The 144179-nt window shown below is 42.3% G+C and overlaps 1 protein-coding gene across 1 annotated transcript in view; it reads left to right on the top strand.

Moving 5' to 3' along the window:
* Positions 1 to 136686: 136686 nt before the first annotated feature.
* RYR3 (ryanodine receptor 3) overlaps positions 136687 to 144179 on the top strand; it is a 467844-nt gene continuing 460351 nt past the window's right edge. Inside the window, exon 1 of the mRNA XM_075193561.1 lies at positions 136687 to 136871. Within this exon, the coding sequence (XP_075049662.1) occupies positions 136824 to 136871 (48 nt within the window). The 5' untranslated portion in view covers positions 136687 to 136823. The remainder of the gene's footprint in view (positions 136872 to 144179) is intronic.

The following is a 144179-nucleotide window of genomic DNA, read 5'->3' as shown; positions in this document are numbered from 1 at the left end:
AATATGATATATCTCATTTAATTTAACTACTAATTATATAGAGATAATTGTAGGTGTTGAACAATTTCTCCTAACGTTGAATACATTTGTGCGTGTTGGCAAAGATGCTGGAACTGATTCACACACACAGAAAAAAGAGGCAGGTGCTGTTGTCTCTTGTACCTAATAAAGGGAGGCACAGAAAAATTCCCAAAGCATTAAGTCATTGTTATGTAGATGTACAGAGAGGATCATTTAAATATAGCATTTATAGGGGCAGATTCAATTAGGTTTGATGTTTCTTAGAACATTGCGGCTTCGCACTTTTTCTGTTACCACCGTAGAACTCTGCTCATTTTTCCTTGCACCTCTATGGGATGTGAGGAAAAACGGGTGTAGATTTCTGTCAAAATCTCTGCCGCAAAGTGTCTCTGGAATGTTCACAGGATACATTGCGGCTAATTAAATTCCACCCATATTGTTCAATGAACACACTGAGACATAATATGTGTGTGTACTTTATAGAAGGCTATAAATAGATATCATTTGTTTTCATAATATATAATAACAACATTTTAAAAGCAGAATTTCCATCATAGGGACATATGTGACTGGTTTGCAATACAGAGAAAATGCTAGTGACTTTTATAAAATAGTGCATCTTAGTGACATCCTACAATACAGAGAGCATTCTAGTGACTGGCATATTCAATTCATACTGCATCTTAATGTCTCATATACAATACAGAGAGTACCTTAATGAACAATATACTAAACACATTGCATACTAATAATTAGTGATTCAATGAAGACAATATACTGGGTATCACTATATAATGCAGGGGTGGGCTGGGCAGGGGGGCATATGCCTCCCCGGGCCGGTCCCATAGTGGGCTGGCTACCTTGGGCTGGGTCACTGGGCATTTTTCTTCTTTTAAAATATGCTGCTGACTTGAGTCTTGCCCCCAGGCTAAAGTTTGCCAGCCTTCCCCTGGCTCCATGTGTAAGGTGACTATAAGATGCATTCCCCAGATCCAGGGTGGCATTACAATGCAGACCCAAGATCTCTAGTGACTGTACATTGCAGACTTTAGAGTTTTGGTGGCTTTACTATACACAACTCAAATCTGTGGTTGCTCCATGTGTCTATTTGGTTGTTACGCTTCCTTCTGCTCCCTGCTTTTCCAGGCTGTTGGGTTTCAGCAGCTGCATTAGCTTAGTATCATAGTAGAAGCCTTTGTACAATTACACTTGGGGATGAGAGAAGCTAAAATGAATCAGTAAAAGAAGTAGCACAAGTAAAGGGTGAAGGCACACTTAAAAAAAATAAAAATATACAAATTGTGCCCCAACCCACAGTTAACATGTAAATGTCAAATTTCATCTGGTACATGTTTGGCAGTATTTAGTAAAAGACTTGCTTAAAAGTATTTGTTATTGATTATATTATTGCATAATATGTTATCCTTATTAAAGCATAATGCTTTGCCATGTTAGTTAAAGACGTGTAATCTGCGCTAAATGAATTATCCATTGAGGTGAAGAATTACAGTACATCCAAATTATGAATGCATGACCTGTTTACATCACTCTGAATATTCTTCCATTCTGTGTAGTCTGCTTTTGCAGACTACTACAACAAAGGTATTACATATTGAGTAGGTTTATGTATAGTATCGTATTCACTAATATCCCGTGTTTGTAGACATAATTCTGTAAATTAGTGTTACACTTCCACTATCTTAAAAACTGCTATGCACATAATGAATAATAAAAATGGCCAAATAATGTAGAAGTCCTTTGTGAGATTTTCCATCAGTTTATATAGGACCATATTTTCTATATAGGAAGTGTGTCTAGAGTGACAATTTAGGGTATGGGGGAGCGTGTTACTTTTTATTATTTTTTTTAATCCATCCTGCCGAAACAATCTAACTTTGCACACCAATGGAGCAGGGCGGTAACAGACGGCATGTCACTTATGGTTCTTCAAACCAGTTGTGATAGATGCACGATTTATTCAGAAAAAACTGAGGAAGCAGCTAGTTAACACTCTGTTGTGCATTACAGTGACTAGTTTTGGTGGATGCAGGATCATCCAATCAGAACATGTATGCTGCACAGCACAGGTAGCGCAAAGTCTCCAGAGAGTTGTTTGTTTTTCCTCTTAGACCAGAAACATTTATTTTGTTACTGTAAATCATGATAAATATTATTCACATTTTATATTCTCATTATATTTCATTTTATATTTAGTGCATTTCGGTGGAATTAATATTAGTGTAAGTCTTTGTGGACTTTTAGTTGCACTAACCTGTCTCGGAGTCCCAGGATGGGGGAGGAGAAGCCACTGTCAGAGGTAGGCCATCCAGTGCTGCCTTGGGTGTTGGAAACTACACCTCTCAGCATGTCCAAGGAGAGAGGACGTTAGAGACAGGCAAATGCAGAGGACAGAAGAAACGCTGGTGTGCGTCCATAGCAGTGGGAGATGTTTAATAATACCCAGGGCTGCCAAGAGGAATTCAGGGCCCGGGTACAACAAATTCATGGGGCCCCCCCTCATAGTCGAGTAAGCGATAAAAAAATTTGCGCCGCCGGTAGGCAAAAAATTTCAGAGGTGTGGTCATACATTTGGGGGCGTGCCAATGCGCTGTTGGGGCGGGGCTAGCACATTTAAAATCACTAGGTCCTGAATTCACCAGAGTGTGACATATCTCCCAGCACTCCTGACTTTTAAGACATCTAGCACCACAGTGTAGTATAGAAAGAATGCAGTGTGTACAGAAAGAGTTCAGTCTTGGCCTGCACCTTACATTGGGCACAACACTCACCAAAAATTGACATTGTCCCTACTAGAATCACAACATTTCATACACTCTGCTGCTCTCTCATACCTGTTCTTCTCACTTTAACCACCTGTGACTGCTGTTTTCTATAGTTGCGGCTTGTCCAGATCCTGGAATGTTGGAGGACCTATTTGGGGAAAAAATGGCTACATTTAGAAAATTACAGCCAGCCCCGGCGTTAAATCAATAGCACCCACGATTAATAATTAAGCCTTCCTCCAGCCCCAACATTAAAATAATAGTATTCACATTTAATAAATAAACCTATTCCCTTCCTGCAAACAGCAATACCTATTTCCCGCAATCATCACTGCCATTAAATAACTCAGTCACATTTAATAAATAGACCTCATTCTCCCTAAACTCACCCCCATATTCAATAGCCCCCAAACCACCCCATCTTAAATTAATAGTCCCCACTATTAAATTGCCCCACCATCACCCTACAAACAAAATAGCGCCCATTCATTTTTTTTAATTAGTGTTTCTCTCCCCTTTTTATTTTAATTAGTGTTTCTCTCCCTTTTTTTTAATTAGTGTTTCTCTCCCCTTTTTTTTTTTTTTTTTTTTTACTCTCTGCCTCTCTTCCCTGTTTTTTTTACTTGCTCTTCTATATAGCACTGTCCCTTTCTGTTTCCCTCCCCTTGCCTCTCCGCTTCTTTACTTACCTTCTTTCTTTTCTTCTCTTCTCTTCTTCCTTCTGTCTTCTCTGCTTTCTTCTGGTCTTGTCTGGTGCTCCTCACTGACTGCCGGGCGTGACTTGATGATGTCACGCCCGGCAGTCAGTGTGAATGAAGGAGAGAGGAAGGAGGGACGCAGCGCCGATCACGTGAGTATGAATAATTTTTTTTTTCTCTCCAGCTCCCCCCACCAACAAATAAAAAAAAATAATAAAAAAAAATTCACAAATTAGGACGCGAGGGCCCGGCCCGGGCCCCCTGGCAAGCCCGGGACCTGGTAAAATGTACCCACTCCACTCCCCCCCCTCTCGGCGGCCCTGAACGTGACAGGTGATCTCCACTTCATGCACACCTTCAGTCCTGGTAGCAGTCAAGGAGCTGGTGTTGAATCCCTCCTTTCCCCATTCTGCACATTATAAAGTTCTCTGTCCTGTTACAACAGTCACATTCCCATATTTTAAAGTAAAAAAATTCAGATTTTCAACCAACCCCGGCTGCATCCAGGACGACTTCAGTGCTGTTGCTATACAGATCCATTCTGCCGTTCCTTCTATCTACATTGTGTAGCCCCTCTTTTTTATGGGGTAGCATATTATAGTGCAGTGTGCAGGAAATAGAAGTGGCAGACAGAAGAGTCTGCCTCTGAAATCTACAGACCCAGATGGAAGAAGGTAAGTGTGGTTGGCTCTTATGGCAATAGGGGTGGAGGCTGGGTATTTAATGGTGAGGGGAAATATTAATATATTGGTAGGGGACAATTAATTTCATGGTGGGGTTATAGTAATGACTAAAGTTGTGTGATGGCATTGTTTAGTTAATGCTCAGGCGGTTTCGAGATTATTAATTTAATATGGGTATGAGCTTGGGCAGAGGGAGGGCTATTTTTTAAATTTGAATACCAATTATTTAATATTGAAGCAATTTTGGGGGAAAAGTGAGTACCATTAATTCAATGTCAGGGCATGGTGTTGGGAAATAGGTATATCTATTATTTCTTAATGCTATTAATTGTTAGGCTACTTGTGGGGAAATAAGTCTATTTATTAAATGTGAATACTATTAATTTAATGTCTGGGCTGGTAGGGAGGAAATAGTTCTACAATGTGAAGCAGGACATACATCTCAAGTATTCTTGCAGCGGGAACGTCCGGCGGTATGGCTGAAGCTTTGCCTAGGGTGCCCAGAAACCTAGCACCGGCCCTGCTAATAAAGCATTAAGTTCTCTGTGCCCTGTCTTGGGATTGCTTTTACTGGGGGCAGTTTTTGTGATGTGTAAAGTTTCATCCTTAGTTGAAAAATGTAAAGTACACTTTAAAAACTGGGTGCTAGGAGCCAAATAATAATGTTCATATTACCTCCTCTGTATCTGCTGGCTGCCACTGATAGATGGTGGTGGCACTCTCAGAACAGTTCTGACACTATTTTTTGCCTTACGTTTCAAAATGGTATTTATGATTTTAGAGTCCATTAGACCGCTATTTTTAAACCATTAATTGTGCAGTATTGTTGCCAATTGAAATATTGATCATCTATTTTACAGCAAACACTGTACAGATCTCTAATTGAAAATAAATAAGCATGTTTATATCTGTATGTGTGTGTGTTATTAAAGTTATTTAATCGTTTACCAATAATCATTGTCTGCTGCGATTTGTGTGGTTCCAACTCACAAAGCAATTTATTAGCAAAAGAAAAACAATGAAATAAATAAGTACAGCCGATACATGTGTCACGCCCTGCTGGATCCAGCTTACAGTCATTCAATCCTGAAGTCTGTGGTCAAAGAGCCTGAATGCTGGTTCCAGACACCAAATATATATATATACATTTGGTGTTACAGTAAATACAATACAGATGACTGGGCATGTTTCCATTGGTTCAGGCTCCAGGACAGTCCAGTATAGTGTAGTTCATAGATCAGTTCAAACGGCGCCCTCCAAGGGTGGGGGGGGTCAGCTCTCCAACAGCTGCATACTAATCTTCTGTCCAAAAGCTAGTTCAAACTGGTCTGTTTACATTACACACACAATACCATTCTGATCATTAATTCCCTATATTCCGTAACTAAAGTCTCAATAAGTATTTGCAAATCATTCGTGGTCATCATTATCCTCTACTTACACCAATCTGACCACTAGCAATTAAAACCGCTATTTCAGCCGTAGCTGCAACTATAGTCATGGCCAAAAATTTTAAGAATGACACAAATATTATTTTTCACAAGGTCTGCTACCTCAGTTTTTATGATGGCAATTTGCATATACTCCAGAATGTCATGAAGAGTGATCAGATGAAATGCAATTAATTTTGCAAGGCTGGAGATCACTGTCATGCTGATTGAGTTAGAATAACAGACTAGAAGCTTTAAAAGGAGGATAGTGCTTGAAATAATTGTTCTTCCTCTGTTAACCATGGTTATCTGCAAGGAAACACGTGCAATCATCATTACTTTGCACAAAAATGGCTTCACAGCCAAGGATATTGCTGCTAGTAAGATTGTACCAAAATCAACCATTTATCCGATCATCAAGAACTTCAAGGCGAGAGGTTCAGTAGTTGTGAAGAAAGCTTCAGGGTGCCCAAGAACGTCCAGCAAGCACCAGAACCGTCTCCTAAAGTTGATTCAGCTGAGGGATTGGGGCACCAACAGTGCAGAGTTTGCTCAAGAATGGCAGCAGGCAGGCATAAGCGCATCTGCACGCACAGTGAGGCGAAGACTTTTGGAGGATGGCCTGGTGTCAATAAGGCCAGCAAAGAAGCCACTTCTCTCCAGGAAAAACATCAGAGACAGACTGATATTCTGCAAAAGGTACAGGGATTGGACTGCTGAGGACTGGAGTAAAGTAATTTTCTCTAATAAATCCAGATTTAGATTGTATGGGGCATCTGGAAAAACAGTTGTCCTGAGAAGGAAAGGTGAACGGTACTGTGACAGGATGGACAACCTATGCCACCCTGTCTGTTGTTGCTGGGAACCTGCTGGGCTTACTTTGCCACCCTTCTCTTTTGTTATCCCAAATGCGCCCTCTAACCACAGTAGGAGGGGCTTACAAATGCTGTCACCACTGGACTCCTTACAGGCATCCAGTACCAGGTTCCTTCTGGGTAACTGTCTCTGCTAGGTTACCCCCTCGCTGGTACACCTGACCGCTTACTATGGGTCAGGATTCCTGTGGATGGATCCCCCCTGGCCTATCACACTAGCCAGAGCTGCTGGGTAGCAGGCAGAGCGGTGGTGCTGGTAAGCTGGGTCCAAACCTCAGACAGCCGGAAACAGATTCGATTTTGAGTCTAATCTGTAGGTCACAAGATTTTCAGCATGGAAGACGTTTTCAAGCAGGTCTTTTGAAGCAAGTGATGTTTATTTGCAGTCACACTGATTGAAGGTACCAGTGATCAGGTCAGATGGAACAAGAATGATGATACATTTCAGTGTACAAGGTTTCTCTTTTTATACAGTTTGGATACAGTTTCACAGGGTAAGCCAGCCCCCTGAGGTCTGTGTTATTTTTAGTATCAGGATACGATATATGTTTCCCAAACATGGATTTAAATGCAATGCAAAGCTAACAATATTTACACTACTCTTTTATGTGCTAAAACTTGATGCTTGCATTATCTGAAATGCAGCCAGGCAGTGGCCCCCTGCAGGTTATACAGGCTAAACAGGTGTTTGTCACTTCACATAAAAACTAACTGAACGTTTCCTGCTATCAGCAAACAGACTTCCTCTAGCAAAGTTACAAACCTAAACAATGACACTTCCATACAAAACACATCCCAGTGTAACACAATAAGTGCATTTCAAATTAAAAATGGTACCAAAACATCCTCGAAGAGCAACTTCTCCCAACCGTCCGAGAACAGTTTTGTGATGAACAATGCCTTTTCCAGCATGATGGAGCACCTTGCCATAAGGCAAATGTGATAACTAAGTGGCTCAGGGATCAAAACATCAAATTTTGGATCCAAGGCCAGGAAACTCCTCAGACCTTAATCCCATTGAGAACTTGTAGTCAATCCTCAAGAGGCAGGTGGACGAGCAAAAACTTACAAATTCTGACAAACTCCAAACATTAGTCAAGAATGGGCGGCCATCAGTCAGTATGTGGCCCAGAAGTTGATTTACAGCATGCCCGGGAGAATTACAGAGGTCTTCAAAAAGAAGGGTCAACACTGCAAATATTGACTCTTTGCATAAACTTATGTAATTGTCAATAAAAGCTTTTGACACTTATGAAATGCTTGTAATTTTACTTCAGTATACCATAGCAACATCTGACAAAAAGGTCTAAAAACACTGAAGCAGCAAACTTTGTGAAAAGACTTGTCATTCTCAAAACTTTTGGCCATGACTGTATGTTCCAGTCCATCACAGGAGGACTGGGAACTTAAAGTCACCCTGTAAATAATTACTGAATTGGCCTCATGTGGGCGGTACCAAAACAACTGTAGATGGGATCAACACCAAAGTAGGCTGGATTTAGAACTACTGAAATTTGATTTTAGTAACACTAACAGTTGGCAAACCCTAGATGTTATGACATAGTGATTGGGGTAGTTTTAATTAATAAACGTGCCGGAGGGTTGGCAGATAATGGCATAAGTGAAGGGGAGACCTATTCCAAGGGTTTGCTGGTGATATAGTAAGTGCAAAGGAAGCAGGATTTATGATATTGTCAGTGCAATTGGGGGGTGGCTATATGTTCAACAAAATGATCTGAGAGTGGGACCAGTGCAGGCAGTTGAATCAATGCAAGAACCACTAAAGTATCACCAGAGCTGGAATAAAGTTTTGGGGTCCCGGGGAATTTGAAACGGAGGTTATCATTTTAGACACATTTTAAACAAATACACAGGCAATACTGTAGACACTACTGTTAGGTGCACGCAGCTCTGCCTTCACAAGCAGTACAGTATGAAGTGGGACATCACAACTGTCCTTGTGGTCGGACCAACTTCTGACTAAGCGAGACAGCCACCCAAATTCGGGACTGCCCCACCAGATTTAGGTCAGTTAATAGACTGTCCTGCTCTCTCCTACCTGTTCTTGCAACTTTCACCACCTGTGGCTGCTGGTGTCTTCTCTTCAGTTGCTGCTTGTCTGGATCCTTGAGTGCTGGAGGCCCTATTTGGAAAAAATAATGGGTACATGAAATTTAGAAAATGCCAACTAGCCCCGGCATTAAATTAATAACATCCACATTTAATAATTAGGCCCCCCCCTTCAGCCCAAACAATTAAAATAATAGTACTCACATTTGATAAATCTATTTCCCTCCAACCTGCTCTGACATTAAATTAATAGTATACACATTTAATAAATAGACATATTTTCCTTCAACCAACCCCAGCAAAAAATTAATAGCATTTACATTTACCATTTCCTACAACCATCCCTGGAGTTAAATAATTAATATTCAATTTAGGGAACATGGCCGGTCCCTGAGGAGGGGACAGCCACCCACTGCCACATTGACCCCCCCGCCGGCACGCAGACCGTGGTGGAGTTTCAGCACCCAACACCAACTCTCGCCCCTTAATCGAGCTAGACAAAAATAATTATTCTTCTTTTTTTAAAAAACAAAAAACATGTGGGGGCCTCCTGTGGCCAAATTCCTGGTAGATTCTATGGCCAATCTGCCCCTGGAGTCCATACACAATCGCTCAAACAAGTTTTTACTGTATATTCCATATTGTTACACCCGGATGTGGACAGAATTCGACAGTGGAAATGTCAACAATCACAATGCCAACATTAAAAGACCTATGCCGGGAGGTCCAGCGGCATTGTGATTGTTAACATTGTGAATGTTGACACTCGCACTGTTGACATTTTCAAGATGCCCTCTTAGTGAAACTGTCAGTATTTAGTCTGCTGACATGTTCACGTCAACAGGTTAATTGCCGACATTTCCACTGTTGGGAATTTAGTATCCTACCCATAACAACACCACTTTCCTCCCCCAGTCATGCCTCTTCAGGCCTAGGGAGTCGTAAGTGCCAAAATGTTGCAGGTCTGAATAGTTGCAATTGCTCACATTAACTTTCTGAGCATGCACAGTGCAAAAAGAACGCAGCTAACATAAAGTACATTTCACTCTGGATCAGGCCCAGAGTATCCAACAGAATTCCAAAAACATAACTTTCTTTTTTTTCTAAACTTTTCATTTTCAAACAGCGTTACAATTTAAAAGCAAATTACATAAATAGAAAAACAAATGAACAGTCCTGCAGCAAAATGCATTTGGTTCAGTATGACAGACAGGCAACATAAAAAGACACTTTAAAACATGCGTTTCTTAATATGCCGGTACTCTGCCCAGGTTTGATTATCACAATAAAGTGTGTATTTATTTTGCAGTCAGAACACGATCACTTTGCATGTACTTATTACAGATTAAAATACATTTTGGATCAGGCAACACCTTCCTTAATCTTCCCAGCTTACAGGTTACAGAAGTGAAATCCCTTCCTTACATGATTTAGTCACTGGTCAGTCCATTGAAACTCGTTACCCTTATAGTTTGAAAAAGGAAGCTCTTTTTTCTTAACTTTACTTGCTGGATGAAGCTGAGAGCGTACTCTGACTTGGTAAGTGATAATTGCTTGTATATGAAAAAAATGTTCCACTGCTATTAAGCTATACATTAGAAATACATTTAGGAAAGTCAAAACTAACTAAAGAATAGACTGAAATATGAGGTAAAACATTTTTTTATTATTACTATAATGTGGTACTAAATACACAAACTGCTACTTGTCTCTGGTATTAGAATTTATTGAAATAATTACTGTAAATAAAGAAATAATATTATCTATATTAACTAGAAATGTGTGTTATTATTCTGTTTCTTAAGGTCTAATTTCTGCTTCAGGCTTTCCACACCTTTGTATTTATATTCCTGTGAATTGTTTGTCTTTGTACATGGTCTGTTTCATCAAGGAAAAGCCCCAATTAGAAAAGATATTTAATGTTTACAGCTGAAAAAAGCCCAAAGTGTAAAAGGATCTTAAAAAGTAGCAACCAAACGTTGCTGTGATAACATGCTGTTTATAGACATGTAGTGTCAGATAAGTACATGGCTTACTATTTATCTTTTACAGAAGTTTAAGATGAATGAGCCCACAGAATATTGTGAATTGTGTCCCTGATTCCACCTTGCCGGTGTGAAGCCGTTATTTTTTTGGGGTTCAATGACACAATGGGGAATGAAGAGTGTCCTTGTAAAAATGAATTTACTATACAAGGTACTAATTCTGTGAGTATTTTACTTCTTTTGTACCATTGTATATATCAGCTAATTTTGAATTATTTATACATGTATTGTGTTACACCATTTTTGATTTTAAAAGATTTTTAAAGAACAACATTGTGTACAATGAAGGAAAAGATATTGTCTAATAAAGGTTACAAATAACCATTAAATACACCACATGGCCAAAGGTATGTGGACACCCGAACATCACATCCATATGTGCTTGTTGAACATCTTATTCTAAAACCATGGGCATTAATATGGTGTTGGTTTCCCCTTTGCTGCTGTAAGAGCCTCCATTCTTCATTCTATTGGGAACTGAGCAGTAGTGAGGTCGGCCATTGATGTTTGGGTGCAGCTGTACGGTCATGGAAACTGTCAGGTGCCACCCCTGCTCACTCCCTGACTGCCAGGGATAGTCGCCTTCCCTCTCGAGCTGCACGTCCCACTGTCCACCAATCAGAGACACTTTCTATCTATTTAAGGGAGGCCTAATGGTGCCAGAGTATCTTGGCCTCTCTATGTTCCAGCATTCCTGCCTGTTTCCCTGCTCTCTGCCTGACCTCCTGTGTACCGACCCGGCTTTCTCTGGTTCTGCTCCATGATCTTTGTTTGGCCTGACTGCACTTACTGGAACTGATCTTTGGCTTTCTGACTCTGATTTGTTTACTTCTTTGGTACCTCGCTTGTCCGCACTGTTTGACCTGCCTGTACGACCACATCAGTTCACCCACTACTTCGCTGGTAGCTAACTTGGAATGCCGCGACCTGCATGTCTCTTGCAGCAAACTCAAAACTCGGGGGTCCCTGGCGAAGACCTGAGGCGTGTTAGACTCTGTACCTCCTAGTTTAGCAGTGCTAATACCAGTAAGTGGCCTTCAGTCCAAATTATTTTGTGACAGAAACCCAATCTATAACGCTCCTCACGAACAGTTCTTATGCTGATGTTGCTTCCATAAGTTTGGAACATGGTAGTGAGTATTGCAACTAAGGACATATTATTTTTATGTGCTATGTGCTTTAGAATCCGGTTATTCTATTTGTTGTTTCTCCTAGACATTTCCACTAGACAGGACCAGGGCAGCTGTAGCTAGGCAGACATTTGGCCAACTGACTTGTTGGAAAGGTGAGCTGCTATGACAGTGTCACAATGAAAGTCACTGAGCATTTCAATACTACCTATTCTACTGATAATGTTTAACTATGGAGATTGCAGGGCTGTATTTTTTTTATTTCTGATGTTATGCATCTGTTAGCAATGGCTAATTCTAACACTAGTTAGGATGGGTGTCCACATAATTTTGGCCATGTAATGTAATATACAGCGATTAGCCACAGCATTAAAACCACTGACAAGTGAAGTGAATAGCATTGATTTTATTATTACAATGGCATCTGTTAAGGGATGGGATATATTAGGCAGCAAGTGAACTGTCAGTTCTTGAAGTTGATGTGTTTGAAGCAGGAAAATGGGCAAGCGGAAGGATCTGTGTGAATTTGACAAGGGCCAAATTGTGATGGCTAAGTATCCGGGTCAGAACATCTCCAAAACAGCAGGTCTTGTGGGTTATGCAGTTGTTATGCAGTTGTTATTCCTTGGACCAAAATTGGTCCAAGGAATAACAACCGGTGACTGGGTCTTGGACGCCCAAGGCCCATTGATGTGCGTGGGGAGTGACGGCTAGCGCATCTGGTCCAATTCCACAGAAGAGCTACTGTAGCCCATATTGCTGACAAAGTTAATGCTTGCTATGATGAAAAGATATCAGAACACACAGAGCATCGCAGCTTGCTGCGTATGGGGCTGCGTAGCCACAGACCGGTCCGAGTGCCCACGCAGACCCCTGTCCATTACTGAAAGCACCTACAATGGGCTTATGAGTGCCAGAACTGAACAATGGAGCAATGGAAGAAGGTGGCCTGGTCTGATAAATCACATTTTTGCTAGGTGTGTGTGCGTCGTTTACCTGGGGAAGAGATGGCGCCAGGATGCAGTGGCCTCTTTCAGCAGGATATTGCGCCCTGCCACACTGCAAAAATCATTCGGGAATGTTTTAAGGAAGACGACAAAGAGTTCAATGTGTTGACTTGGTCTCCAAATTGCCCAGATCTCAATGCAATCAAGCATTTGTGGGCTGTGCTGGAAAAACTTGTCAGAGCCATATAGACCCCACATCAAAACTTACAGGACTTAAAGGATCTACTGCTAATGTCTTGGTTCCAGATACCACAGGACACAGAGGTCTTGTGAAGTCCATGCCTTAATGGTTCAGAGCTGTTTTGGCTGAATGAGGGGGACCTACACCGTATTAGGCAGGTGCTTTTAATGTTGTGGCTCACCGGTGTGCTTGACAGATACGGATAATGTGAATATATATAACAGTGGTGTTCAAGAGTGATCTTAGATATTTCTGATGTACGTATTTGCCTGTGAGCAGTTTGAGTTAATGGTGTAAGTGTGGGGCATGGAAGAGGGAGGAGGTGCGAGGAGGAAAGGACTCTCGGACTGGTGCCAAGTACCCCAGCGGTCCGAGGACGGGTGCACATTAGCGTTAAATAGTAGATATCAGAAATTGATAGGGCCATCAGTGGAGGAGTTTTGGGTAGTTGCTTTCTTATAATACTATATGCTTCAGATCTGAGTGAATTTATGGCATTTAATATTCAGGTTAACAGAATTTCTTCATAGTTACGAGGTGTCAAATTATGCTGTTACCTGCTGTAGAGGAGTTATACAAATTTTTTTTAATCAAAATTTGTCACTACATTATGTACATTATATACATTTTGCTAGTAAGGTAAATGTGCATGCATGTTAAGAGCAAAAACCACATTCCCACATACTTAATAAGCAAACAAAAATAGGGTAGGAGAAGTATGATACATTAAATTGAAAGTAAATGGAAACATTTTGAATGCAATTTAGGATGTCTAGTTTTGTCAGTGAAGCTAAATGTACATAGATGGCTTGGCTCTCAGTTACTACTTTGAGGTATGTTCAGACAGGCGTTAATTTGTTGCATTTAACACTTGCTTGCATAGCACATGGAATTAATAAATAGAATCGTATAATGTTTATGATATCTTATACCCAAAGGGTTTTCCTTATTGCATTTTGCAATACTTTTCTGTGAATGCAGCATGACTATACTTCCCTACTCTCCCGGAATGTCCAGACGTCTCCCGTATTTCAGGTAGTTCACCTGGACAACCTGGAAAAGCAGGCACCCTCCCAGATCCAGTGTGAAGGCAGGGATTGTGCTACTGCAATGCAGTGGTATGGCTAAACATAATTGCTATACCTCCCCCTGTTCCTGAGAAAAGTTGGCAAATATGACATGCACTATTTTCTGAAGTTTAACATTTTTTGCTATTTTTTTATGTTATTATTTTGAACACATCCAAAATTCATGTAAAGAAAATCCACACACACAGATTGATTTTGAGGACTGTGTGTATGTAGCCTAAATACAGAAGAAGAGAAGGATAGATCATAAATCACAACTGTAACTGTTGCATCAAGGTTCTGCAATCTGCAGTTAAGTTGTATCAATTTCCTGTATTTTGTTAACATTTTTATTTGTAATATCAGAGATAAAACAATAAATATAAAATGTCATATAAGAGGTGTATACAAGGTATAATGACAAAAGTATACAAGGGTAATATAGAGCTATTCTGGATCCCAGGGCCAGCCAACTGATACTATAACGGTGACAATTGTTAGCAGAAGGAGACCTTTAGTTGTGTGACCTGTCAATATAGAATAGTTTTTGGAAAACTGCTGGATTTTTTTATTATATTGTAAATTAAGGTGGGAGCATTTTTTTTCTATAGCCTGGAGTGGGAGAACCAAGCAAGAGAGCACACAGCTGGAGATGAGTGGGAGGAGGATTGGTAGTCATGATGTATCTTTAACTATTAAGAAAACTGCAATGCTAAGTTGTGGCAACTGAATTAAGTGAAGTTTAGGTGAAAATATTGTCAAGAAGGTTATTATGGTTCTTGGAGGTTGCTCTTGTTATGGAGATACCAGCCATCCCAGACTTTATGGAAGTTTGGATGTGTTGCATACAGGGCCGGATTTACCGCTAGGCAACCTAGGCACCTGCCTAGGGCCTAGCGGCTCTCGGGGTGGACATGAGCAAATTGAAAAAAAAAACAACATTTCGGCTCCTCCCCCGACTCGCGTCAAAGTCTCCCGAGACGGGAGGGGGGGGGGGGGGGGGTTGGGTGCCGTGAGTCCGGGGAGGGGCCACACAGGGCTAGTGTGGTGCCTGGTCTCCTGCTGTGTGTCACATGGGACGTGCACCACATGACAGGTGCCGTCCCATGTGTGAAGGGGATGAAGACACAGAAGACTCCACAGCTCCTAGATGGAAAAAGGTAAGTTGGGGGAGGGGTAGGGTAGTATATTAATAGTGTGTGTATTGTGTGTGTGAGGGGCCACTGTCTGTATGTATTGTGTGTGTGTGTGAGGGGCCACTGTCTATGTATTGTGTGTGTGAGGGGCCACTGTCTGTGTGTATTATGTGTGTATGAGGGGCCACTGTCTGTGTGTATTGTGTGTGTGTGTTAGGGGCCACTGCGTGCGTGTATTATGTCTGTGTGAGGGGCCACTGCATGCATGTATTTGTGTGTGTGTGTGTGAGGGGCCACTGCGTGCGTGTATTATGTGTGTGTGAGGGGCCACTGTGTGCGTGTATTATGTGTGTGTGAGGGGCCACTGTGTGTGTGTATTATGTGTGTGTGAGGGGCCACTGTGTGTGTGAAAGGGGGGGGGGGCAAACCGATATCTTGCCTAGGGCCCCATGAGGTGTAAATCCGGCTCTGGTTGCATATATAGAAAACCAGTTTATTAGAATATTTATCAACTGATCTATTTGGTTGGCATAGTAATATGATCAAAGAGTCCTTGGATAATTCTATATTAGTAATCTGTGTTATCAAGTCTAATATGTCATTGCAAAATCAATATATTGTTAGGCAGTCCTACCAGGTGTATAGTGAGGTTACTCTTTGCAAGCCAGGAGCACCAGCACAGACTGGACGTATGGGGATAGAGGGTTTGTAGTCTAATGGGAAGCATGTACCATCTAGTGTATATTTTGTATGTGGCTTCTCTTACAGCTGTGTTGTTTGAGGATTTTGCAACACACTGATGAGTGAGCGACCATTCTTTCTGGTCAAGGGAGATTCCACGCTTGTTCAATTGGCTCCACAGATTGGAATGGAGGTTACAGAATAGTACTGTACAAAATAAATGGTACGGTTGCTACATCTGTGTGGGTTTAGCTTTAGTTTATTGTTACGTTTTTTTAATAATATAAAAAATTTCAATAAAAATAATTTTAGTGAAAAAAACAAAATAAATGGTACCACGCCATCCAGGATTATGAATATATTTACTCTCAAATTATGTTGGTGATCTAAATTTGGAGGATTATAAATCTGTATGAAAGTTTTCATTTGGATGTAGTACAAACGGAGTGTGTGAAGAAAGTTATACCTGTTCAAGCATATCCGCAAAGGAATTTGGGGCGTATTCCTCCATAATATATCTAAGCCCACTGAGCACCAAAAGGAAAGAGTGGGTGTTTCTAAATTGGTGTGAGTGGGGATGGGTATGGTACTAACTTTTAGTTTCCTGTTTTAATTCTGGATGTAAAAAACAATGCATATATGAAATATATAAAGCAAAATTGTAAAGATGCAGTATCTAGATAAATGAAATAGTTCCTTATTTTAACATATACAATTTTAAATGAGTTTTCTAATTCCTTGTTTTTTATATTCTTTAAAAGATTCTTGTTTAATAATGTTGAAGAGGTATATAGTGATGTACAATATTTGTGCAAGAGTGGGCAATTGATGAGAATTCTGCCACAGCTATGCACATAATGGTTGATTTGCAATGTAGGGCAAATAGTGAGTACAAAACCTAATCTCAAGAACTCTGTGCTTCATCTGCTCTCAGCTGCATAATCAGCTTTTCAGTCATCAACCAGGATAAATTCCATGCAGTTGCTTGCTGTAAACTCCATGCTGAAACAAACACTGTACAGACATGATTAACCATTTGTTCATACAACAGTGTGTTTATCCTGAACAGTTTTATCCGGCACGGATTTCTCTTAAGTCAGCATTTGTGCGCCTTTAAAAAGGAAAATGGCTGTGGTTTTAGGAACCAAGTTTTTTGGGGTGTGGGGCAGCAAACTGTACATTTTCTTGGAGCAAAAAATGTAAATTGTATTTTTAATCATGCTGTATTATAGTTTTAGTAATGATGACAGTTACACTGCTTGTATTCTATAGTGCACACAAACATACCTCCCAACATTTAGAATCCCGAAAGCAGGGCAAAATAAGCCCAGCCCCATATTACACCAAAACCCCACCCAGGAATGAGTAAATTACAGTAACACTCCACCCACTTTCCTGTTAAGCCCATCCCCTTTTGCATTCTGCAAATTGGGATGCCCCACTAAAATCGGGACAGATTGGATGTATGTACAAATACAAATGTTTATGTTGATTTGTGCAAGAGGTTCCATTCACTTGCTGCTTCAGGCAGGAGAATGGCATGACATGTTTCTGACAGTCGGGGGATAAAAAATAAATCAGTTTATCAGGGAAATAGTAATATAGTGTATATCATGCAAAAGAATGGCACACTTTAGGCATATTTACGAACTTTTTATACCTCCCCTGAGGGTGAAAGGGGGCAGGGCCTGGCAAACCACATAATTTTGGCCTGGAACCTGCAACATGATGATGTAAAAGCATCATATTGATGCGGAGGTAAAATTATGCTATTCACTGCAAATCACGTCATGGAGGCTACCATCCTGCCCACCTTCACTAGGATTTTGGCAGGATGCGGGAGAATGTCCTGCTCTTCCAGGAGTCTGAGAGACTCACCCAGAATTCAGGAGTCTCGTGGACATTCCGGGAGAGTGGGCAAGTATGTCTTTTTTTTTTTTTTTAACTATTTATTTTGAAAAATAGCAGTCATGTACAGATAAGAATCAACAATTAGTACATTTGCAGGGCAAGAGACAAAAACAGAGAACAGTACATGTGACGGGCATACGTCAAAGAAGCTGAAAATGTTTTGAGTAGCAAATCTATAAAATAGCCAGAGGTTGTCAATAAACAGGCAGGTAAGTATACAATTGTTATCTAGAATACTCAAGACACTTTAACATTTTATAACAATATAATGGGGGGGAGGGGGGGGGGGCACTGGTCGCCACCGAGATTGAAGGAAAAAGAAAACATACTTCCCAATTATCCACACAGTTCCTTATCCCTTTCTTTCCTTTTTAAGAAGAGAAACAAATAAATAAAAGAGGGGCAATAAAAATTTCAGAGGAGATTACTACTTACATGCTCCGGGGAGGGAAACGGCATCGAGAGTCCAGAGTCAGGCCACCTATGAACCTGGGGAGTCTTGTTAGGGGGAAGGAGTTGGTACAGGAGGTAAGGGGTTATAAGTAAAGCCAAGGAGCCCAAACCTGGTGAAATTTATCACCCTTATCATGTAGGTGGTATGTAATCTGTTCCATCCGAGCAATAAACCAGATATAGGATCGCAGGGCCGCCATAGTGGGGGGTTAGCTTGTTTCCAAGACTTAGCTACTAGGCCAAGTATGTCTTTTTAAGTATTATGTTAATCTACAAAAGTTGACTCCAGGTAAGTTATAATCTGGGATCATGTTTACTTTTGATATTGTATCCAAACTGACTTTTCTGTTTTCTGTGAAATTAGTCTTCAATAATGAACAAAAAAATGTACTTAATATTTTAGTTCTGAAAAACCGAGTGATCCATTTTCCATCCACTGTCCTAAAACATGATGGTAGGTTAATTGGCTTCTGACAAAATTAGCCCTAGTGTGTTCATTTGTCTACCTGTTGTAGGGAATAAGATTGTAAGCTCCTCTGCGCCAAAGAATTATGTGAATAAATAACCATTCTCTGATTTCATAGTGCTATGTAATATGTTGCCACTATATAAATAATAATGATGATGATACATCTTTGAGAAGCAATGCCTACAGCAATTGACAGTTGCCGTGATCAATAATGTTTGCAGTAGGAAGGCACTGGGCCAGAGGTTTCGGTAATTACATAATCAGGCTTTATTGCAATTAGAAGAGAAAAAAAGAGAATGCAAAGGAGGTCCATTATGTTTCTCTAGGTTTTGTACTTGCAATAATTGACCACTTTTCTCTAATGGAGAACATCCCTAGAGGAGGATTTACTGAATGAGTTCTATTCATCGTAAAATAAATAATGATTGTCATGCTTAGACTGTGTTTGGACTGTTAAATTGAGCGTGTGAGATTCATGAAGTCACAGGACTTATCTCTGGAGAGAGATCCATCTTTTTCAAAAAACCCAATCACTCGATTCATACATTGCAGACCAAAAACGTTTTAATTATCATTGTGTGAATCTCCTAAAAACTTGTGACCAGCATAAACCAATTATTAACTAAAACTGTTACCATGTTACACTAATAACACAACAGTTTCTCTAAATGATGTTTGGCCCGCTCAGAACTTATTGTCCAAACTAAAATGTTAGAACATTTCTCTTTTTTGTTTATGTAAACAGAACATTTGATAGTGGGCCCACTGAAAAGCCTCTACCATACCACTTATTTTGAGCTGGAAGTGTGTACACACTTGCGATCATCTGTCCAACACTTCTGCAGATTGTTCCTTCAACATATTGCACCAGCTTATGCAGATACCTGTAGAGTGTGTACGGGGTCATGATTTATTCAGCAGATGGTTATGAGAGATGAAGATCACCAATCTGAAGGTAGATGGTGGAGGTGTGTATGCATGAATCTGCATGATCATCAGCACTTTCAATCATTGGTGAAATTGCTACAGAAATTACTTCTGAAGTATAATTCCATAGGTCTGTACCTAGCTTTACATAATATATACACAAATATGTAGAAACAGGACATTTGAGCCTCAGTCAATAAATACATGAACACTCACATACGATAGGATTAATATTTTACTTGAATTAAAAACATTTAATGGTGTCCGGTAAGGAAAAAAAGGAGTGGGGAGGTATTCTGCAGTGTAGGTCAGACGACACCACCTTGTTTGTTAGTAAGAGTGATGTTGGTGTTTTATGGTTGCATTCAGACCAGACGTAGACCACCATTATTTTGGTGAAAAAAATGTGTGATCTGAGAAGCATAGTTAAAAATATTGTAATAAATTGTAAGCTATGAAGGTTTTTGGTCAGAGTCAAATTGAAATAATATATTTACTTATAATGTTCTTAGATATGGTTGGTCTGATATAGAGTTGAACACTACTTGAGCATAATTTATGGACAAAATGTGAATGCATAAATAGTGTTGTTCAGCCCATATGCTGAGTCGCACACATCTCAATATGTGTCCAGCTCTGTAGCATATGTGCCAGGTTTACAGCAGGCGTATTTAAACCCATGTATGCATACGCATAGCCTGGTTGTAAGCAAATAAAACTTTTTAAATATTTGTTTTCATAGCACAACACACCTTCGCTTTTTGGCTTCATATAGCAGTTATAACCTTCCTTCTCGAGTACACATAAAAGTAGCAAAAAAAAAAGCACACAAAATGCTATAACGTGCACGAATAATAATGAAAGCACCCAGCAGCTTCAGAGATGGTTAGATAAAATATATTAAACAAAATAATAATCATGGGCAAATATAAATATATTAAAAAAGACAAATCTTTCAGTCTTTCAATCTATAATAATAATAATAATATATTTTGCTTATTTCTCCTAATTGTTTTAGCTACCGTAATTCCAACTGTGCTGAGCTAAGAGGAGCATTCATGATATGAGTTGATTGTCCCACCATCTGTACAGTCAGGGCCATTGTTGTGAACACCAGTAATGTTAGGAGGTATAGCTCATTAACCTTGGTGAGTAGATGCCAATGCAAGGGTCTTTTTAATGTAGAGAGTTTAGGGAGGCCTAGAGTTTCAGAAGTGCTAGGCATGCTTCAGCGGGATATGGCACACCCACACATGGCTTATTCATGCCATGTGTGGGTGTGCCACAAAGCCTTGCACAACATCTATACGATTATGATAACAAGTGGCTACAATATGTATCACTTGCCCGATCCGGAGCCTAAATTAATACAAACACAGCATTTGAAGAAGGATGGTAGAAAGTTATACAAAAGTTTTGGGGACTCGATCATAGTTTGGGAATAGGGTAAGAAGAGGTGGGGAAGGGTTTCACCTGAGGGAGGTAGGTGAGGTGAGTAGATGGTGCACAAGTTTGAGTATAGGGAGTAGGTTGCGGGAGGTGGACGGGAGTATGGGAATATCAAGATCTTTCCTGTTTGGTGAATGAGGAAGGTCTGAGGTGGACTAGTGAGTCTGATATGGGGGTGCACCTATGTTTATGGTGTCTGTTTGTGATTGGTGGTTGAGTGTGTTTTGGGTGACCAACAGCATGTTTACACGACCAAAGCTGTGTATACAACATGGAATGTTTTTAATCACTTTACGCATTATTCTGTACTATGCCCAACCTCCTCTATTCCGCATGCAGCACATAGGTGGCCCTTTTTATTTTATGGCAGGTTGACTAAAACAAAGGTACTCCTATATCTAGTAGAGTCTTATTACAAAAATACTGCGTGATAAAGCAAAGTACGTATTATGTCATGTTTGCTTTTGGCCAGTGGGGGCACTGTTCTATTATAGAGTTAATGGTTGATATTTCATTACAATTCAGTCATGTTGAGCATTTCAAGTAGAGATGAGTGGGGTACCAATTTGAACAGACTCATGACTCTGTTTCTTGTGCCAAATTCTGATCTGAAAACAAGGCTAAATGTCATTTCTCATAAAATGTCAGATTTCGCAAGTTTTGGATCGATAGCTTCTATATGTAGTCTTCCCAGTTTTCATCTGCCATTTTAGAAGTGATAGAATGTGGATAGAAATTCTGTGCAGTCAACAGAAAATCGCTTGTAGAGGGTTGGACAGGGTAAAAGAGGCAATTTGTATGGCAATAGCTGTGATTTTACTGCAGTTTATTTACAGATCAGACTGCTAGAATTGTGTGCTGATCAATTGGGTGTCAGAGAGTGAAGTGTAGACAAGCAGTGGCTACTTGTTGTAATAGTATAGTATTTATAGTGTAGACCTCTAAAGTATTTAGTGGAGAAAAGCAGGGTGCTCTATGACTCTGAGCAGCACATCCCAAAAAACAAATGGATTTCTTGCTTTTAAAATCCAAAGCGTTTCAATCTGCAAGCAATTGTGTGAGGGGCAGTATTGGTGACATTTTTAGTAAGCAGCCAAAAAACAGGTTTCTTTTTTTTTTTTTTAAAGAACTAATTGTCTAAATTTGAATTAGATTGCAGAGCAGTGTCAGAAGAATTGTAAGGTAATATTCCCTGCTTTCCCTATTTCATCTGGTATTCACCTGGTGTGGTGGCAGATACAAGTAGCTCTAACTTCATGTAGCATTACTCTTATTTTCAAAAATGAATCAGCCTACACATCATTAGTATCCCGGTACCAGTACTGGCACTAGTAGTACTTTTTCTACCCCAACTAGTAAAAAGGTCATGCTGGAACAAAGTATAAGAAAGCATGCTCAAAATCCAAACTCTGTTTGTCAAATAAAACATCGCCTCTTGATTTAAGGATTAAGATAGGAGTTTCTGATGAATGTGGTGATTTGTCCAAAAAAAAAAAAAGAATAATGGCTAACATTTCATATACCACTGACAGTGGCAAGAAAATGCTACTACTGGTACACATGCTAGAATGCCCATTGAAAAAGAAAGTGCAAAAGATGGTTATGCATCTTCCTTAACCTCCCATGCATCACCTTCAAAACAGCCACATCAGTGCATGAAAAGAACACTGAGACTGAAGAACAACTTGGGCACTCATAGAATCCTAAAAAGTGTCTAAGGGTATTGTAATGATTTTCTCAGGAAGAGAGCCCTGGGGTGATGGATATACGTGTTAGCCTGGTTTAGCACTGGCCAAACAGAGGCGTGGAGTCTAACGGTACTCCCGGTCTTCACCAAGAACCCACCACAAGGCAGGATGGTCTTTTACGGACGGGAACATGCAGGTCATGGCCCTCTGATCAGCCACTAGGTGTAACACATCGGAAAGAAAGGGAAATCCGAAAGCAGGTCAGCTAGCCGAGGACTGGTACAATGGCAGTAGTGAGGTACAAAATCAGTATGCAGAAAAGAAGTCCAATAACGGTCCGGGATCTGTTACACAGGCAATAGTACAGAGCAAAATCAGGATCCAAGAGAGAGTGGTCAAAACAAGCAAAGACTGGTGCACAAGGGGTTAACAGACAGAAACACTATCCAAGAGAGAATCACAAGGAAAGCCAAGTTCAACAGCAATACAGCATAACAGAGTCTGTCTAGGTATAAATACCTGGTGCTCTGACACAGCTGCAATGTCACAGTGAGCTTAATATACTTTGCAGATTTGAATATGCCACCTCCCAGCACGATCATGTGACAGCCCAAACTAGGAAGTGCTGACCTCTACACAGAAGCAGAGGAAATCGGCAGCACAGGAGCGTGGAACAGGTAAGTTTTGTGGCATGTATCCCAAGCGCTATATATGAGTCTCACCTTTCAAATTCTGAGACTGTAATTTTAGAGCAGCCTCCTTCCCAAATTTCTCAACCATTTGGAAATGTGAGGATGAGTAGTAATATTGATGACTTAGACCTACTTTGAAACTTTCAAATGTGCAAGAGAATGAGGGGGATAATTGTAGATCTGAAAATGAATGTGTTGTACTAGATGAGATAATGAGGAGGATTATTGTGTTGAAGTAAGGCAGCCACCAGTGGTACCACCTTATGCCTGATAAGCGCACTGTCATGCCAGGGCATAAGACCCCCCCCCCCCTCCCCCCCTCACCTCTTGTGTTTGCAAATATTTTTATCTCAAACCAGACAACATTTGTCATGGCATCTGACGCCACAGTAATTAGAGGTAAGGGTGTTAATCATCTAGACACCACCTCCATGTTGCGTCAAATGCAGCAAGTTCATTCAAGTAGTTTTTCAAAAGGTGGAAAATTGTGCATAGTTGCAAGCAGACCAGCATCAGCTAGCAACTTAATGGATAGACACCTAATGCACTCTTAATCATCAAGACCATCATGATCAATCTCCTCATTAGCAGTATGTAGTCAGGGGAGGGCTGGCTGATTTCAGCCCGGGGGGCAAGCACACAGCAGCGGCCCATCCTTAAAGGGTGGTTTTTGGTGCAATGTATATTTATCTATATAAAAAGAGGCTATTGTAGTGTTGTCTAATCCATATATATATTTTATGCCCAGGCCCAGAGCTGGATTAAGGCTCTGGGGGGCCTGGGCACTTTAGACTGGGTAACCCCCTATTATGTAACATGGTTATCATTTTAGACAAATACACAGGCAATACTGTGTGCACTACTGTTAGCTGCACACAGTTCTGCCTTCACGAGCAGTACACAGTGAAGCGGGACATAGCTCCCAACTGTCCTAAGGGAAACAGTGACCCAAGTTCGGAACTGTCTCACCAGATTCAGGACAGTTGGCAGACTGTCCTGCTCTCTCCTACCTGTTCTTGTCACTGTCACCCCTTGCGGCTGCTGGTTACTTTAACTCATTTGCTGGATCCTGTAATATTGGAGGCCCTATTTGGAAAAAAAAATGGGTACATAAAATTTAGAAACTCCAACAAGTCCCAGTGTTAAATCAATAGCACCCACGTTTTATAATTAGGCCTCCCTCCAGCCACAACAATTTAAAATAATAATATTCATATTTGCTAAATAGATCTCTTTCCCTCCAACCAACCCTGACATTAGATAGCAAACACATTTAATATATAAACCTATTTCCCTCCCCTCAAACAGCCCCAGCATTATTTTAAATAGCATTTACGTCTAACAAATATAACCATTTCCCACAATAATCCCAGGAATTAAATAATTCATAATCACATTTAATAAATAGACATCATTCTCCCCAAACAGCCCCACAATCAATTAATAGCTCACCACCCCAGCATTAACTTAAAGGTGCAATTACTCCATCTTAAATTCATAGGACCCACTATTAAATTAAATTGTCCCACCATCACCCCACAAATAAAATAGCACCCAATACTTAGCCCCCACCTGCACTCCTCGATTAAATTGATAGCCTACCTCCCACATTATATTAAGACCCCCTCCCTCACACACAATACATTCACATACTGCCCCCCCTACACACACAAATACATTCATATACTGGCCCCCACACTCACACAAATACATTCATATACTGGCCCCCACACTCACACAATACATTCATATACTGGCCCCCACAAACACACAATACATTCATATACTGGCCCCCACAAACACACACAATACATACATATACTGCCCCCACAAACACACACAATGCATTCATATACTGGCCCCCACAAACACACAATACATACATAAACTGGCCCCCACAAACACACAATACATACAAATACTGGCCCCCACAAACACACAATACATACATATACTGGCCCCCACAAACACACAATACATACATATACTGGCCCCCACAAACACACAATACATACATATACTGGCCCCCACAAACACACAATACATACATATACTGGCCCCCACAAACACACAATACATACATATACTGGCCCCCACAAACACACAATACATACATATACTGGCCCCCACAAACACACAATACATACATATACTGGCCCCCACAAACACACAATACATACATATACTGGCCCCCACAAACACACAATACATACATATACTGGCCCCCACAAACACACAATACATACATATACTGCCGCCCCCCTCTCACACAGACATTAATTTAACATATGGACACTGACATACTCAATATTATGTTACACCCCTATCCCCCCCCCGGCACTTACCTGGCTCAATCCCAAGCGCTGTCAGTTTCTTCAGTCATGGGACGGCACCCACGCGAGCATAGAAAGTGGGAGGGAGGGGGGGATGGATCGTTAGGATCCGCGGCCAATTGAAGGTGGCTGGTCCCGGGGGAGGGGCCAGCCACCTGGTGGCCCGAAGTAATGTTTTTATGTCCGGCCCAGGGGACATGTGCCCCCCCTGTTCCCCGGGCCAGCCCGTCCCTGTATGTAGTCCAGCATCCAATCTTCCAAGTCAAACTGACTCTCCTAATGCAATCCATGATTCCCCAGAGACTTCCTTGCTTACTTCAGCTGCTGCGGCTGAGGGTGATGCATCCATACAGAAGGGACCAAGAAGAGTAAGCATAGTTTTACACAATTGTCTGTGAAGAAAGCATTTGAAAGTGGAACCAAGTATGACAAGTCAGCATCCTGCTGCACAGTGGACCACTAAAGCCATGACAGCTATGTTAGCATTAGATGTGCATCCAATTTCTGCCATCAATGCATCAGGTTTTAGCCAATTATTTGAGGTAATGTGTCCACGCTACCAAATTCCATCTCTATTGCATTTCTCATTAACAGCAATTACTCAGCTATTCCAGGAGGTTAAAGAAAAAGTAATTCAGTCCCTAGAAAATGCCATTGTACCGACTACATACTTAACTGCTCTCACTAGCCCACTTGACGCCTTGCAGAGCTAGCGACCTCTTGGCTTAGTGGCTATGAGATATAACATGGCTACATGATAGTGGAATGCAGGAGCACTGAAAAGTGTGAACTGCCATTGGATGGCCTCCCGCGTATTTTGGATAAAAAGACTTGTTCAAGCATCCTATGTGAAGTGTTGCAAGCTTACAATCTATGTGAGTTTGAAACACAGGGGCATGTGCTACATCATATTGCACATTGGACCAGCTAGAGTGCAAAGGTAAAAAGTATTCAGAGGGCTGTGTGATCGGTCACACAGCAATGTTGGTCAGAGGGTTGTTGTTTTGTGTTAGCTGTGTAGAGGGTGGTAATAAGGTAACCTAGGGAGATTGATGCTGGTTGAGGAATATTATAAGCTTGTCTGAAGAGGTGGGTTTTCAGAGAACGCTTGAAGGCTAGAGAAAAGTCTTACTGTGCGAGGGAGGGAATTCCACAAAGTGAGTGCAGCCCGAAAAAAGTCCTGTAACAGGAAATGGGAGGATGTGATGAGAGTGGAAGAGAGACGCAGATCTTGTGCAGAACGGAGGTGTCGAGTCGGGGGATATTTTGAGACAAGTGAGGAGATATATGTCAGTGCAATTTTGTTGACTGCTGAGTGTGTTATTAGAAGAATTTTATATTGGATTCGTTGAAATACAGGCAAACAATGTAGAGACTGACATTGTGGCTCAGCAGAGGAAGAGCAGTTTGCAAGGACAATCAATCTAGCCGCTGCGTGCAAAATAGATTGTAGGGGTTCGAGTCTGCTTTTGGGAAGACGAGTAAGGAGGGAACTGCAATAGTCAATGCGGGAGATGATGAGTGCATGAAGTAAGGTTTTTGCAGTGTCTTGTGTGAGATATGTGCGTATTCTGGAAATGTTAATTAGATGTATGTAACATGATTTAGAATCGATGTGGGGAATAAATGATAGTTGTGAGTCAAGGATTACACCTAGGCAGCGAGCTTGTGAGGTGGGATTTATGGTCATGTTATTAACAGAAATAGAAATGTCAGGCAGGAAGCTTCTGGTTTTGGGTGGGAATATTATTAATTCAGTTTTTGAAAGATTGAGTTTGATTTAGCGAGAAGATATCCATATGGCAGAAAGACAGTCAGTAACGCGAGACAACACAGATGGATAGGATAGATAGATAGATTTGTGTATCATCCGCATAGTGATGATACTGAAATCCAAAGGAGCTTATTAGTTTTCCAAGAGAAGTAGTGTAGATAGAGAATAGCAGAGGACCCAGGACTGAGCCTTGTAGTACTCCAACTGATAAAGGAAGCGGAGCAAAGGTGGATTCAGAGAAATTAACACTGAAAGAGCGATTAGATAATCAAGTACAGATTACATAGAGCAGCTGCCATGGTCGAAAAATTATTCTGTGAAGGGACACAGCTGATGTATGGCTGTCCCTTCAGTATGGACTGGCTACAGCCCACGATGAAACAGAAACTGCAGCCTAGAACACTTTCACATCCCAATTCATTCTTACCTTCAATGGGGAGCAGTAAGACCAAGCAAGTTTTCTCCAAGTGGCATTCAATGTCTTCAGCTCCCCTGTGACTGAATAAAACTGGGTAAGCCGGTTTAACAAGTGCTTTTGTGGGTTGCTAAGATTTTGTTATTGGGCTGGTAATTCCAAAGCATTGTGTTCCGTTCACTGAATTGCTTGGGGACATACTCATACCCACTGACCAATATGACCAAGCCAAGGGATGGTGGCCTTTTGCTAGCCCTAGCATGTTGCCCTACATAGGAAGTAATGTGACCCCTAAGCACAGCCTTTCCCATCTGCCAAAATTAAACTGGGTTGTCCCGATGATCTTTGTTATACAAGAAATCCTGTCAGTCCACAATAAGCATGTTCCAGAATTTTAAGGAATTGGATAGGTAGCTCTTTGTGAGAAACTCATTTGTGCAGACTGTTAATGTCCAGCCAAATCAAAGCATGGTCTGATGATACTAATAATTCGGGGCTATACTTGTGCCTCTGAGTTTATTGAGCAATGACGAAGATACCAACAGGTACTCCGTTCCTCAATAAGTTTTCATCTGCAACTGATATGCAGGTAAATGCATGAGGCGTTGGATTCCTAATTCTTCACAAGTCTAATAATTGTAGTTGTTCAGTAAAGTATTTGATGTCTACCTTTTGTGAGTGCCCTGTTGTCGTTGACAATGAGGAATCTTGAGGAGAGTCTAAAGCAGGGTGAGCCATTTTGCTATCACATGCCTGAGTTTTTCCACACGCAGATGCTCCCCCTGTCAATTTTGGTGGAGGCCGCTATATTGAAGTCCCCACCTACAAACATATTAGAAAAAGTTTTTTTGTAGAGGTTAGTTGTGCATGAAAATTGCATAAAGTAAGCCTAACCCCATGAAGAGAGACATCTAAGATCGATTCTTATCCGGAGTTGCTGCATTGTACAATAACCCTTTTGCTGCTGTCCTTGCTAACAGTTCCTCCTCAATTACTTTCCCTATTTAGAATTGCACCAAACAGGGCTGCCCTTTGTCTCCTCTCCTTTTTGCTCCCTTGATGGGGTCACTAACGTCTAGGATCTGCAATAGCCACAATATCACAGATATTCGAGCCGACCCTGGAGAATATAAGCTTTCCTTGTGTGGATGACATACTCTTTAACACTTACAAACCCGCTCACTTTATCACTAGCTGTTAATATGTTTTGAGCACTTGTTTTGTAATTTGTAAGCATTTTGTTTAAGTTTTATGTTTTTAAGGATATATTTGACACAGGTTTAATACAAAACAAAATCCATTCACTGGCTAAAAACTTCTTCTGGGTGTAGCCCACCTTCATCTATCTACTTGTCTAAAATGACCATCTATACAAAAGTTGATTGTTTATTATTATCCTTATCATCCTCCTCCCCATCCTTTCTGCATAGTAGTCCTAGTACACAATGCGAGGTTGTCACAAATCGGGATCTTAGCCGCACTTACCTCATCCGCCGCTGTCATATCACGGCTACCTGGGTCCCTTCTGGCCGTCTGCAGCATTCCCATCCTCCACACCTCCGTTTGTAAACAAACACATACTGTTTGTTCTGCTGCATGGGCGCGGCCATCTTGGATGCAGTCAGGTGATCATTCCAGACCAACCAGATTCTGCAGCTGTGATCACATGAACTGATCAGCCAATAGTTGTTTGGGACACCCTATTTAAACCTGCAGCTGTGATCTGTTCATTGCCAGAACAACACACTTCTCTCCAGAGGATAGTTCTTGGCTCCAGTGTTCCTGTCTGCATTCCTAAGTGCAGTGTTCCTGACTGCATTACAAGTGCAGTAATCCTGACTGCATTACAAGTGCAGTAATCCTGTCTGCACTCCTAAGTGCAGTGTTCCTGACTGCATTACAAGTGCAGTGTTCCTGACTGCATTACAAGTGCAGTAATCCTGACTGCATTACAAGTGCAGTGTTCCTGACTGCATTACAAGTGCAGTGTTCCTGTCTACATTTCCAGACTGCTAATTCCCCTGCTATATTCTACAATCAGCAAGAACATGAGCAAGAAGTTCATCCAGGCTGCTAAGTTCTGTTTCACTCCTGCTCCAACTAGTCCCAAGGGTCCCGAATCGGATCAAGAAATTCAGACGACCGTGACAGTTTGTTCTGGCCTAATGGATCCGCCAGGGGAACATACCCCGAGGGAGGACTCTGTCCAAATATTAGCTGGACGCATTGAGAGACAAGAAACTAACCAGGGGCAAATTTTGAGATTGCTGCAGGATGTTTCTACACGTATGGATACCTTGCAGTTATTCCGCAGTCAACCATCCCATACTCCGCCTGAGCCAGTAATACCTGCTTCACTACCCACTTCATCCGGACTCCATCTTCCCACGCCAGCTAAATACAATGGCGATCCGAAGAATTGCCGCGGGTTTCTCAACCAGTGTAGTATACACTTTGAATTACAACCCGGGAATTTCCCTACTGCACGTACCAAAACTGCTTATATTGTTTCGCTACTATCAGGGCAAGCTCTGGCATGGGCATCTCCGCTCTGGGAAAAATCTGACCCAATTTTATCTGATATTGATAGCTTCCTGTCTACCTTCCGCAGAATATTCGACGAGCCTGGAAGAACAGCGTCAGCCGCTTTAGATATTCTGCGGCTTCGGCAAGGACAACAGTCCGTGGGCCAATATGCCGTTCAATTTCAAACACTTTCCTCTGAGCTGTCTTGGAATAACGATGCTCTTGTTGCGGTCTTCTGGCAGGGCCTGTCTGACCACATTAAAGATGTATTAGCATCTCGGGATTTACCTACAACGCTAGACCAATTGATTACCATCTGCAATCGGGTTGATATTCGGTTCAGAGAGAGAGCTCTAGAAAAGAGGAGGCTGAAACACCCCAAGTTCCTCCCTATGCAACGGGTCTGCGCATTGTCTCCTTTCCCTGAAGGACCCATGCAACTAGGCAAAGCACGTCTTTCACCCACCGAGCGACAACGGCGAGTTAGAGAGAAACTTTGCTTATACTGTGCCAGTTCCGGACATCTGCTACATTATTGTCCTCGCAAACCAGGTAAACATACCCTCCTAGCTGACTATGAGGAGGTGAGCCTAGGAGTGGCCCTTCGCTCCCCACAAGGCAAGGACTGTATTATCCCAGTCACCCTGAAACACGCTCAAGACTCCCAATACATTTCAGCCCTGCTGGATTCAGGAGCAGCTGGGAATTTCATGTCTGCCAAATTAGCTGCTGAACTAGCCATTCCACTAGTGAAAATTCCAGTGACCATCTTTCTCTCTGCGGTTGATGGTAGCCGTATTCCAGGGGGTACCATTACGCATCAGACTTCTCCAGTGACTCTCCAAATAGGAGTTCTGCATTCTGAATCCCTTACCTTTTTGGTCATCCCAGAAGCCACTAGTCCTGTGGTTCTCGGGTTTCCATGGCTTCAATTGCATAACCCCCATATCGACTGGTCGACTCCACAAATCTTGGCGTGGGCTCCAACTTGTTTCGAGTCCTGTTTACAACGTCTTCTTCCACATTGCTCCACCTCTGATAAAGAAGTTTTGACAGTTCCTTCTGCCTACCAAGAGTTCACAGACGTTTTCAGTAAGCAGGCTGCTGAAACTCTACCACCTCATCGGGATTGGGACTGTCCCATTGATCTAGTTCCAGGTAAAACCGCACCACGTGGCAGAGTCTACCCTCTTTCTATCCCTGAGACAAACTCTATGTCTGAATATATAAAAGAGAACTTGAAAAGGGGTTACATTCGTCCATCCTCTTCACCAGCAGGAGCCGGGTTCTTTTTTGTAAAGAAAAAGGATGGTGGATTACGTCCCTGCATCGATTACAGAGGTCTCAATGACATTACCATCAAGAACCGGTATCCTCTGCCCCTAATCACAGAGTTATTTGACAGAGTCAAAGGTGCCCAAATATTCACAAAGTTGGATCTCCGCGGGGCCTACAATTTGATTCGCATTAGGCGTGGCGACGAATGGAAAACCGCCTTTAACACCAGGGATGGGCACTACGAATATCTAGTCATGCCATTCAGTCTGAGCAATGCCCCAGCAGTTTTTCAGAATTTCATAAATGAAATCTTTCGGGACTTACTGTACCATACTATTGTGGTATATTTGGACGATATCCTCGTTTTCTCCTCTGATATCCAGTCCCATCGCAGACATGTTAAAGAGGTCCTCAGCCGTCTCAGAAGGAATAAACTGTATTGCAAGCTTGAAAAATGCACCTTCGAAGTTGAATCCATCCCATTCTTGGGGTATATCATCTCAGGTACTGGTCTCCGTATGGACCCAGAGAAGGTGCAAGCTATTCTTAACTGGCCTCAACCATCTACACTAAAGGCAGTACAGCGATTTCTGGGATTCGCGAACTATTATCGAAAATTTATTCGTGGCTACTCTACTGTAGTAGCACCACTCACCGCTCTCACCAGAAAAGGAGCTAATCCTGCCAAGTGGTCTGAAGAAGCCCAAACAGCTTTTCAACTTCTGAAACAAGCATTTATTTCTGCTCCCATACTCAGGCAACCAGATTTAACCTGTCCATTCTACTTGGAAGTTGATGCCTCATCTGTCGGAGTAGGGGCAGTTCTTTCCCAAAAACCAGCTGATGAGCAATGGCATCCCTGCGGGTTCTTCTCCAGGAAATTTTTACCAGCTGAACGAAATTATGCCATAGGGGACAAAGAACTGCTTGCCATCAAATTGGCGCTTGAAGAGTGGAGGCATTTACTTGAGGGAGCTCGTTATCCTGTCACAATATACACGGATCACAAGAATCTGCTCTACCTTAAAACTGCACAGTGCATGAATCCATGACAGGCCCGATGGGCACTATTCTTTTCTCGATTTGATATCCATGTCACCTTCCGTCCCGGTTCCAAAAATCGCAAGGCCGATGCTCTGTCACGTTCTATGGTGAAAGAGGAAGATTCCATCACTGTGGATCCACGGCCTATTATCAGCCCACTCAGCATCGCAGTCAGTAGACCCGACAATACACCTCCCCAGGGAAAAACTTTTGTTTCTGAGAATCTGCGTAAAAAATTGCTCCAATGGGCACATTGTTCTAGATTTGCCGGTCATGCGGGCATCCGCAAAACTCAATCTTTCATATCGAGAAGCTACTGGTGGCCTACTCTTCATCAGGATGTTCAGCAATTTGTTTCCGCATGTGGCAGCTGTGCCCAACATAAAAGTTCAAGACAATCTTCAGCTGGTCAACTTTTGCCTCTGCCTATTCCCACCAAACCATGGACCCATATTTCTATGGACTTTGTTTCTGATTTGCCAAATTCTAATAATTTCAATACCATCTGGGTCATCGTTGACCGATTCTCTAAAATGGCGCATTTTGTTCCTCTCCGTGGCCTCCCATCAGCACCTATACTGGCTCAGCAATTTATAAAGGAGATCTTCCGTTTGCATGGGTGTCCTGAAGAAATCGTCTCAGATAGAGGAGTTCAGTTTGTGGCGAAATTCTGGAGATCCTTATGCCAAGCACTACAGATCAAACTAAACTTCTCTTCGGCCTATCATCCACAGTCCAACGGGCAAACGGAAAGAGTCAATCAGGACCTAGAAACATTTCTCCGTTTGTACATATCTTCTTCACAAGACGACTGGGTAGATCTGCTTCCTTGGGCAGAATTTGCTCATAATAATCATTATCACGAATCTTCTGCTTCCACTCCATTTCATACGGTCTATGGCCTACACCCCAGGGTACCCTTGTTTACTCCACTTCCTACAGCCTCAGTACCTGCCTCTGAAGTTTTCCTAAAGAATTTTGCAGGCCACTGGCGCCAAGTACGGGAATCTCTACTTAAAGCGTCCCAACACTACAAAATTCAGGCCGACAAAAAGCGACGAGCCATTCCAAGCTTGAAACCGGGAGACAGAGTATGGCTGTCAACTCGCAATCTACGCCTCAGAGTTCCATCTATGAAATTTGCTCCCCGCTTTATTGGACCGTTTAACATCTCCCGGGTCATCAATCCAGTGTCCTACAAATTACATTTACCATCTTACCTCAAGGTACCCAACTCCTTCCATATTTCTCTCTTAAAACCATTGGTGCTAAATCGGTTTTATACACCCAAACTGGTTTCTCCTGAAGTGCAGACTAATCATGGTGATGAATATGAAATTAAAGAGATCTTGGACTCTCGGTTTCGACATAAGACCTTACAATATCTAGTCGAGTGGAAGGGCTATGGTCCAGAAGAGAGAGCCTGGATCAAAGCTTCTGATGTCCATGCTCCATCTCTCATCAGAAAATTTCACCGCAAGTTTCCAACTAAACCCCAATCTAAGTGTCCAGTGGCCACTCGTAAGGGAGGGGGTACTGTCACAAATCGGGATCTTAGCCGCACTTACCTCATCCGCCGCTGTCATATCACGGCTACCTGGGTCCCTTCTGGCCGTCTGCAGCATTCCCATCCTCCACACCTCCGTTTGTAAACAAACACATACTGTTTGTTCTGCTGCATGGGCGCGGCCATCTTGGATGCAGTCAGGTGATCATTCCAGACCAACCAGATTCTGCAGCTGTGATCACATGAACTGATCAGCCAATAGTTGTTTGGGACACCCTATTTAAACCTGCAGCTGTGATCTGTTCATTGCCAGAACAACACACTTCTCTCCAGAGGATAGTTCTTGGCTCCAGTGTTCCTGTCTGCATTCCTAAGTGCAGTGTTCCTGACTGCATTACAAGTGCAGTAATCCTGACTGCATTACAAGTGCAGTAATCCTGACTGCATTACAAGTGCAGTAATCCTGACTGCATTACAAGTGCAGTAATCCTGACTGCATTACAAGTGCAGTAATCCTGACTGCATTACTAGTGCAGTAATCCTGACTGCATTACAAGTGCAGTGTTCCTGACTGCATTACAAGTGCAGTGTTCCTGTCTACATTTCCAGACTGCTAATTCCCCTGCTATATTCTACAATCAGCAAGAACATGAGCAAGAAGTTCATCCAGGCTGCTAAGTTCTGTTTCACTCCTGCTCCAACTAGTCCCAAGGGTCCCGAATCGGATCAAGAAATTCAGACGACCGTGACAGAGGTATTCACAGGCAAGCTACTCTTTGTAGTGCTTGTTTTACAAATAAACAAACATACCAGTGTCACACTATTGGAAAAATTCAGGCATGTCATAGCAAAAAGTCTCACCCTGCTTTAGACTATCCTCAAGATTCCTCATTGTCGACGACAATGGAGCGAACATTTTATGTGTATTACGACTGGGTGAATTTCAACCCATACCATGCTTTGCACAATAAACTTGGTGGTGCAGAATTTCTTTAAAAATGTGAGATCAGTGGAAGAGATGCTGTCTGTGGTCCATAAAATTTCTAGGCATTCAGTGACCACATGTAGATCATTGCAGCAGTTTTCAATAAAATGACCAGTCATGCCACCAACTAAAGCAAGAGATAGTAAAGAGGTGGAATTTTACACTTTATTCACCCTGTTGTGCCAATATATTTCATAGAGATTGTATATTTTGTTAAACTGCCATGTATTTGTGCCGCTGCTCTGTCACTAATTTTAGCCAGCCAGCTCACTGCAGTCATTAGAAGTTTGAAGTGTCAATACTCAGTCATCCACTCAGAAGTGGCTAGATAGTGCAGATGAAAGTCATCATCATCATGTTGTTTCACCAGTCCTCCAGCACCTGCAAGAGATACATCACCTGAAATGCATATCTACAAATGTGTCCTTATTTAATTATAGCACAATGCTCCTGCCCACTTATGTTTTCTCACCAAACGTAAGGGGACACAAGTCGAAGATAAGCAAAGTTCAACAAACTGAGTATACCTTTTTGGTGTGTGTATGTAGTACAGAGGTAAATATGTTAAAAAAGTTGGGTACACCCACTTCTACAGTTATGCAGTTACTTACAGAGCCTGATCAACCACTAGGCTGACCAGGCTGCAGCCTGCGGCACTGGGTCCCGGGGGGCAATCGCTGCGGGTATTTACTTATTTATTTTTCATTCGTTTTTCTTTTTCATTCATTTTTTTTCCATTCATCTTTATTTGGGGGGGGGGGGGGGGGTGGTTGAGGTGGCGACGACCAAAAGCATTGGTGGTCAGTGGTCAGCAACAGGCAGCCAATCGCTAGGCTGCCTGTTGCTGTGCAGCAGACAGGAAGCACTTCACTTCCTGTCTGTTGATCTGAGGAGCGACGCTGGCCAGCACAACTCAACTACAGGTAAGTGAAGGGAGGGGACTTCCATGTATATCTATAGGGAGGGAAAGGGGGGAACTGCCATGCATATCTATAGGGAGGGAAAGGGGGGGACTGCCATGCATATCTATAGGAAGGGGAAAGGGGGGGACTGCCATGCATATCTATAGGAAGAGGGGGTGGGGGGACTGCCATGCATATCTATAGGGAGGGAAAGGGGGGACTGCCATGCATATCTATAGAGAGGGAGAGGGGGTGGGACTGCCATGTATATGTATAGGGAGGGAGAGGGGGGGGGGACTGCCATGCATATCTTTAGGTTGAAAGAGGGGGGACTGTCATACAAATCTATAGGGTGGGAGGGGAGGGGGCTGTCATGAAAATCTATAGGGAGGGAGAGAGGTTTATAAGTGTGAAGGAGGGCAGAAGAGGGGGGCTGATATATGTGACTGGGGGAGTTTTGATGTGACGGGGGGATAGCTACAGAGTGGAGGTAAGGGAAACAGCTGCAGGGGGGATTGATGTAGGGTGGGAGGTAAGGAAAATAGCTGCAGGGGGGGTTAAAGAAAAAAGAAAATGCATGCAGCAGGGGTTAAGGAAAATGGCTGCGGGGGGGGGGGGGTGGTTAAGGAAAATGGCTACAGGGAGTATTTAAAAAATAGAGCAGCTTTGGGGGGCATAATCTCATGATTGTGTGGCGGTTACATGGGTGCTCTTTGTGGTCTCAGCAATCACTAGAATACTAAATATTAGTGAGATGGGGCTGGTAGAGTTTTGTATTTGATTGACCACAAATATTCAGATATTGCTTATATATGCCTGTACAATGGGGTACTTTTAGCTGGCCATAATGGAGTGTTTTGTTTTAACTAAAGGGCCTAATCATTCAGGGTTTGTTAATATTTTGCATTATAATACATTTTTGCATTTTCAAAACAGGACGCCAACTTTCCAGAAGCCAGTGAGAGGATAACAAAGGTGCGAGAGAGAAGAGCAAGAACGGGTAAGAGACAATGGCACAATCTGTCTAAATTTGAATGCTGGAGAATACACCTGAACATTCATATTCAGGAGTGTTCCTATACACTTATATATTCGGGAGGGGAGGGGGGGGGGGGGGGGGGGTGCTGCGGCCATATTAGCCTAGGGCGGCCAGAACCCTTAATCAGGCCCTGGTTACATAACTAAGTTTTCAAGCTCCTAATGAGTGGCTACGCTGGGCACTGCACTGAAAGTTATAGATGCACTGAGTGCTACTTTCATAATGCGGTGTGTATTTAATTTGACTGCTGTTTATTTTTGCAATACATTATGTATTTCCAATTATTACGAATTGCATTATTGTGTAACTGCAGTACATACTTATAGTCCAGCAGATGGCAGAGCAGGACTGGTTGTGAGCAAATTATTCAGATGTTTCTATCAGAATATATAAATGCACTCAAGTGATTATAGTACAAATAAAATGTAACTATATTTCAAGAGAACCTTATTTCTCTGCATATTTTACTATTTTTTGCTGTATTTCCTGCTCTGCTAATGCAAAATTAAACATCTTCCATGGTATTGTACCATTTGGTAAAAAAATATTAATTTTGTTATAAATTAATAATAAAAATTTGTGTGCTATTTTCTTTTACAAATTTAAGTGGGAAAAATACAAAAATAAATAGAGCGAGTAAGAGAGGTTAGGGAAAAAAATTGGAAGGGCTAAAGGACAAGACTGTTGGTGGACTGAGTCGTTCTCTCCAACCTGGTATTGCAGCTTTTACAACTTGCTGCTGGTTTCTTCTCTGGATCCTGGAATGTTTTAACCTGTTTGGAAAATGTATATAGGTACATAAAATATGGAAGTCTGTGCAATAAATGAACACAGTACATAACATACATTGCATAGTATATAATACATACGTCCAGCTTTCAAAATGACCACACATTATTAATATTAATTTTGAGAATGGGAAAACAGCTCGAAAACTACCTTGGCACACCCACATGCCCTAAAATACCTCTCTTCACACACCATTCAGAGTACCCCGCATGCTCCACAGAGCTCCCCACATGCCCTTTAGACCTCCCTACATGCCACCCAGGTCTCAACACATGTCCCTTATATGGCATAGTACTTCCCCACATGTCACCCAGACCTCCACATGTACTTTACATTCCATCAGACATTCCCACATGCCATCTGTCTTTTGATTGTTTTGTTAGCAACAAGGAACCCAAGTTCCCTACTACTAGTCCCACCAGTTATAAGAACCTGCCTTGCAGTTAAAGAATATCCCTTTGTTTGTTTCATTTAATTTTAAATATATTAGGCCCAAGTGGGCTATTCAGTTTTCTATAAAACTTCCTACTGGTCTCCTTGGTAATGAGGCGCGCCTATGCTACAGGCAATGACTTTGCTGTGTGCAAGGCTAAGCCATTTGTGTGGTGATAACAGTGGGTATTATCAACAGACAGATACATGCAAGGGTAAGGATAGATGTCAGTGTCTTTCGCAGAATACAGATGAGTGAAAAGGGGGTATTAGTATTGTCGACATACATAGGTGGCCAGATTGGACGAGCTCTGGCCATTTGATAGATGACCACGTATACAGACTGATAATCATTTTCCGACCAATTTTACAACATGCCCACTACTAACCAGATCAATTATGATCAGATTAATTTAGGCATTGTATTCATTTTGTTGCCATATATACAGCAGTATTCATCCAAATTCATGATATTGCCACTTGTGTGGTAAGCTTAACATTTCTGGGAGTGAAATCAGATCAGTGAGGATGGATGGTGAGCTAAAAGATGGTAAAGAGCACAGTGTGGAAGGTAATAAAAGGAAAAAAGTGATCAATAGCTTGCTATTGCCATGGGGCCCTAGCAAAATATATTGTCTTCGGGACCCACATAAAAACAGGCTACAGAAATTCGGCTCCCTCAGTGGTCACTATACAGTTGGCAGGAGCTTAGATTGCCTAATAGAAGATACAGCTCTGATAGTGATAACAAGGGAATGAGTAATGGACAGTGAGAAGATGGAGATTAGAGGGTGGAAAATGAGAAGGGGTGGTGAGTGACGATGAATGAAATGGGGCAATGAAAGTAAGGAGATGAGCGAAGGAGTGCTGTGAGCATTAAAAAATAGGTGAGGCAGGATAGTGAAGTAAAAGTATAACTTGAGGAAATAAAGATGCATGACTCCAAAGTGTGACAGTTTATTATAAACAAATATAGACACTATTGTTCTCATTGAGTCAAGAAAGTGAGACAAAATCCAGTGGCAAAGATTTTAAAGGGTCCAGAGTATAGTAGTCTGTTATAAGAAACTAGAGAAGCTATTGTTCTCATTGCGCCCAAAAGGTGAGACAGAATTTTAAAGAAAGATTAGCCTACTTTCTTTTTGAAATAGTAATCTATCAGAGTTGCCACCTCTGATCCCCATATGGATGCTATCAATACCATAGCATTTTTGTTATGATTCCTAGTAAACTCAGCAAGCAGCCACGGAAGTATAATACAAATGTCTTTATTCCAGCAAAATATATAAGCAAGGATTCAGTTCCAGGAACATGCAGGTTTTCATAAACAGGTATAATGAACAGGTATGGCAGGAAGGTACACAGAAATAACTGGTTCCACAGAATACTAATATAGTTTGAATGCAGAGATAATAAGGGTGAGTTACCCAATTCCAGGATGCAAAAGTTTAGTCCAGGAAGCAAACAGAGTCCAGGCAAAGTAAATGTCACATGCAAACTTGCATAGTCCGGTAAACAGGCCAAGGTCACAACGGGAGATCAAATATCAGCAGAATCAAACAGGAACAGGGGGAACACAAGCAGCAGCCAGGTATACAAGGATGAACTGCTCAGAGCACAGCTTGAGGCAGGTACTTAAAGCAGTGCAACAGGTGCAGTTCCAATCAGGCATAATGCAAGGTGATTAACTCCTTCAGGCATGTAGAAAATTTCAGGAACAGAACAGCAGCACCTCTAGTGGTATAAGGTACTGCTGCTAGATACAAATAACAGGCAGAGTTGTAACATAGCCCCCCCCTTTAAGGAGCGGATTCCAGACGCTCCATACAAGCTCCCTTCAGGTTTTCCTCCTTTTCTTTTTCTTTTTATGGGATCTTCCTGAAGACACAATTGGGCTCTTCTCCAAATGAGTACAGAGAAGACTCAATTCCTCAAAAGCAAAAGAAGAATTGGCAAGTTCGTCCACTAAGTCTCTAGCATCTTCAATGAACTCACTTTCAGAGTCTGAGTCCCAGCCAAGGGTCGGGATAGGACCTTTTATTCTATTAGAAGATGGTGATATGCCCAAAAAGCCAGTCACCAAGGTTGATGCTTGTGGAGACTGAGGTGGCATAGAGAGACCCCGATCAGGTGACTTGACTGGAGATGAAAGATATTTCTGACAGACTGCATTTACAAAGTCCATGGTGTTGTGAGTAATGGGATCATCAGATTTAAGAAGGGAAAAAGCCCAAGTCTGCGGCTCCCCTCTGAAATTCATGATGATCGTACCAACTTGGTTAAATTGGTCAGAGAAATATCCTGGAAATTCTTCAAATTGCTTCATACAAACTTGAAGGACTAAAGCAAATTGTTTCAGGTCTCCGTCAAAGAAGGCTGGAGGAGGGTCTGAAGATTCCGAAGAAGCTTTTGGATGTTCAGGCTCAATAGCAGACTCTGAAGAGTTCCCAGCTTGTGCAGCAGTCTCTGGAGAGTCCCCGGCTGGGACGGCAAGTTGGGCACACTTGACGGGAAGCCTGGACTGGGCACAGCACACCGACTGGATAGCATTGTGAGATGCCTCAGAGCAGACAGCACGGTGAGATGCCTCAGAGCAGACAGCACGGTGAGATGCCTCAGAGCAGACAGCACTGTGAGATGCCTCAGAGCAGACAGCACTGTGAGATGCCTCAGAGCAGACAGCACTGTGAGATGCCTCAGAGCAGACAGCACTGTGAGATGCCTCAGAGCAGACAGCACTGTGAGATGCCTCAGAGCAGACAGCACTGTGAGATGCCTCAGAGCAGACAGCGCCAAGTGGTAACTCGGGCTGAACCGCATAGAGTGGCAACTCGGGCTGACCCGCATGGACAGGCAACTCGGGCTGAACCGCATGGACAGGCAACTCGGGCTGAACCGCATGGACAGGCAACTCGGGCTGAACCGCATGGACAGGCAACTCGGGCTGAACCGCATGGACAGGCAACTCGGGCTGAACCGCATGGACGGGCAGCGCCTCCTCTTGACCAGACTGTAAGGTCAGCGCCCCCTCTGGAGCAGACTGTAAGGTCAGCGCCCCCTCTGGAGCAGACTGTAAGGGCAGCGCCCCCTCTGGAGCAGACTGTAAGGGCAGCGCCCCCTCTGGAGCAGACTGTAAGGGCAGCGCCCCCTCTGGAGCAGACTGTAAGGGCAGCGCCCCCTCTGGTGCTGAAGACTCGGGAGTAGAGGCAGCGGCTGAAGACTCGGGAGTAGAGGCAGCGGCTGAAGACTCGGGAGTAGAGGCAGCGGCTGAAGACTCGGGAGTAGAGGCAGCGGCTGAAGACTCGGGAGTAGAGGCAGCGGACTCAGGACCAGACACAGCGGACTCAGTACTGGCGGCAGCTGGAACTGACACCACAGGACAGGCGGCAGCTGGAACTGACACCGCAGGACAGGCGGCAGCTGGAACTGACACCACAGGACAGGCGGCAGCTGGAACTGACACCGCAGGACAGGCGGCAGCTGGAACTGGCACCGCAGGACAGGCGGCAGCTGGAACTGGCACCGCAGGACAGGCGGCAACTGGAACTGGCACCGCAGGACAGGCGGCAACTGGAACTGGCACCGCAGGACAGGTGGCAACTGGAACTGGCAGATTAGGCTGAAGTAAAGCAACAGGAGGTGGGCTGCTCCATAGGATGTTGTGGTCTGCGGAGCGGACAGCCTTGTAAGAAATGTTCGCCACTGGCGCAGTAGAGGCATAGTTTACCAATCCTTCTGCGCCATTGTTCCTCCTCAGTGAGATGGGGATGCAGGTAGCTTGGTCGTTTAGAATCCCTAATGGTAGGGGACCGCAGGCAGTACCATAGATGCAGCACCACTGTCAGAAAAAGTACTGGGAAGATTCTCTGCGGTCTGGATGCTTTCACCAGAGGAGTTGTTTGCTTTAAAATGAGAATTAGTGTTGAAACTACTTAACACAGCAGCAGGAAGGGTTTTAAGCAGTTCTTGGAGTAGAGTGGATACCTGTATGATTTCATAGCGGAGCTGAATAATGTCCATCTGCAGTATTGTAGTTGTGGATTAAGTGACATGGTCTCATTAGCCAAACACAGAGTTCAATACAAAAAATACTAGGAATCCCGGGACTAAGCAGAGGGCGTGCAGTCAGCAGGCCTAGATAGTATGGCAGTTCATCATGTTATGAAGTATAATACAAATGTCTTTATTCCAGCAAAATATATAAGCAAGGATTCCGTTCCAGGAACATGCAGGTTTTCATAAACAGGTATAATGAACAGGTATGGCAGGAAGGTACACAGAAATAACTGGTTCCACAGAATACTAATATAGTTTGAATGCAGGGATAATAAGGATGAGTTACCCAATTCCAGGATGCAAAATTTTAGTCCAGGAAGCAAACAGAGTCCAGGCAAAGTAAATGTCACAAGCAAACTAGCATAGTCCGGTAATCAGGCCAAGGTCTAAGGTAATGAGAGGTCCAGCAGTATCCAGTATCCAGGCAAGGTTCGGGGTCACGAGCAGACAAGCATAAACGGTAAACAGGCCAAGGTCACAACGGGAGATCAAATATCAGCAGAATCAAACAGGAACAGGGGGAACAGCAAGCAGCAGCCAGGTATACAAGGATGAACTGCTCAGAGCACAGCTTGAGGCAGGTACTTAAAGCAGTGCAACAGGTGCAGTTCCAATCAGGCATAATGCAAGGTGATTAACTTCAGGAACAGAAAAGCAGCACCTCTGGTGGTATAAGGTACTGCTGCTAGATACAAATAACAGGCAGAGTTGTAACAATTTTAGGAGGTTTGGATTGCTGTTATGTTTGGTCAAGAAATGGCGAGCTACTGATGTCCTTTGTTTCAAGATCAGTATCAGAAATTTTGGGACTCAAAGGGCAAGTCAGAAGCAGGGTCATTTAACATGCCAAGGTCAAATTCAATGATCAGAGCAGGAACTAGGAATCAAACACCAAAATTAAAAGCCAGGTCAGGTTACAGAAATCTGTTGAAAAGCACTGGTGAAATCTGATGATGAAAATCCTCCATGGGCCCCTAGGTGGCATTATGTGGTCAGAAAAACCCTGGCCACGTTCTAAATGTTAGTTTAAAACTGTGTAAGCATGCCAGATACGCATTGCTCTGTAAAGACTGTAATGCGAGTGAATTTATTATCTGTCTCAAAACAATGTTTTCTATTTTATTCTTTTTATTATAACTTAGGATCAAATACTAAACCTGCACAGACCAAATTAACGTTTTCGAGCAGCTCCTCATTTTCTTAATGTGTCAATGATGTTGCACTTTCTTTCAAAAGACATTCACACTTTTAACAAAGTGAGAATGCCCTAGTTCTTGGGATTGCAAGAATGCTGCATCTTCAGTACTGTTAAACAAGTTTACTGTATATTGGTATTTTTAGAATACCAATAAAAGATGCATAAAATTGTTATTGTTTATATTTAAAAAAAGATTTATATAGCTCCAGTACATTTAAAATAATAACGAGTTAAATAGTATGACACACATACTTGCCAACTTATGGCAGGCGACGTCCGGGAGCTCCCGGGAAAATGTGGGCATGCAGGGGGCGGGGCTCAGAAAATCGTGTCATTTTGGCCCCGCCCCTGTGATGTAATGATGGAAACGCGTCATTTTACTGGGGGCCAAATGCTGCGATTCTGATTTTGGATTAATTCCGCCCACTTCACTAGGAAGTGGGCAGGTGCGGGAGTCTGTCAAACCCTCCCAGGAGTACAGGAGACCCACCCGGTATCTGGGAGTCTCCCGGACATTCTGAGAGAGTTGGCAAGTATGATGACACATACACACCAATCCAAAAGAGAGAGAGCCCCTTCTTGCGCATGCTTACAGTGATTTCCATATATTAAAATGTTACTGATTTACAGGACAGGCCTATAATATATTTTTCCTTCTGATGTAACCAGTTACCAATTTAATATACCAATGTACCACGTTCCAGAGCTAGATTTATCTAACTTGTAGGCACATAACATTTGGGAGTAAATGTATTAATCTGCGCTTTATCGAATTGCCTATATTCTGCAACTTTTCCTGGCAAATCTAGAACAGCATTGTGTTTAAAGGAAAAACTTGCTTTTATACATATTGCAGTTTTAAACTTGCCCGGCAAAGTCGTCCAATATCGGCGATTCTCTAGAAGTTCAGATTAATACATTTTCCCCCTGGTGTCCTTACACATATCTTTTTTTTTTTACACTACATTGTCTTGTGTTAGTGTCACAGAGAAAAATGAATTGGAACTACGCTGCAGATTTATACACATCAGCTCATTTCAGTTCATTATTCCATTTCTCTAAATTCATTTATTTGCTGAGAGGTGGGCTTGACATACATGTTGTGCAGAGAAAAATCTGCCTTTTAATCCAAATCCCCCTAGGCCCAGGACTACTGGACTACATATCAGTCTGCTATGTTGCTGTTGGTCCCAAGCTTACTGTGGGCACTTTTTGAAATGAAAATCGGTGTCCCTGAAAAGTGATCTCATCATATATCTCATACTTGCCAACGTAGGCAATTTCTTTTCCGGGAGGTCCAGGGGGCAGGTGGGGATGGGGCTAGGAGAACTGCAGTCTGAGTCCTCCCGGTCCGGGATGACTCCCAGAAATTCAGGAGCCTCCTGGACATTTCGGGAGCGTAGGCAACTATGATATGACTGTCAATGTGTAATAAATGGCCACACATTGATGGTTCACTGCCTAGTCCACTTCCTTTCTCCTAATGTCCCTGTTTATCAGTGCTGACTGACTACAATACCCTTGTTTTGGTCTATACTCTTAATCAAATTCTCAGGGTTTGTTCTAAGTATATATGATATAAAAAATATAAGATGAACACATATGCTACAAAAGTATTGTGGTTATATCCAATGGTCATGTAATTTAGACTAGTGTAGTGCCACATGTTGGTCAGTGTGATATGTTTGCGATGTATGTAAACAGGGGCGGATTGGGAACTTAAAGTGGCCCTGGAAAAAAATTATTGAAGTGGCCTCACGTAGGCGGGTCCAAATCAACTGTGGGTGGGGCCAACACAAGTAGGCGGGATTTAGAACTACTGGAATTCAGTTGTAGTAACAGTTAGGAAAACCTAGATGTGATGACTTAAGACAGTGGGTAATTTCTAAAGCAGGCCTGTCCAATCTGCGGCCCTTCAGGTGTTGTGAAACTACAAGCCCCAGCATGCTTTGCCAGTAGACAACCAGTTGATAGCTGGAAGGGCATGCTGGGACTTGTAGTTTCACAACACCTGGAGGGCCGCAGGTTGGACAGGCCTGTTCTAAAGCAAAGCAGGGAAAAAGCTGCCAGTCCTGTGCTATAACATTACATTAATTATTTTACATTATCTGTGACTGGTTTATGTCTCTGTGCTCAAACTTCTTTAGTTGCCTACTAACACATCCTTCCAAAATCCCCCTCATAGAAACATATCTAACTTTGTTTAGTAAGTTTAACTATTACGAAACATGTTAGCAGAATCCTATTTGATAAGTCTGCAAGAGCAGCATATGAGCACCTCACTGCACTGTTGCATCTTTCCCTGACATCATGAGCTGTAAACTACCAGTCAAATCTCTCTCTTTATATGTAAAAATGTGTACTGTGTGTTTCAAAAAATGCATTAAAAATAATCCTTATAATAAATGGCTATCCAGTGTGATCACCAGAAAGGTAAACTGCTTCAAGCATCTGCAAGAAAACACTTCTTTTGTAACAATTGTGTATGAGGCCTAAATGTGCCCAGTGATTAGTGGTGGTTTGATTTAATAACAGTGCAGGGAGGGTTGGCAGACAATGGCATAAGTGAAGGGGAGAGCTATTCCATGGGTTTGCTGGTGATATAGTAAGTTTAAAGGAGGCAGGATTAATTATATTGTCAATGCAATGTAGGCTGGCCATATGTTCAACAAAGTGATCTGAGAATGGGACCAATGCAAGATAGAAGGCAGGCAATGGAATCAAGGCGAGAACCACTAAAGTATTGCTAGAGCTGGAATAAGGCTCCGGGGGGGCCCGGGGCACTTAAGACAGGGGGTTTATCATATATGACAAATAAACAGGCAAAACTGTGTGCACTACTGTTAGGTACACACAGCTCTGCCTTCACAAGTAGTACAGTGTGAAGGGGGACATACCTCCCAACTGTCCTTTCAGTCAGACCAAATCCTAAGCGAGACAGTCACCGAAATTCAGGACAGATTCAAGACAGTTGACAGACTGTCCTGCTCTCTCGTACCTGTTCTTGGCACTTTCACCACTTGTGGCTGCTAGATCAGTTGCTGCTTGTCTGGATCCTGGATTGTTGGAGGCCCTATTTGGAAAAAAAATTGGACACATGAAATTTCGAAACTCCAACCATCCCTGTGTCACGGGCACTAGGAGTCTTTGCCCAGGATAACACCAGATGATGTACTTACCAGAGTAATATAGCTGGTACTATGGTTCTCTGGTAGCAGGGTGACAACGGAACAGGAGAATCAGCAGATGGTGAGAGAATGCTCAAAGAAAGTCTATGACTAGCAGCAACTGGTAATGAGTAGATGAATGTACACGAGGAACCAGATGGACAAGTAAACGTGAGGAGAGTCAGTGGTCTGCGTACAGCAAGTTGTACCACTGCTATAGTGAGGAGGAATGTCCAGGAGTAGCGAGGAGGTAGTGAGAGTCAGTGATCTGCTTATAGCAAGTTGTACCACTGTCTATAGTGAAGGAATGGATTCCAGGTGCAAGTAGGTAACGGGTAAGTCAGTGGTCTGCGTATAGCAAGTTGTACCACTGCTTATGTGAGAGGATACTAGAAACTGGTGTCTCAGGGAAACAGGAGTCAGTGGTCTGCGTCAGCAAGTTGTACCACTGCTATATATATGTGAGGAGGGGCACGAGGAGATGAATGTAATGCAGAGGATACACGGGGCACACAGAACTTGATCCCACGATGATATCCACAATACAATAATAACTGACAAGCGCTGCTTGAAGTATACAAAGTCACTAGAGCGATCCAGGTAATAGAACACAAAGTCAATAGTCACAATAGCTACAGTAGATAGAAGACTCCGGAGATGAACACAACACAGTCCAGACGGATATGCAATACAAAAGCAAAGTCAATGGAAGGTATGCATACCGCGGTTCAGGAGAGCAGGCTGTCAGTGAGACGTGCAGGGATACCTGAACGGCTGAACGCCGGCAGGAGGAGAGACCACTGGAGGATGGAAGCGGTAATCAGGTTGGTGCAGCGCACGGCAGGTAACCAGTATCAACGGAGCAATACTCAGGAAGCAGTAGTAAGTAAAACTGGAAACATGATGAACACGGGAGAGTTGAGGCTGTCTGGTATCCGGCAGTAGTAGCGGAGGCAGCGGAGGGAAGACACGCTGAACACGGGAGAGTAGAGGCGGTCTGGAATCCGGTAGTAGAAGCAGATAGGAATCAGTGGAGAGCTGACACGATGAACACAGGAGAGTTGAGGCGGACTGGAATCCGGCAGCAGTAGCAGTTAGGAATCAGCTGAGTGCAGGCACAATGAACACAGGAGAGTTGAGGCGGACTGGAATCCGGCAGCAGTAGCAGATAGGAATCAGCTGAGTGCAGGCACGATGAACACAGGAGAGTTGAAGTGGTCAGGAAACCACAAACGTAGTAGACGGGAATCAGCTAGAGCTGAATACACGAGGAAACACAGGAATACCTTCAGAGGCTCATGGGGAATGAGACTCCAAGATCAGGCAACCAGGTAATGATCACAGGTGGTTTAAATAGGGAGGGTTGCCTGATCATCCAATCAATTAAAAGCAACAGGTACTGAAGGTTTAATAAGGGCTGCACATGCGCAGACCCTCAGGATGGTGGACGGCCACGGTTCCTGAACACAGGAGAAATGGCACTCACAGTCCGGTGAGTGACAGTACCCCCCCTTTTAAAGGTGGGCACAGAACACCTGGAACCGGGTTTGTCCGGAAACTTGGAATAAAACTTCTTAAGAAGAGCTGGAGCGTTGAGATCTTCTGCTTTAATCCATGACCGCTCTTCAGGAACAAAGCCCTTCCAATGAACGAGGAAACGAAGAACTCCTCGCGAAATTTTTGCATCCAATATGTGAGTAATCTCAAAGTCCTCCTCTTGATGAACTTGAACTGGCCGAGGTGCTGAAGGAGGGAGCGAGAAACAGAGAGACTGTAAAGGTCTATTTATTAAAAGTGATTATGAATTATTTAATGCCTGGGATGGTTGTGGGAAATGGTTATATTAATTAAACGTAAATGCTATTTAATTTATTGCTGGGGCTGTTTAGAGGGAGGGAAATAGGTTTATTTTTTTTAAATGAGAATACTATTAATTTAATGTCTGGGTTAGTTGGAGGGAAATAGGTCTATTTATCAAATGTGAATACTATTATTGAATGGAGTTTTCTAAATTTCATATACCCATTTTTTTTCTTCCAAATTGGGGCATCCAATATTCCAGAATCCAGTGGCAAATGAGCTAAATAAACCAGCAGCCACAAGTGGTGAAAGTGACAAGAACAGGTAAGAGAGAGCAGGAGAGTCTGTCAACTTTCCTTAATCTGGTGGGACAGTCCCGAAATTGGGTGACTGTCTCGCTTAGGACAGTTGGGAGGTATGCCCTGCTTCACAATGCACTGCTTGTGAAGGCAGAACTGCATGCACCTAACTGTAGTACACACAGTATTGCCTGTGTATTTGTCTAAAATGATAACCATGCTACATCATAGGGGTCCCCTGTCTAAAGTGCCCTGGGCTCCCCAGAGCCTTAATCCAGCTCTGGGCCAGGGTGTCAGACTGACACCTAGTGCTCTGCTTCTCCTCCCAGCACCACCCCAAATATAATTTGGTTTAGGTTAACCCTAAAACAATTAATAACTCTATTAGTATATAGGGCAAAACAAAAACAAGTCCTTTTGCTGGCAAAAACATCAAGTTTTTAAAGCATAAGGGTTTGGTAAAATAAAAAATAAAAGGTGCTGTAGAGAGAAGGAACATATAAAATAAAGTGCAATATAAAGTGAGGTTTGTTTTTGTTGAATTATTTATTTATTTTATTCAAGACTTATTTATAATAATAATAAAGTATTGCTGGATTAAGCAACACTAAAATAGCCTCTTTTTATATTGATAAATATATATTATACCGAAAACCACCCTTTAAGGGTGAGCCGCTACTTATGGGCCAGTGCTGTGTGCTTGCCCCCCGGGCTAAAGTCTGCCAGCCATCCCCTGCCACCAAACCCCCTGCATCCCCTTTTGCCCTTTTGCTATGCTCTTGCCCCTAACGGGTAAAATAAATGCATAGTGATTTAGGGAAAATATATGCCTGGACTGAAGTGTGAAATTTTAAACTTGATACATCAAATAGTAAAATAATGCATGTGAGATATGAAAATCTGAAAGTAGTATACAGAATGAATGGTACCATTAGAAACAGTAGAGGAAATGTACTGGATTTACAGTTTCACATTATAGGAAGGTAAGCAAGTAATGTAGTTAAGCAGTAGGAAAAACAGTAATATACTAAAGTGTTTATGATGAGGTATTAGTAGCAGGAAGAGCTAGATTATATTATTTTGTCGTGTGGACTTGTACAGTAAAAAAATGTTAGTATAGATGGAACAAACATATTGCTTTTGTCAAGACTGGAATAGAAAATATTAATAAAAAGAAACGTAAAACCCCATAAAAACCAATCCACTCCTACAAAAAGAAGGAACAAACATACATAAAAAATGCAAACTACATGGACCTGTTGTTTCTTTTCTAAAATATCAAACCCTGTGTTTCAATAACGTTTGGAGTAATGGATATAATTTGAGAGATTTTGTTGCCAAAATTCCTGTTACCATACCTGTACACACTTTTTAGCTGTATTAAATACATTTAGCTGTAGAATATTATTATACCCTGAAGTAAATCTCTAGTAGGCAATAGGCATGCCTTTCGACTGGCATGCAAAATATTTTTATTACTTAATACTGATTGAGATCTAGTACATGTTGAAAGTGCTTGAAGTTTTTAGATGACATTTATGTGTTCTATAAATATACTAAGTGTTGCTTTTAGGTGACACACAGAAATATTTGTGTTTGTCTGCAACTAGTGTGTATACTTTCCTGAGTTCAGACATCGTCAGAATGTCGTCAGATTTCAACTTTAAAACTGCACTAAACAATTTAAACTCTTTCACATCTAGTTAATTAACCATGAAATAGCTAAATATAAAGAAGCAGAAACACCATCAATGATTAAATGTAGAAAGTTGTCTATATTCCACGAAACACAAAGACATTCAAACCATATTTATAGTTCATGAACCACATACCATTAACCTTAGCATAACTGACAGATTACATAATTCCCTTCAGTAGCATTACGGCAACATATGCTTTAACTAATAATCAATATATTTATGTTCAATAATAAACTACAAGATGCTACAAAAATAACACAGCTATTGCCCATTGTGAAACTATTATTACAAAAGTTTAATGAGGCAAAAACAAGTGTGATTTCATGAAAGCACTTTTGCCTTTTGGAGATAGTGATAGTATTGTTGAAATGGTGGGCTGGAAAGGGTGGTGGGTTGTCAGCCATTGATGACTCAGCACACTGAATGGAGGATAGCACCAGCCATTCATCAATCAGTGGTTCAAGAGCTACTAACATCGATTGGTAACACAGTTGATCTTGCTGTCCAGTGTGAGACTGTAGAAAGGTTAAGTAATTTATTTTGGTCTATGTTGTATTACCACAATTGATCTGGGGTCTTCACTGTGTTGCAACAAGAGGGGAATCTGCATTGTATAGCCACCAGAGGTTTGGGGGTCTGCATTGTGAAGCTAGAACACATTTTGGGGTCTGCATTGTCAAGCCAACAGATAATTTGGGATCTGTATTCTTTAGTATCCTGTAAAACAAGGCACCCCTTAGCCAAAATAATTACCGGATAGTCCCGTTTTTTAAGTAGTTGGGTCAAAATGACGTAAGATGTATTTAGACCCCTTCACCATCACATTGTGCCCCTTAATCATATCACTGCGCCCCTTCGCCATCTCACAATCTGTGTCCCCCTCTTTGCCATCTCACACTCTGTGTCCCTCTCCCCTCCTTCAGCGTCTCTCTCTCTGTGTCCCCCTCCCCTCCTTCAGCGTCTCTCTCTCTGTGTCCCCCTCCCCTCCTTCAGCGTCTCTCTCTGTGTCCCCCTCCCCTCCTTCAGCGTCTCTCTCTGTGTCTCCCTCCCCTCCTTCAGCGTCTCTCTCTCTGTGTCCCCCTCCCCTCCTTCAGCGTCTCTCTCTGTGTCTCCCTCCCCTCCTTCAGCGTCTCTCTCCCTGTGTCCCCCTCCCCTCCTTCAGCGTCTCTCTCTGTGTCTTCCTCCCCTCCTTCAGCGTCTCTCTCTCTCTCTGTCCCCCTCCCCTCCTTTAGCGTCTCTATCTCTGTGTCCCCCTCCCCTCCTTCAGCGTCCCTCTCTCTGTGTCCGCCTCCCCTCCTTCAGCGTGTCTCTCTCTCTGTGTCCCCCTCCCCTCCTTCATTTTCTCTCTCCCTGTGTCCCCCTCCCCTCCTTCAGCGTCTCTCTCCCTGTGTTCCCCTCCCCTCCTTCAGAGTCTCTCTCTGTGTCTCCCTCCCCTCCTTCAGCGTCTCTCTCTCTGTGTCCCCCTCCCCTCCTTTAGCGTCTCTATCTCTGTGTCCCCCTCCCCTCCTTCAGCGTCCCTCTCTCTGTGTCCCCCTCCCCTCCTTCAGCAACTCTCTCTCTGTGTCCCCCTCCCCTCCTTCAGCGTGTCTCTCTCTCTGTGTCCCCCTCCCCTCCTTCAGCGTCTCTCTCCCTGTGTCCCCCTCCCCTCCTTCAGCGTCTCTCTCCATGTGTCCCCCTCCCCTCCTTCAGCGTCTCTCTCCCTGTGTCCCCCTCCCCTCCTTCAGCGTCTCTCTCCCTGTGTCCCCCTCCCCTCCTTCAGCGTCTCTCTCCCTGTGTCCCCCTCCCCTCCTTCAGCGTCTCTATCTCTGTGTCCCCCTCCCCTCCTTCAGCGTCTCTCTCTGTGTCTCCATCCACTCCTTCAGCATCTCTCTCTGTGTCTCCCTCCCCTCCTTCAGCGTCTCTCTCTCTGTGTCCCCCTCCCCTCCTTCAGCATCTCTCTCCCTGTGTCCCTCTCCCCTCCTTCAGCATCTCTCTCCCTGTGTCCCCCTCCCCTCCTTCAGCGTCTCTCTCTGTGTCCCCCTCCCCTCCTTCAGCGTCTCTCTCTCTGTGTCCCCCCTCCCCTCCTTCAGCGCCTCTCTCTCTGTGTCCCCCTCCCTTCCTTCAGCGTCCCTCGCTGTGTCCCCCTTCCCTCCTTCAGCGTCTCTCTGTGTCCCCCTCCCCTCCCCATATTGTGTTTGTTTGTCACCAAATCTTTGTTAGTACAAAATATGTTAAATAGTTGGTACCCTTGCTGCAATCTGGTGCGCTATATATATAATCCCATAATATATAAGACCCATAATCAGCTGCTAGAAGCTAGATCAATTCCTTCCCATGATACAGTCAGATCCCGCACTGCCATGTGTTGTCTATTCCCTTTTTTCTGTGTGCTCTCTTAACATTACAAGGCGCTACCTATACAAAATGTGTAGGACTACCATCACATAAGTCCAAGATGTAATAGAGAAGTCCAGTAAGTTGTGGAGTAGTTCTTTATCCAATCTAGGGATGAGCGCACTCGGATTTATGAAATCCGAGCCCACCCGAACGTTGCGGATCCGAGTCGGATCCGAGACAGATCCGGGTATTGGCGCCAAATTCAAATGTGAAACTGAGGCTCTGACTCATAATCCCGTTGTCGGATCTCGCGATACTCGGATCCTATAAATTCCCCGCTAGTCGCCGCCATCTTCACTCGGGCATTGATCAGGGTAGAGGGAGGGTGTGTTAGGTGGTCCTCTGTGCTGTGCTGTGCTGTGCTGTGCTGTGCTGTGCTGTGCTGTGCTGTGCTGTGCTGTGCTGTGCTGTGCTGTGTTCTGCAGTATCAGTCCAGTGGTGCTGTGTGCTGTGCTCTGTCCTTCTGAGGTCAGTGGTGCTGCTGGGTCCTGTGCTGTGTCCTGTTCAGTCCAGTGGTGCTGTGTCCTGTGCTCTGTGCTTCTAAGGGCATAGTTATTTCCCCAATATTCCCCTGTGTTTAAAAAAATAAAAAAAAGTTTTTTAAAAAAATACCAAAAACTACTTTAATTTTTTTTAATTACCACAAAATTTGCACAACCAATCCTGCAGTATAAGCCCATTGGTACTGCAATATTACCAAGTTTACACATTCTGCAGTATCAGTCCAGTGGTGCTGTGTCCTGTGCTCTGTCCTGCTGAGTTCCGTAGTGCTGCTGGGTCCTGTGCCGTGTCCTGTTCAGTCCAGTGGTGCTGTGTCCTGTGCTCTGTGCTTCTAAGGGCATAGTTATTTCCCCATTATTCCCAAGTTTTTAAAAAATAAAAAAAAAGTAAAAAAAAATAAAAAATTAAAAAAAAAAAAAAAATATATAATAATTATAACCAAATTTGCAAAACCAATCCAGCAGTATAAGTCCATTGGTACTGCAATATTACAAAGTTCACACATTCTGCAGTATCAGTCCAGTGGTGCTGTGTCCTGTGCTCTGTCCTGCTGAGGTCCGTAGTGCTGCTGGGTCCTGTGCCGTGTCCTGTTCAGTCCAGTGGTGCTGTGTCCTGTGCTCTGTGCTTCTAAGGGCATAGTTATTTCCCCATTATTCCCAAGTTTTTAAAAAATAAAAAAAAGTAAAAAAAAATAAAAAAGTAAAAAAAAAATAAATAAATATAATAATTATAACCAAATTTGCAAAACCAATCCAGCAGTATAAGTCCATTGGTACTGCAATATTACAAAGTTCACACATTCTGCAGTATCAGTCCAGTGGTGCTGTGTCCTGTGCTCTGTCCTGCTGAGTTCCGTAGTGCTGCTGGGTCCTGTGCCGTGTCCTGTTCAGTCCAGTGGTGCTGTGTCCTGTGCTCTGTGCTTCTAAGGGCATAGTTATTTCCCCACTATTCCCAAGTTTTTTAAAAATAAAAAAAAAGTAAAAAAAAATAAAAATTTTAAAAAAAAATAAATATATAATAATTATAACCAAATTTGCAAAACCAATCCAGCAGTATAAGTCCATTGGTACTGCAATATTACCAAGTTCACACATTCTGCAGTATCTTGTGCTACATATAATGGAGACCAAAAATTTGGAGGATAAAGTAGGGAAAGATCAAGACCCACTTCCTCCTAATGCTGAAGCTGCTGCCACTAGTCATGACATAGACGATGAAATGCCATCAACGTCGTCTTCCAAGCCCGATGCCCAATCTCGTAGTACCGGGCATGTAAAATCCAAAAAGCCCAAGTTAAGAAAAAGTAGCAAAAAGAGAAACTTAAAATCATCTGAGGAGAAACGTAAAGTTGCCAATATGCCATTTACGACACGGAGTGGCAAGGAACAGCTTAGGCCCTGGCCCGTGTTCATGACTAGTGGTTCAGCTTCACCCACGGATCTTAGACCTCCTCCTCCTCCCCCCCCCTACAAAAAATTGAAGAGAGTTATGTTGTCAGCAACAAAACAGCAAACAACTCTGCCTTCTAAACAGAAATTATCACAAATCCACAAGGCGAGTCCAAGGATGTTGGTGGTTGTCAAGCCTGACCTTCCCATCACTGTACGGGAAGAGGTGGCTCGGGAGGAGGCTATTGATGATGTAGCTGGCGCTGTGGAGGAACTTGATGATGAGGATGGTGATGTGGTTATTGTAAATGAGGCACCAGGGGGGGAAACAGCTGATGTCCATGGGATGAAAAAGCCCATCGTCATGCCTGGTCAGAAGACCAAAAAATGCACCTCTTCGGTCTGGAGTTATTTTTATCCAAATCCAGACAACCAATGTATGGCAATATGTAGCTTATGTAAAGCTCAAATAAGCAGGGGTAAGGATCTTGCCCACCTAGGAACATCCTCCCTTATACGTCACCTGAATAACCTTCATAGTTCAGTGGTTAGTTCAGGAACTGGGGCTAGGACCCTCATCGGTACAGGGACACCTAAATCCCGTGGTCCAGTTGGATACACACCAGCAACACCCTCCTCGTCAACTTCCTCCACAATCTCCATCAGATTCAGTCCTGCAGCCCAAGTCAGCAGCCAGACTGAGTCCTCCTCAATACGGGATTCATCCGAGGAATCCTGCAGCGGTACGCCTACTACTGCCACTGCTGCTGTTGCTGCTGTTAGTCGGTCATCTTCCCAGAGGGGAAGTCGTAAGACCGCTAAGTCTTTCACAAAACAATTGACCGTCCAACAGTCGTTTGCCATGACCACAAAATACGATAGTAGTCATCCTATTGCAAAGCGTATAACTGCGGCTGTAACTGCAATGTTGGTGTTAGACGTGCGCCCGGTGTCCGCCATCAGTGGAGTGGGATTTAGAGGGTTGATGGAGGTATTGTGTCCCCGGTACCAAATCCCCTCGAGATTCCACTTCACTAGGCAGGCGATACCAAAAATGTACAGAGAAGTACGATCAAGTGTCCTCAGTGCTCTTAAAAATGCGGTTGTACCCACTGTCCACTTAACCACGGACATGTGGACAAGTGGTTCTGGGCAAACGAAGGACTATATGACTGTGACAGCCCACTGGGTAGATGCATCCCCTTCCGCAGCAACAGCAACAGCTGCATCAGTAGCAGCATCTACAAAATGGCTGCTCATGCAAAGGCAGGCAACATTGTGTATTACAGGCTTTAATAAGAGGCACAACGCTGACAACATATTAGAGAAAATGAGGGAAATTATCTCCCAGTGGCTTACCCCACTTAGACTCTCATGGGGATTTGTGGTGTCAGACAATGCCAGTAACATTGTGCGGGCATTAAATATGGGCAATTTCCAGCACGTCCCATGTTTTGCCCACACCATTAATTTGGTGGTGCAGCATTACCTCAAGAGTGACAGGGGTGTGCAGGAGATGCTTGCGGTGGCGCGCAAAATTGCTGGACACTTTCGGCATTCAGCCAGTGCCTACCGCAGACTAGAGGCACATCAAAAAAGCATGAACCTGCCCTGCCATCACCTCAAACAAGAGGTTGTGACGCGCTGGAACTCCACCCTCTATATGCTGCAGAGGATGGAGGAGCAGCAAAAGGCCATTCAGGCCTACACAGCCACCTACGACATAGGCAAAGGAGTGGGGATGCGCCTCAGTCAAGCGCAGTGGAGACTGATTTCCGTGTTGTGCAAGGTTCTGCAGCCATTTGAACTTGCCACACGAGAAGTCAGTTCCGACACTGCCAGCTTGAGTCAGGTCATTCCCCTGATCAGGCTGTTGCAGAAGCAGCTGGAGAAAGTGAGGGAGGAGCTGGTAAGCCATTGCGATTACACCAAGCATGTAGCTCTTGTGGATGTAGCCCTTTGTACGCTTTGCCAGGATCCGAGGGTGGTCACTCTTTTAAAGTCAGAGGAATACATTCTGGCCACCGTGCTCGATCCTCGGTTTAAAGCGTATGTTGTGTCTCTGTTTCCGGCGGACACAAGTCTACAGCGGTGCAAAGACCTGCTGGTCAGGAGATTGTCCTCTGAAGAGGACCGTGACATGCCAACAGCTCCACCCTCATTTTCTTCCACATCTATGGCTGCGAGGAAAAAGCTCAGTTTTCCCAAAAGAGGAACTGGCGGGGATGCTGATAACATCTGGTCCGGACTGAAGGACCTGCCAACCATTGCAGACATGTCTACTCTCGCTGCATTGGATGCTGTCACAATAGAAAAAATTGTGGATGATTACTTTGCTGACACCATCCAAGTAGACATGTCAGACAGTCCATATTGTTACTGGCAGGAAAAAAAGGCAGTTTGGAAGCCCCTGTACAAACTGGCTCTATTTTACCTGAGTTGTCCCCCCTCCAGTGTGTACTCGGAAAGAGTTTTTAGTGCAGCGGGGAACCTGGTCAGTGAGCGGCGAAGGAGGTTGCTTCCTCACAACGTTGAAAAAATGATGTTTATAAAAATGAATAATCAATTCCTCAATGAAGTACAGCACTGCCCTCCAGATACTACAGAGGGACCTGTGGTTGTGGAGTCCAGTGGGGACGAATTGATAATGTGTGATGAGGAGGAAGTACACACTGTAGGGGGAGAGGAATCAGAGGTTGAGGATGAGGACGACATCTTGCCTCAGTAGAGCCTGTTTAGTCTGTACAGGGAGAGATGAATAGCTTTTTTGGTGTGGGGGCCCAAACAAACCAATCATTTCAGCCAAAGTTGTTTGGTAGGCCCTGTCGCTGAAATGATTGGTTTGTTAAAGTGTGCATGTCCTATTTAAACAACATAAGGGTGGGTGTGAGGGCCCAAGGACAATTCCATCTTGGACCTTTTTTTTTTTGCATTATATGACCAATCAACAGTCGTTTGCCATGTTCAAAAAGTAAAACCAAATTTAAAAAAATACAAGAAATTAAACCAAAAGTAAAATGCTGTGTCATAATTTAAAACAAGAGGTATTGACGTGCTCTAAAACTACTGTATTGTTGTTTATATTTTATAAACACTACACTTGAAAGCTTGAGTCTTTCAATAAAAAAGTAACTGTCCATTGCACGAATATTTGCAACAGGGACAATTTTAGGGTTAAGAAAGTCAACTAATAACACTTCGACGCTGTCTGTCTTTATAAACACTACACTTGGAAGTTGGAGGAGGTATTGTGGCCCCGGCACCAAATTTACTACCGGGGCCACTCCACTGTGCAGTCCATATTTAGGTGTATCAGATATTAAACAACGGTGACAGTTGATGCCCAATTTTTTAATTATATTGTGGCCTCGGTACCAAATTGTGTACCGGGGCCACCACACTACGCAGTCCATACCCTTTTTTGGTGGAATTCTGACACGTGGAGGGTTTTTTAATTATATTGTGGCCTCGGTACCAAATTGTGTACCGGGGCCACCACACTACGCAGTCAAGATAGATAGATGCGTATCATACATAAAGTTCATTCAGTGGTGTGGGGCAAATTGAAAAATATTCAAAATGCACTGACATTATCAAAAACAAGAGGTTGTCACACGCTAAAACTCCAACATGTATATGATGGAGAGGATGGAGGAGCAGCCGTATGTGTAGTGTAATGCAGACCTGTTGAAGGTTTTTTATATATTTTATTGTGGTGCCCAGTGCCCACTCCTCTAGGCAGTCCAGGTACATTTATTGGTGCGATTCATAAAAGTTCAGGGTTTTTAATAGATATTGTGGTGACCCACTCCTCTACGCAGTCCAGGTACATTTATTGGTGCGAATCATAAAAGTTCAGGGTTTTTAATATATCTTGTGGTGACCCACTCCTATACGCAGTCCAGGTACATTTATTGGTGCGATTCATAAAAGTTCAGGGTTTTTAATAGATATTGTGGTGACCCACTCCTCTACGCAGTCCAGGTACATTTATTGGTGCGAATCATAAAAGTTCAGGGTTTTTAATATATCTTGTGGTGACCCACTCCTCTACGCAGTCCAGGTACATTTATTGGTGCGAATCATAAAAGTTCAGGGTTTTTAATATATATTGTGGTGACCCACTCCTCTACGCAGTCCAGGTACATTTATTGGTGCGATTCATAAAAGTTCAGGGTTTTTAAGATATATTGTGGTGACCCACTCCTATACGCAGTCCAGGTACATTTATTGGTGCGATTCATAAAAGTTCACGGTTTTTAATAGATATTGTGGTGACCCACTCCTCTACGCAGTCCAGGTACATTTATTGGTGCGAATCATAAAAGTTCAGGGTTTTTAATATATCTTGTGGTGACCCACTCCTATGCGCAGTCCAGGTACATTTATTGGTGCGATTCATAAAAGTTCAGGGTTTTTAATAGATATTGTGGTGACCCACTCCTCTACGCAGTCCAGGTACATTTATTGGTGCGAATCATAAAAGTTCAGGGTTTTTAATATATATTGTGGTGACCCACTCCTCTACGCAGTCCAGGTACATTTATTGGTGCGAATCATAAAAGTTCAGGGTTTTTAATATATCTTGTGGTGACCCACTCCTATACGCAGTCCAGGTACATTTATTGGTGCGATTCATAAAAGTTCAGGGTTTTTAATAGATATTGTGGTGACCCACTCCTCTACGCAGTCCAGGTACATTTATTGGTGCGAATCATAAAAGTTCAGGGTTTTTAATATATCTTGTGGTGACCCACTCCTCTACGCAGTCCAGGTACATTTATTGGTGCGAATCATAAAAGTTCAGGGTTTTTAATATATATTGTGGTGACCCACTCCTCTACGCAGTCCAGAAAGATACCTTGTTGCAACGTTTTGGACTAATAACTATATTGTGAGGTGTTCAGAATACACTGTAAATTAGTGGAAATGCTTGTTATTGAATGTTATTGAGGTTAATAACAGCCTAGGAGTGAAAATAAGCCCAAAAACTTGATTTTTAAACTTTTTATGTTTTTTTCCAAAAAAATCCGAATCCAAAACCTTAAATCCGAACCGAGACCTTTCGTCAAGTGTTTTGCGAGACAAATCCGAACCCCAAAAATAACGAAAATCCGGATCCAAAACACAAAACACGAGACCTCAAAAGTCGCCGGTGCACATCCCTAATCCAATCCACACAATCATGAACAAATCTTCTTTGCCATACAGGTATCATAAAAGGTGCTCATATTCATAAAGCAGATATATGTAAAAAAAACAAAAAAGTGCAATAGTGTATTACCTTCAAACAATATTCTTAAGAAAGCAGCCATTACAATCTGTCACTGACAACTACCAGAAAGTTCCCAGTAATCTGGTTGGTTAAGTGCTCCAGGAAGGAAGCTATTGTAAAGTGCATTCCGATAACTTTCAGAGTCCATAGAATCTGTAGCTTCCTTTACTAATAATATTAAAAATGTGAGGACCTTAGAGCAGAGCCGTAACGAGGCCGGTGCGGGCGGTGCCACCGCCCCGGGCGCAGTCCCAAGGGGGCGCAGTGGCCGCCCGCACCGACTTCTGTGTGAGGAGTGAAAAGAAAAAAAAAAAAATTAAACAGACCTCAGATTCAGACTGCCGGCCGCCCGGCGCATCCAAGATGGCGGCCGGCACCCGGCTCCACCCCCTTCTGAACTCTGCCCTCTGCCTCAGCGTCTGATGTCATGACGTTGCTAGGCAGCAGAGGAGCAGAGAAGCAGAGAGGAGCCAGGCAGCGACGGCTGGACAGGAGGTAAGTTTCAAAGCAGGGGAAGGGGGATGTAAGCTTCAATTATGGAGGGGATGTAAGCTGCAATTATGGAGGAGATGTAAGCTGCAATTATGGAGGGGAGGGGAGGGGGGGATGTAAGCTGCAATTATGGATGGAGGCAGGGGGGGGGAATGTAAGCTGCAATTATGGATGGAGGCAAGGGGAGGGGGAAAGTAAGCTGCAATTATGGATGGAGGCAAGGGGGGGGGGAATGTAAGCTGAAATTATGGAGGGAGGCAGGGGGGGAATGTAAGCTGCAATTATGGAGGGGGGAGGGGATGTATGCTGCTATTAGGGAGGGGGGGAATGTGTGCTGCTATTAGGGAGGGGAGGAATGTGTGCTGCATCTTGCTATTATGGAGGGGGGGATGCTGCTATGCTTTATGAGGGATGGGGTGGTATGCTGCCATAATGTGTGAGGGAAGGGGGGTATGTATTAATATAATGTGTGATATGAGGGTAGGGAGGTTGGGTGTCTTAGTACATGGGTGGGAGTTAGGCTATTAATTTAATGGTGACGTTTAGGTGGGGGCTAATTATTTAATGGGTACTAGTTTATTTGTGAGGTGCTGGTGGGTCAATTTAATTTATTGATGGGGCTTTTTAATTTAATGGTGGGGTCTATTAATTTCAGGTGAGGTATTTATCTGTATTGCAGTCACAAGAATGCTCTCTGTATAGTATGGTGGTCATAGAAATGCTCTCTGTATAGTATGGCTGTCATAGGAATGCTCTCTGTATAGTATGGCGGTCATAGGAATGCTCTCTGTATTGTATGGTGGTCATTGGAATGCTCTCTGTAAGGTATGGCGGTCATAGGAATGCTCTCTGTATAGTATGACGGTCATAGGAATGCTCTCTGTATAGTATGACGGTCATAGGAATGCTCTCTGTATAGTATGATGGTCATAGGAATGCTCTCTGTATAGTATGGAGGTCACAGGAATGCTCTCTGTATAGTATGGAGGTCACAGGAATGCTCTCTGTATAGTATGGAGGTCATAGGAATGCTCTCTGTATAGTATGGAGGTCACAGGAATGCTCTCTGTATAGTATGGAGGTCACAGGAATGCTCTCTGTATAGTATGGCGGTCACAGGAATGCTCTCTGTATAGTATGGAGGTCACAGGAATGCTCTCTGTAAGGTATGGCGGTCACAGGAATGCTCTCTGTAAGGTATGGCGGACACTAGGAGGCTCTTTATATTGTATGTGTGTGTGTACATGTGTGTGTATATATATATATTTTTTATGTAAGTGCACATCCACATTATTTATGTAATAAATGTATTGCTATACAGCATTACACTATGTGAGTTTCTTCCTCTCCATTATCCTGAATACTACTGATTGTATGAAGCATCTGCTATTCCCATGGGGTAATAAGGCTCAACTTGATTGGTGAAGATACCGGTTATACCTACAGATAAGCTTTAAAGATCTTTTATCTGGTACGCATATTATATTGGCACGGCGCTGGTGTTCTAGAGTGGTTCCTCATTTCCTTCTTCCTGTTGATCCACTATTATTACCTGAGTGTCTATACCTATTTAGTGGTTAAGATTCTGACTTTTGGTATACCTTTCTGTATTTTTATATACAGTATTATACTATTTGGCGCCCCCTCCCATTTGTTTTGTGTTATATATATATATATATATATATATATATATATATATATATTATATTTAGTGTGATGGTGACAAGGGGGCACAATGATAGAGATGGCTCCATGGCACGGTGTGATAAAGGAGAAACTGTTATGGAGAGCACAGTGGGATGAAGGGGCAGTGTGATACAGATGGTACCATTACATTTATGTTTTAATTTGTTTCAGTGAGTTTTATTTCAATAACCAATTAATTTTTTTATACAGCTAGCATGTGATAGCTGCATTTAAAGTACTTTGATTCTATGGAGGCTTATTACATAAAGATCCTTACAAAGCCAGATCAAGAATAATGGAGAGGGAGGGGGTTTCAGTGCGGTCTAGAACTTGTAAAGTGCTAGCCACGCCCCCACAGTAGGTTGACCACACCCACCCGACAATTGACACTCCCACTTAGATGGGGGGCGCCGATTCCCTGTCTCGCCCAGGGCACTAAAATGGCTAGTTACGGCACTGCCTTAGAGTCATGTAAGATTCTCGAAGCTGATTGATGTGTACGAAAGCTTAACCTACATATAACACACATTAACAGCACATTATAATATTTGCATTTTCTACCATTGCCTAACTTCTCCCCAACACGCAGCAGGTATCTACAAGTGACAAAAAGGGAAACTGTAGCTGGATCACGTAGAAATAACTCTTTGTATATATTTATTTCAATTAGGGATGCCGTACCCGCTGTATATCATTGCAAATGTACTGATTTTTTATATTTTGTTCTATTTTTATATTGGAATTGTAGTGATATCCATGTTGGAAATTAGTTTTTGTAACTTCTTAAGCCAGGCAATCTCATGTTAATCTCATTAGGCCTTTTCATTTGTGACCAACATGTCCTTTAGCCTGAATACCCACAAGGGGATTGTTAGGCTTGCTGTTAGGTTTTCTATCTCTTGAAGACACAGGATCCAAACAATTTAGGAAATCACAGATGGATGTTTGTAAATTTAAATTGCATTTAAATCCAAATTTAGAAAATATATTAAATCCTGATGGTAAACATTGAATGTAATATCTCAGACGTTGTGTTGCCAGCTCGGAAGGGGCTGGGTTACCCCCTGTCAACATATGTGTCAGAATTTGTATAAAAAAAAGCGCTGTTTGACCATGTTATGTATTATACCATCTGAGCTGCTGGATTGCTGATAACAAGGTGAAACCAGTAGGAGTGGTCAGTAACAGTCGGTTACTGACAGTATGATGAGAGAAACCCAGATAAACCGTGCAGGAAAAACATCTCTTCACCACACTGTGCCCCCTTCCTGATCTTGTTCTCTGCTTATTTACATATGGTCTTTTCTTCTGGCAGCGTCTCCTCTCTGTGTGGCTCTTCACTGACCGTGTCAGGATGTGATGTTGACGTTACACCTGACAGTGAGAAGGAGGGAGCAGTGCACTGGAAATTAATGACAGGGGAGTATGTGTCCCAGTGCTTTCTCATTCAATTTGCCACTGCTCTTGACCACTACAAATGCCTCATATTTAACTTAGTTTGAGTTTGGCAGACACAACAGTTCCATTTTGGACCTTGTCAATACAAAGGAAGACATGAATAGAGCTCACGAGTTCCCTGTATTAACACACAGACTTGCTGCCTATTAACTATTTCAGCATAAATTACTTCTTGGTACTGTCTACTGAGTGTAAAACTTGCTCAAGTATTACCAACATACATGTTTTTATTAATACTACTTATAATGTAATGATATCATACAATTATGCTACTTAAAGTATACATTGTTTATTTTGTACTGTAACAAACACACCCTTCTTGTAGCACTTCTGACACCACTTGTTGCAAGAGCACCCTGCAGACATTAGCAACATGGACAACTTCTTGTTGCCAATCAAAATGGTGGTTTATTGTTACATCACAATAACACATCAAACGTCAGGACAACACTAGGCAACCTACGTCTGGCTATATGGCAGTTGCCTAACTACCAGCTGGGCACTAACTGGCATTGGTTGAAATGCACAATTGCACAGTACAGGTCTTTATATTCGAGACTTCTCCCACAGTCTTGGCTTGATGGACAGTAGACACTCACTTTTGCCTTTAAAAGGAAGTCTCCGCAGGAGCTCTGTAACTCCTATTCACACACCCTCCGTCATTCTGCTGTAGCTGTAGAAGACATTTTTTAAGCATGTAAGTAAAATTACACATGTCTCAGACCTGTACGTAACAAAACCTAAACCTAAGCTACACCTGAATATAACTTGGTCTGCAACCTTTTACCTGCAGACTATTAGCCAAACAGTCTATTCCTCCCTTAGAGGCCTGTTGACAAGCCATTCCCATTGCCACAATACAAACCCACAGTAATGTCTCTGTTTACTTAATAGATTGTGAGGTCCACATGTCCTAGTGGATTCTTTGAAATCAACTAGGCAGATTGTTGCAACCAAAACATAGTTTATTCTGAAGATGGCAATACAGACAGGTGGATATACAAGCACCAGATTCCTGGCAGGCACAACATACACATGTGAAGGAGGCACAGTCCCTAGCACTAATACACAAATACAGCACACCCATGTGATGGAAGCGAAATTCGTAGTCAATAATCCACGAATACAGCATACATATGTGACGGAAGCGCAGTTCCTAGTCACTAATCAACTACTCCTCCTGAAAAAGACCCTGCGGTTAACCCTTAATTGTGCACGCTGTCTTCGTATTCTATTCCTACATACGTTCGTTGTCCACTTGAACTTTTATACTTTCCCTTTTATGACATTGCCTTTTTCAGTCCTTTCAGAATGCTACATAATACTAACTCCTAACAGAATCTCTATATATTATTTCCTGTATAAAGACAGTTGTTTTTCAGGGTTTGGGCTATCTCCAGTGAAGGGCAATCTTAATGCTTCAGCATACCAAATAATTTTGGACAATACTATGCTTACAACTTTGTGGTAACAGTTTGGGGAAGGCCCTTTTGACTGTGCTTCAGTGCACAAAGCAATTACTGCAAAGACATGGTTTTATGAGTGCGTTGTGGAAGAGCCAAGGGTCATACACAGCAGAATTGTGGTGCCCCAAAATCTGAGTACCCTGGGGTGTTCTATATGTTTTTAATTTGTTAATTGTTAAAAGTGTTTATAAAGATTTAAAAAAATATATATATTTTCTTGAGGGAGAAGTGACAGTTGGGAGTGGTTGGTGGTTGCCGGGAGTAACAGGAAGGAGGAGTGTGTGGCATAGCAACAAGTCCACTAACTTTGGTAATAACTGTGAACTCCCAGAAGGCAGTGGGAAGAGGAAAGTTCTAGACTTCTGAGGGAGAGAGATCCCTGTGTCTGCATAGACTGAGAGAGAAGAAGATAAGAAGTGAGCCAAAGAGAGGTGTGAGTAAAAAGGAAAGTACTGAAAACAAATAAGCAGTATAGAGATCTGTGACATCACACTAAACAGACTGAGCTATGTACTGAGAACAGTGTGAGAGGAGAGAAAATAGAGAGGTCTGTGAATACACACAAAAGAGACTGTGCAATACAAAAGATCATCAGTTTATTTGGCGTGAAAAAGTAATTTATGGGCCCCAACCACGTGCAGCACTTCTACTAAATTCCTGTGCACAGTTCAAACCAGGACTGAGTGTAAAATATGGTAACGTTACCAAGATAATATTGGTGCACCAAATGTTTTAGTTGAATATTAATGTTAAGTGATTTACCTAAAAAAATTGATTTATGTTAAATGCTATTGTGCTCTATGTTGATCAAATGAGTGTTTTGTCATTGCCATTGAGTTGAAGGGGTCAGTGGCGCGGTGGCTTACCAAAATTATCTTTACCGCATTATTATTAAACCCAAGTTATTTGACCAATCCTTGTCCCTCTCATTGAAGTATTTATCTCCGGACCACCGGATGTCCAAATAAAAAAGAACCTGACTCGTGTCTGGAGGACAAGGTAAGGGAAGGAAATCCCATCAGTACTCGACCACCACAGAATCAATCCAAATAGTAAAAGCAAAGGAGCAGAGAAAGGAGCAGGTAAGTATACTTGAAGCAGGGACTATAACCAGCAGGGTGGTTAAGCCCTCCCTCCCTAATATACCCAGGAGGGCCAATTACAATAAGGTAAGGTAATAATAATAATAATAATAATAATGATTCCCCAGCTGTAAATGAGAGAGGAGGAATGCACACGCGCCCAGCTGGCCGGGTCGCGGTGGTTATAGAGGAGCGTCCCGACCGTCGTCATGGTGACGGCTGGGGCGAAAACCGTAAGTGACACCCTGGTTGCCATGACAACGGCCGGGAAGTGTCCTTTGGGCCGGAGCGAGTCGTGGCGGTGCCTGAGCCTTTGTCACACTGGGGAATCCACAGCGTGACAAAATTTGCTCCCATAGGACTCGTGCTGTAGTGGTAGCTGAGTCATTCACTGTTGGAATGGCTTCTACCCACTTTGAGAACACATCAACAACTACCAAGGCAAGCTGGTGCCCTAGGGTTGATTTGGGCACATACAAGACATCGTTGAGTAATATACTCTACGGTTTTGAACATTGCTGGCCAGTATAATTTACTCTTTAGCAGAGACAAAAGCTTCTCCTGACCAGGGTGCCCTAGGAGCTGGTGATTGAGCTGTGTCAGCTCCACTTGGAGATGTTAAAGGACTACTGGGAGTGGACCTAAATTTGCTGATGCATGGCACAAGATACTCTGTCTGATAGACCAGGGATCCTGTGATGAAATTCTGAGTGTCATAAGAACAGGGTCTTTTCTCCTGTTCCTCTTCAAATGGCACCAGTCCTTCTTTGAGGACTTTCCTGTGTATTGCCACCTGGAATGAGGGAAAGAATCAGCATCTGGATCACAAATGATACCAGATAGTGCAGCCATTTTTTCTGCTGCTTCATCCGCTGCATTGTTTCCTAGGATTATGGGGTTGTTCCCTTTCTGGTGTGCAAGCACCTTGATTATTGCAGCCTCATCAGGATGTGACTTTCCCCATTCCCAAAGTTCTATTAAAACTGAAATGTGTGCCAGAGGTTTATTCTGGCTGTCCACCAATCCACATTTTTGCCAGGTCTCTAAGTGTGATGTTAGAGATCGCACTACATATGAACTGTCACTGTATATAGTGCGCCGCCCTAGGGGCTGAAGAAAAAGTACTTCTTTCACAGCCTCTAACTCAGCACGTTGTGCTGACAGGTGACCTGGAAGTTTAACCAGGCTCTGGGTCCCAGTGGTCTCATCCAAGACGGCATAACATGTCGAATATGTTTCATTAACTAGAGAGACCCGTCAACAAAGATGATTCTGTCATTAGGGTGCGCTATCTGCCTGAAAAGAGGTGTTGTGAGGTAATGTGGCAATAGACCACAATCATGCTCAGTTGTATTTAACAATTGAGACAGAACATACTTAGCATTGTGACAGATTTTGATGTTCCGTCCACTAAGATCCATTATCCATCTCCCAAACCTCTGCTGAGAGACTCCAGGAAGTGTATCCCGGAGTAGGATAGTTAATGGAGAGTGAGGTGTCTGCACAGTAATTGGCCTGAACCCTACAATATGCTCTGTCACTTTGACAGCATAATGTATGGCTGCCAGCTGTTTTGCACACTCATCAAAATCCTTTTCAACTGGTGAAAGAAGTCTTGAGAAGTATCCTAGTGGTCTAATTGTTGTACCCATCTCTTGCAGAAGAGCCACTGATATGGACTCTGATCCAGCTTGCGCTTGGATGGCCAAATTGCCATCTGGGTGGGGGGTGTCTAGTACCAGGGCGGAGGAGAGGTCTCTTTTTAGTGTAAAGGCCTTCTCCTGTGCTTCCGCCCACCCTTTCAGTGAGGGTTTTTCACCTCTGAGTAATTCATAGAGAGGCTTTGCCTTGGTAGCAAAGTCCTCTATGAAGTCCCTCATGAAATTTACTACCCCCAGGAATTTATGCAAGTACTGCAGGGTGCCAGGCCTGGGTCTTTTAACCATTGCTTCCACGTGGGCGGCCATTATACCCTTTGTTCTGTGAGCATTCTTAACCCCTAGAAATATCACCTCTGACCTAGCCAGGTTTGCCTTGTGAGGACTCAGCTTCAGTCCTGCACGTGACAGGAGGTCTAACAATTCCTGTAAGAGGGTTAAGTGCTCCTCCATGGTCTCTGTATGGAGGAGTAGGTTGTAAACATACTGTAACAGGCATTCTAGGCATGAGAAAATACTGAGCACTTTTGCCAATGCCTGATGAAAGTAAGTCGGGCTACTGTGAAAGCCCTGGGAAAAAATGCAGAACATGTATTGCGTGTCACGTACAGTGAATGCAAACTTGTACTGGCAACTTTCTGTTAAGGGTATAGGGAAAAATACATTTGCCACATCAATGGTTGTGAATGCCTGGCTTTTACCATTTATACTTGCCATTATGTCTGGGGTTTCTGCAAGTACCTGCGCTGACATGGGGGGTATATTTGTTCAGAACCCTGAGATTGATTGTAAGTCTCCAAGGGCTAGATTTACTAAACTGCAGGTTTGAAAAAGTGGAGATGTTGCCTATAGCAACCAATCAGATTCTAGCTATCATTTATTTAGTGCACTCTACAAAATGAAAGCTACAATCTGATTGGTTGCTATAGGCAACATCTCCACTTTTCCAAACCCGCAGTTTAGTAAATATACCCCCCAAGTGTTTGTCTCCTTCTTCCTATCAGGCCATAAGGGATTGTTGCACTTTGAATTTCCCTCTATGATCTCCCACCTTGATTCTAGGTCAGTTACAGCTTCCACTACAGAGTCCATGGCTTCAGGAGGGAAGCGATATTGACGCTGAGGTGGTGGGTCCGGCCTTTGTATGTCCACCTCAACATCAACCATCCTTCCACAGTCATTTTTCCCTTATGTCCATAATTCTGGATACCTGTACACAATAGGTTCAAGGTCTGTGTTGTGTGAGACCTCTGGCCATTTATGCACAAGCCCATTGTCATTCTTGTCATTTGCATGTATGAGTGGACCGAGATCAAGTCGCTGTATCACACAGATCCTTGATTTTCTGAGACCTTTCCATACCATACAATTTGGTTAATCCAATATCCAGCTTTGTTGTATCATTACATCAGTTCCGATAATGTTATCGGATTCTGAGTAGTACCACATTGGGATTTTTAAAGAGAAATCATTGATTTCTACAATCACTTTATCAATCCTGTGGGCTGTCACCCCCCTTGTTGGTGATCAAATCCGATCAGAACACACCGAGGGCTATCTGGATCCAAATCATGCTCCACATTGTTGATGGAGATTTCAGCTCCAGTGTCAAGCATAATTTTTTCCCAAATATTTTTAGCCATGATGTGGGGTCTCCCAGAAGGATCCCTTACAAGGCTACATAGCAGAATTAGATCCTTTGGGACCCCTGACCTTCAGTCTATCTGCACCAGATTTGCTATTGGAACCTCTACTGCACAGAATAAAACCTCTTTATTTTGTGATGGTAGCTGTTTATCTGCTTGCACATTTACAGCTGCTACACACTTCCGTGGTTGTGCAATTGACTGACCTTTTGTTCTTGGAGAATTATTATATCTCTTTTGGAAACCATTTGTGTTTCCATTTGTATAAAGAGATTATTTGGGACAGTTTCTTCTCCTATGTCCTTTCTGTCTGCATTTGTAGCAGAGCATGTCTTCATCCTCTGCTGGTGGAGCAGAAGGCTGAACAGCTTTAGGGCGATGCTCATGATAGGTCTGGCGGCGATCGCACATTATGCCACCAGATATACCCTGTTTCCTAATTTGTACAGATTTCTTGGATCTCAAAGTTTCCTGTCTGAATCCCTCTATAATTCTAGCTGCACCTGCAAGTGTAGTTTCCCTTTGAGCATTTGTTGGCAGATTGACATTTGTGTATGGAAATTTTTCCACAAATGAGCGAATCATGCCTGGTGGAATATGGGGCCTATGGTCGTTAGTTACAGTCCTATACATAGCTTCAAACCAACCACATAATGCTAAAGGTTCATGGTGTATTGTAGGTTTGAAACTTTCTAGGATATTGGGAGTTACCTCCCTATGCCCTGTTGTCAGTAACATAAGAGCAGCTATTCTTTCCTTTTTGTCATGGTAGCGACCATTCCTGGGGGCTGAGTCCCCAGTGGTCTCATATCTTTTACTAAGGTAGGTGGGTAGCCACAACTTGAAGAGATCCATGCAATCTTCTGGGGCCACACTTAGTTGAGTGCAATGGCCCTCAAAAATATTGCATGAGATGAAAGGGTCTAAACCGCTATCGTATTGAGGAAAAAAAAAATTGAGTTCCAAGAGGATTTTTATTCTCTTCATATCATTATCTGTAAAAGGTTGATTGAAAGAGTTCAAATCCTTGCTACAATTGTTGCTTGGCCCTAAGACAGGAGTGGATTCTATAACATCCCATCCACTCTTCTGGTCTTGTGCCTGTGCACCAACAGTATTTCCCACCTGTGTTGGGGTGGACTCCAGTGTGCATATCACTGGGTAAATGACAGGGGATCTTAAATCGTGCATATCAAGTAGTGGTGCAGTGAGATCCATGCCAAATAAATCTGTTTGATACCCAGCTGTACTACCACTTTCCCTATTAAAAACACAAATTTGTTTTGTGGGTATTAACTCTGTAGAGTCCACCCGAGGACTACTTTTAGCTATTTTATCGAATTTGAGAGATCAGTTATTAAACCCTGCATATTCATGATCATTTGGGCTCTACTTTCTAAATCCTGTTGTAATTGTCCCATATGGTCTTCAGTAGAAGCCATCTGATCATCTGCAGTATTATGGTCAACACATAACTCAGCGATTGCCTTATCCAGTGGTTCCCAAACTTTTGCAGCTCGCGGCACCCTTAGGGGCATATTCAATTCCGATCCGATCCGCGGTAACGCGCGTTACTGCGGAAAATGCGCAGTACTGCCGGTAATACGGTACCGCAATAACGCGGATTTTCGTACGCAGCCCTATGGGCTGCGAAAGAAAATCCATGTTATTGCGGTACCGCGGATTAGGTTCGCTGCCGTTCCGGCGCGATCCCGCGGATCGGGATCGGAATTGAATATGCCCCTTAGAGTCTCCATAATTGTTTCAAGGCACCCCTCCAAAATAATTACTGAGCAGTCCGGTTTTCTTAGTTGGGTCAAAAAAACTTAATAAGTATTTTAGTCAGGACAGAAATACTTATTTCGTTTTTTGCAAAAATAATACACATAAATCCAAGGGATGTATTTTTTTAAAATTATATTTCTGTCAAAGAATAATTTACAGCTAACTCACTCTGTGCCCATTCTCTTGCAGCTCCACACACTCTGTGCCCCCTCCTGCAGCTCCACACACTCTGTGCCCCCTCCTGCAGCTCCACACACTCTGTGCCCCCTCCTGCATCTCCACATGCCCCCTCCTGCAGCTCCACACACTCTGTGCGCCCTCCTGCAGCTCCACACACTCTGTGCCCCCTCTGCATCCCGGGGCCAGGGAGAGAAAAACAAACAAACAAAAAAACTTACCAATCCGGTGGCGCCCAAGACCCAGCATCCTCCTCGGGACCCAGCAACCTCTTCTCTCCTGCCGCTTGTCACTGAATGTCGGGAGTGACGTCACGCCCGACAATCACCGACAAGTGGCAGGAGAGAAGAGGTTGCTGGGTTCCGAGGAGGATGCTGGGTTCTGGGCGCCGCTGGATTGGTAAGTTTTTTTTTTGTTTGTTTGTTTTTTGTTCCAGCCCGCGGCACCCCTGTGACAGCGCCGCGGTACCCCAGGGAGCCGCGGCGCACACTTTGGGAACCGCCGGCCTCATCTTTATCAATACAATTTTTACAGCTATCTTCCTGATTTATTACATTAACTTTCTTAGTCAACATACTTATAGCTATCATTTCTGTATGCTCCGGTTTCCAAATTGTGTCCTCAAAAACCTGGACTAATTTAACCAACATTTGGAACCATTTGTCATGATTGTACACCTGGTCTAGCAGTTGTGCCCATAAGTTTCCTGCAGATGTATAACTAGCTGGTATGACAGGATTAAACATACTACCTTCTGCAAATTTAGCGATGTTAATGAAATCCATAGCTACCAGTTTGATTATCTTAACGACTGGTTTAACGACCTGTGTAAATACTTCCTAGACCTGAATCCACCCAGCCAATATAGCTAATGGTTGTACACGGGTGTCCACTGCGCTCCGTCTACTCAGAATTCCAAAGCGTCGCCGAAGCACATACCTGCTAGACAACTTTCAAAGACGAGTTTCTGATGGAAATATTAGGTTGAAGTGCCTTTAATGGTTCTGTGTTATTCAGGGTCAGTGTGGTGTTACCCTGAAATAGAGAAGAAAATAACCGAGTCTACAAGAGATAAACACATAACAAAAAATATTGCATTTCCCCAAAAATTCTCAAGTTAGTTCACAATCAAACCTACTATTGTACAACAATCAAATGCTAGTCCACCTAGAGAAAAAAATGTTAACATTAAATAGGCAGATTGTCCGTATTTTTCCTTGAGGAGATAATTCAGTCATTAAAGGGAATTTGTTTCATCATTATGAAAAATGTAAAAGTACAGAAATAAAAATAGGTTTGCTGCAATTAATTATGGGTCTTCTTGGATATTGAAGATCATAATTAACGAAGTTTGGTTGGCTCGCCATTTGTTGTAGGATCCTGTGTTCCGCCATAATAATGATACATTGCCTTTAATCTTATTAATAACTAATCTCATTAATTATTGGGATATAGTGCAATTTGCGTCTTTTTCGTTATTTTAGTCACGTCAAATAATACGCACCTGTGACATCTCAAATGTACTTTAGAGGCATTATTTCACACAAACTTTTGAGCTTTCACCTTGTACTATGCCAACCATAAACAAGGTATCCCAGTTGTTATGCTTGCCCATCCCAACTAGAAAATCGTAAAAGTGACTTGCTAAATAAATACCAATCTATCATTTACCTCACTATACTGCATTATCTATATAAACATCCATTCATCCTATTCATTCCAGTTATCTAAACATACAAAACAAACTGAAAGGTACAAGTTTTTTTATTTCACAAAGATAATCAAACATACAATACATACATACAATACAGATAATACATTATAGAGTCTACCAACATGTTGTTAAAACTTCAGAAGTATATAATATCCTATTCTGTTGTGTGTGTGTGTGTGTGTGTGTGTGTGTGTGTATATATATATATATATATACACACATATACATATACACAAGTTAACCCGTGCATGATACTCATGCATTCTAGTCAAATCAAGCTAATTAAGGTGTTAAAAAGGTTCTTGTCATGCATTTGGGCCATAGCCCAGGCTTCAACCACCAACCACTCCCCACTGTCACCCCCGGCAACCACCAACCACTCCCAACTGTCACTTCTCCTTCAAGAAATATATATATATATATTTTTTTCAATCTTTATAAACACTTTTAACAATTAACAAATTAAATTAACAAATTAAAAACATCTTAGTATACCAAATTTCAGCCCTTTCTGATTTTTTTTTTGCACACACACTAAGAATTTAGTAGGTTAGTGTATAACTCCGCCCAGCAGGTGGCGCTGCAGCTTGGTGTTATTTTTTCCACACACACAGACAGACTAACACACGCCACTAGACATTTATAATATATATATATATATATATATATATATGTACTAGTGTATATGCTGTAATACAGTAATGTATATTAGTGTATGGTCAGTATTGCTCTTTTGTGTAGTGTGTGTGTTTAGATGCAACAAGAGAAACAGAAAGAATGTGTTTTAAGCAAGCTCATGTCTATGTGTCTTTAAATAGGAAGAGTATGTGTTTTAAATGAGAAAGAGACCGAAGAAATATTGCAAGCATGTTTGTGTGTGTTTAAATGTGTAAAGAGAAATGTGTTTAAGCAAGCACATGTTTATGTGTGTTTAAATAGGATTTGTACAAAGAGGATGTGTTTAAAGATAAATGTCTGTTTGCAAGCGCGTGTGAGATAGAAACATGTGTTCAGGTCAAGGGATAATACAGACCAAGCATACAGAGAGAGGGAGATGGGGGAAGGAAGCTAGAGTCCATTCTAGTGTAGCATTCCTGAGATGGGGGAAGGAGCTAGCCTTTGTAAAAAGATTCAGAAAGTTAATAGAAATAGATAGAGTATAATAAGAAGTTATACAGACAGATATAAAAAGATAAAAGTTACAGACAGATAATGTATAAGCTTACTGCGGAGTGTGTAGGTCCTTTAGGCTCCAGGTGGAAGAGATGTCCCAACTTCCAGGTGTGTATGTGGTGTGGTCAAAAGAGGACTGTTTTGCCTGCTTCAGTGGCTTATAAACCTTTACCCAGAATGCATTGCTTTAGGTGGGGGTTGTGACCTTTACCACACCCACACAACTGGACAATGCCTGCAGTGATGACTCGCTGCTCTGTGTTTCTTAGCTGAAACTTCCTGTCTTGTGAGCACATGTTTTTCCTTTGTTTGAACCTAACTTACTGTGGAGCCACATATTAGAGACAATTTCTTTGGTTGAAATGCTCTGGCTTTCAGCCAGTTCCTATCTTAATCTGCGCATAAGTTCGGCACATGTAAACAGCAGTGGAATGCTAGTGGCCATTATGCGTGGCTCTAGCTCCGCCCACCGCGACTTTGTCATCAGCGGCAATATAGGAGCTCCTTCACAGAGCCGTATGAAAAATCCTGCTTCAGATTTTCTCCTGGGACTTTCTGCAAATGTTTTTCATTTTTTTACTCTTGCAACATGTCTGCCTCACAAATTACTGAACTACCTTTGCTACAGACTCTACAAGCAGACAAATTTTACTACGCTCTCAGTTGGCTCAATTTTCTGCCTTACTTATGGTCTCACTCCGGAGACTGTCAGATTTTGTCTATCCCAGTTCTGATACTGTTGATTTGTCTCATCCAACCTTCCCTGCTGCTGAATCAGTGGAAACATCATCTCTTAATAGAGCTACTACAAATTTACTGTTTACCAAAACTATGGTGTAACAAACTCCAGGTTCACAGGTGGTTCACGCCACCATCTGGCAGAAGAGAAGCGATGGCGGAGAAGAAGTAATAAATTATGTTTCTACTGTGCAAGTAATATACACTTTTTATAAGACTGTCCTCTCCGCAGACCACGACAGCCTACAGAAACATCTTCTGTTTATTCCCCTCCTCATTCTGGATTTGTTTGTACTTCACTTCACGTTCCCACTTTAAAGCCTGTTCTGCTCCCTGCGATGAAGCCTAGCCCACCAATTCCAGCCACCAGTCCTGAGGTGCCAGTTCCAGCCGCCTGTCCTGAGGCGCCAGCTCCAGCCACCTGTCTCAAGGCGCTGGTCTCTGCTGCCAGTCCAGAGTTGCCAGCTTGAGTCGCCTGTCTCGAGGGGCCAGTTCCAGTCGCCTGTCTCGAGGGGCCAGTTTCGACCGCCAGTCCAGAGGTGGCAGTTTCGACTGCCTGTCTAGAGATGCCAGTTTCGGCAGCCTGTCCTGAGGTGCAAGCTCCTGTTCAGAGGTGCAATTCTCTGCCTCCAGCTCCAAGGTGCCATTCTCGCCTCCAGTTCCGAGGTGCCATCCTCTGCATCTTGTTCCGAGGTGCCAACCAGTTCCCAGGTGCCCTGCAGTTCCGAGGTTCCAGCCTCTGCCTCCAGTTCCAAGGTGCCATCTAGTTTCGATGTGCCAGCCTCTGCCTCCTGTTCCGAGATGCAAACCTCTGCCTCCAGTTCCGAGTTGACATCCAGTTCTCAGTCGCCATCCTCTGCCTCCAGTTCCAAGGTGCCAGCCTCTGCCTCCAGTTCAGAGGTGCCAGCCTCTGCCTCCTGTTCCGAGTTGCCAGCCTCTGCCTTCAGTTCCGAGATGCCAACCTCTACCTCCTGTCGAGATACCTGTCTCTAAATCCAGTTCTGAGGCGCCATCCAGTTCCAAGGTGCCAGCCTCTGCCTCCTGTTCCGAGGTGCTAGCCTCTGCCTCCAGTTCCCAGGTGCCATCCAGTTCCGAGCTGCCAGTCCCTGCCTCGAGTTCTGTGTTGCCATCCAGATCCGAGGTGCCATCCTCTGCTTCCAGTTCCGAGTCGCCAGCCTTTGCTTCCAGTTCTGAGTCGCCGGCCTCTGCCTCCAGTTTCGAGTCGCCAGCTGCTGTCTCTGTTCCTGAGATACAACCTGCTTCTGAGAAGGCTATTTCTAGTAATTTCCATTCTATTTTCTAATGATCACTTCACAACGGTCCCAATTTTCACCAATTTTGACCAAAGTCTGCAGCAATTTGGCTGTCTAAAATTAGTGCAGCAGTAAGCAGTGGCACACACATATTGCACAAATACATGGCAGTTTAATAAAAGATACAAGCCCTAGACTAAGGGACACTATAGATGCTCTGGCAGCAGGGCCGGATTAACCAAAGGGCTTTCTGGGCTATAGCCTAGGGGCCTCGGGCAGCTGGGGGGCCCAAAGATTATATGTGGCCTGAGAGCAATCGGGTCGAAGCAGCCCTGCCCCCAACTGTCTCTATATATGGCCATTCCCCCTTTATGCAGCTAATAACAAATCTAATGCTGTTAGCTGCCTGGCTGCTGTCAATTCAGGCGCGGGGCGCAGCCTGCTTAGTGAGGAGGTCTCGTGAGACTATGATCTCACATGTTCTGACCACACTAAGCAGTGCACAGAACCCACGCCTGCACTTATAGCAGCTAAGAAGACAGAGGTGCCGTCCGGAGCCTGCAGAGAAGAGCAGATAGACAGCAAATAAGTAAGTTCTTTAGTTCTTTTTTTTATCAGTGGGTGAAAAGCAGGAGCGGAGGTGATACATTGGGGCTGGGGGGGGGACATGTGTTTGTGTCATTATGAAGATAGGGGACAGTGAGTGCTATGTCATTTTGAGCAGGGGGGGCAGTGAGTGCTGTGTCATTATGAGTAGGGGGGACAATGAGTGTTGTGTCATTATGAGGAGGGGGGACAATGAGTGCTGTGTCATTATGAGGAGGGGACAATGAGTGCTGTGTCATTATGAGGAGGGGGGACAGTGAGTGCTTTGTCATTTTAAAGGGGGAGAGGGCATGATGTGTGTGTGTGTGTGTGTGTGTGTGTGTGTGTGTGTGTGTGTGTGTGTGTGTGTGTGTGTGTGTGTGTGTAAGTATATTAAATTGAAGATTTGTCAAGCGACTTATTACAATCCAATGTTACTGGGGACTCCGAGTAATATTGAATTGGGCGTAAGTCGCTTGACAAATGAGGGTCTCACAGTACCCCTAACCCAGGGACCTACAATGTCTTAATCCGGCCCTGTTTGGCAGCCTTGGAAACATTTACTTTAGAGATCATAATTAGCTTCATTAAAAGGGGATTACTTTTATGATACCTCTCTACTCTCTAATCTGATTCGTAATCAAGAAAAAATGTAACAGTGCATCCCTTCTAGACACGTATGCTACAAAAACAAGCAGCATTAATTGCATGGACAGTGGTAGAATTAATACAGTTAATTAATAAAGTTAATACAGATATTGATAAAACTAAATAGACAAAGGTGCCCTGCACCTTTAACTATGTACAGTACTTAGCATGCACTTATCATTGGGTAGAGTATTTCCTGGGAGCCAAAAGTAGAGGTTTCAAACACTTTGTTTTACTACTTTTACTAAAGTGCTTTTTATGATATCAGTAAGGTAGATCTGGCTGAAAAGTTCTTTCAAGCTAACTTTCCCCACATTCTCTCCCAAATGAAATTGGACCTTACTATATGGTCATATCTCTATATCCCCTAGATTGTCCGTATCAATGCTGTCAAAATGTATATCCTTCCCGGAATTTTATATGCACTTGAGCTTTCAAACCGTTTATACGGTAATTACTCGCTGAATTTCATCTCGCAGCTCCCTGAGCTGCGAGATGAAATTCAGCGAGTAAACTACCGTATTAATGGTTTTTACGCGCAAGTTTACCGTATAAACGGTAATAGTTTTAACGCGCTCGTTCCGGCGGCGCCCGGAGGAACAATTGAATACCCCCCTAAGTGTTTTTTATGGTTTGAGTAAAGTAGATATGGCTGAATACAAATTAGTATGCGCCATAATGCTGCCCTTGTGAATCAAACAAGGAGACTCATCACTCATATATATTTGCAAGTATATAAATATGTCATGTATAATATATGTCATGTATATTAATATGGAATGCATATAAAAATATTTTTAGATATTTATTTAGCTCTAAAGGGATGAAACTGCTTACGCTAGGTAATATGTAAACCAGACAGATCGGGCAATATTTGGTCTTGTCACATAAGTAAGTATCTACATCAACACACATTGATGTAGATTTGGTTGCCAAACATCTGTCATGACAAGACAATGTAATTGAATTTGAAAGTCCACATTCTGAGAAATTAAAAAACAGATTTTAGCATATTGGTCACCCAACCAGCAGTGAGTTGACAGGTGGCAGCACTAGTAACATGCTGAATACAGTTAGGCATTGCAATGAGTTTCAAAAAGCACCCTAAAAGTGAATTTTGGTGCAAGAATGTAACAAAGTCTTCTGAAGTTTATGGCAGAAAGTGGAGGAGCCAAAATGGAGCAAGATGGCATTGTGCTTGGGGACACCCACCCACATGTTGAAAATGACATGCACAAAGGTTAACAAACCAAGCACTCTATCGACAGTCATTGTCCCTTTTGTGGCTTAAGTGCTTAATTTGTTTGGGCCCCCACAAAAGCCAAAATTTTGGTTGTTGGTGTTACAGTTAACAGCTACTATCATGAACTTGTAGAACAAGATGGAGAGTTCTTCACCTATAGCAGCCGCCTTTCCGTTGAGCTTGTCACACTCACAGGTACACGGATGCCCCCAGGTCTTACACCTTATCAAGTTTATCAATGTAGTGCAGCATAGAGCAGCGGGAGCCAGTAGATGAAGCATGGTCAGAAAACAAGCCGGGGTCAAGGGTCCGAAGCATGTACCGTGGTCAGGAACAGGTAAAAGGTCAGGGCTGGCAGCAAATGGGGAAGGTCCAGGAACAAAGCAGTGGTCAGGGCAAAAGGCAAAGAATAAAAGTCCAGTAAACAAAGTCAAGGGTCTTACACGAGCAATCCAAAACAGCAAACAGGTTCAAGGCACAGGAGCAGGTTAGCAAACCGCAACTGAGAACTGTCTATAACCGACAAGGAGGCTAAGCCCTCATTGCCTTTTATACATAGATTGCCCAATCACAATAAAGAATCCACACAAGCACAAATCAGCCCAGAAAGCTGGTAATGAATTGTCACCTATTGCGCACGCCCCCGGCTGTCAGTTTAGGCGGGCCGTGGCGGTGAGGGATAGAAGCGTCCTGGCTGTTGCCCTGGTGACAGCCGGGACGTGTGGGCGGAAGTGATGTCCCGGTCATCATGGTGACAGCCGGGACACCAGAGGCAGCCAGAAGCAAGCCGCTGCGGCCAGCAGTGGAGCCGCGGCTCATAACAGTTTGTTGTTAAACTGGATATTAGATAGTGATGTTAAAAAATGAATCATAGGCATTTGGATTACAGTGGTCATCTTTCTCAATGATAACCAATCGTCACCCTTATTTAAGATGTCTACATCAATTCAATTTTCTACTGCATACTAATTATGAGGAGGTTGATGATGAAGGTGTTGATGCAAGTGTTTGTTTTTAGGATTCTGATGCTAATAGTCTGACAGCAAAAGCACTGTTTTTCTCAAAGAATATACTAGTTAGTTAGAATGATATCTATCTAACTCTGAGAAATGTTGGCTGGGTTTAGATAAAAATATTTCCAAACACAATATGTGTTTTTGTTTCGTCTTATGCCCTAGCATGATAATGCGCTTACCATGGGCATCTGCTGGTGGCTGCCTTACTTCAACACAATCATGATCATCCTCCTCATTGTACAAGACATTCATTTTCAGATCCACAATTATCCCCCTCATTCTCTTGTACATTTGCAACTTCCATAGTAGCCTCTTCAATTTCTATGGGTAAATCATCATCAGCACTAATACTACTGCTACCCATCCTCACATTTCCAAATGGTTGAGGACTTTTCAAAGAAGGCTGATCTATTGTTACAGTGTCTGAATCTGAGCCCTCAGACTTACATGTAGCACTCGTGGTCACGAACATGCTCCCAGCTGCCATGACTTTGGGGTGTTCGCTGTATGAAGTCACACACGATTTCAGCCCGTAGTCTCTCTCTGCCTATCACACAGGTTATAGACGTACGGAATCGCCCCCAAACACAGCACTCTCAAACCCCCAGACACTTCAGGTTTGCCACCACCTATTGAATACTGGCAATAGGACCCCAATATACTGTCCCACACTGGCACACATGCTTCTAGCTATCCACAGACTAGCAAGACCCGCACAAGCAAGCACAGGGATAACTCTTCACACCTCCAGACTGTTACACAAATGTAAATGCAAGCAAACACTGCTTGTTAATCAAATGTATCAACAAATCACACACTGGCATTCCAAGGGTTAACTTGGTTGAGCTTTCTCTTCTAACAGTCTAATGGATTTGTTAGAGTATCAAGGACGGAACATATTAAATTATAGATTTAATATGCAAAAATACAGGGCATACAGATAAAAAAAAATAATGAATAACAATTAATAGATTGACATAACAAGCAAAGCAATTTAAAATAAAAGGGGTTACATTCAGATTCACACTTACATAAATTGCATTCTGGCCAAGGGAAATTTGGCTTGGAAGATGGATAGCTTATCAATGTGAATTGATTTCCCAAAAAGTCTGACAATTTTCTGTTTCTCGTCTCAGCATTTTAAAGACCTGTCCCTGCCCCAGTGGTTGTGGCCTGCGACACTTTTTCCAATCACCATTTGCATGTTGCCTGATTTACTAACCAATTCTACTATGTGATCTAACTTTCCTGTAAAGCTATCCAATTTTATCATTAATAAATCCCCTATAATTCTGTCCATCTTTTGATACCAAACATGATGACATTTTCACAATTTAACATACCTTTTCCAAAGATATGTGATTTTAGCTGTTCCCGGATACCCCCCCTGTACCTGTCATTCACAACCCTGGTGTGATTTGTGCTCCTCAGTATGTAGTGACACCCGGATTCCACAAAATATGAACTATCAAACATTTTCCTTTGAAGCTCATATTTCCATATACCTGTATAAGCCTTCACAATGTTGCCTTGGGCTTCAAGGATGTCCAGTTGTGATCGGCCCCACAACGTCTATTCAGGAGTCCAAGACTAACAGCAAAAGCTCTTTGAAGCTGCTACAGGTGACAGGGTTTCTTCTCACACTGGGATGTGCAAAGCCATAAAATACATTTACATCAGAATCTCTGTCTTCACATTATACACTTTAACAGCTCAATCTATACATGGATTCATTTGATATAACCTATTTACACTGCAGTTATGATTTATCCCTTATAAATAACTGCAAGCTCTCTATGTTCATGGCAGTTACCCTTCTTAGATTCTCCTCAGGATTCTATGAATGCCCAAGTTGTTCTTCAACGTCAGTGTTATCCTCAGGCACTGATTTGTCTGTTTGGAGGTGTCTGTAACAGACGTAAACTCTGAGGTAGTGCATGTGTCAAGATACACGTCGCAGTTGGGCACTTTGTTTTGGAATGGCTATTCTTTTGCGTATACAAGTACCAGCAGTAGCAGGACCCCTACTAGAAAAAAGTGGACATAATCTGAGCCTTGTCTTGTCACTGCAAATGGTGTATGGAATGTTAGCTATTTTCTTTTTTTTTGACAAATCACCACATTCATCAGAAAATTCCCTCTTAATCCTCCTCCTTATATAAAGAGCTGATATTTTTGTTGAGATTAAATTTGACAAATAGTGTTTGGATTTTGTAGATGCTTTTGTCAACTTTCTTCCCGCATTTACATTTTTTACTAGTAGAGGTTGTAACAGTAGTACTACTGCCAATACTGGTACTGGGCTGCTCCTGATCTGTACAGTGATCCATGGTTGCCAAGAGGAGTAATGCTACTTTACCAGATTGAAGCTACTTGTAGATGCCTTCCACCACACCAGGGGAACACCCAATAAGATATTTAAAGGAAGTAATGTTATCTTAAAATTCTTATAACACTGCTCCACAATATAGTTCTAACAAACAAGTTTTATATTATATCAGGGGGGTTGTGCTGCTCTGAGTCAAAGGCAAGAACAGCCTATTTATTTTTTGGGGGGGTGTATCTGCTGCTGACCCTCACACACAAACAGCCTTTTCTAAATATAGATTTCACTGAAATACCCTTCCAAAATAGAAATTATTGAAAAATAGAAAGATTAGAATATATAGTGTTTTTTTGGTGGGGTTCAGCTGTGTGCTGACCCTCACAAACAACCTTTTTCAAATATAGATTTTACTGGATGACCCTTCCAAAATAGACAAGTGTTAAAAAATAGAAAAGAATAGAATATAATAATATACAGCTTTTTGGGCATGTGCAACTGCTGCTGAAGCTCACACGCAAACACGATTACTTTCACTAGAAAAAAAAAAACAATTTTAAAAGAAAGAAATCTGTTTGTTTTTTGGATTCTGATTCTAATAGTCTGACAGCAAAAGCACTGTTTTTCTCAAAGAATATACTAGTTAGTTCAGAATGATATCTATCTAACTCAGTCTGTATATACTGTCTAGTACTATTATATATATGGAATGTAATGCAACAACCTCTAGCCACTAGTCTGTGTGAAGGCTATTTAAGATTGAAATTAAAAGCAATTCATCAGCAAACTATTGTAGCTGACTATTCTCAACAGAACTGCTTTACAGTAATGACAGAATTCTGTCATCAATAGTGGGGAAACTACTGGAAGGTATTTTAAGGGACAGTATTCAGGATTACTTGGTACGCAATAAAATTATTAGTGGGAATCAACATGGATTTGTGAGGGATAGGTCATGTCAAACTAATCTAATTAGTTTCTACGAGGAAGTTAGTGGGAACTTAGACCAGGGCAGGACAGTAGATGTGGTCTACTTAGATTTTGCAAAGGCCTTTGATACAGTGCCACACAAGAGGTTGGTTTACAAAATAAGGGAACTGGGTCTAGAAATCAAAATTTGTACTTGGATCGAAAACTGGTTAGAGAATAGGAAACAGAGAGTTGTGATAAATGGAACATTTTCTAATTGGTCAAAGGTCTTAAGTGGAGTACCTCAAGGTTCCGTGCTGGGACCACTCCTTTTCAATATATTTATTAATGACCTTGGTGATGGTTTAGAGAGTAAAGTTTCTATTTTTGCAGATGACACTAAACTCTGTAAGGTAATAAAATCAGAGCAAGATGTAGCTTCTCTACAGAGGGACTTAAATAAACTGGAGGATTGGGCGGCTAAATAGAATATGAGGTTTAACACAGATAAATGTAAGGTTATGCATTCAGGGATCAAAAACAAGAACGCAATCTATAAATTAAATGGAATTAATTTGGGAGAATCTATAATGGAAAAGGATTTGGGAGTGCTCGTAGACAGTAGACTTAGCAATAGTGCTCAATGTCAAGCAGCAGCTGCAAGGGCAAATAAAGTATTGGCATGCATAAAAAGGGGCATAGATGCAAGGGAAGACAGTGTAATTTTGCCACTGTATAAATCGTTGGTAAGACCTCATCTTGAATATGCAGTACAGTTCTGGGCACCACTCTATAAAAAAGATAATTTGGAACTAGAAAGGGTTCAGAGAAGAGCGACAAAATTGATAAAGGGTATGGAGTCATTAAGTTATGAGGAAAGGTTAGCCAGTTTAGGCATGTTTACTTTAGAAAAGAGGCGTCTAAGGGGAGATATGATTACTATGTACAAATACATTAGGGGTCAATACAGAGAGCTTTCATGGGAACTTTTTACCCCAAGGACCATACACAGGACACGTGGTCATCCCCTAAGGTTAGAGGAGAGGAAATTTCACAACCAGCAAAGGTTCTTTACAGTAAGGGCAGTCAAGATATGGAATTCATTGCCAGGGAAGGTTGTGATGGCAGATTCAATAGATATGTTTAAGAAAGGGTTAGACAATTTTTTAGCGGAAAGGTGTATCCAGGGATACGACTGTTAATTTAAAATAAAGGATAGTAGTGGATATAGGGTAAAAATTGGATTGCAATATTGAGTCTGGGGGGATTTTCAAAATTGAAACAGATTGGCGGTTGCTTACTCTGGATTAATTTCAAATATAAGTGCAGGATCGCAGGAGATCCAAAATAGGTTGAACTTGATGGACTGGTGTCTTTTTTCAACCTCATCAACTATGTTACTATGTTACTATTGCTTTCCCTATACGCTGTCTGTTCTAAAATGGCACTTGAGAGAATGAGGGTGGACTATATATACAAAAGATTGTGATCTTTGAGAGTTGTGCAAAAAAAAATGCATGGAAATGACGTTTCAGCTTGTTTTGACATCCGAGTTTGGGAGGAGAAATCGAGTCACGACTCAGTTTCACGCGGATCCCCAACGTTGTATTACATTGGATTTCAATAATTTTTAATCCAAAACCACTCATCTCTATTAAATTCATACTTATTATCTTGCATTATGCACAAATATTTAAATTGTGCATATCTTTCCATTTTTGTATATACACTTTCTTACAGAATTCACCAATCAGCAGATTTTTACATTTTTTTTATGCTTATACCTTTCATAAAGGAATATTGCATTACATATGGAACAGAGATTTGATTTTTCGGTTCAGAAAGCTGTTCACAGTGCAGCATTCCACTTTATCCACATCACTTCCTTTAATTAGGACAAATTAGATAATTAAAGTTTTTAGTACGTATTCACATTCACCGTAAACACATACTCTGCTGCACCTCATTGTATTATTCCCATAATCAGTATTTCTATGTGACGTTTAAACCTTCACAAATGCTTCTTGTGCATACTGCTGTGTCATAAAATATTGAGTTACTGGAGGCATTTTGAGATGTGTTATATTTGTCAGTAGGTCAGATTATACTATTTGCAGAGCTGGGATTTTTTGTGTTGACAGGGAGTAAATGTTAATATACAGTAGTGTGAATATAAATGTTCTAATATAACCTGAAATGCCTACCCTAATTTGTTGCAAATGTCCACAAGAGGACATACAAGTTGGCCACATACCATGCAATATCCCAAACATTGACCTATGACTGACCCAAAACTGAACACAATGCCTTTGTAAGATGTTATTGAAAATCCATTTGGCAGATGACAATTGTTGGCCTGTATGTGCAGTTATCTACCAAACATAACACAGTCCAAGTGATCCAGCAAGTTGTTCAATATAGCCACCCTCATGTGGAAATAGATCCTATTACTAAGATCTTCAACTGAACCCATGTATGCAACACCAAAAATATGGTAAGTGTCTCAAAGTCAATCTTTTCAACAGGCTGCAAAATATCTATTACCAACTGTGACCTAAAATGAGCAATTGTTTTCACAGTGAGGCTTGGGATACTGCAACAAACCACTTTCCTTGTGTTCTTACTACATTAGTCTCAGGTTATGGTGGGTACCTGGGTGGAACAGGCTTGCAGTGGTTTTCACAGCCCCCATCTTTCTCTTTACATTTGTGCTGTGAGGTTATATAGAATATTCATAAGAACAAATGGCTTAATAACTTAATGTCACCCAGTGTCTTTCTCATCTCCAATGCCATGGAAATAAATTGATTCTGGTTCAGTGTATGGCCTTGCAGTGTCCTAGTGTATTTTCTATGTTTATACTTAAAAATTCAAATGTGAAAAATTTAAACCTTGAGAAAACTTTTTAAAATACACATTGTTGGAGGGACACCTGTTAGCTTAAAAAAAATAGAAAAGGGAGGTGCGTGGCTTAGCAGCCATGATGAAAAGATGTGTTCTCACTCTGCTCCTGTTGATATTGGGGATTTTCTGTCCCCATTACAAATTAATCCCAAAGCCTTATTGTCAGACACTTCTCATAAAATCTGGCCACCAGAGGCAATTTCTGCTTTTCAATCACTAAAAAAGACTTTTTCTTTGGCACTGGTCCTTTTGCAACCAGACCTCTCCCATCCATTCTACCTTGTAGTAGATGCCTCAGCTGTAGGGATTTTTTCATCCTTGTGGGTATTTCTCTAAGTGGTTTTGCCTGCCGGGAAAAATTATGGAATTGGTGGTCAGGAATTATTGGCAAATAAATCAGCACTTGAGGAATGGCGTTACCTCTTAGAAGGCGCTGTGCACCCTATCACTGTATTCACAGACCACAAGAATTTAGTCTAACTTCAGACGGCCCAGTATCTCAACCCACGACAGGCAAGATGGCCGCTGTTTTTAACACATGTCCACCTGATCCTAACCTATAGAGTGGGTTCCAAGAATCAAAGAGACAAAGGCTCTTTCCTGTTGTTTCGATATATCAGATCTTCAGACGACTCCTGATCTGGCCAGTTTCGTAGCCCTCACCAGTAATTCTTCTAAAACTGTCAGTGGATCATTCCTTTTTGGGCTCATGGCTCAAAAATAGTTGGACATGTAAGAGTCAAGAAGACCCATGGATCTTCAGGCCCACTCTTCAACAATATGTCCAACAATATTTCCAGGTTTGTACTACCTGTGCTCAGCATAAAATTGCCCAGCAGTCTCCCTTCCAGCCATTACCTGTCCCTGACAAGCCTTGGTCCATCATCTCCATGGACTGCATAACCAATCTTCCTGATAGTAAGGGGTTTAACTGTCTGGGTTATGGTTGACCGATTTTCCTAAATGGCTCCTTTTGTTCCACTGAAAGGATTAACCTCCGCTCCAACCCTGGCTACTTTCTTTTGAAAGGAGATATTTCTTCTTCATGGTTGCCCCCAGGAGATAATTTTTGCCCAGGATGTACAATTTATTTCTTGGTTTTGGAGGGCTTTATGTTAGGAATTAGGCATTAAACTCAACTTCTTCTCTGGCTATCACCACCAAAAGAACGGACAGGCAGGATGAAACAAGAGCTTGTCCTCTTCTTGAGAGTTTTCAGTTCCAATAATCAGGATAATTGGAGTGACATACTTGCCTAGGTTGAATGTTCCCACAACAACTATCTTCATGAATCCTCTGGCACCACTCCCTACTTCATTTTTCTTCGTATTTTCTTTCAATAAGAACTCGTATCTGCTGTGAAGTCCCTGGTCTGTGATTTTGCTGGCAATTGGGCCCAAACTAATGAAAATTGTGTAAAATTTTCTCTTCACTATAACAGAGCTGCCAACACAAAGTGACAACCAGTACTAGTACTAGAGGTTAGTGGCAAAGTTTCGTTATCCACCAATAATCTAAGACTCCAGGGTCCTTCCTTGAAACTGGCTTCTCGTTATATTAGGTCCTACTCTATTTCTGAAGTTATCAATCCTGTGACTTTCAAACTTGAATTACCTCCTTCCTTTAGATGTATTCCATGTATTACAATGTATTCCATGTATCTTTGTTGAAACCACTGGTACTAAATGAATTCTTTAAAGAGCCTATCCATCCCCCTCCCATCGAGACTCAGTTCAGAGAAGAATTTGTAGTCGACATGTTATTAGACTCCCAAGTTTAGAAAGGAAGGCTTCTTTTTCTAAATAACTGGAAGGGTTACTTCTAGAGGAAAGATACTGGGTTGATGCTAATGAGGTTCATGCTCTCCATCTTTTGATTGAAAATTTTTCCTCAAAAAAAGTAAACTTTTGACTAAAGTTGAGTACACCCATAAGAGGGGGTTACTGTCAGGTGCCGTCCCAACACCCTCCTCTTGCAACGGGTACGGAAACCTCTACTGCTGGCATTGCGTAGTCCATTGCCTAGCAACGGGACACGACTTCTGGTTCCCCGCCGGCCTTGGCATAGAAAGTGTAATGGGATGCAACTTCCAAAAACCTATCGGCAAAGCATCACCAAAACTTAACCTATGCTATAGCCTATTTACGGATGAATATTGGATCACTTTCTACCTAGTTCTGTTACTGGTTCCTGTAGCACAGGCCTGGACAATCTGTGGCTCTCCAGGTGTTGTGAACTACAAGTCCCAGCATGCTTTGTCAACTATCAGTTGTCTGTCTTCTGGCAAAGCATGCTAGTTTCACAACAGCTGGAGAGCCACGGGTTGGCCAGGGCTGCTGTAGCACTTGCATCCTTGCACCTTCATTTGATTCCTTGTTGCCAACTGAATTGTTCCTGATCATTCTTCTGTTTATCTGCTCTGGTACCATTGACTTCTGGCGTTGACCTTTGCTGCCTTGATAATTCTGGTTCACATTCATGCTTCATTTGGATCTCCTGTTACCAACCGGCTTGCCCACAACATTATTTTAGACTTCAGCTACCTCGCTAGTGACTGTCTCTGAGGGCTGCAACCTGCCTGTCCCACGCAGCTAAGCCCAAACTTCTTTGTGGGGTTCCCTGGTGAACACTTGGGGCGTGTTAGACTCTGCGCCTCCTTGCCTAGTAGCGTCAACAGCTAGCAGGAGTACATCCACTTTTCTGGTGTTATCATGTCACTTATACTCAGGAAGTCTTGGAGAGCTTTAGGTGACATCTATTGACCTGAGATACACCTACATAATTTTACCCCTACACCATTTCAGGACTAAGAAACACATTATGGGGGTAAATATATCAAGCTGAGAGTTTTCCAGCGGGTTTGAAAAGTGGAGATGTTGCCTATAGCAACCAATCAGATTCTAACTTTCATTGTGTAGAATGTACTAAATAAATGATAGCTAAAATCTGATTGGTTTTTCAAACCGGCCGGAAAACTCTCAGCTTGATACATTTACCCCATGATGGCGACATGTAATTCAATATCAGTGGATTTCCAAAATGTTCCTATCCAACTTTTTCAGGACCTGTTATTTGTAACAATCCGAAGCTCTAGGAAGTTACCAGACTCCTGCACCAACACTATTACAGATAATGTTGGTGCTTCCAATTTCAGTTGCAAATCTTTGCAGACCTAAAATACTGTAACAAGGCCAGGACAACATGGTCAAGCTGGATATATGCACAGAAGTTGGCATAGCCAATCCAGTCTCTTCTTCATCATCTCAAGCTCAAGACAAAGCTCCTCATCCTGAATGGCAGTTATCCACCTCATGTTTTCCCTCTTGGGTAATTTAAGTTTGCTAAAATTTCCATCAGGGCAGACTCTTTGTAAAATGTTAATTAAGAATGTTGCTACCTTTTGCATGGAGTTAATTTGTTTGACCATGTAGACTTATCTATTTAGACATGGTTAGTTATTGAAGTCTTACATAATGGTGTGGCTATTATGTTCCACATAGGAGTCCCATTCACCCATCAATGCTCTTGGACAGACCCAGAGAGCAGATATTTAATTGTTGTAGGTAATACATATTACCTTTGTAAGTATTTAAGTACTAAATCAAGGCAGCCCTCTTTCTATCTTATTGTAATGCATTTGGCATGATCATCACATCATCATCATCACCATTTATTTTATATAGCGCCACTGATTCCGCAGCGCTGTACAGAGAACTCATTCACATCTGTCCCTGCCCCATTGGAGCTTACAGTCTAAATTCCCTAATATAGACACACACTCACAGACAGACTCATACAGACAGACACAGAGGGAGACAGACAGGTAGAGACTAGGGTCAATTTTGATAGCAGCCAATTAACCTACTAGTATGTTTTTTGGAGTGTGGGAGGAAACCGGAGCACCTGGAGGAAACCCACGCAAACACAGGGAGAACATACAAACTCCACACAGATAAGGCAGCCCTCTTTCTATCTTATTGTAATGCATTTGGCATGATGCAAAAGGACACATTATTTTAGGTGGATGCTTCAATTTAGTGATTGTGTCTGTATTAGATAAGACTATACCCTCTTTATCATTCTCAGCCTCACTCTAAAATTGCCAAAACACTTGTTTCACTGATCATATATATGATCAGCGAAATACATATCTATATTGTTTACGTGATACTTGGTGCGTCCTTAACTCGAATGTTAAGGATTACAAACATCATTGATTTCCACACCAAATTTATTCTAGAATCAATATGTTATTTGTTAATTCAGCACATATCCTGCCCTCTAATGGGCAGGATATATATTACATCTGGCTGCTCTCTTTCTCTGCCAGATCTTGGGGTAAATGTATTAACCTCCGGATTGTTGAACTCCTGCGAGTTTGCCATCTTCAGCGCTTAAATTTAAAGCGGTGCTAACTTGTAAAGGGAAATTTCCCTTTACAAGGTAGCGCCGCTTTAAATTTAAGCACTGAAGACGACGAACTCGCGGGAGTTCAACAATCCGGAGGTTAATACATTTGCCCCCTTGTGTCTGTTTCTACCTGTGTGAATGTGACTTTCCCTGGCTCCTGTTTCCATTACCTGCTTGCTGCCTGGACCCTGGTGTATACCAGCCACAGAACATCGCACCTTCTGATCCAGTCTCCTGCTGCTGCTGCTACCTGGACCCTGGTGTATACCTGCCACAGTACATCACACCTTCTGATCCAGTCTCCTGCTACTGCTACCTGGATCCTGGTGTATACCTGCAGCAGAACATTGCACCTTCTGATCCAGTCTCCTGCTACCGCTAACTGGACCCTGGTATATACCTACTGCAGCTTATCTCACCTTCTGATCCAGTCTGCAACTCCCAAACTATTTGGACCCTGGTGTATACCTGCTTCAGATTATCTATTCGTCTGATCCAGTCTGCTGCTTGCTGATACCTGAACCTCCAGGTATTCTTGCCACAGAACTTCCATCCTGCACTCTACACAGTGCCTCGCTGGGTGCCTACTTGAAGGGTCACGACCTGTGTGGCAGAAGCCGCTAAGCCCAAACTCCCTTGCACGGGTCACTGGTGAAAACCTTCTGTCCCGTTAGATTCCGCACCTCCCTTTAGGTGGCGCTGAACCTAGCAGGCTTTAAGGATCCCACAGATACCCGTTGACCGTGACAGTCTGCTTTTTATGAATTGATCTGCTGTTGTGACCCGAACCGTGTATTGGACTTTGCAACTTTCTTCTGCTAGAGCTCTTTGCTTGTTTTTGGATTTGTTGTTAAACCATACCTGACCTGACCTTATCTTGCATTACCAGACTTGTATATGATCTCTGCCTGCCCTGACCTTGGCCTGATTACCGGTATTGCTATTTATCTCTGCCCATCCTGAAATCGGCCTGTGTATTGGACTTTGCCCTTGCTATTCATCTGCCTTTTTGACTTCAACCTATATTACTTTATTCACCAAGTTCCCCCTTCTGTGTCCTGTCCACCCACTTAACAATATCTCAATTTAATAATCCACTATGACCATGAGATAAGACCTTGCAGCAACCAAGTACTCTGGGACATATTGGGTTGCTTGGAAATGGGGCTGCTATAGGTGAAGACCTCATGAAAATGTTCTAGAGGTTATATTATCTCATCTGACATCCAACATGATAGCATCTCAATGAAACATTACTCTTTAACCCATCTATCACTCAAGAATTGGGAGCTGCCATTAGTGGTCTTTCAATTTTATCTATTGAAAGATACCTCTCTGACCTCATGGTGGAAAGCCCACAAGGCTGCTATCGGGGCAATTGCTACTTTGAAGAAAAAGGTGTCTCAAATGTTTTGTTCTTAGAGAAGCATATATAATCTCTTCTCTGTGGACATAAAAATTGTTCTTTAATTAGTTTATTCTCCAAAATCGCAACTCCCAAAGGCCAACTAAATAACCTTCTCTATAAAAGAGCAATGAGAAAGTTTTAACAGTGTTTATATAATAAGTCTGATAAATCTGAAACTTTATTTGCTAACTAACTAAGACAAAAATATCCCTTCATTCAATCTGCTCCATTAAATCAAAGCAAAGCTCAATTGTCTATGACCCTTCAAGATTGTGGAGTAATTTAGACACTATGCTTCTCTATATATTTACACAGACCCACTGCACCCCCCTCAAAACCTTTTAACTAAAATAGATGCTTATCTAGAGAAACCAAGTTTGCCACAGTTCACACACCACAATTTAGAAATTATGAATGTGGAAATCACTATTGAATAAATGTTGCATGTAATTGAATCATTAAATTCTGCAGCAGCTCCAAGCCCTGACAGGTTCTCTGATATTTATTGTAAGATTTTATCTCCTAAACTAAAATAGCCATTTAACAAAATCTTAGATGGAGCCCCTTTTGATGCTACTGCTACAAGGGCTAATGTAGTTGCTGTTCCCAAACCAGATTGAGATCCTAACTGTTGTTGTAATTATAGACCGATCTCTCTATTAAAATGTTTGCCAAGATCCTAGCAAATACCCTGAACTTTATCCTGCCCTATGTGATGAATCCAGATCAAGTTAGCTGACCAATAGGCCCCGTCAACACTAGACACATAATAAATTTAATTCACCTATCTTACAAAAATAAGACTACTTTCCTAGTTATGTCAGTCAACGCTGAAAAAGCTTTTGATCGGATTAGTTGTCCCTTTTTGTTTAGAAGTTTAACCTTTATGGGTTTCTTTGAACTTTTCTTAATGGTATTTTTACCATATACCATAATAATTCACCGACTTTCTCAGCTAATGGATATTCGTCTTCTCCTATTAAGATCACTAATGGTCCTCATTAGGACTGCCCCTTATCTTCTTTACTTTTTGCCTTAATTATAGAGTAGTTAGCCGACAGAATTATGCTGCACACAGACATCTTAAGCATCTCTTGGGCTGCTCTGAAGACATTATTGCAGATGACATCTTGCTAAGCCCATTTAAACCTTTCACTTTTTTACCAAACCTCTTTAGAGAACAAACACAGTATAGCTCACATCAAAGTATAAAATTAACACTAGACAGAAGTTCTTGATTTAAACAACTGCCTGCCCCACTATGAAGATACTCCCTGAGCTAAATTTTGACTTTAAATGGCAGGCATAGAAAATTAAATATCTAAGGGTTTACATTCCAGAACATTATCCTCTACTAATTCAATTTCCCACCTATTTTAACATCTATTAAAAATGATCTCCTATCCTTGAATATACTACTAATGTCATGGATTGGCCACATAAATTATGTCAAGATGAATACATTAGCAAGATTGCTCTATATTTTTCAGACATTTCAAATTAGCGTTTTGTCACGATAAGCCCACTCTAGCTTCTCCTGATTTAATATCTTATCATATGTTCACACAGTTAAACAAAATATCACCTATAATTTGTCAGAAAAACTCTCCTGACCCCCTTTATCTGTCATGAACCGCACTCGTAAACTTGGAAGCTTACTGTAAGGGAACACACAGGATTTCAGCCTAAACCTCACTCTCACCTATCTCTTAGGCTACAGATTTAACTGGTCCCTTTCCCAACACAAACACCCGCTTCACACCTCTCCGCAACTGCTACCAGCTACATATAAGGCACATAGCAAACCTATGACTTAATTATCCAATTGTGCACACTCGGTGATCTGGTAGCTAAACAGTTAACACTTCACACACTGGTTTCTAAAGAGTTAACCCAGCCAAGCAAACCATCTCTTCTGAACAGGCAATGAATTTGTTTAGAGCAATAAGGACATCACTATTACATTTTTAGATTTAATATACAAATGGTACAATGCTTACAGGTTCTAAAAACAATTAATAAACAATTGACATACATACACAAAATAATTTTAAAATAAAGGGATAGCTTTCAGATAAGTGGTATATTCTGCACCAATGGAAATTAGCTTGAAGATTATTTATTTCCCAAAAGAGTGACAATTTGTCCCTTCACAACACAGATTTTTAAGCACAATCAAGTGGGATGGCATTCACAGGGGCAGTGTGGATTCTTATGTGGGGGCAGAAATGTCCCATGGGTGTCACCTAGGGTTTGTTCAAAGCTATTCCTAAGTGTTGACCTTTCTTAACTTTTCTCAGATATATCCCAGAGACATAACTCCCCCATCAATAAACCGGTCATAATCTCCCGCACATTTAAATACCAAATGTGATGGAATTATAACAATATGGCATACCTTTCCCAAAGACATGTGACTACAGCTGTTCTCTGGTACCGCTGGTAACTATAATTCACAACCCTGGTTTGGTTTCTGCCCCTCAGTATGGAGTGCCACACAGATTTCCCAAAACAAGAAATATGAAGGCATTTTCTTTAAAGTTCATATTTCTATATATATATATATATATATATATATATATATATATATATATATATATATATATATATATATATATATATATATATATGCATATATAGCCTTCATGTGTTTCCTTTGTCTACAAGGATCTCACCTAGGCACATGACTTTCCCTAATTTATACCTAGTGGTTATTTTGTTTTTTACAATGCCTATTAAAAAGAAGTATCCTTTAATTAGGAAGTAGAATATATGATCAAAAACAATGGATATCTGGGATCTTCATATCTTAATTTGGTTTCCTCACAGAGGGCCTGAGTCATTAACAAGAGCAAAGCAAAAGAAATGAGTAACTTTGCACCTTGGCAAAACCATGTTGTATTGGAGGGGGAGGTACATTTAAAATGTGTGGGTAGATTTATAGTTGGGGTAGGGCATGCTCTAGATCAAATTTAATGTCAGTGTAAAAATAACACTATCAAATATTTGTATGCTACATGAGAATACAGACAGTATTTTCCTTACATGCAAAATAATAAACTAATTTACACCCCTTGAATTGTAGTATGGTTTGTCCGGGAGAAAATTGACTCCCCTTTTTTGCCTTACTCTCCTTAATGACTCAATTTAATATTTTATTTATGCTGTCATCCTGACAGGGTTCCTCTTTGTTTTTAAACTATTCCACCATTATACTACTCGTTTCATCTGAGCTCAACATCCCTGATTTAGATTGAGTATATTACAAAGCTAGTATCAGATTGGAGTTCTAGGCATACCTGATTTTAAAACATGCTACTTAGTTTTACACCTTGCCTAGTGCATTCAGTGGGATATATCTACTGACTCCAGAGTCTGGATTTCAATTGAAGCTAATAATGTAGCATCACTTTTGTGGCTTCTGAAACAACAACAGCCACCCTCCATTAAAATTAATTTTGCCTTATTGTTTTCATTATACATATGAGGCTAGCTAATAAACTATATGCTTTATCCACAACATTATCCTCACTGACCCCAATCTTTGAGTCATGGATAACTAGGCACAAATTTTAAATTATTTGGTCCCCTTCAAACCTTTCCTACCTTCTCTAATATTCTGGAAAAATTAGCAAACCTGACAAAGGGATTCTATCAATACTTGCAACTATAACCTTTCTTTAAAAAAACACAAAACATTCACTGTAATTGAAATAAGTCATAAACTACATTTGAAACTTTATGCCAGAGATGTGCATTTTCATGTGGCTTAATCTTTATTATATACAGTTCTTCTCTAGTAAGGATCCTCACAAATTAAATGGGAAACAGTTCTTGAGGTACCTCTTGGTGAGGATGACTGGGCTTAGGTGTGGACCAACCTAGGCACTAGCTGAATCTGTGTTAAAATTAAACAGATTGAAGTTATTCAATCATTTGTACATTTTGCTAACAAATTACATAAAAAATGTTATCATCCTCACTGGACAAATGTTGAAGAGGGTGTTAAACTAAAGTTTCTTTATGTTTGTTGGCACTGTCCAAATCTTAGTGATTTTTAGATGTCACTTAAAAACCTTGTTTTATTGATTACTCAAATTGACATCCTACTTTCCCTCAAATATTTGTTACTCCACCTTCCCTTTTCTATCATCAAAATAAATGTATCTGGCACATCATATCTGCAAGACACTTCAAAACTGGTGGTCAGTCCCTCCTAAAATTAACCCCTTACACTACTTTGTTTAGTCACAGCGTCCCCAGATGTTCCATGCTTCCTGTGGGGAAAGGAGGGGGGAGAATGAATGCAGCTCCAGCCCCCTCAGCTGTATCCTGGACACCACCTGATCTTTACTCATAACCAGGGCCGCCGAGAGGGGGGAGGGCGGGTACATTTTACCCGGACCCGGGGTCACGCCCGTCAGTCAGTGAGGAGTGCCGGACAAGACCAAGGCAGAAGACAGAAGAGAGGACAGAAGAGAAGAGAAGAAAAGAAAGAAGCTGACAAAAGGTAAGGAAAAAAACGGAGAGGCAAGGGGAGGAAGGAAAACAGAAGGGGACAGTACTATAAGCAGAGGGAGTAAAAAAACAGGGGAGAGAGGCTAAGATAAAAAAAAAAAGAAGAGAGAAGCACTTATAAAAAAATAGAAGGGGGACAGAAGCACTTATAAAAAAAAAAAAGGAGAGAGAAGCACTTCTAGAAAAAAAAAAAAGGGCGAGAGAAGCACTTATGAAAAAAAAAAAGGGGGAGAGAAGCACTTATAAAAAAAAAAGTGGGAGAGAAGCACTTATAAAAAAAAAGGGGGAGAGAAGCACTTATAAAAAAAAAAAGGGGGAGAGAAGCACTTATAAAAAAAAAGGGCAGAGGCACAGAGTGAAAAAGAAGGGGCTGATTAAAAAAAAAAAGTCGGAGAGAGGCACAGAGTAAAAAAGAATGGGGGAAAGCAGCATGGAGGGTGCAGTGTGAGCATAAGGGGGCACAGTGTAGTGATAAAGGGGCACAGTATTGTGTGTGTGATGGCACAGGGGGCTTGTTGCAATGTGGTGTGTGTGTGGTAGGTGGTGGCTAATTAATTGGTGCTATTTTGTTTGTAGGGTGATGGTGAGGCAATTTAATAGTGGGGACTATTAATTTAAGATGGGGTGGTTTGGGGGCTATTGAATATGGGGGTGAGTTTAGGGAGAATGAGGTCTATTTATTAAATGTGACTATGAGTTATTTAATGGCAGTGATGATTGCGGGAAATAGGTATTGCTGTTTGCAGGAAGGGAATAGGTTTATTTATTAAATGTGAATACTATTATTTTAATGTTGGGGCTGGAGGAAGGCCTAATTATTAATCATGGGTGCTATTGATTTAACGCCGGGGCTGGCTGTAATTTTCTAAATGTAGCCATTTTTTTTTTCCAAATAGGCCCTTCAACATTGCCGGACAAGCCACGACTAAAGAAACCAGCAGCCACAGGTGGAGAAAATGAGAAGAACAGGTAGGAGAGAGCAGCACAGTGTGTGAAATGTTGTGATTCTAGTAGGGACAATACCAATTTTTGGTGAGTGTTGTGCCCAATGTAAGGTGCAGGCCAAGACTGAACTGTTTGTGTACACACTGCATTCTTTGTATACTACACTGTGGTCCTAGATGTCCTGAAAGTCAGGAGTGCTTGGACATATGTGACGCTCCAGCACATTGAGAGCCTAGTGATTTAGATGTTAGCCACGCCCCAATGGCACATTTTCCACGCCCCCAAAGGCATGACCACACCCCCGAAAAATTTTGCATGCTCGACTATAAGGGGGGCCCCATGAATTTGTTGTACCGGGGCCCTGAATTCCTCTTGGCAGCCCTGCTCATAACCCACCTGGCTTCAAATTTGAGAACAATGCATAACAGCATCACTGAATTAACAACCAACACGTTTTTACATGGGTAACATGGAATGAAGAAGTCTCTTATCTAGGCATGACTATAATGTTCACTTATCGACATGTAATTAGACACTGCAGTTGTACTCTGTTCAGCTGGGGAGCAAAAGCAAGGGCTATAAAAAGTACATGATATAATCCACATTTTGTGAGAAACGAGGGACAGGATGGTTATGGTGTTATCAAACTCGCTTTGTCACAACCCCCTCCACACCGACAGTGAACCTGGCGACTTAACGAACAATTAGCACAAGACTAATATTGTACATCTCAGAGAAATCCCTTGATGATTATATTGCCCTAAACGACAATGGTAAGACTTCCAAAATCACAATTTGGGAGGTACACAAATGCATTATTGCGTCATTAGAGGAAAGTGTGTTCAATTGGGATCATTCCTCAAGCAACAATGGGAAGCTCTTAGGGAGTCCCTCCTCTGTCAGATAACAGATGTGGAGACCAAACGGAAAGGTCTTTCTACCCCCTGACACATATGTAGGACTTATAGCTGCCAGAACAGCCCTAAACAAGCTACTAGATGATATTACTAAATTGGCATTCAGAAAATGTAAGAATAGATTCTTTAGGTGGGGAAATAAACCAAGGAAACTCTTTGCTAAGTCCTTTCACAAACAACACACCCAGACTTATATTCATTCAGTCAAAGAAGAGAAAGGCACCCTGTGCTTTAAAGATAAAGATATTGCAAATGCATTTCACAACTTTTACTCAGGTTTATACAACCATGAATCACATACATCCCCCTCATCAGCGACTGGAAATGTCACTGCCATCAAAGATTACTTGAAACATATAATTTTCCCTAGACTTGCCAAAGAAATGGAGTAGATGTTGGAGCAACCATTCTCTAGTAAGGAGGCCATTAAATCATCGCTGTTTGGAAGGTCTGGATGGGTTTTCAGTATTACATTATAAAATCTTTAACGACAGATTGTCCCCTATCCTGCTGTCTGTCTTTAACGCGGTTTCAGAAGAAAACTATTTCTCAGGCCTCAGGAGGCACACATCACTGTCATCCCTAAAGAAGATAAGGATCCTAAATATAGATGTTAAATTTTTCTCAAAACATATCGCCAACTGCATGAAACTGATCCTCTCAAATTTATTCCATTCTGATCAAGTGGGATTTGTTACTAACAGAGAGTCGCACGATAACACGACCAAAATGGTCAACATGCTCCGTCTTCTATCACAGACCAAAACTCAGGCACTTCTCCTTTCCACAGATGCTGAGAAGGCTTTTGATAGGGTAAATTTGCGTTTCATGTGAGGGGTGCTGGAACACTTGGGTATGGGCCCGCTTTCTAAGCACATAATTCATTCCTTTTATAAAGCCCCTAGTGCAAAAATTAGTATTAATGGGAATCTCTCAGACCCGGTCTCAATCTCAAATGGCACTCACAAGAGCTGCCCTCTCTCAACTTTAATCTAGCTAGGGCGTTCCGTCAGAATATGGCCATAAAAGGTCTAAAGGTAGGGGACAGGGAGATCAAGTTGCCACTATTTGCTGATGATTTCTTGCAGTTGTCACAAATCCAATGGTTTCCATTACAAATCTGATGTCTGAATTTAAAAAATGTGGATACCTGTCCAATTAATAAAAAAATACTCAAAATCAATTTTCCTCAACAGCTCCCTTCCAGAACATATAGAGAGTTCCTTAAGAGCTCCCTTTCCATTTAAATGGCACTGTCGGGTGACACCTCCAAACTATTCCACTTGAATTATTTCCCTCTTTTAACTAAAACACATGAAAAATTACAATCTTGGTCCAATCTAAATCTCTCTTGGTTGGGGAATGTAAGTGTCATTAAAATGACCATCCTCTTCAAGATATTATACTTTCTCCAGACAGTAATAATTAGGGTACCCATGTGCTTTTTGGTAGAACTACAATATATGATTAAGATCTTTGTCTGGGGTGGCAGACAACCAAGGTTCAAACATGATATATTCTATAGATATAGACATCAAGGAGGTCTACAACTTCCTCTCTTCTGGTGTTACTACCGAGCATCTACGCTAACCAGAGTTCTGGAATAAACGAGATTAGTGAGGATCAAACAATATTTTCTAATAGAGGGTCATGGACTGTCAACCCCACTGAACCTATTGCCGTGGCTCCAGAACATACCAAAGATCTCTTATGCCACCATAGGCCCCACACTAGATAGCTGGAAGAGAATTAGAACAAGCCGTAGTATTTCCACAATCATTCACCCCTAACCTCCTTTTTGGGCAATGGTCCAAGCAGTTTTCATGGCCACTCATGCATGCTCACAAAATACCATTATTGTTGAAACCCAATAAAAAATCTTGACTCAATGGTACAGAGGTCTCAAATTATTAAATACATTTTCGATTAAGATATCCCCTCTTTGTTGGAAAAGTAACTGACATGTAGGATCCCAAATCCACATATGGTGGTCCTGTTCCAAGATCTCATAATATTGGAAATAATAATTTTTTCCCCAAAAAAATCACAGATGCAGATGTGCTGACTGACCCTGGTTTCTGACTCATATCCTTATCCAACATACTCATCTCTTCATATAAAAAAATCGCTTCTTAAACACCTGTACAATGCAGCTAAATCTCTGATACCAGTTCACTGGAAATTCCCTTCACCTTCCACTATGCTGGAGCGGTTTACTCGTATTGATTTTTATATATCTAAGGAAGATCTATCTCTCTCAGCCAGTAACTGGACCTCTCAGTTCACAACCACAGGGTTCAGCTGGTTGAAATTTAAAGAAACAGAAGACTCCATACTTACATATTACTCCATAATTAGCTGTCTAGAATCTTACACATTTTGGCTTCTTGATATACCTTCCACAACTTTCTGTGCATCTTTCTATCTATTCCCCCTTTTCGGCTCCACTCTTTTTTCCCCCTCTCTCACTTCCCCTTGTCTGAATGTCTTCCCCTGTAGTGTTTTATATTTGTTATTTGGAATGCTGAAATCTGTTTTCTATGTTGCTGACCTGTCAAGTTGATTCCTTGTGAACTGTTGTTATTATTGGTTATTGTTATTTTGTAAGCAACATATAAATAATGAATATATACAAAACATATTAAGGCTATCTACTTTGTGTCCACCACCTCTCTTGTGTCCAATTACCTTTCCTCTGTGTCTCTCCACCTCTCCACCTCTCCCTCATGTCTCCCTTACATCTTCCATGTTACCCTTTCTCTTTCCCTTATCTGTTTCCTTTCTCTGTTCCTACGTGCCCCTATCTTCATTGCAGCTATCCCCCTCTCTCCCTCCCTAGCTACTCTCCCCTGTGCCTCACATTCTGCTTCTCTTGTTCCTCCCTTACTCCTTGATCCTCTCTATCCTTGTTTCTGCTCCTATTATTCCCTCTCACTAGTGAATTCACAAGTTTGCTCCTTCATCAACATACTGCCCCCTCTTCCATCACACTGTGCCCTCTCATTCATCACACTTTTGCCCCTTCGTCACTGTGCTCCCACTTTCATCACTATTTTCCCCTTCTTCAATGTGCCCTTCCTTCATCACACTGTTTTGGAGTGGGTGGTAGGGACCCTTAGGGAAGGGCTTACCTGGGGCGGCTGCGCTTTGTTTCGTGGTTAAGAGGGTTGGTGCTGCCTTGACGGATGCTCCGGATGTTCCAGTTCCGGTTTTTGTCGGTTGTTTCTTTGTTTTTTCCGTGGCGCGTCCTGTGGGGAGATTAGAAGGGGATAGGGAGGGAGAGAGAGGGGAGGGATAAAAAAGGGGGGGGGGGGAAACAGGCGAAACAGTATACACGAATTCGGCCTTCAGATGGCTCTTCTAGAGTGGGAGATGTTTATAGCTCCTTTTGCAGTATGTTTATAGCTGTTTTGTCTTGTTTATAGCTCTAGTGCCGTGTATACTGGGGCGACTATGTGGGTATGTTGAGTAGTAAACTCTGAGGGGTGGGCCGGGCAGTGGGAATTACGGTGCCCGGTTCCAAGTGCTTTGGTAAAAGCTATGCAGTAAATCTGCTAATTGGTATATAGACTTGCTTTCCCTAAATAATGTAGTGTGTGGCTGGATGGTGGGGGGGTGGAGCAAGCTTTGGTTTAAGATATAAATTTGGTAGTGTTCCCTTCTAAAAGGGAGAGGCGGTGTGTGTTATGTTCAGATAGATAAGGGGAGAGATATGTGGGGAGTTTAAAGGTAACAGGATAGTGCTAGGCTGTGGGTGCTATGTAGAAGCTTAGGTTACAATGTAATAGCGTTCTGCTGCCAAGCTCTAAAAAGAGCAGTTTAGTGTACAGGTTACCTTGGGTGAGCGGGTTGGCTGCTGTTCTGGATGCTGGATGCTTCCGGTTTTCGTTTGGGCTGGGACAGCTGTCCCAGCCCAAACGAAAACCGGAAGTGAGGCGTCTGGAGTGCTCCTGCGTTCCCAGAACACAGGAAGTGAGACCCTGGGCCACAACCACCCCGACCGCCCGTCCAGCGCCACGATCCAGCATCCAGAATAGCAGCCAACCCGCTCACCCAAGGTAACCTGTACACTAAACTGCTCTTTTTAGAGCTTGGCAGCAGAACGCTATTACATTATAACCTAAGCTTCTACATAGCACCCACAGCCTAGCACTATCCTGTTACCTTTAAACTCCCCACATATCTCTCCCCTTATCTATCTGAACATAACACACACCGCCTCTCCCTTTTAGAAGGGAACACTACCAAATTTATATCTTAAACCAAAGCTTGCTCCACCCCCCCACCATCCAGCCACACACTACATTATTTAGGGAAAGCAAGTCTATATACCAATTAGCAGATTTACTGCATAGCTTTTACCAAAGCACTTGGAACCGGGCACCGTAATTCCCACTGCCCGGCCCACCCCTCAGAGTTTACTACTCAACATACCCACATAGTCGCCCCAGTATACACGGCACTAGAGCTATAAACAAGACAAAACAGCTATAAACATACTGCAAAAGGAGCTATAAACATCTCCCACTCTAGAAGAGCCATCTGAAGGCCGAATTCGTGTATACTGTTTCGCCTGTTTTCCCCCCCCCCCCCTTTTTTATCCCTCCCCTCTCTCTCCCTCCCTATCCCCTTCTAATCTCCCCACAGGACGCGCCACGGAAAAAACAAAGAAACAACTTCATCACACTGTGCCCGTTCCTTCATCACACTGTGCCCACTTCTCCATCACACTTTTACCCCTTCATCACAATGTGCCCCATCCCAAATCACATTATACGCCCTTCTTCGTCACATCATGTCAACTTCATTACACTGCTGCCCCCTTCTTTACATTGCTGCTACCTTCATCTCTGTGCCCCCTTAATCACACTGGTACCCCCTTAATCACACTGATGCTCCCTCCGTTATTTACTTACCTTTCTATTATTTTCTTCTGTTTTCTTCTCTTTCTCATCTGTCTTTGTTTTTTCAGTGTGCTGGCTTCTCTTCACGCCACTCCTGACAGACAGTGTCGGGACATGATGACGTCATACCCGACAGTCAGTGAGGAGGGTGCAGGGAGGAGGAAGGAAGGCGCTGGGTGCCAGCACCAAGTGGAGGGTCAGTGGACAAGCATTCCACCGGACCTTGTTGACTGCAAGGAAGTGTGGCGAAGAAATGTTGGTATACCGCCCCACTTCAAGCATTGGTATGCAATACATGATTTGTTTATTTAAGAATTCTTCACATCCAATCCAGTTTGTTAGATCTGGAAACCATTAACCACTAATTTTATGTTATAATTACCCTTTTCTGTCATTTATCCCAATGCCATCTGGTGTATCTGCTTATAACTCTCTCTCCTTGACCCTGGCCTTTTACATCTTCTTAATTCTTCCTCTCCTTTCTTCTCTTCCCTTTGCGTCTTTTTCTGTTCCCTTTCTCCTATTTCCTTCTCTCTACCGATCTTCCTCTTTAAAACATATTCCCAAAAATCTAGGTTCATTGTTTTAATGTATGCATGCCATTGCACAGGTTTTTTTTTAACCTTTGAAGGAACACATTTAGAAACAAAAATTAAAAAAAACAAACATACAAATGAAGATGCTTGATATAGGGGCATATTTATCAACAGGCAAAGAGGACTCATTATTATGTTGCCCATTATTTAAAAGCAGTTACCGATGCTAATATTATTACTCTGCCAGTGGTAAGCAAAGGCTTTTGTGTGTTATCGCCATCTTCTTATGGTGACTATAACAAAACAAAACCATTAAAAATATGCTTTGTTATGTTAATAAATAATTTTTAATGTATACATATTTAAATTATTTTGCTTTTTAAAATTAAAATTGTATCTATTTTAAAAATTTTAAAAAACAACAAAGTGTAAATGAAGGCCCAAAGCCCACTTGATTTTTTGCTGATCCAGTGCTTATTTCCAGCCAGGCTAAAGGACTGCCTAATTGCTCAATGTTTTCAGAAAATGGCATTAGTGTAAGTGCATATATTTTTACTAATTACTTTTATATACCATGCATTTGATCTATTGTGGGCTTTTCTGATATTTTCTCATAGCGTCCATCCCTTTTCTTTGATGCTAAATAATCTTATAGCATTTATGCATCTGTTACAGAAAATCATAATTATGTGCGTAACATGGATATTTGATTACTTAAATCAAGAATATAATTAGCTAACTTGTATAATTATTAACATAAGAGGAAAAATGGCAAATCAAATAAGCTCAATGTGTTCTGAGTTGTTCTTGAGTGTACCCAATTCAGATTTCTTGGCAGATGCTGATTTCACATAGTGTTTCTTTAAGAATCATTAGCTTTCTGTGCCAATGCAATTTAAATGATATTATCCAGTCCATAAAGAACAACAAGTTTCTTTCTGATTACATTATGTTGGCTTGTACTTGTGTGTAATAACACTGGGTCCTACCTTTCTGGTGGATGTATTTCACATATTCATAAGATTATTACATCAATAATAGTTGCAGAAAGATTATGCAGTGGATGCGACTGCAATGAAATTTATTGCTTAATTTAGGAGATTGGAAACTCTCCAAATGTTCTCTTGAGGCATTCCAGCTGTATTCAATGAGGTTGAGACATCACCAGGGCTTTGTCTAGTATTGTGTCAGCCATGTCAACACCTACATTTATTTATAATGGCCGGAACCTTAATAAATATAGGTTTGCCAGCGGGCTAGGCCCCAAGACAATTTTAAATTCAAGTAATTTAAAAAACAACATTTATAAAATGTATTACATTTATTATTTATATTTTTTAACTGATTGATAGAAAAGTACTTTATATATTTAAACTCTTGCAGGACTTCAGCACCAATATAGCTTCAATACTGTATATAGAAATATCCTCTATTTTTAATGTCACTTGAAATTTTACAACATGTGCATGGTTGGGGCAAATACAAGGTTGAGTAGCTTAGTTATAACCCCAGACTTCAGTTTTTTTTGAGAACTTGCAACTACACTGCCTATAATGTTGACATTGATTTGGTTAAAGATATCAGAGATAACAAAGCTGTATGTGTACTTAAAATGTACCTAGCAAAATCCGGACACTGTATATATCCAAGCTCCTCCTCCCTCCATCTCCTTACTAAACAAGGGCAGCAAATCTCGCTGGAATACTTTTAGTATAGTTACTTCTGGTAGTTACACTTTCACACTCTACTAAATGTAATTTTCCATTTCTGAAAACACCAATTGTCATGTTTTATGATATGGTCGTACACTTGGGAACTACTCCTTAGTTGAGCAAGTAAATTTATATGGTCTTCCTTGAGGTTTTTGGTTGCTTACTGTAATGGTCTTATTTTAAAGACGTTATATAGGTAAAAAAAAGTGCATATATGGTGTAGTTAATACAATTAGCTACTTTTCTAAAATAAAAAATGCATTGTTTACAAAAGGTCTGATGCAGTTATAGGTCCCAGCATAATATTTACATTTTGAAATATTACATGCCAACTACTATTTGATCTACTTTTACATAGGACTGCCCTTAATTATGTCACAGAATGTTTATGAATGTAAAATCTCAATATTTATTCCAAACAGGAGTCCTGTTGATCATTACTTACAGTGATAGTCTGATAAGGAACCAAGTTAATCATGTTTAACCACATTATTGGATCCTTAGGCTATTGGTGAAAGTATCAGTAGTAGTTCAGCTGCTGTTTATATACGGAGTGCGGCTGTCAACTGGTTAAAAGTTTTATTTCAAAACATAGTTATTATTGTTTATTTATATGGTGCCAATCATATTACACAGCATTGTACAGTGGATACTTCTTATCAGTTTGTGCCCCAATGAAGATTACACACACACATACTTGCTTTTATTGCATCATGAGGACCCATGTCTTGAACATGACGTAAAGGGACCCCCCTTCCCTAATGCTCGGACGGAGCAATCATAGGGATATGTGTAGAAGCGGTTTGTCACCAGAGTTACCACATGAGATTTACACTTTGCATAAAGTACTGACACGGACTGCAAGATGGAGAAAGTGTCATGTATTTTGACTGTCTGTGGACATCCACATGCCCGCTTACACCTAGCCATGGAGGCTACAGCCCTGTTCAACCACTTTGCTTCATTTTAACAAGTTTGATCCCTCTTTAAAGCTGTTATGCGATTCTTTATGTAGAATTTCACCCCCGACCAGTTCCGATCTTTCAGTATGAATGGCTCAGCCATGAGGCATGCAACACAGTCTCGCTTTCCGGGCACCCGGCCTGTCTGTATAAACCTAATCAGGTGTTTCTCTACAGCTTGGACCTCCTCTCTGTCCCAAGATTTCCTCCGCACTTCTTTGCAACTTGATAGGAAGTAGAGTGGTCCATTACGGCTCGCAAAATACAGAGATTGCAAAGTTCTTCTGCCTAGCAAAACTGTGTGCTACACCTACCTGTGGAAGCTATGGCTGGGCACTGGTCCTGTGTTACCAGGTCCATACACCGCCTCTCTTCTGACGTGGAAGTGTTGACTAGACGCTTGGCCACATGTCCCTCTGTCCCGGGGGACTGCTCATCACCCAACATGTCGCTCTGTAGGATCTGTTCTGAAAAGAAACATATACAGACAGAGGTAAAAGTCAGAAGCATATATCAGACACCAGATTTTCCACTTACCATCCGGATCAATGTGCATCTTGTCCAAATTCTTCTTAGGCCAGTCTGCTACTCTCAAGAGCCATTAACAGTTTAAGAGTTGGAGGGTACCTTCTGGGAGGCGGTAATACTGCCCTTGCAAAGTGATATCGTGCCCAAGGAAGTCTGCCAACTGATCCAGTTCTGTGTCGTTTAGGTTGAGGACCTTCGAGAGAGTGGCAATGTGCTTGGCCCAAAACTCTCTGGCAAACAGTTGTATGCAATTGGAGCCTCTGAAGTGTGACAAGGCAGCTGGTCTGGTGAACAAGTAGACATTTTGGCTATCCACTCCACATTTGTCACGCTTTTCTGCGAAAAGTTTCATTGCAGCTTGCATGGCTGGTGTCAGCAGGATGGGGACTTTTCTCCCTTGTTTTCCTCGGATTTCAATGCAAGGCAGCACGGTGGCGTAGTGGTTAGCACTTCTGCCTTACAGCACTGGGGTCATGAGTTCAATGCCCGACCATGGCCTTATCTGTGTGGAGCTTGTATGTTCTCCCCGTGTTTGCATGGGTTTCCTCCGGGTGCTCCGGTTTCCTCCCACACTCCAAAAAAAAACAACATACTGGTAGGTTAATTGGCTGCTAACAAATTGACCCTAGTCTGTTTGTTTGTCTGTGTGTGTGTTATGGGGCAGGGACTGATGTGAGTGAGTTCTCTGTACAGCGCTGCGGAGTCAGTGGCGCTATATAAATAAATGGTGATGATGATGATGAAGTGAAGTGCCAGCAGAGCTTCCTCTTAACCTCAGAAACCGCTAGGGACACTTCTTCATGAAGATCAGGGATATCTCTTGAGGAGAAGGTAGTCAGCAACATTTTGGAAAATTCACCTTCCCTTCTTCAATTGAACAAGATCAACTGTGCCCGGGTGACTTTTGCAAGTAGTGCCCAGTGGTTAACAGTAGGCTCAGTGGATAGCCCACTTTGGTAGGCTTGCTGCTTCTCATCTAGGTACAAGTTAATCTTTTTCACATTTTCCATGTAAGATAAGAGCTGAGGCATGTTCCACTTGGACTCCTTAAGAGATTTCAAGGCAGCTGATGAGATCAACTCGTTACATCAAGCCGCATATAGCTTCCTGAAATTTTGTGTATTTTCAACTGCAGCAGTGCAGCCCTCCATCGTGGCTCGGCACTCCACAATGCTCGCTATATTTTGCAGGCCAAGCCCAATCTTAAGTGCCAGCAAGGGTGTCTTAAATGTACCTGTCTCCTTGTCATAGCCAGCTACCAGCTTCACAGCGTCTACTTCATGCAGAAAGTTTGATGGGGTGGTAAAGTCTTCCATCATCTCCAAAGGGGTAGCTCTTCTGGCCTGTAGCAGTTGCTGACCATTTCTCTAAGCTTCTGATGGATGTACTCGTGCCTGCCAACATCTGATCAGACCTGGTTGAACAGAAGCTATCCCATCTGCATGAGGCATCGATCATTTTTCACTGTAAGACTTCATCCTGGGTCATGTCACTCAAGAGCTTCCGAAAGCCATCACTGATGTCAGGTGGAACAGGCTGAACAAAGGCACACAGTGACTGAACTCTGTTCTTGCCAGGTGTGAGCTTGTTGCCCTTTCGGTTTAGCATACATCTCTTCATGTGGCGCCTCAGGTATTTCCATGCAAACAAGGCAATATAATATAAAGCATGTTAACTAGTTTAACATGCATCTGAGTATGACAAATACAATTAGACAGACAACGAGAGGGAGTATAAATAATCTCTCACTGCTGGGGGTAAAGATTAAGGTCCGACTCCCAACGTATCTGAGATGGGGCCTTAAGCGGTAGGGTGAATGATTGGAGATACTGGTACCAAAAAGTTATCCCTCCCCTTTTGGAACTCTTCGTCAGCCTGTCCTGCACTTGGACCGGAGGTAAAGACAAGGAATCAGTGGACATTGAGGCTGACCCTACCTAGTGGCAAAATTGGAGGTACTTAAACATATCTTTGGGAAGGATATCAAAACGCTCCTGGTGGAGAGCAAAAGGGAGGAGAAAATCCTGAGCATATAAGTCTTTAAGAGAGGTCCCTCCCTTAGTGCGCCAAGTAGCAAGATTGAGGTCTGGAATGAGTTTGGAGAGGGATTAAAGGAAGATGTTGCAGGTAGGGAGCGATACCTTTTTTATGTCGGCCCATTAGTATATCCCAAATCTGCAGAGTATCCAAAGTGGAGAGGAGCAGGAAGATGGGTAATGGACAAGCGTTCTAAGGGGTCAACAGCAAGTCTACTAGGGGGTAGGCCAGACAGGAGGCCCATTCCAGGTCCACCAATGGTTTAGCGTTACAGAGGAGGGACCAATCCTTGAGGTGTGTCAGTATGCAGGACTCTGCGTAGAGGTCTAGATTGGGAAGTGTTAAACTGCTCTGTCACTTAGAAAAGGTCATACAGTGATAGGTCTGGAGGGGGCATTTCTGTTTTCAGACATAAGCTATCAGTAGCTTTTAAAAAAAGGTTCATATACCTTTTGGGGACAACATAGGGTATGGTGCGGAAGAGGTACATTTATTTGGGAAGAAGTATCATCTTAAAGTTAGCTATACGGCGAGCCAGCAGACCTCGCAGTTAATCCAGCTCTTGGTTAGTGAAGTAAGATGCAAAAGCAGCAGAGCAAAATTGGCTTCAAATATGTCAGCAGTGGTAGTGGTAATATGAATGCCCAGTATGGTCTACTGTTTGTACTGTGTGCGGCGCTGTGGAAACCTTGTGGCGCCTAACAAATAAATGATGATAATAATAATAATAATAATAATAATAATAGGGCAGGGATTTCTGTACCCATACCAAGGGGTAAAAGCAAAAGAAGGGACAAGGGGATGTTAACAGGCAGTGCTTCTGATTTGGCAATATTCAATTTCTAAAAAGAGGTAACACTATATTGGTCCAAGATGATCTGGAAGGCCAAGAACGAGTCTTCTGGGCTGGTAACAATCAGGAACACATTATCTACAACCAAACAGAATTTATGAGAAGATGAATAGATAGTGATCCCTGGGAATTCGGGCACAGACCTAATTATTTGAGCCAAAGGTTCAATGGCCAGGTAGAACATGAGAAGGCATAGGGGGCAACCCTGTCCAGTGCCATTAGAGATGGAGAAAGGGGAAAAGAGAAAGCCGCTGGCTGTTGGTCCTTGGTATAGGGCTAGAATAGAATTAAGGATATCACCTTGGAAGCCAAATTTAAATAACACCTCCCACCGATAGAGCCTGTCAAAGGCTTTTTCCGCATCCAGAGAAAGCAGGACCAGCTCGTCTGGGGTTCCCTGTACAAAATCTAACACATTGAGGATGCGTCTAGTACTAATCGAAAACCTGGTGACCAGGCATGAATCCCACTTGGCACGGATGGATGAGGTGAGGGAGAAATGGATATAAATGGGTGGCAATTAGTTTGGCAAATATCTTCAAATCAGTATTAAGTCAAGCTATGTGTTTGTAATTTTTGCAGTCCGAGTGATCTTTACCTGGATTTGGGATTGTGATAATTTGCGCTTCAAGCATTTTAGCTGGGAAACTACCTCTGCTCATCTTGCTGTTGTACAAAGCAGTAAGGAATGGAGCAATAGCCTCCCAGAAGGTGGTATAAAACGTGTTGATATATCCATCCGGACCAGGGGCTTGACCTAACTAGCTTGTACAGTATGTCACTATACATACTCTGTCCAGCCAATATGTGTTAAGCTAGTCAAACATGTTAGATTCTGACATTTGCCAAAAGTTTAGATCTTGCGTCCCTATCACATTTTGATAAATACACTAACTACTGTAACTTCTGGTATTTACAAGTTAAATATTTTAAATGTAACATAGTAATGTTAATTTATTGACAAAAGATTTAACATGAGAAGCAAAAATAAATGCTTTTGGACAACCCACACTTGTAATTCCCCTTGCAGTTAAGTAGTTAATACCTATTATCTGGATTGCAATTGATTTAATTAACGTGTTGTTTGGATAGAGCGAATATATTTTTCAATGAGAAAGATTTGATGTGCTCTTTTATATGTGGCAATTAAAGCAGAAATCACGCACAGTGCTGGGGTCATGAGTTTGATTGCTGACCAGGGCCTTATCTATGTGTAGTTTGTATGTTTTCCTTGTGTTTGCTTGGGTTTCCTCTGGGTGCTCCGGTTTCCTCCCACACTCCAAAAACATACCAGTAAGTTAATTAGCTGCTAACAAAATTAACCCTAGTTTGTGTCTGTGTATATTAGGGAATTTAGACCGTACGCTCCAATGGGGAAGGGCAACGATGTGAATAACAAATATTCTCTGTACAATGCTGCAAAATTGGTGGTGCTCTATAAATGATGAAGATTATATAAGATTTATTTTTACTTTCTTTAAATAGCAAGTTAAGCACCTTTTAAGCATTCATCCTTTCTTAGCTATCCCCCTTCAAATCTTTATCTCCTTTTCAAAAGCTCTCGGTTTGACAAACAGAAATGATTGTTAGGCACAGTCTGCTATACAGACACAGGACACAGTTCTCAAGGCAAGCGATAAACATCAACATTCTTCTTACAGAATGCCACAGTGGTTTATGTGAAAAAATGCCAGATTTTTTCATGGGATTTCTGCTTTATTTCTATATTACTTAGTTTATGTATCAGGTTATGAAATACAAGAAATGGGTGGCAGTAATACATGTTAGGTTATTTATGATTTGATATAGGTTTCGCTTGGCATTTTCTCCTGTCGGTATATAATTGTTTTTCAGGTCAGAGTTGTATGTGTGCATCAAGTTTTCAACTTTTGAACTGTATGTGGACTCTATTCTTTGTTCCATGGAAATCCACACATTTCTTATGTGTTTTTTAAGTCAGATTTATAACTGTCACACGCCGCACTCCCGCTGTCCAGCGCGGGAGCCGGCGTGTGTAACCGGGTCTCCGCTGTCCCCCACACCTGATTCCTTCTCCAGAGCTTCACTTACCTAGTTCCACGCTGCAGCTCTCCTCCAGCGCTGTCTCTCTGCTTCCTGGATCGGCATTCACTGTTTTGCGCATGCGCAGAACGTCCTAAACCTTTTCTCTGCTTCTACTGCCCTCTATTGGCTGACTAATTGGAACTACACTATTTAATGCCTTCCTGACCTGAAATCTGTGCTGGTTCTTTCAGTCAGTCTCTGACACCCGTACTGAATACAGCTCCTGTCTCGTCTCAAGTTCCCGGGGATTCCTACTCAGTCCTTCCGAGTCCCTGCATCTCCGGGCTCCTACACCACAGTATACTCCGCTATTCCCTCCTGGAGTTGGTTACACCTCATTATCACTACCATCTCCAGTGGCAACGCAGCAGGCTATCCGGTAGATTCGCTCCTAGCAACATCCCTTGGCTCATCTTCTCATCAGTTGCCAGTAGCAACGCATACTACCTACATCAGTCTACGCTCTCTCTCTCTCGTGGTGCGCTGGGAACTTCCTAGGGGACCGCGACCTGCAAGTGGAAGCCGCGAAGTCCATATTCCCTTGCGGGAATCACTGGTGAACACTATTTCACTTGTTAGACTCCGCGCCCCTAGCTGAAGTCACATCAATTCCAGTGAACCAACAGGATCCAGTTGTCTATCGTTGGAACCGTGACAATAACTTTTTTAAAAAATATCTTTATGCAGTGTACTAGGCTGTTACTTCCGACTATTAATGTAATCATATTATTTTCTATCGGGTGGTGCACCCAGAACATTAGTAGATACTTGTACAAAAATTCCAAAGAGGAAAAAGAATGTTCTACATGGGGCACTCAGTGATAAATTTTGATACCAATAAAACTTATTCCTTTATTTATATTATTAAAAAAAAAACATTATCTTTAGTCCAGATTCTAAGCTTGTAGCGAAATATTAAAAACATTACTGAGGGTAATACGGTACCGCAAGAACGTGGATTTTCCTTCCCAACCCTATGGGGTGCGAACAAAAATCAGTCTTATTGCGTTGCCGCAGATTACATTTGCGGGTTGTTGCGGCACGTAGCCGTGATGCCCGCACGTAATTGAATATGTCCCAAGGAGTGAAAAGATTGAAAAGCTGTGAATAAAATAGTTGATACACTACCATGCCTCACTAGATTATTCTAAACCATATATAATGTTTATTACTTGCTATGATAAATTTTAATAATGAACATAAAACCAACTAAATGTCTTGTCTCAGTGAATTTATTAATATTCCTCAATGAGGGAGTTCTTTGATTATTGTTTATAGAGACCAATACTCTGTCTATTTCATTTATAAGATTTTCACTTTGTAGTTACAAGAGAGTGTTCCTTAATGTAACACATTACATTAAGCCAATCAATAATTGTGACCAAAAAAAGTGCATCTTATAAGGATGAAAATAATCTGTTGCATGCTATAATGCACGCACTCAAAGAGAGCAGACTAGTCTTATTCGTTTATTACTTAATTAGTAGTTCTAGTCCATTCATCACTATATATCCACCTATAAGAGGATATTCTCATTTGCTTATAGTTAACTGAATATCATACTGTTTGTAGCATAAAACCATGTAATGATTAAGGTAAATGCTAATTGCCAGTATAGTATTCATTAGCAGCTACTGTTGTTATGCTGCCAAAAAATTGCCATGGCATTGATATTAGCCATAGTTATACAACACTGCTTTTAGCTCATAATCACAGCTGTTAGTAGCAGAGCCCAACTAATTGCTGTAGTTTCCACAGTTCAGGCTCCAAATCATGATTAGTTGTTCCCCCTTAAAATGAATAGTTTGTTCATTACATGTCTAACTGGTTAACTGAGGTGGAAATAATGCTATCTAGTTTGCCTAGGTGGTTTAAAATCAGAGGATCACATAGCGAGGCGAGCGCCCAATGCGCATTTCACTGCTCGCTTTATCAAGGTACCTTTTAATTGGTATCAAAATTTAAATCACTGAGTGTCCCATATAGAACATTCTTATTCCTCTTTGGAATTTTTGTACAAGCCTCTCAAAGATGTCTAGTTCTGGTGCAAGTTATATAAACGGTTGAGTGATAAAAACAACAACAACATTGGTCATGTAGTCAAGGATGGCTAGCTCAGGTGCAGTTTATAGAAACATTTAAGCCAGCGGTTCCCAAACTGTGTGCGGCAGCTCCCTGGGATGCCGCGGCGATCTCATATGGTCAGGGCCAGTGGTAAGCAAGGCGGGTGACTACTTGGCAAATATTTTGGCTTAATGGTGCCTTGAAAAAATTATGGGGAACCTAAGGGTGCCTCGAACTGAGAAAGTCTGGGATCCACTGAAAGCAATGAAAATAGGTCATACTAATGATTGATTTGTTTAGCTCTCCTTCAAATGAAGCAATCTCATTCATACAACTTGTTACAAAACATTGCTTGAATACTCTCTGCCTGCTGGGAGATTCAGTTTTTCCAAGTGCCTACTGGAGTTGAGAGCTCGTTTGCTAGGTTGATATTGCCAATTCTTCCTCTGCCACCCACTTCCACCATGGCACTGCCTCTGAAGGGGGGGGGTGGCAGTGTCATTGGGCAGTGGGAGCAAGCAACGGGCACAGAGACAAGGTGTCACGATCTGCCTCTGTTTGCAGTACAGAATCTCTCCTGTGGCTGTTGATTTGCCTATACTAGATCCTGCCTTCAAGGGGTTAAGTTCTCATCATTGGATCTGGATCATGATCACCAGTGTCTGGCCATTTATAAGATTGCCTTTTCCTGCAAACTGGGTCAGTTCATCAATTGTCACTGGTGCAGGTCTCTCTAAGAAACTCCTGCGATCTGGTCCTGATTTGTTTTCTAGTATATTGACTCCTGTTTGTCTCATAGCATTCCACCTATTGCTGCATTGCACCTATTCCTGACTTTACTCATGTCCTACAACCTGCTCGGTTGTGGATTCTCCAGCTTCCCAGATAAACCTGTGTGAAGACCCACGTTATGAACTTGGACTCGAGTATATAAGATATAAGAACATTTGCGTTCCATTTTTGTTATGCCTACTTCACTGTTCTCATCAGACTATGTTAGCTTTTGTACTTTTGTTCAAATGTGTGTGCTAAAATATGCGATTATGTTTCCTGCGTATTTTAGGTTATTGTGTGTTAGAAGGGTTTATTCTTAAATGTCGCTAGGTGGAAGAGTTAATCAAAGATAAAACAGGACAAGGGGGTATAGGCTAAACAAGGAGAGTAAACAAACTCCATATTATCCACTTTTGTCCTCTAGTCAACAAGGACATGACTCATAGGCACCCTCTCCCCAGGTAACCAATGGTCACTAGTCAGCAGGGGGAGGTCACTCCAGTGTTAGCCCATCATATTACCACCAATCACTAGTGACTTACCGCCCTAATACACTCCCCCATTAGCTTCATGACCATGGGAATAATCAGTGTTATATAATCAGTATTTTTGGGGTCTGTGACTGTATCTTGTGTGGTGACTAGGAACTGTACTTCCGTCGCATGTCTATGCTGTGTTTCTAGAGAATTACTGTGCCTGTTATAGCATCTGTTGAATAAACCATAGTTAGGTTGCAACAATTCGCCTAGATTTTTGACCAAACATACCTAGACGCAAGGCTGTCACAACTTGGTTATCCTAGTATCCTGTACTTGCAATTCTCTAACAGTGCCTGGTTTTCAGTAACTCCAGCTTCTTAGCTTAACCTGGTAATCCTGCTATCCAGTACCAGCACTTCTCCAATTGAGCCTGGTATCCAGTGTCCCCTGCTTTCTAAGTTACATCAAGTAATCCTAGGATGCTGTTCCTGCTGCTTCTATGGACTAGTGCTAGCTGTTTTACAATCAACAGTATTTAGTTTATGCTTGCCTGACCTGTGTGCAAAATAAAGACACTGTGTTTCATATACACTACTCTCCGTGGTCTTCATACTGAGAATCCTGACAGTGTTTCCCCTCTCCTTCTGGAGAGAGGAGCAGACTCGTAGTCGCAGACAGTCACTAGTGCCTGCACATGAAGGCTCCCTTCCGCGGGAGCCTTGGGGAGTGACCCTTCCTTTCTTGGGGTGCTAGACCAGGGGTCTTTGGGCCTCTTACCAGCCTCACCAGACAAGATGGCCTGGGCCCAATGCCTAAGTCAATGCAGTGCTGATCACACTATCAAAACCACTGAAGCATCAGACTGCTGCGTTCTTCAGTCTTGGGAGGGATCAGATTCTGAAGGTTCCTCCCAGCAGGAAGGTAAGGTGGTTGTAGATTCTGACCTTTAGGTTTTCTCATGTTTTGATGAGGATTCAGGATAGAAAGAAGGAGGTAGAGGATTTAGTGCAACAGTCACTAAATATTCAGGACAACGAGTTGGATATGCCCAAGAATTCACTGTATGAGTAAGAAGAAACACACCGTTTCCTTTCCCTCTTCCCCTCAGTTGGAAGAATATGCAGTTTGCAGTCAATCCCTTTAAACTCTCTCCAGGGAGGATTCGGTGAAATGGTAGTCTCCAACTAAGATGAATGTTCCCATAATACATTTGTCTAAGACCGCCACCAAAATGATTCAGAATACTGCAGTCCTTAGGTTTACCATGGATACTCAGGTTAAAACCACCTTCAAGTCCATTTAAATTGTGACGGGGTCCTTTAGACTCATTGTAGCTTCGACTGTGGTCACTAAGGCAGTTGAGATATGGTCGGAGCAACTGGTTTACAGTCAGGTAGGGCCAAGTTGGATTAGCTAACCTTGCTTGAGCACATCCACAAGGCGTATAAATACCTGGGAAAGACAGCACTGGATGCTCATTGGAGCTAGGATTTCAGTCTCTGCTGTCTCCACATACTGTGCCATCTGGCTTAGGGCCTGGTAGATGGATACAAAACTCTAAAAGGACTCTGGAGTCCTTTATCAATCTCATGGGAGAGTCTTATTTAGTCTAGATCTGGATAAGAATGTTTACCTGACCACTGGTGATTTTCTACTGATCAATGCCCCCATACCTAAGGGACCAATTTTTTGCTTCTTTAATTTCTCAGGAAAAGTAAGGCATCAGAAATCTAGGAGACAATATTCTGCTTCTTGTGGATGTCGGCAGAGAGTGAAACAGGCTTGGGCAGCAAAGCATCAACCTGCCACGTTCTCAGACAAAGAGTTGGCTTCATGGCCTAGTTGTCCACACAGGAAACCCCGTGGAGGGATCCCATCTGCTTCTCTTCCTGGACCAGTGGTTCGATTCCACCTCAGATGCCTGGGTGAGAGAAATCATAAGTCAGGGATATATCTTCCATCTCCTGAATTTCCCACACAGATGGTTGTACACAACTCGCCTTCATAGAGGCAAAACAAATGTTTTTTCCCTACAGGAAGCCATTCATTCATGATATCCTCAAGGTCAGTCATTCCCATTCTGGAAGACCAGAAGGGGTTGGATTTCTACTCAAGTCTCATCTTGGTCCATTTTGAACCTGAAGTTCCTCAACACTCAGCTTCCATTGGACAGGTTCAAGATGAAATTTTTGAGGTCTGTCATAGAGGACACGGAATAGAATGAGTCCATGGTGTACATCAAGGAGGGATCTTTGACATTGCTGCAGGACCACATACTACAGATGGACCAGAACTTAGAATTTCATGGATGGATCATCAAATGATAAAAAGCCAACACACTCTCAGCGGATGGGTTTCCTAGTGCTGCTGTTCAATACCCGACAACAGAAGGTGTTCTTAACAGAGGAAAAGATCCTTTTTTTCCAGGGACTGGTAATCTCTCTGTGAGCTCATAGACTGTTAGTTCATTTTTTACATAAAGGTTTTTAGGAAAAATGGTCTTAACCCCTAAGGCAGAGCAATTTGCACGGGTCCAATCAAGGGATTTTCGTATCGAACTTATTTCAAAGTGTAACAAGTTATATAATCTTCTGACCAGCCAGATTATCAGATTGTCTTCAAAAGTGACTCCCCTGGGGGATGGGGGGGGGGGTCACCCTGTCACTATCTGGGATTTGACCATTGTGACAATGGACGCAGACTTCGGGGCTTAGTGGTTGTCTCCCTCTAGTGCCACCTTCATGGTCTTTGGATACATGTGCAGGAATTGAGAACAGTGTTCAACATCATTTATTTATATAGTGCCACCAATTCCACAGCGCTGTACAGAGAACTCACTCACATCAGTCCCTGCCCCATTGAAGCTTGCAGTCTATAGATCAGAGTGTGACGATTATGTAGTATATCTAGTGACTGATTGTTATTTTCTGAAGAATTTATGTAGAACACTCTGAATATTTTATGTAACCTTTCAAAATGTATTTTGTTAACTTACCTGAGTCTGACCTAGGCAAGTGTCAATGGTCTTGTGAAAGTAGCTAGGCTGACAGATAAAACCTCTGAGTAGTTTGTGTATGCAGTGGAGTTAGCCAGGCCAAACGAGCAGAGGTGAGCACTCAGGTCATGTGAAAATGCCAGGTCTCGGACATCCTTAATTTACTTCGAAAGCCCTGTGTCATTTTGGGCATCGATCTAACTTAGGTGAAAAATTTAATTAATAGGGGAGGGGGGGTTGAAGAGCCAATAATGGTAGACAAATCCCTTGTACGAAAAGTACAGTGTCCATTTCTTTGACAAGCAAGGGTCTACCCCAACTGAAATGTGTAATTCTTCTCAATGTGTACTCCTCACACGCCAATTCCTGAACTTGTAAGTATGAATTCTGGTTTTATTTCCTATTTTATTTTCTGAAACTCATTTGTGCAACCTATTGTATGTCTATTACCTTTTTGTAAATAAGCCTGAGAAATATTTTTCGGATCAAAAATATTTAATCTAGCATATTTCTATGTGATTCTTTTTGAACTTACAAAGCACAGGGAGGCTCATGCTACATGTGTATGTGTGAAACTTTAGTAAGTGGTTTTGGTGAACGCAAGGACACCATAATAAATCCTTTGTGGTTGCAAAAAAGGTGTATTCATTGTTAATGAACTAAGGGGACTCCAATCACAGCCAGCTGTTTAGATTGCTGTATCTGGGACAGGCTGGGCTTCGTGACAGAGGATGCCATCTATTGCAATGAAAGGGCCATAAAACATCCAATTAGACAATGCCACAGTGGTTTCATACCTCAAGTATCAGGGAATCACCAAGACATCCCTTGCCATGAGAGAAACCAGCCAAATAATGTGATGGACAGAATATGCTGACTATTGCTGCAGTGTTTATTCAAAGGGTGAAAAAACGGGAAGCAAATTTCTCAACAGACATGCCGTAAACCCCAGTGACTGGTCCCTTCACTCAGTTTTGCAAACAATCGTTACAAATTTGGGCCAGCTAGATATTGACATGATGGCATCTCGGTAGATCCACAAGTTGGAGCTCTTCTGCTTAAGAACAAGGGACCCAAATGTGTTGGTAGATGCCATGTTGTTGCCTTAGAACGCTCGTCTGAGAGTTCCCTTTAGAAGCAATGCTTCCGCATGTCCTAAAGAAGGTAAAATGAGAGGGCATTCAGGTGATTCTGGTAGCACCAGACTGGACATGAAGTTACATGGATGTTCTAAACATGGCAGTTGGCCCATAGCAGTGCCGTAGCTAGACCATTGACTTGGTTCAGAGCACCTTTTTGTTAGTGAAGTTTAGATTCATAGAATGTTTCAACATATACAGTACTTTATCTGGAGTGTTCATCTGTGTCCTTTACATGTATCCAACACAGATTGTCTGTATTGCTGTAACATATTACAAGATCAGGATTTACATTTGGCCTAAGCTTTAATGCTCTCCTGGTTGAAACTGCTAGATAAGAACACAGACCCAATTCTATGGTGAAGATTAAAACAGGCATATTAGTTAGAGGTAAGCTCAGGGTGGGCGGGAGAGGAGAAAGGAGAGATCGCATGTGCATTCCACTAACAGGATGTTTCAAATGCCAAACTTCCTGTCAGTGGAATGCACATGCATTCCACTGCGAAAGTAAAAGGCTGAAGGTACAGAGGTAGGTAGCAGGCGGCTGCTGCGTCCCCTTGGGCTTGCGCTCTGGCCGACGGCACCGCCCGCACCTGCCTAGTTACAGCTCTAGCCCATAGTGGTATCTGACAAGACCTGTTAAGACAGGTGTCCTTTTATCACTAAGGATCAGTGTGACTGGCTTTAATGGTGTGGCTGTTCAAGCCATGACCTTAAAGGCTCAGGTTTTCTCTGACAGGATGGTTGAGACCATGCTTAAGGCTAGAAAGCCAATAAATATTACAGGATGTGGAAGACATATCTCCTGGTGTGAAAAGGAGGATTTATTTTGGGCCCCAACACTGGCAGATTATGGTAGCAGTAAGTGGGGCTCTGGTACGCACCACCCCATACAAGATTTAAAAAAAAAAAAAAAACCCAGACTGGCTACCTTCACTATTAAGCTGTTACTCCCAGTGAGTGGGTGGCTGTACTAAGTAAACAAATTAATAGGCCTACCTGCAGAACATATGGAACACTTCCCATGGTATGTCACAGTGACCATGAAGCTCAGTGTAGAAATGATATGTAAAACAACTACTATTATACTTCAAGTAAATTTTATTATTGCACAATGTATATAAAAACATGCAGAAATAATTATATATAACAGCTTGTTTGGACAACTGATGAAATGAAGCAATCTACAGATTAAACAAGCCTGGATGACCTGTCTGTCTGCTGCCATTGGAGACACAAACTGGCAGAAGATCAGAGAAACAGCAGCTGGACTGCCAGGAGCATCAGAAGTTTAAAGCAACATAGACCTCATATCCTACACAGTAATCAACCAATAGGAATTCATTAGGGGTGAGTTCCTTATTGTTACAGTGGTAAAATAGTAAGTTAATGCTTACAATCCATGAGCTGATCAGGATGAAGTATTTGGATATTTATTTTACATCATGAATACTCTGCAAGCAAGTCTTATGGATAAACATTCAGTCTTAAAAAATTCCAAAAGTTGTATTTATGGTCAAACAAAAAAAACTTGGTGATTTAAGCAAACTGTAGCTACTGTTCATCTTTCTGTAAGGTGGTAGTATTCATTAACTTTCATACGTAGATGCCAAGTGGAAAAGGTTAAAGACTAAAGTAATTCTACACAGACATGCTGATCCTGTCAACAAAAAAACACTACATTCAAAGTAAAACCCTTATCCTTGGAATATATAACTATGGAAGAGGTTTTGTTGCCTTACCACATTAAAACTTGGACAACTTTCCGTAGTGCCAAAGACATGCATTTATCTTTAAAGCAGGAGAAAAATGCAGGTTTTTCATCGCAAGTTGAAGCCAAACCAAAGTAATGCACTGTCACACTTCTATGCAGAAATACAGCTAAAGAGCCAGGAATATGAAGAAACACGTGATGTTTATTGGGAAGTACAAACCAGATGGAGTAGTAATCAGCATAGCATAGAAATGCAAAAGGTATTACCAGGTATACAGCTGATGCAGGTAAAATGACAGCAGGTAAACCAGAAGCACAGAAGCATGGAAAAGCTATAACAGCTTGGGACAACAATAACCAGCAATGTATGCTAGGAGTGACTGGTATAAGTAGGGACACACCCATGTGCAAGGGATAATAAATGAGGTTAACCCCTAGTACAACAAAGAAGGCACAATAGCAGCACCTCTGGTGAATAGAGGTACTGCCACAAATTTATCTATAATATAAATGTCTAGTGGCGCGTGTTAGTCTGTCTGTGTGTGTAAAAAATAAAACCAAGCTGCAGCGGCACCTGCTGGGCGGAGTTATACACTGACCTACTAAATTCTTAGTGTGTGTGGAAAAAAAATTCAGAAAGGGCTGAAATTTGGTATACTAAGATGTTTTTAATTTGTTAATTTAATTTGTTAATTGTTAAAAGTGTTTATAAAGATTTAAAAAAAATATATATATATTTCTTGAAGGAGAAGTGACAGTTGGGAGTGGTTGGTGGTTGCCGGGGGTGACAGTGGGGAGTGTTTGGTGGTTGAGGCCTGGGCTATGGCCCAAATGCATGACAAGAACCTTTTTAACACCTTAAGTAGCTTGATTTGACTAGAATGCATGAGTATCATGCACGGGTTAACTTGTGTGTGTATATATATATATATATATATATATATATATATATATATATATGTGTATATATATATATATATATATATATATATATATAAGTCAAAAAGGCAGGAGCTGCCAGGCAAAGCATGCAATGCAAGGGACTTGCAGGCAAATCCTGACATGCACTCAAGACGCCAACTCTGAACATTCAAGCAAATCTACTGGATGAATACTAAACAGGAAAAAAGGAGTTTAGAAAAATATCAAACCCATTTTTATCAGGCATTGACAGAAATACTGTGTGTACACTTAACATTGTACCTGTATAAATCAATGATTCATATTAGTGCGGTTTATGTTTTGCATGAATGTAGTCCTAAATGTGTCCATTTCCTGATATTCTGTGATTTAGCTAGACCCATGTGAAAATGTTGCCTACCCCTAGGCTTTAACAGATCCTCCTGGCCCCTGGTATAACAAATTCCATATTTCAGAGTTTTGTTTCTTTGTTTTAACAAGAGGAGACTAATGAATCTCCTCTATTCCTAGTGTTCACATACTGTGTTAACAAGATAGAATGGTAGCTAATATGCCAGCTACAAATAATTCACGTTAACAGACTATCAATGCTTATAGGCTCCAAAGGAACAAGATGTTGTGACATTCCAGTGTTCCTTAATTACAAGTAAAAATTCTTGAAACCTTGTGCCTGTAGTAGTTCCTCAACTGCTACCCTTGTCAAGACAATACTCAAGTTTTCATACACCAGACATATACTTAAATTTTTCTTTTAAAATAATATATGCCTAAATTAACCCAATCAAATTTTCTAGGCATGTCAGATCACATTATTGGTACCTACATGCAGGGGAGGGCTGGCAATTTTTATACTGGGGGGCAAGACTCGACTCAGTCTATTAGGAACCTTTTAAAGGAAGAAAATGCAGGTGGCCCAGTGACCCTGCTCAAGGTAGCCCACTATGGGACTGGTCAGTCTGCCACTGACTACATGGTGGTGGTGGTGGGGGGGGGGGGGCAAGATATCAAAGGAGGCACAGTTTGGGATAAAAGTAAATCACTTGTGTGGTATTTTTCCATTAACATTTATTTATATAGCATAAGCATAATCCATAGCACTTTACAGTTGAGAACAAACACAGTAACTTATAATTGGGTATTATATTAACTAACAAATAATAAGGGAAGTAGGGCCTGCTCGCAAGCTGACAATCTAGTGGCTTATTACAGAACCTGCTCCCGTAGTTCCATTGTTATCACTTATATAATAAACAAGAAGCCACAACTTAGCCAGATGAAGACACAAGTTCTCCCACAGAAGTAGTATTATTCCAAAATATCCTAAGTGTACAATATTTCAGGGGTTACCTAAGCAGACTCCAGAAAGAGGTCTAGATGGTCGCCTGTGACCTCTCTGCCATGCATTGCAAAATTCTGTTGTTTAGTATTATAATGCCTCTCCCTAGCAATGGCCCTGCTCCTTATATGTGAAATTGCTGTTATTGCTTCCTGCTCCCATTCATAAATCACTAGGGGTGAGCGGGTTTGGATTTTTGAAATCCGAACACCCCCCGATCCGAGCACTGTTCGGGGATTCCCGCCCGACGCAAAACTCAGAACGAGGCAAAATGTTATAATCCCGCCGTCGGATCTCGCGAAATCCGGATTCATATTATTCCCCGCTTTCCGCCGCCATCTTCACTCGGGCATTGGAGAGGGAAGGGAGAGGGTGTTTTTGTGGTGTCCTCTGTCCTGCTCAGTCCAGTGGTGGTGTCCTGTGCTCTGTCCTGCTCAGTCCAGCCAGTGGTGGTGTCCTGTGCTCTGTCCTGCTCAGTCCAGTGGTGCTGTCCTGTGCGCTGTCCTGCTCAGTCCAGTGGTGGTGTCCAAATCAGTCCAGTGGTGCTGTCCTGTGCTCTGTCCTGCTCAGTCCAGTGGTGCTGTCCTGTGCTCTGTCCTGCTCAGTCCAGTGGTGCTGTCCAAATCAGTCCAGTGGTGGTGTCCTGTGCTCTGTCCTGCTCAGTCCAGTGGTGGTGTCCAAATCAGTCCAGTGGTGCTGTCCTGTGCTCTGTCCTGCTCAGTCCAGTGGTGGTGTCCTGTGCTCTGTCCTGCTCAGTCCAGTGGTGGTGTCCAAATCAGTCCAGTGGTGCTGTCCTGTGCTCTGTCCTGCTCAGTCCAGTGGTGGTGTCCTGTGCTCTGTCCTGCTCAGTCCAGTGGTGCTGTCCAAATCAGTCCAGTGGTGCTGTCCTGTGCTCTGTCCTGCTCAGTCCAGGGGTGGTGTCCTGTGCTCTGTCCAGTGGTGGTGTCCAAATCAGTCCAGTTGTGCTGTCCTTTGCTCTGTCCTGCTCAGTCCAGTGGTGGTGTCCTGTGCTCTGTCCTGCTCAGTCCAGTGGTGCTGTCCAAATCAATCCAGTGGTGCTGTCCTGTGCTCTGTCCTGCTCAGTCCAGTGGTGGTGTCCTGCTCAGTCCAGTGGTGCTGTCCTGTGCTCTGTCCTGCTCAGTCCAGTGGTGGTGTCCTGTGCTCTGTCCTGCTCAGTCCAGTGGTGCTGTCCAAATCAGTCCAGTGGTGCTGTCCTGTGCTCTGTCCTGCTCAGTCCAGGGGTGGTGTCCTGTGCTCTGTCCAGTGGTGGTGTCCAAATCAGTCCAGTTGTGCTGTCCTGTGCTCTGTCCTGCTCAGTCCAGTGGTGGTGTCCTGTGCTCTGTCCTGCTCAGTCCAGTGGTGCTGTCCAAATCAATCCAGTGGTGCTGTCCTGTGCGCTGTCCTGCTCAGTCCAGTGGTGGTGTCCTGTGCTCTGTCCTGCTCAGTCCAGTGGTGGTGTCCTGCTCAGTCCAGTGGTGCTGTCCTGTGCCGCATATAATTTTTAAAGGCTTTGCCGAGTGTGTGTGGTTTAGGGGTATGCTCTCTTGTGCTGCATATAATGGAGAACAAAAAGCTGCTGCCACTAGTCATGACATAGACAATGAAATGCCATCAACGTCGTCTGCCAATGCCGATGCCCAATGTGATAGTAGAGGGCATGTAAAATCCAAAAAGCCAAAGTTCACTAAAATGATCCAAAAAAAGAAATTAAAATCATCTGAGGAGAAACGTAAACTTGCCAATATGCCATTTACGACACGGAGTGGCAAGGAACGGCTTAGGCCCTGGCCCGTGTTCATGACTAGTGGTTCAGCTTCACCCAACGATCTAAGCCCTCCTCCTCCCCCCCCCTCTAGAAAATTTAAGAGAGTTAAGCGGTCATTAAAAATACAGCAAACAACTCTGCCTTCTAAAGACATGGCATCACAAATCCCCAAGGAGAGTCCAAGGGTGTTGGTGGTTGCGATGCCTGACCTTTCCAGCACTGTATGGGAAGAGGTGGCTCCTTCCACCATTTGCAGCACGCCCTCTGCATATGCTGGAAGGATCACCCACAGTGCAGTTCTAGATTTTGATAATGAAGTTGTCAATGTTGTACACCAGGAGGAGGATATTGATGTAGCTGGCGCTGAGGAGGAAAATGACGAGGAGGATGCTGATGTGGTTTTCTTAAATGAGGCACCAGGGGGGGAAACAGTTGTTGTCCATGGGATGAAAAAGCCCATTGTCATGCCTGGGCAGAAGACCAATAAATCCACCTCTTCGGTCTGGAATTATTTCTATCCCAATCCGGACATCAAATGTATTGCCATATGTAGCTTATGTAAAGCTGCAATAAGCAGGGGTAAGGATCTTGGCCTCCTAGGGACATCCTCCCTTATACGTCACCTGAAGACCCTTCATAATTCTGTGTTTAGTTCAGGAACTGTGGCTAGGGCCGTCAGCAGTCCAGGGACACCCAAATCCCTTGGTGCCGTTGTATCCACACCAGCAACACCCTCCTCGTCAATTTCCTCCTCGAACTGGATCGGAGATAGTCCTGCAGGCCATGTCACCGGCATGACTGAGTCCTCTTCAATCCAGGATTCTTCCGGAGTAACCTGCAGCGGTACGCCTACTACTGCCGCTGCTGCTGTTGCAACAACAGTCGTTTGCCGTGAGCACGAAGTACGACAGCAGTCATCCTATGGCAAAGCGGATAACTGCGTCCGTGACAGCTATGTTGGTGTTAGACGTGCGTCCGGTGTCCGCCATCAGTGGAGTGGGATTTAGACGGTTGATGGAGGTATTGTGTCCCCGGTACCAAATCCCGTCTAGATACCACTTCACTAGGCAGGCGATACCCGGGATGTACAGAGAAGTACGAAAAAGTGTCCTCAGTGCTCTGAAAAATTTGGTTGTACCCACTGTCCACTTAACCACGGACATGTGGACAAGTGGTTCAGGGCAAACTAAGGACTATATGACTGACAGCCCACTGGGTAGATGCATCGCCTTCCGCAGCAACAGCAGCAGCAGCATCAGTAGCAGCATCTCCGAAACACCTGCTCGTTCCAAGGCAGGGAACGTTGTGTATCACTGGTTTCAGTAAGAGGCACAAGGCCGACAACCTCTTAGAGAAACTGAGGGAAATCATCTCACAGTGGCTTACCCTACTTAGACTCTCCTGGGGATTTGTGGTGTCGGACAACGCCAGTAACATTGTGCGGGCATTACATATGGGCAATTTCCAGCACGTGCCATGTTTTGCCCACACAATAAATTTGGTGGTGCAGCATTATCTTAAAAGTGACAGGGGTGTGCAGGATATGCTTGCGGTGGCCCGCAAAATTTTTCGCCATTCTGCCACTGCCTACCGAAGACTGGAGCACCATCAAAAACGCCTGAACCTGCCCTGCCATCACCTCAAACAAGAGGTTGTGACGTGCTGGAACTCCACCCTCTATATGCTGCAGAGGATGGAGGAGCAGCAAAAGGCCATTCAAGCCTACATAGCCACCTACGACATAGGCAAAGGAGTGGGGATGCGCCTGAGTCAAGCGCAGTGGAGACTGGTTTCCGTGTTGTGCAAGGTTCTCCAGCCGTTTGAACTTGCCACACGAGAAGTCAGTTCCGACACTGCCAGCTTGAGTCAGGTGATTCCCCTGATCAGGCTGTTGCAGAAGCAGCTGGAGAAAGTGAGGGAGGAGCTGGTAAAGCATTGCGATTCCACAAAGCATGTAGCTCTTGTGGGTGAAGCCCTTCGTACGCTTTGCCAGGATCCGAGGGTGGTCACTCTTTTAAAGTCAAAGGAATACATTCTGGCCACCGTGCTCGATCCTCGGTTTAAAGCGTATGTTGTGTCTCTGTTTCCGGCGGACACAAGTCTACAGCGGTGCAAAGACCTGCTGATCAGGAGATTGTCATCTGAAGAGGACCGTGACATGGCAACAGCTCCTCCTTCATTTTCTCCCACACCTGTGGCTGCGAGGAAACAGCTGAGATTTCCTAAACGACCCGCTGGCTGGGATGCAGAGCAGGCAGGAGCGAATTTGAACATCTGGTCCGGACTGAAGGACCTGCCAACGATTGCTGACATGTCTACTGTCGCTGCATTGAATGCTGTCACCATTGAAAAATTGATTACTTTGGTGACAGCATCCAAGCAGGCATGTCAGACAGTCCTTACTTGCACTGGCAGGAAAAAAAGGCAGTTTGAAAGCCCCTGTACAAACTGGCTCTATTTTACCTGAATTGTCCCCCCTCCAGTGTGTACTCCGAAAGAGTTTTAGTGCAGCGGGGAACCTGGTCAGTGAGCGGTGAAGGAGGTTGCTTCCGCAAAATGTGGAGAAGATGATGTTCATCAAAATGAATTAGCAATTCTTCAATGAAGACCAGCAATGGCCTCCATAGACTACAGAGGGACCTGTGATTGTGGAGTCCAGCGGGGACGAATTGATAATGTGTGAGGATGAGGAAGTACACACTGAAGGGGGCGAGGAATCAGAGGATGACATCTTGCCTCAGTATAGCCAGTTTACTTTGTACAGGGAGAGATGAATTGCCTTTTTTGTGTGGGGGCCCAAACAAACCAATCATTTCAGCCACAGTAGTTTGGTAGGCCCTGTCGCTGAAATGATTGGTTTGTTAAAGTGTGCATGTCCTTTTTCCGCAACATAAGGGTGGGTGGGAGGGCCCAAGGACAATTCCATCTTGCACTTCTTTTTTTTGCATGATGTGCTCTCTGGGGCCTAGTTTTTCAAACTGCCATCCTGTCTGCCACTGCAGTGCCACATGTTTGTGCCGCCCACTTGTGTCGCTTAACTTAGTCATGCAGCTACCTCGGTGCAACCTTTTGGCCTAAAAACAATATTGTGAGGTGTTCAGAACAGACGGGAAATGAGTAGAAATGAATGTTATTGAGGTTTTAGCAGTTTTTATGCTTTTAAAAAAAAAAAAATCAGAACCCAAAACCTTGGGGGGGTGTTTTGGCAAAACCCATTAGAACCCAAAACCTGAAGGTACTCAGAACCCAAAACCAAAAACGCGAAAAGTGGCCGGTGCACATCCCTATTAATCACATACGCAGCACCAGATGTACTTGTTAAAATACTATTTCCTCTTAGCTACAATTGGAAGTAGCATTTTGACACATACAAGTGGCTGAACCATACCTGTCAACTATCCCTTACATCAGTTGCAGGTCCACAGAGTGGAATTATTACGGACTTTTAAGTATAATGTTATTTTTTACATTTTGAAATGTACTCTTCTCCTTCTGCCAACCCACCAGAATAATTTTGGGTGATCAGTCACTTGCCTGCTGTCTTCTAACTGGCCACTTTTGGCAATTCAAAATCAGTGATGATGCTCTTAGGTCACATTAAGTGTGATAGTGGGTGTCACCATAGAAGACAAACAGTCTTTGGTTTACTATCCCAGGACACTGAAGTGTAGAGGAGAAGGAAACAAGGAGGTGAGTACTAATGGGCATTCTTTACTGATTTGCATAATGGTGAGTATTTCTGCTACTGATAAGCATCTTGGTGAGCCTTTACGACTACCCATAATTTCCAACTCATGCTACATAGAGCAACATTCCCCCATGTTTGAACATTCATCATCATCATCATCATTTATTTATATAGCGCCACTAATTCCGCAGCGCTGTACAGAGAACTCATTCACATCAGTCCCTGCCCCATTGGAGCTTACAGTCTAAATTCCCTACTATAGACACGCACTCACACACAGACAGACAGACAGAGAGAGAGACTAGGGTCAATTTTTTTTTTTTATTGCAGCCAATTAACCTACCAGTATGTTTTTGGAGTGTGGGAGGAAACCGGAGCACCCGGAGGAAACCCACGCAAACACAGGGAGAACATACAAACTCCACACAGATAGGGCCATCGTCGGGAATTGAACTCATGACCCCAGTGCTGTGAGGCAGACATGCTAACCACTACGCCACTGTGCTGCCCATATTGCTTTGACTTAAACATTTTAAGAATGTTGCCTTAATTAACCGTAGCAAAAAGCGCGAGCCCATAACAGCAGTATGACAGTTGAGAGGAACATAGTAATTTCTATGGGTTGATGTGAACAAAAATATAGTCAATTTCATATTAACTGTGACCATGGTCTGCAGGGAGCCATAATAAGTAAAAGTGACAATATTCACTGTAGTAGTGAGAGTGGTGGGGCCTATAACATACAAATTTATACACAGATAAACACCCTTAGTTCACATATCCGGCATATCTAGAGACAACCTTCCATGCAGACAAGTTTAGCCACTGTAGAAGGGACGAGGTTACTGGAGATGAGCCGGGTCTGGGAATCCCACCAAAGACAGAATGTACTAGTGCTGAATCACAGGAAGATAATATACTGCGCCACAATGTACTTGTATATCCTGGAATCTAGATACTATAATAGCCCTTATTGCTCCAATGTACAGTACCTGAAGTAGAATACATTAGAGAGTTCTGCATCATGAATGCAGAGAAGCTGCATAAATGTGACACGCCAGGTCTGATAGCTCAGGATTAGAATGGTAAACAGGCCTATGTCAACACAGACATGCAGCAATCAAAGCAAGGACTGATAATCCAGGTCAGCAATTGGATATCAGACAGGAGCAAGAAACCAAATCAGGATATTGGAAAGGAGTCAAGACAACATGAACCAGGATCCAGACATCAGAATAGTAATTCAGGATAAACTAGGAACACCACTATCCACTAGTCCACTATTTCTGAGACCTAGACAGTCAAATAACTAGCAATTTGATGTTTTATAGTAAGCTGATTTTATAGACATGGAACCATGGTAGCAAATCTTAGGTGCTTGCAGCACTGTAACTCATACTAACTGGGCCTTGTAACAAAATTTAGGGGGGGTTCTGGAGATGTGTATCTACTTACTGTATTGCAGACCCTGCTCTGCTGTTCCTGTGCATATGTAATGGAGCCTTGTTTAGTCATTCCATATTGTTATTTCTAATAACTACTATTATGAACTTGTAGAACAGGATGTAGAGGTTTTCGCCTATAGCAGCCGCCTTTCCCGTAGAGCTCGTTGCGCTCATAGGTACTTGGACGCCCCCAGGTCTTACACTCAGCATAGTATAAGCTTATGAATGTAGCACAGCACGGGATAGCGGATGATGACAAGCGAAGTGTGGTCAGGAACAGGCCGAGGTCTAGGGTCCAAAGCAGGAAACGTGGTAAAGTACAGGCAAGAGGTCAGGTCTGGCAGCAATAAAAGGGAGTCCAGATAACTAAGCAGAGGTCAGGGCAATAAGAAAACAGTCCAAAATCCAGGAAAACAGGCAGAGGGTCATACACAGAGAATCAATCCAAAGTTTTTCAGTAAAACAGACTGGAGCAGGCAAGCTAACAGAAAATGGATGCTATAACCGGCAGGGAGGCTAAGCGCCCCCTGCCTTATAAACATAAATGGACCAATAACAAGTAAGAGGCACAGCAGGATAAAATCAGCCCAGAAGGCTGTAATTGCTAATTAAACAAGTTGCGCACATGCCCGGCTGCCCCTGATACTGTGACGCGGCGTCTATACACAAAAGCATCCCAACCCACCGACGTCTCGGTCGTCATGGAAACGGACGGAATGCATCAGCCAGAGACAGTGAATCGTGGCGGCTTGAGGCACCGCCGCAGCTCATAACAGTACCCCCCTTGAGGAAGGGTCAAGGAACCCTGACATCCTGGTTTCCCAGGGAACTGTTTAGAGAACTCTTTAATGAGTTTGTCAGCATGCAGGCACCTCCGAGGAACCCAAGAGCGTTCTTCTGGGCCATAGCCCTTGCAATGTACCAAGAAATGGCTTTGTCCCTGGACTTTCTTGGAGTCGAAGATACTCTCCACAACAAATTTGTGGCGCCCATCTACATTGATTGCCCATGGTCTTTGTGATCTGCGAGTATTGAATTTGTTAGCAGAGCCAACAGGTTTTAGGAGAGAACAATGAAACGTATGGGGAATTTTTAAGAACGGAGGAATTTCAAGCCTAAAGGCCATGGGATTGACTTTTTTTTTTTCGCATCAATATTTTTATTCAACATTGTCATAAAGTATATGGGGTACATAAAAAAAGGAAAAAAGGGAAAAGAAATACAAAGGGAAATACATAAGGAATCCCCACGCAGGGGGAAAGGAGTCACTCAGTTTAAATAAGGGTCACAGTATCAACAATATACATTTAAGGATCTAAAAATACAACCAAATATATTAGCGTTCATTTTGACAGTCTAAAGATGCTTCCATCCTGAGAGGTATATCAAGGGGAGAGGACTGTTCAGTGGGCTGGGGGGACTCCATAAGGGCTGCTGGAGAGTGAGTTAATGAATAATCAGGGGTATCCTGGGGAGCCCCGGGGCCTTTTGTGATATACTCATGCCACCTAAACCATCTCATGAGGGATTGATTTTCTTGATTATAGTGAATGGTCCAATGAATCTGAGCCCCAATTTCCTACAGGGCTGCCTCAGCTTGATGTTCCGGATAGAAAGTCAAACTTGGTCACCGGTTTTGAAAGAGCAAGCTCTATGATGGCAATCCGATAAGCACTTGAATCTGAAGGAGACCTGGAGCAAAACAGAGCGGACTTTTTTGCAAATAGCTCTAAGCCGTAAGGCAGTAGAAGGAATTCTGGAAACACCAGGAGACATGATAGAGGAAAGAGAATTCGCCCTGTGATGGAAACCAAGATTGCAGAAAAACGGAGATATGCGGGTTGAGGAAAATCAAGAATTGTTATAGGCAAATTCAGCCCACGGGAGTAGAGAGGACCAGTTATCATGAAATTTGGAGATATACAAGTGAAGGAACTGTTCCAAGGACTGATTAGTTCTCTCCATCTGGCCATTGGATTACGAATGGTAAGCGGATGATAGGCTAACCTTCATTCCCAGCAAGCTGCAGAAAGATCTCCAAAAGTGGGCGACAAATTGGGAACCATGGTCAGAGACGATGTCCTCAGAAAAACCCTGTAACCGAAAAATATGTTGAATGAACAACGGAGCCAGTGTTCGTGCATCAGGTAGTTTAGGTAACGTTACAAAGTGGGCCATCTTACTGCAGTGATCAACAACCACCAATATGGTATTGTGACCGGATGACCATGGAAGATCAACAATGAAATCCATCAAAAGGTGTGTCCATGGTTTAGCTGCAGTAGACAAGGGCAACAACTGACCTGAAGGGTGGCTTCTAGAGGATTTGCTTCTGGCGAATTCTTCACAAGAAAGAACATAACTTTGAATATCAGATGATAAGGTGGACTAGTTTGGGCGCTTATAGAATCATGTAGGCTTCTACCTACTAACACATAAAATGTTTAACATTTCTCACAAAGCGAATCTATTCCCTAAATTGCAATTCTTAGCAGGATTTTCCAAATCTCATAACTGTCTCAAAAGTAATATGGCAGAGCCTGATCTGTGTCAGTGTGGATGTCCTAAAGCCAGAAGATTTTGGCGTCAAGTTAAGAGATATGCAAGGAATTATTTTTTCAATTCTACATCCTACACTCTGGAATGGGTAGTCTTGGAAGTAACTCCAAGACTGTCCACAAAGAAACACAAAGGGGGGGGGGGGTTTCTTTGTTGCCCATTAGCACAGCAGCTTGGAAAACAATCCTGCAGTTATGGACCCACCAAAAGACTCCATCAATCACATTCTTTAAAAAAAAAAAAGTTATGCCACCTCTTGAAGATGGACTGACGAGATACAATATTAGACAAGAAAAATTAATTTAACCTTTTTTGGAATGTGAGACAGGTATACCACCAAGTTTCCTAGAGTCACAAAAGAGCCTGTCTTCAACACACCATGTGACGAAACGAGTTTGATAACAATTTAACCAGCCTGTCACTCATTCCTCACATAATGTGGATTATAGCAAGTACTTTTATAGCCATTGCTTTTGTTCCCCAGCTCAACAGAGTACAACTGCAGTGTCTAATTACATGTGGATAAGGGGACATTGGAGCTCATTGTAAATATGTATTTTGGTTATTGTATATTGTTCATGTGGGAGCGAGGTTGTTACTCACTGTCCTTAAAGTGAAGCCAGGGGGCTTATGGGTAGGGATCAAGTTGCAAGATATTGGTGAGGGGGAAGGCTAATTAGTATCCATTGTTCTCACAAGACTACTACAGACATTTGGTCTACAATCTGGCAGGGGAGGTTCTGTGGAAGTACAGCTCATCTCCACTCCCCTCTCCAACCCCCCCAGTCCAGGACTCACCGATGTTTAACAAGGAGAGGCTCAGGAGTTTGCCCAGGGAGGGGAAAGCATTGTGTAACCTTAACCCTAAATATAAAGAGCCAATCCAATGGGGGTGGAGATATTCATGCTGGGATTTGATTCATGGAAGTTGCAGTGTAGCTGGTTTTGAGTTTTCTTTTTCTACCAATGGAATTCAGCTGCAGCTAAGAGAATAACTCCATGGGTCTTTCAGTCAGGACATCCAGGTGACTGTAGCTCCTTAAGCTATTGTGGTAAGGGACAGATGATGTGGTTAACCTGCCTGGCATTTTTTTACTGTGTGTACATAATAATCTAGTGATTGTTTTTATTACAATAAATGTATTGCTTTACTTTCTAACTGCATTTGCCTGAGTGACTAATAAGAAACTTAGAACGTACTGGGTAGGCTTCCCTGGACTAGGAAGGCACCCGTGGGTGGCCAGCCAGAGTGAAGTGGGTATAATTGGGCCAGAAAACCCGGTATCTTTACACACCACATGATCCAAGCTACGTTTTCTAGCTTGCGACTCTCCCATACAAATATGACATTGCAAATTGTAAGCACCAGATCATGGTCCTTTTATTCTCTTTTCTTATTAAATAAGTAAACAAAAGAATATTGGTTACCTTACTGGAGATACACAACTGGGAATTCAGATGGAATAAAATAGCTGTGACAATGAATGAACACACAGGGCCTGATTTATTAATAAATGTAAATGCCTCTATGTGCCATATTTTGCGCAAAAATCACTCTGCACATGTCCACAACCGGACTATATGTGTTTTACGATTCCTAGTGCAGTCACGAAGAGCAACGAAAGTATAAAGCAAAGTGTCTTCATTCAGGTAAATACATTAACAAAGATAACTCAAATCTACAGATAAGAACAGGTTCCAAAAGAGACTGTATAGTAAAATGGCAGGAACAGGTATTATAAATTTACCCCAGTCCAGAAGGCACAAGGCTGTCCAGGGAAGCAGAGTCCAGGGATCAAGCAGAGATCAGATAAACAAAGTCCAAATAGCCAGGCAGAGATCAAGGTCACAAGCAAATAAGCAAGGTCCAGAAGTCAAGCCAAAGGTTAGGGCAACAGGCAAACGAGCAGGGTCCAGGAATCAAGCCGAGGGTCACAACATCATCATCATCACCATTTATTTATATAGCGCCACTAATTACGCAGCGTTGTACAGAGAACTCACTCACATCAGTCCCTGCCCCATTGGGGCTTACAGTCTAAATTCCCTAACACAGACAGACGCACACATTAGGGTCAATTTGATAGCAGTCAATTAACCTACCAATATGTTTTTGGAAGATTAAGCAATGGCGAAACCACTGCTCTGAATACAGGTAAAGGCAGGTATAAGAAGCTGAGGGCCAGGTGCAGTTCTAATTGGCAAGGAGGTTAACCCCTTCAGGCATGGTGCAAGCTCAGGAGCAGAACAGCAGCACCTCTGATGGACCAAAGGCACTTCTGCCACATACAAAACACAGGCAGAGTTGTAACAATATGCCAGTGAAAGCAAGATTATCCAATTTATCTTGAGCGCAAAGGACCCTTATGACAGCCTATGATTTATTGGGTGGAACAGGGAGGGATATGGGCGTATGTACATAGTCAATGTAGAGTAAGGGCATGTCAAGCTCAAACACACGCTCCAACGTCCGATTCAAGCGATAGTGATGACGAGCAACTGTAAAAATGCATGTTATGTACAGTAGACATTAATAACATCCTAATAAAAGTATTTAATGGGAGAAGAAAATGAAAAAAAAAATCTTATTTTTAAAATACTTTTTTCATTAATAACTATACTACATGATTAAATAATTTTTTTTCTGTACGTTCTGCTGGTACTTTAGATTACACATATGGATTGATTGTAACCTACATTCTTTTCTCTGTCAGAACAGAGTGTACCTAGACCTGTTTTCAATAAGAGACGTTTCTTCAGATCTACTCCTTGTTGACATGCGTATGCCCAAAGGTGCGTTGTTTTAAAAAAATATGTTTGTTTTACGTGCTTTAATGAATGAAGACCACAGTCAGTAAACATGTATTCAACAACTTGAGAAAACTCAATAACTAATAACATATTTGTTGTTAAACACCATTTAATATTAATGTATACAACTGGTATATTTGTACTGGTTTTTTTAGATTAAAAAATATAGTTATTAAAAATGAAACCATAAATGATAATTATGGTTTATACAGACCTGCTACTGTTATGATAGCAGGATTACACTGGATGATTGTTAACAGCAACTCAGTGTTGCACCAGTCTTCCAATAATGATTATTCAGCCTTTATAAACAAACCAAAAGGTGGTTCTTGTGTTTAGCTATGCCCATAGAGTATAGACTATGTACAAGTACATAAAACTGCAACTGAAGAATAATATCTATTAGTCTACAAGTGATTGATATTTGTCTTTAAACTCAGCAGTCTCTTTCTGGAAATACATTCTGTAGCAAGCAAAGGGCTGTCATGGTCTTATTAGGAACGAGCTAACCTGGCCAGAGAATTGCATTTAGAAGTGACCCGCACCCAGGTTATTGATTGTGTTTCAAGAGCTTACCCAATGGGAAGGCAGTAATGATAGTATTACAGCATATCGCAGTGCATCATAGATCTGCAGAGAGGAACGTAATGATTTCACATCTAAAACGTGCCAGACGCTATGCACGCTTCCAACATGCTTGCTGAAATTAGTGGTCTCAGCAAAATCACATTTGTAAATGGGTTTTTATAGCATTCGGACAAATTAATCTGCCATAGAATATCTGACGTGCGTCAACTATCTACACACGGAATCAAACGATATAATAATTCGAATAAAAGTGTTTTAAATATGAATTGTCATATACGTATACCGTGTGTTTTCCATACATATCACAAGCAGATGTATAGGACAATCTGCAAGAGTGTGTACAGCTATATTGGGCAACGTTGTGTAGGTTTAAGTCTACATGCTTTTGATGTATTAGTCTGATGTCTAGTAGTGTGTGTAGATGTGTGAGATTGTACTGCTGGCACTGAAGGGGTTGACAGTCTGCAGTGCAGTAGAGTTAGTACACGGTAGCTCTGCTCCCTATATGGTTGTGGATTAGCTGTATGCTAATATTGCTGGGAGAAGAGCTGCACAGCACGCTGAGCCGCCAGTGGAGGCAAGCAGAGTCTTAGCAGAGCTGACTCCTCAAGAGCCATGGCTGAAGGGGGCGAAGTGGAGGATGAGATACAATTCCTCCGCACTGTAAGTACTGCTTTCATTGTTATTATTGTTTGGAGCCAGCATCCATTGCATGCTATTTTCAGAGGAGGGGGGGTTGCACCAATTATTGCTAGCAGCAGTGTGAAATATAGTATATATTTACAGTGGCTTCTTGAGGAATATAGGATACATCTGAACAGGTTAGATGGTCTAAGCTAAGAACCGTATACAGCTCAATCTCTGTCAAAGCCTTACCCCATTCTGTTCTGTGCTATTGTTTAATAGAAGCAGGTACGTGCCTTTCGGCAAGCTTACGTAGTCACACTTAAACTTTATCATGGTGTTTTTAAGCAAGCCCTAGTCGATCGAATATGACCCACGATTTGTCTTCTGTTTTCTTATTCCCAATTGCTGATTAATGTTATTTTGCTGTTTGGTGTCTGTAATGGGGTACATCACGCAGTTTCATGTAGCAGGTGCTTCTCCTACCGGTCTCAGATAGTTTGGCTGCAGATGAGGGAACCCTGTCTAATAATATCTAATATCCACACCGCACAAGGCACATGACCTTTCCTAAAGACTGAAAGGAATCTTTTTTTTTTTTTTTTTTTTTTTTTACTTGGGTAGGACTCTTGAGTTAGAGGTATAGTGGAGGAGCTACATTTGCAATTATCACTCAAGATCATTTGTCACGCCTGCCAGATTTTTTTTTAAATGAGTCGTGTTCAAATGTCATTGCTTGAATGCCCATTTCTCAATAGCGCAGAGAATGGACGGATTGTGCACAAAGATGGTCTGCAGCTCTGCAGAGAGCCAATTCCTTTTCTGCACGGCATTGTTATAGATAATGTCCTTAACCCATGAGTGAAATGGGGACCCTCTGCAAGCACCCAAAACAGAGTAACCTAGTGAAAATGATTTTTCACTCACACTTCAATATACCAGCCGTGTAGCATAATTATTCCCCTAGATGAACTGTGTATTATAGGAGCTGAATTCCAGAGTCTCGCATAGCAATTCCTTCCTTGTATGTATGCACATGGCTCTAGTAACCACAGATCCTGTCTGTTACCATCTATCACAGCCGGCAGTGTCCAAACCACAAATCCTGTCTAACATGGCCTGCAAGCTTTGGGGTTATAAAGTGATACAGGGGGATAGTCATACTTCATTCCTCATGCTTGATTCGATGTAATAGCAGTTTATTGTAACACATGAGCAGCAATAAACTATTTCACTAGCACACCAAGCAAGTCTTGAGCAAAAGCAGATGGGGAAGTATTGCTGCCTTAAGGACAGCCGTTTTCTTGGATACTGTGTATAATATATGACCTATTTTGTTTACTGCACAGGTTGCAATATTGTTTCTATAGTGTTTGTGGAAATTCTAGAGAAGCAAATGTAGTTATTGGAGTCTAGCGTGTATAGAGCAAACATTCTAAATTTCAAGTTCTTGCACCTGAAAAAATCCTGGTGCTGCCTCCATAATGCATGTGTGAAATATCAGTAGCACAGGCAGTAATCAGATAATCATTGAAGTCACTTATTTAAAAATGTGTTTAATTTTATTTTCATGTGTAAACTTTAACTAAAAAAACATTATTTTAACTAAATTTGTGTTTTGATTGTGTCCTCAATTTAGTATGTGCTTTTGCTGCCGGTTAAGAACATCTATCATCTATCTAATATTAAAGCCTGTGTTCAGTGATGGAATTGGCCCATGTGAGCATCGGGTGCATTTCCCACAGAACCCCCATGATGATGAGCATTTTCTGCCAAGCATAGTGATCTGTGCTAAAATATTTCAGATGTTCAGATAAACATATTTACAAAATGGAACACAGATGGAAATTGTGCATCCACTTTATTTTGATTTTTTTTCTGTTTGATCATCATGTAAACAGTCAGTTTGCATTATCTCCGTTTGTATTCAGGGAAGCCTACCCTGCTTTTTCTATCCTACCCACTTCCCTTCTTACCCCTTCAACAGTTTTAGTTCTCCTCACCCTCTTTCTATTTCCCCCTCATCTTACCACCTGCTCTTTTCCATCCCCAGACCTCTACTTTCCTCACCCTTACTCCCTGCTTTGTCTCTCTTGTTAGTGGGCCCTTCCCTTCTAGATTGTAAGCTCACGCGAGCATGGCCCTCTTATCCCTGTGTCCTCCTCCTTTTGTTACCTTTCCCCTCGGCTTCCCTACTTGATTTCCACATCTCTATGCCCCGGCTCTTGGTCTCGTCTTCTCCCTTGTCTTCCTACCTCGCTGGCTTTAATCTTGTTAGTTGCGCCCACACTCTAGGGCACAGGTAAAGCTTTATATATTTCTCTCTCCCCTCCCTTGCTTGCTTTAGTTATCTCCCCTTCTTTCCTCTCTAGCTTCTTAGTATCCTGCCCTCCACTTATGTCTTTTTAGTACAAGTGTATTGTTAATTTACTGCACTTTATTTGTATTGCCCTGTATGTCATGTCCTATTTTGTCCTACTCTCTACTGGGTTGATAGTTTACTGTAGTGCCCTGTAGGCCGTGTCCTGTTTTTGTTTTTGATTTGTGTTTTCTCATGCTCTATGTACGGCACTGCGGACACTTTGTGGCGCCTTATAAATAAACAATAATAATAAGATCTCGTAAACTCGTGCTGAAAATCTGTGCATTTTACCAGGAATGCATCATTTACAACAAACCTTAAATGGTCCAACTACACCGATGTCAACAGGACTAGAATGACCTAATTAAAGCCCTTTGTCACGTAATATTTGTAGCACACTAAGCAATTCCCCTTTCATTAACAACACCTCTCTCATCTTCAATGGTCCTATCAAAGAGGAGAATGTTTTGATACCATATTGGTCAACTTGCAGGTATATTTCTCAATCACTTAATATTATTTTTTTTTTTTTTTAAAAAAAAGGTTAACATACCTGCTTTCCAAAAAAAAACCTCTTTGAACCTAAGGGACTCATAATGTTAGGAAGAAATCCAGCTAAAAGGTGAAATTTCTGAACCTGAGCAAACTATATTATGCTGCAGAGGTGCACTTTTTTTTTTGCATGCAGAGAAAATGCTGCCTCCCTTTGCATCTGGTCCACAATTACTGGGCAGATTTATTAGTAAGGACACCTCACTTTCAACTCTAAATCTGACTGTACAGTTTAAATTTGACCCTCTGCAGCACAACATGCTTTTGCAAAGATGCAAAACTGTACCTTCTAGCCCCAGTGCTCCCTTTAGGAGAGTTTAATGAATTTAAAAAAGCAGGCAGCGTTTGAAATAATAGCATTTGTTACAGCAGATATCTTGTTACCTGGCAATTCATTGGTTGGTTATGATAACCATTTAAAACAAGAAAGAGGTGGTTCATATGCTTAATAACATAAACAAATGAAACGATGAAGTGATGAATGAACCATAATGTGTATTGTTTTTCTGGATATGAGAATAATTATTTTTCTTGAGGAACCTTTTTCTTTTTTTGTTTTATACAATTTTTACTTTGAAAATGAGGCTAAACGTTGTCAATACGCCGTCGGATCTCACGAGTTTTGGATTCCATAAGTACCGCCCTCCACGGCGATCCAGCGCCAGAGGGACACAGAAGGGGTAGCACGGTTCTTGGCAGTCTCTATTGCAGTTGGGCAGCGTCATAGCTAGAAAAGAAAGAGGAGAGGTAGCAGTGTTCTTCAAAGTCTCCAGTGACATTCAGGAGAGCTCAATTGCTCCATTGCTAATTGTCATTGCTGAAATAGAAATGATAGGGTTGGCAGTCTTGGTCTAAATCTGCAGTCACATTGTACTGTGATATCTAAATGGATTCACAGCAGTATACAGAAGACCAGGAGGACCAAGCAGCTGCTGGCACCAGTCATGATGATAGTAATCCCTCCATGTCATCGCTAAAGCCTCTGTTATAGTGCATATTGTTTTTAAGTCAGGGAAACAAAAATGTAAAAAAAACACCTTTTACCTTGGTCAAGAAAAAAAAGACCTGTAATCCAGGCAAAGTTATCTGCAGAAAAAAATAAAATTGCCAACATGCCATTCTACACACGCAGTGGCAAGGAAAGAGTGAGGCCTTCGCCTTTCTCTATGAGTGCTAGTTCTGCAACTGTCACTGAGGCATCTTCTTGAAAGGTCTGTCATGACCAAGCAAGACCTTGTCATTTGGACTCTAAAAGTGGTGTCCAAATACTTTTACATGTAAAAGCCGAGCTGGAAGAAAACAGTAAGACATTAGAGGAAAATGCATGTTCAGATTCAGAAATGACACAAATCCACATGAGAGTCTATCCACAAGTGCTAAGTGTAAGCCTGACCTTTCTGATAGTGTACCTGCATTTCTGCAGATGTGTGCATGCACAGCCCAAGTGTAGCCGATTATACACAAATTGAGGATGCCAATTTGGAATTGAAACAGGATGAGGGGGATATTTGTGTAGCTGACGAGGGCGCTAATGATGATGTTGATGAGGATGATGTTGTTTGTGTAAGTCCTGCACCAGTGGAAGCAGTTCTTGCCAGTGATAAGAAAGCGGCCATTGTCATAAGACCGAAAAATTCACCTCTTATGTGTGGATTAATTTTACCCAAATCCTGACAACAGTTGTCTAGCCATTTGTAGCATTTGTAAAGCCACAGTCAGTGGAGGTAGGGACGTTAGCCATCTAGGAACCTCATCCATGTTACGCCATTTGAAGCGATTTCATGGCAAGCTGTTAGGAAATTCGGAAACTTATGCTTCAAAAATAACAAGCAGTCCAGCATCAGCTAGGTCCCTTCTCTCAGCTAGATCCTGACACCTGCAATCTACACCCACAACATCGTTCTCATCAATATCCTCAGTAGCTATCGGAGTTAGTCCTGTATCCAAGTTAGTAAGGCTAGATGACTCCTCCACTATCCTGGATTTCTCAGAAGAAATCTTGAGCGTTAGTCCCGCTGCTGCTGCTGCTGGGGGTGGATCTTCATCCCAGAAGCGGACCAAGAAGAAGACTGCTAGTAGTTTACAACAATTGACTGTTAAACAATCGTTTGCAAGAGGAAGCAATTATGAAAGCTGTCACCCAGTCGCTAATCGGATCACAGACGCCATGGAGACTATGCTAGTATTAGATCTGCATCTAATATCCACTATTAATGCAGCTGGTTTTAGACAGTTACTTGAGGTCTTGTGTACCCGTTACCAAATTCCATCACAACACCATTTTACCAGAAAAGCTATTCCTCACCTCTACCAGAAGGTTCGTAAAAATATAATTATTGGGCTACAAAATGTCATTCTACCCACTGTACACTTATCCACAGATATGTGGACAAGCGGAACTGGGCAAACTAAAGATTATATGACTGTGACAGCCCACTGGGTTGCTGATTCGCCTTCACCAGCAGGAATAGCAGCAACATGTACCCAAGTTCGTCACATTTTTCAGAAGCCGACTACTCTGTGTATCACCGGCTTCACTAAGCGGAATACAGCTGACAATCTGTTACAAAAACTAAGGGATGTCATTGCAACATGGCTTATACTGCTTGGACTCTCCTCGGGATATGTAATTTCTGATAACGCCACCAATATTGTGAGATCATTACATCTGGATGAATTCCATCACACTCCCTGTTTTGCTCACAAAATAAACTTTGTCGTGCATAGCTTTTTAAAAAATAACAGGGACGTGCATGTAGGAGATTGCAGCAGCTAAAAGAGCAATTTAATTTGCCCTGCCATCCACTTAAGCAAGAGGTGGTGACAAGGTGGAATTCCACCCTGTATATGCTTCTGCGGATGGAAGAACAGCGAAAAGCCATCCCCGCTTACTTCACAAGCCATGACATTGGGAAAGGAGGGGGGATGTAGTTTACTCAAGCGCAGTGGAGAATTCCTTTTCGTGTTGTGCAAGGTGCTGAAACCATTCGAAGTAGTCACCTGTGAAGTGAGTTCAGACACTGCTAGCTTGAGTCAAGTGATTCCCTTAACTAGACTTTTGGAAAAGCAGCTTGAGATACTGAAGGAGGAGATTAAACAAAGCAATTACGCTAAGTAACTTGTAGATCAAGTACTTTATTCGCTTTGCCAGGTTCCAAGAGTTATCAAAATTTTGAAATCTGATCACTACATTTTGACAACTGTACTTGATCCTAGGTTTAAGAGCTATGTCTTCTCTTTCTTTCCAACTGACCCAGATCTGAAGAGATGCAAGGAGCTCTGGTGAGTAAGATGACAGCTCAAGTGTTACGTGACAGGATGGAGTCTCCTCCTTCAGTTTCTCACTCAACTGCTGCTAGGTAAAATCTTAGCTTTCCTAAGAGACCCAGGGATGATGGAGATGACTCAGCACAACATTTTGACATCTGGACTGGTCTAAAAGAATTGACCAAAAAACGTAACTCAACCTGATCCTACTATCAACATCCAAAGGGTGGTGAAGGATTTTTTTAGCGACAGCATAGAAATAGACACATCAGACAGTCCCTTTACATACTGGGAGGAAAAAGGAAATTTGGAGACTTATGTGCCAACTCGCTTTGCACTGCCTATGCTGCCCACCTTCCAGTGTGTACTCGGAAATTGTTTTCAGCACAGCCTGGAACCTTGTCAACAATCGGCGTTGGAGGCTACTTCCTCAAAATGTTGAAAAGATATTGTCAATTAAAATGAACTTGAATTTCCACGAGGAAGTCCTTTCCCGCCAATTACATCAAAATACTGACACTTCTGTAATGATGGATTCCAGCAGTGATGAATTAATAATGTGTGAGGATGATTTACAAACTGATGAGGCTGAGGATGATGATGATAACAACATCTTGCCACAGTAGAGTTCATTAACAGCACTGTTACCTTAGGTGCCTTAAGCCCATTGTTAGTTTGTTTTGTGGGGGCCCAAAAAAAAAAAAGCGCATTAGCCTCAAAAGTGTCAATCCTTGTTGCTGAAGTGCTTGGTTTGTTAAATTGTGCATGTCCTTTTTATGATCCAACATAAGGGTGGGAGGGCCCAAGGACAATTCCATCTTGCACCACCTTTCCTTTCAGCTACCGCTGTGTGCCAATGTTACCTACATGTGCTATATACTATTGTGTGCTTTGCAAAATTCTTAGACACCCATTGATAATGCAGATGACTTGGCACAACATTTTGACATCTGCGGGTAAATGTATTAAGGTCCAATTTTGCAAATCCAGCGTTTTTCTCAGGAGAGTTGAAACTCGCAGATGTATGAAGCTGAGATTTCATGTAAAATCGCCAGAGTTGTGCTTCTGTCAAAATCGCTATTTCCAAAATCGAGATATCAAACTCCCAACTGTTTGCCACTTTAGCTATACAAGTCTCAAATGTATGAAGCTGCGATTAAGCAAAC

This window comes from Mixophyes fleayi, chromosome 12 (genome assembly GCF_038048845.1).
Source record: "Mixophyes fleayi isolate aMixFle1 chromosome 12, aMixFle1.hap1, whole genome shotgun sequence".
NCBI lineage: Eukaryota > Metazoa > Chordata > Amphibia > Anura > Limnodynastidae > Mixophyes > Mixophyes fleayi.
The sequence above is the reverse complement of the archived record's forward strand: the minus strand, read 5'-3'. Positions and strand labels throughout refer to the sequence as shown.